The sequence below is a fragment of the Ranitomeya imitator genome, chromosome 5 (genome assembly GCF_032444005.1).
Source record: "Ranitomeya imitator isolate aRanImi1 chromosome 5, aRanImi1.pri, whole genome shotgun sequence".
NCBI classification, from domain to species: domain Eukaryota; kingdom Metazoa; phylum Chordata; class Amphibia; order Anura; family Dendrobatidae; genus Ranitomeya; species Ranitomeya imitator.
Window position 1 is genome coordinate 430,519,110 of NC_091286.1, and position 144,179 is coordinate 430,663,288.

Sequence of the window (144,179 nt, forward strand, 5' to 3'; positions counted from 1 at the left end):
ATCCTTGCTACCGTGGGCAGAGTTTGCGCTTAACAACGCCGTAGCCGACTCCACCGGTCAGACTCCATTCCTCCTAAATTACGGCCAGCATCCGCGTGTCCCTGTGCCCATGCCCGTGTCTTCCGCCGACTCCAGGGTGGCAGACTGGGCTGTGGAGGCACGGGACATTTGGGACCGCACTCAGGATGCCATTCAGGCCTCCAAGGAGTGCTGTGTCTCTGTTTTGTGGACAAAAATACTATTGCACCCAGTGTACCCGTATTTGGGCTACAGTATTCTATCCATCATAGCATTGTTTGCTTGCTCTTTATAGTACGTCAAGTACAGTGTTACTTTTTTCGTTACTTAAATTATTTTGTTTAGGTTTATTTTTTTATTTTGTTCTGTTTTTTTCTCTTCTACGGGTATCGGTGGTGTTTGTGGGACAAAATCTTCTTTGTCTATCCCGTACTATAGGGATTATTAGGGACCCTAGGGCTAGCCGCCGTTGAGTGGGGGCGCCTACCGCAGTAAATTAGGGTGCCAACCTCCACTGATAGGCAGGTGATTATTTTAGGTATTAAGAGTAGGGCCTATTGAGCCTTTCCTTTATTATCGGTCCTTAAAGGGCTTGTAAGGGTGAGCCGTCGAGGAGTGGGGGCGCCGACCGCAGTAAAGTAGGGTGCCAACCTCCACTGCCAGGTAGGACTCATTGTAGTTCAATCTAGGGTCTACTAGGTACATTTAATACTGTTTTATTAATATTGTGGGTAAATATAGTCTTTTTTAATTATACCATTAAAAGTTATTTTTTAGGGATCTCTGTTTTTTTGTTTTGGTAAATATACTTTTTTTCTGGGATTCCGCATTATTGTGCTTAGGTTTTTTCCGAATCTTGAACCTTCTCTGCTGCGGTCTCCCATTCTTCTCCAGCCACAGTGGAGTCTGCTCAGCAGAGACATCGGTCCCAGCGTCTTGCTCAGTCTCACTCTGTGCATAGGGTTACTGCTGCTTTTCCAGTTTCTTCCATTGAGGCCAGTGCTGGGCAGCGGTGAGCAGACGCTTTTGGGACTAAGTCCTGCTTTTTCCCTTCTGAGCATGCCCGGGGTGAGATCTCCCATTGGAGATTGAGGGTCACATGCTCAGATGCTGCAGCGGTTCCCATTGGCCCTCCAGGAAGGTCTTGAAGGTGCTAAACTTCTGTGGCAGCTTCCCATTGGTCCTTTATTGGAAGGTCCTGAACGTGCTGCAGCTATAAAAGCTTTGCATGACCGCACGGCCATGCTCTAGTGTACATTTGTAAACGTGTGTGTTGTGAGTTAAAGTCGCTCTTTAAAAAACCCTCCCTATTGGATGACTGTTCGCGGAAGGTGGATGATTGCTGTCTAGCGCCCGACTTACCCAACAGCACGTTACACACCAATACAGCGTCTAGTTGCTGTGTCCGCCAGTACGGCGCCGTGCGCTTTCACAGCGCTTTCCTGACCCAAGCCTGGGTGGTTAGTGGCGTCCGCCAGTGCGGCACCGCACGCACTCTTGTGCATTCTTTAGTTATTATTTTGGTTACGCTGACACCTCAGTTGCGGTATCGACCGCAGGTAGTCTACACAGACTCAGATCCCAAGTCTTAGGACTGAGCTCGGAGACTCCTTGCTTGTGCTCTTGTGTGCGGTACCGCGGCCCTGTGACTTAACATGGTTCGCTTCCTTCACACAGGGTGAAGTTAACCCGTGTGTGTATTCACATTGTACCGCCATATAGTCCGTCATTACTTGGCAGCAGGTTCCATCTCTGCACGGTGGACCCCGGGCTGCGAACGCACCTTATTCTACCTATCTTATTATGTGGTGCGTTTCGCTAGACCTAACACCTGGTTATAGTAAAAATTTGGAATGGGCAACACAGGAAAAGTTAGGTTAATGCATTGAGACAGTAGGCCATTCTGAACAAATGCGTTTTTAGGGCATGCTTAAAACTGTGTGGATTGCGGATTAATCGTATTAACCTGGGTAGTGCATTCCAAAGAATTGGCGCAGCATGTGAAAATTCTTGGAGACGGGAGTGGGAGGTTCTGATTATTGAGGATGCTAACCTCAGGTCATTAGCAGAATGGAAGGCACGGGTAGGGTGGTAGATTGAGACAAGGGAGGAGATGTAGGGTGGTGCTGAGCCATGGAGTGCTTTGTGGGTGATGGTAATAAGTTTGTACTGGATTCTGGAGTGGACGGGTAACCAGTGTAATGACTGGCACAAGGTAGAGGCTTCGGTGTAATGATTGGTGAGGAATATGATCCTGGCTGCAGCATTCAAGACAGATTGGAGAGGGGAGAGTCTGGTAAGAGGGAGACCGATTAGTAGAGAGTTACAATAGTCCAGACGAGAATGACTAAGAGAAACAGTGAGAGTTTTTGCAGAGGTGAAAGTAAGAAAGGATTGAATCTTAGAAATGTTTTTGAAGTGCAGATAACAAGAGCGAGCCAGTGACTGGATATGGGGGGTGAATGAAAACTCGGATTCAAATATGACCCCAAGACAGCGGGCGTGTTGCTACGGAGTAATGATGGAACCATACACGGAAATGGCAATGTCGAGAATAAGTAGGTTAGTAGAGGGAGTTTTTGACAGGTTCTGTTTCAGATAGAGGGAGGACATGATGTTAGAGACAGCTGTAAGACAATCACTAGTGTTATCTAAAAAGGCAGGCGAGAAATCAGGAGAAGAAGTGTATAATTGGGTGTCCTCAGCATAGAGATGGTACTGGAAACCAAATATACTGATTGTTTGACCAATAGGGGCAGTATACAAAGAGAAGAAGAGGGGGCCTAGAACCGATCCTTGAGGAACTCCAACAGTAAGGGAAGATGAGAGGAGGAGCCAGGAAAAGATAGAGTGAAGGAGCGGTCAGAGTGATAGAAGGAGAACCAGGAGAGAACAGTGTCCTTGAGGCCAATGCAGCGGAGCATAGTGAGGAGGAGCTGATGATCCACAGTGTCGAATGCTGCAGAGAGATCCAAGAGAATTAGCAGGGAGCAGCTACTAATAGATTTAGCTATTAGTAGATCACTAGAGAATTTAGTAAGGGCAGTTTCAGTAGAATGTAAAGAGCGAAAACCGGATTATAGAGGGTTGAGAAGAGTGTTATATGTTAAATGAAGGGAAGATTACAAACAGGTCTACAGTTAGTGGCACAGATTTGGTTGAAGGATGTTTTTTTAAGTAATGGATGTATGATGTGTAGTGTTGAGCATTCCGATACCGCAAGTATCGGGTATCGGCCGATATTTGCGGTATCGGAATTCCGATACCGAGATCCGATATTTTTGTGATATCGGGTATCGGTATCGAATCAATAGGGATGTGGAAAATAAAGAATTAAAATAAAAAATATTGATATGCTCACCTCTCCGGCGGCCCCTGGACTTCACGCTGCTATCCGGGAGGCTTCTTTGTTTAAAAAGCGCGCCTTTCGGACCGGTGAATGACGTCCCGGCTTCTGATTGGTCGCGTGCCGCCCATGTGACCGGCACGCGACCAATCAGAGGCCGCGACGTCATTCGCAGGTCCTCAATTCCTAGAATTAGCAGTTTTGTGAATGAGAATGACGTCGCGGCTTCTGATTGGCCGCGTGCCGCCCATGTGACCGGCACGCGGCCAATCAGAAGCCGCGACGTCATTCTCATTCACAAAACTGCTAATTATAGGAATTGAGGACCTGCGAATGACGTCACGGCCTCTGATTGGTCGCGTGCCGGTCACATGGGCGGCACGCGACCAATCAGAAGCCGGGACGTCACTCACAGGTCCGAAAGGCGCGCTTTTTAAACAAAGAAGCCTCCCGGTTAGCAGTGTGAAGTCCAGGGGCCGCCGGAGAGGTGAGCATATCAATATTTTTTATTTTAATTCTTTATTTTACACATCCCTATGGATCCCAGGGCCTGAAGGAGAGTTTCCTCTCCTTCAGACCCTGGGAACCATGAGAATACCTTCCGATACTTGTTGTCCCATTGACTTGTATTGGTATCGGATATCGGTATCGGCGATATCCGATATTTTTTGGGTATCGGCCGATACTATCCGATACCGATACTTTCAAGTATCGGACGGTATCGCTCAACACTAATGATGTGGCATGTTTAAATGAGGAGGGAAAGATACCAAAAGAGAGAGAAAGGTTGAATATTTTTTGTTAGGTGAGTGGTGACGGCTGGGGAAAGGGACTGGAGGAGATGTGATGGAATGGGATCACTGATGCAAGTGGTAGGACGAGAAGATGCAAGGAGCCTGATTACTTCTTCTGTGACTGGTTCAAAATCAGAGAGTGAGATATATGCAGTGGGGGAGGAAGGACAATGCATAGTATGAGGGGATTGGGAGATAATTTTCTGTCGGATATGGTCAATTTTTTCTTTGACCCCTTTCTGACCTCAGACGGGATAGTACTCGTAATGACCTGCAGAACCATATTATCATATTGGCATGTCAGTTTTAGCATTTAGTGAACCGAAAAAAGCAGGGGTCATGAAGTGGTTAAAATAATTGGCCAGATTGTCAGCGAGGAGATCCATGGTTGAGGCCTGCACTCTTGGTTGAGTAAGGAATGAAACATGTCAAAGAGATGTTTTGGGTTATTGAATAGTGGAGGTGATGAGGGTGTTGAAATAGGTTTGTTTGGTGAGGTGAAGGGCAGTGTTGTATGGTTTAAATGTAAACTTATAATGGATGAAATCTTCAGGTAGATTGGATTTTCTCCACAGACGTTCGGAGCACCTGAAGCACCGCTGTAGGAAACGTGTTTGCAGCATGTGCCAGGCTGTGCCATGCTGTTCTATGTATAGGAGGTGCAGCTTCATCGAGGGCACATTGCAGAGTCTCATTATAATGCTCCAGTACAGAATCAGGACATGAGAGGGAGGAGATAGGGACCAATGATAACTGCAAGTTCTTCATAAGTTTCTGGGTGTTAATGACCTGTATATTTCTATATGTGTGGATGTAAGGAGGTTGCTTTCCCTGATCCTTACCTGGAACCACTTAGTCGGACAGCTGGGTTGTTGGGGGGAGGACTTTCTGGCCTGGACAGAGGGGACCATGTGACTGCTGGGGCAGAGAGGAAGAGAGAGGGGTGTGGAGAGCAGAGCACGCAAGACACAGGGGACAGCGTGCCAGAGAGAAAGCAGGCTGCAGCGCTGAGAGAGTGCTCCCCGTGAGAGGACTGAGGCTGAGATACCAGTGATAGTGAAGGCTGGATGAGAGAGTGTGGACTTGGAATCCTCCATAATTGGAGAAGACGTATCCCCTGACAGTGACCTGAGCGCGCAGCCCCGGTGACCACAGTGACAAGCCAGGACCCCTGAGTGTGACAAGTAAACTGCTCCGTGTGTGTGTAGCATTGCTACTGCAGAAAGACTGACAGGCTAATATACAGAGACTGTGCAGCAGAGTGGCTGTTTTACTTCCTGCTTCCAGTTTCACTGGGAGAAAAGACTGCAAAGACTTAACCCCAGAGTCTCCAGTTCCAAGGAGACAGAGGAGAGACTTCAGGATCTCAAGAGCTGCTGGTGACTGTACCCACGTGGAAATAAGGACCCTCCAGTCAGGACGGATAAGTTACAAGAACACTCGTTAACCATTTTGATTCCGCTTAACTGTTTACTGTCTGCTTTATCTCTGTTAACCCCCTGTTTACTCCCTGCGAGGAGAATCTTACTCCTGTTAATAAATTCCCCTCAACAGTTGGTCTGTCTGTTCCGTGGTGACATACTCAACCCTGCACCCTATTACATGGAAAGTACGGGTGACCTGGCCGAGATGGCAGTTCTTGATAGAGAATGAAAGAAGGTTGTGGTCAGAGAGCGAGAGAGAGGAGTTTGTGAAATCATCCACTGAGCAAAGCCGAGAGAAGACCAAGTCAAGAGAGTTTCCATTTTCATGCATTGGATATTTAGTAAGCTGCGAAACGCTGAAGGAGGAGGTTAGACATAAAAGGTGAGTAGCAGAAGAGGAGAGGATAAAATCCATGGGGATGTTGAAATCACCCATGATGAGGGTGGGGAGGAGAGAAAGTGTGGAAGCCAGGTAGCAAAGTGATTCTGGAACTGATGGGAGGTGCCCGGAGGACGATACACCACCACCACTCGTATGAAGAAGGGGATGCAGAGTCTTACAGCATGGGCCTCAAAAGAAGGGAAGACAAGTGAGGGTACTTGAGGGACAACCTGAATGGTACATGTGGTTGATAGGAGCGAACCAATGCCTCCACCTGCTCTGTCGTCTGATCTTGGGTATGAGAGAAGTGTAGTCCACCATATAAGAAAGCTGCAGCAGCAGTAGTGTCTGACTGCTGGATCCAATTTTCAGCAAGAGCCAGGAGGTTAAAATAATAAGAAGGTAGAAGTCATGGATGAAGGAGAGTTTATTACACACTGAGGGAGAATTCCAAAGGGCACAATTAAAAGAGAAAGAAGGCATGCAGGGAATATTAATAAGGTTAGAGGGGTTTCTGAGTGTAGCAGTTGGGGGTTTAACTTGCTATGGGGGGCCAGGGTAGGGAGAGATATCTCCTGCGACTAGGAGAAGGAGGATAGAAAGAGTGAGCAGATGGTTAAGTGATCTGTGCAATTTAGCAATGTGAAAAGAGCGTGAGTGCTGTACATAGGAGAGGAGAGGAGTGAGGGGCCAATATGGAGTATAAAGAGTTAGTGCAAGGATGGTGGATGTGAGTGAATGCATCAGCCAGGATATAAATTATACAATTGCATATGGTAAATATTGGTTGCAATCCAAATGTACAGATGATATGTTGAGGAAGGCATTATTGAAAACTAGGCCCAATGTTAAAGGGAACCTGTCACCCCCAAAACCGAAGGTAAACTAAGCCCACCAGCATCAGAGGCTTATCTACAGCATTCTGTAATGCTGTAGATAAGCCCCGATGTATCCTTAAAGATGAGAAAAAGAGGTTAGATTATACACACCCAGGGGCGGTCCCAGTACGTTGGGCGTCGTGGTCCGGTCCGGGCCCTCCCATTTTCTTATGATGACGTACTCTTTTGTCTTCATGCAGCGGCTCCAGCGCAGGCGTACTTTGTCTTCCCTGTTGAGGGCAGAGTAAAGTACTGAAGTGCGCAGGCGCCGGGCCTCTCTGACCTTTCCCGGTGCCTGCGCACTGCAGTACTTTGCTCTGCCCTCAACAGGGCAAACAAAGTACGCCTGAGCCGGAGCCGCAGCGTGAATGCAAGAAGAGGACGCCATCGTAAGAAGAAGGGAGGCCCCGGACCGGACCGCGACATCCATCAGACCCGGAATGCATTGTGACCGCCCCTGGGTGAGTATAATCTAACCTCTTTTTCTCATCTTTCAGGATACAACGGGGGCTTATCTACAGCATTCCAGAATGCTGTAGATAAGCGCCTGATGCCAGTGGGCTTAACTCACCTGCGATTTTGGGGGTGACAGGTTCCCTTTAAGGAGCGGGTCTCCTAGACAAGTATTGCCCATACATGAAGTGCATGGGCTGACAAACATTTCCCCATGGGGGTCACAGTTTAAAAATCTTTTATGGGTATCATACACACCCTTGCCCAAAAACTGAATGGCTGCAGCAGTATACAGCATGTTCACCATGGTGTTCGAGTGGCGGCAAATGATATGTTGAGGAAGGCCTCACTAAAAACTTGTAATACCCAGACAAGTATTGCCCATACATGAAGTGCTTGGGCTGACAAACATTTCCTCATGGTGATTACAGTTTAAAAATGTATTTATGGGTATCATACACACCCTTGGCCAAAAATTGAATGGCTGTAGCAGCATACAACATGTTCATCATGGTGTTCTAGTGGTGGCGAATGATGATATGCTGAGGACGGCATTATTAAAAACTAAGCCCTATGTTAAGGAGCGGGTCCTCGCAGACAAGTAGTGCCCATACACAAAGTGCTGGGGCTGACAAACATTTCCCCAAGGGGGTTACATTTTAAAAAATGTATTTATGGGTATCTTACACACCCTTGCCCTAAAATTGAATTGCTGTAGCAGCATACAACACGTTCACCATGATGTTCGAATGGCGGCAAATGATAATATGTTGAGGATGGCCTCATTAAAAACTAGGCTACATGTTAAGGAGCGGGTCTCCTAGACAAGTAATGCCCATACACAAAGTGCTGGGGCTGGCAAACATTTCCCTTGGGGGTTAGGGTATCATACACACCCTTGCCCAAAAATTGAATGGCTGTAGCAGCATACAACACATTCACCATGGTGAGCTAGTGGTGGAGAATGAGGAAACATTGATGAAAGCCTCATTAAAAACTAGGCACAATACACACTAGTGCGTGGTTTGTGGATGAAGTAAAAGATGAGTGGACGAGCAAGATCCCACGCTCGCGGCCGAGCTCATGTTCAGGAGCAGGCCCCACAAAGACCAACTGGACAGGTACAGCAGCCCCAATGACTCCAGCCAGCAGTCTGACCTCAGCAGCCAGCGCCTGAGACTTTGCTTTTCGGAAGAGAGCGCCAGAGAGGTCCGTCGACAGCGGCAGCAGAGAGACCATCGCCCGAGGTTCTGCAGGTGTCAGCCAGACTTGCAGAAGTTTCTATCGAGGAATGGGGCAGCAGTAGGTGTGACTTCCATGACGCCGGAATGAACACCTGGTAGACTATTGCACACGTCCAAAAATCGAAAGCTGGTGCCCTTGGAGCCAAGATTGCTCCTGTGACCAACCACATCAAGCTGGTGTCCCAACCACAGTGGGCCCTGTACCAGTATCACATTGACTTCAACCCCGCCATGGAGTCCAAGCGTTTGCGGTTTGGCCTCCCGTACCAGCATGAAGAAACCATCGGGAAGGTGTGGGCATTTGATGGAACCGTGTTGCTTTTACCAAAAAGACAGAATAAGGTCACCGAGATGTTCAGCCAAACTCAAAATGGAGAGAACGTGCGGATAACAATGACCCTGACCAACGAGCTTCCACTGACCTCTCCCAACTGCTTCCATTTCTATAACATAATTTTCCGAAGACTCCTGAAGATAATGGATATGTAGCAGATAGGACGCAACTATTACAACCCGAGTGATGCCACCAAAGTCAGAGCCCGCCGACTGGCCATCTGCCCGGTGTTTTCCACCTCCATCCTCCAGTACGAGTCCAGCATCATGTCAAATATGTCATGCCGCTGCTGCCGCCGCCTCTCCCCACTGCAGCTCGCCGGTTGCGCGCACGCATCACATTCAGCTCTGCGCATGCGCACATCTGATTCCTCTGTTGGCGCTCTTTCCTGTCCTCTCTGTCATCCTGGAGGACTGTAACCCGGAAGTAGCTCCCACGCTGCTATGTAAACTGCTTCCTGCTGCTCCTCTGTGCCTGATGTTCATTTTTGTTTACAAGTGCTTCTGGTCACCTGTGGTCTCTGTGCGTTCCTAGCTCTCTGATCTTGGGTCTCCTCCTCTCTCTGCAGTGCCGGCCTGTTTCCTGTGTTCCTGCCGTGTTCCTTCAGTTCCTTCAGGGGTTTGTCGTCACGGTCCTGTGGGTCCACTCTCCCTTTTCCCTGTTTGAATCGACACGCTCAAATTGGACTGCACTCGGGTGACATCCGAGTGCAGCCAGATTCTTACAGCATCACAGTAACATCAGGCCATGGACCCCGCTGGAGTCTCCGCCACTCTAAAAGTGTTACTCTTTTTGCATGAAAACCAGGCTAGGATCATGTCGTTTTTAAAGAATATGGAGTCTCGCCTAGCGGCTTTACAGCCTTCTGATCCTGGTATTGTTCCTCAGTTGGTTGCCCTTCAGCAGGAGCTAGGTCAACAACAGGACACTCAGTCCCATATTTTGAATTTTATGGCCTCCATTAATGATCGGCTTCTCTCCCTCCAGAATGTGGCCTCTGTTTCCACTCCTGTCTCTGTGCCACAACCCTCGCCCCGTCTTGCTCGACCTCCTCGGTATGGTGGGGATCCTAAAGCGTGCCGCGGCTTTCTTAATCAATGTCAGTTGAATTTTGAATTGTCTCTGCTACTTTATCCTACCGACCGAGCTAAGGTTGCTTTTATAGTATCCCATTTGGAGGGTGAGGCTTTGGCGTGGGTTAATCCCCTCTGGGAGCGTGATGATCCTTTGGTCTCCCAACTCAATCCGTTCCTGGATACCTGCCGCAAGGTTTTTGATGAACCTGGTCGTCTGGTCTCTACCACAGAATCCCTCTTTAACCTTTACCAGGGTACTCTCTCAGTAGCCCAGTACGCCATCCATTTCTGGACTCTGTCCTCAGACCTTGGGTGGAATAATGAGGCTTTGGTTGGAGCATTTTAGCGTGGTTTGTCTTCACGGATTAAGGATGAGCTGGCAGGACGGGACACTCCCACCTCTTTGGATGATCTTATCTCCTTGGCCATATGCATTGATCTGCGCTATCAGGAGCGCACTTGCGAGCTTGTCAGAGAGAAGAGACCTCTTCGCCAGATCACTGTTGCTCGAGGGACTTCTTTCTCTCAAGCAGCCCCGGTGGCCTCTTCATCTTCTCCTGAACCCATGCAGGTCGATCGCCTTAAGTCTTCTGAGCAACGCCGCAAGGAGAGACTCGCACAAGGTCTTTGTTTTTACTGCAGCAGTGCCTCTCATCTCTTACACGCCTGTCCTCAGAAGCCAGGAAACACCTCCACCTAGGACAGGTAAGAGAGGCCTTCCTAGGTGGTTATGATTCCTCTCCGCCTCTGGTTTTGTCTGTTATTCTACATTTAGGTTCCCGTCACTTTTCTCTGGAGGCTTATGTTGATTCAGGAGCGGCTGGGAACTTTGTTCAGCTCGAGGTTGTTAACAGGCTTGGGATACCTGTTAGACCCTTGGAGACTCCTAGAAAAATAGCTTCCGTCGATGGTCAGCCTTTGCGGGAGACCGTCAACTTGGTTACGGAGGAAGTCGAACTTCAGATTGGAGCTCTTCATTGTGAGAACTGGCCTTTTATGTTTTACCTTCTTTGTCTCATTCTTTCCTGTTGGGTCTTCCTTGGTTGAGAGATCACGAACCCACTCTGTACTGGCGTACTGGAGATGTTCTACGGTGGGGACAGTCTTGTCTGAACAGGTGCCTGCTTCCCGTAAAGCCTGCGTCCTCCTCTCGGTCTGCTTCGGAATCCGTGGGAATTCCTCCAGCCTTTTGTGCTTTCTCGGACATCTTTAACAAGAAGGAAGCGGAGATTTTGCCGCCGCACCGCGCTTATGACTGCCCGATAGACCTTGTTCCTGGTTCTACTCCACCTAGAGGTCGTATTTACCCATTGTCTCCTACCGAGACTCAAGCCATGTCCGAATATATCAAAGAGAATCTGGCCAGAGGCTTCATTCGAAAGTCTTCCTCACCTGCAGGTGCTGGGTTCTTCTTCGTTAAAAAGAAGGATGGTTCTCTTTGCCCATGTATAGACTACCTGGGTCTCAACACTATCACGATCAAAAACAAGTACCCACTTCCTCTCATACCAGAACTCTTTGATCGTCTACGTGGAGCACGAATCTTTACCAAATTGGATCTCAGAGGAGCTTATAATTTGATCCGTATCCATTCCGGTGATGAGTGGAAGACTGCGTTTAATACCAGAGATGGTCATTATGAATATTTGGTTATGCCATTCGGTTTATGCAATGCACCCGCAGTCTTCCAGGAGTTTGTAAATGATGTTTTTCGGGATCTACTTTACACCTGTGTTCAAAATCATATAGAGACTGAAGCGTATTATGAACCACGTATAACAATCTTTATTAGAATAAAAACAAACATGTAAATAAAAAATAGTACCCATAGGTGAATGAGCCAAACAAAAACATTAGTGGCACCACTACTGAGCAACAAGTCCGGCAAAGCCTAGTGAACCATAGTAGAACATTATATAGTCACATGGGACGGAGCTCCTGCTAAAGTAATCACTACAACCCACCAAATATCTTAAGCCACAATAGCATGTCAGAGTTGTCATTTGCAAAGATCTAATCAACCGCAGGAAAACACACGTCTATCTTTAGGCATAATATAAACAAGTTGCAAGGTCTTACCAAAGCTCAGGAGATGGTGCCACAGCCTCTACGCGCGTTTCGGCGCTGTGCCTTTGTCAGGGGGAGTGGCATCATACTCCAAACAAGCTCCTTTTAAACCATGATAAACCAATGGGGATATCCCCTTGCCGAATGGACAGGAAGTGCGCTTACAGAAAGGTGCATGCCGGTATCTGTAGTCCCGACGCATCGGCGCACACAATATCTGAGGCCCTATCAGGCGGAAGGCATGCCCACACGTCATCAAGGGTAAGCGGCGTGCCGGGCACAGGCCGCCAACCGCGTGGCCGCAACCCGCCCACCCAGTGACGCGCGCTGCGGCAAACCACACCCCCGATACTTCAGTGCGCATGCGCACCGACCAAAAGAGGACGGCACAGTCCCGAAAACTCAGCTGTAAGTATACCAAGGAGCGCACAGCATAACACATAATCATATATGGATAATAAAAACAGTATATTGAAAGAATGTATGGAAGCACTCGAGGGAAGTATAATTAATGGTGAGTAACATTGGTTACAATAAAGTGCATAATATGTGCAGAGATTTAAATACAAATATAAGTGACCCGCAGTCGAAAAAGACTGATTATTAATTACAATAATGGTCAAGACATCGACCAGGGAAACATAGGTCCCAGCGTGACCCAATTACGAATCATTAAAAATTTTTTTGAAGATGTCAAGCTACATTTCATATTGAATATATGGGCGATGCACAAACCCAAAGGGGCAATAATAATTGAGCAAAGCCCAAATATATACACGATAAAAAGTGTAAGTGTATATTGGATATGTGCTACCCAAGGGGCATTACTTAACGTATATACAAAAGTGTCAACAGCAGCAAATATAGAACTGGTGCAAGAAAAAAAGTGTAGTAAACTTCCCTCATTTTATCTCCATACAGACCCAACAAATGGAAAGCACATAATTAATAAATGGACATAGATATATAACTGGTGCAAGTAACAAAGTGTAGTGAACTTCCCTTATTGTATTTCCATACAGACCCAACAGATGGAAAGCACATAATTAATAAATGGACATAACTATATAAACAGTGGGTATAGATATAACCCCATTGGTAAAGTCCATAATCTTGGTCCTTGATAAGTCACTTGGTATATAGATAATATGGCTTTCCGTATTACAGACATCTTTCATTCTTCATGCCGTGGCACTCAAGTCAACCAGGACGGACGAACCCAGATCAAGCCGCCAGATATAGACCAGATGTACATTTGACCCTCCATTGGTAATCGATCCACTAAGGAGCATGAAAGGGTAACAGATATTAATATCAAATTTAAAAAAACAGAACATAAAAACATGTGCACACTATATACACTGATACCACAAAGATAAAACACAACATTACATGGAGTGGGAGTTTAAATAAAGGGAGCAAAACTTAAAGTTTCGTTCAGACCATCTGGTTTTACACCTGTGTTGTAGTGTACTTGGACGATATCCTTGTGTTCTCTCCAGATCTGTCTACTCACAGAAGAGATGTACGGCAAGTACTTCAGAGTTTGAGAGAGAATCAGCTGTACGCTATACTGGAAAAATGTGTCTTTGAACAGTCATCTCTGCCCTTCTTGGGTTTCATCATCTCTGACGCTGGTTTGTGTATGGATCCGGGAAAAGTTTCTGCCGTGCTCAACTGGCCACGTCCTCTTGGAGTGAAAGCAATTCAGCGATTTCTTGGATGTGCTAATTACTATCGGCAGTTTATCCCTCAGTTTTCCTCTCTTTCAGCTCCAATCTCCTCCATGATTCGGAAGGGTGCCAATCCTCATCAGTGGTCGTCTGAGGCCGAAGAGGCTTTCTGGTCCATCAAGCAAGCCTTTGCCTCCGCTCCTATTCTTCATCGTCCTGTGGCCAAAAAACCTTCATCCTTGAAGTAGATGCTTCTGCAATTGGAGCTGGAGCTGTGCTCTCGCAAAAATCCCCTTCTGGTGGTCTTGTGCCCTGTGGTTATTTCTCAAAGATCTTCTCCTCCTCTTAGAGGGGGCTTTACATCATTTTATAATCTACACAGATCACAAGAATCTGGCGTACATTCGTTCTGTGCAAAAACTTAATCCTCGGCAGGCCAGGTGGGCCTTGTTTTTCGCCAGGTTTGACTTCGAACTTCGTTTTTTGCCAGGAAATAAAAACTCCAGAGCCGACGCTCTGTCTAGGTCATTCCAGGTGGTGGATATGGAGGAAGACGCACATCATCGATCCTGCCAGAGTCATCACAGTTGCTCCAGTCTCTCTCACTTCTTTGCCTCCGGGTAAGACCTTTGTTGCTGAAGGAAACAGGAGACGTGTCTTGCTTTGGGGTCAGGCCTCCAAACTGGCTGGACATGTTGGTTTCAAAAAAACATTTCGTTTGATCTCTCGTTTTTCCTGGTGGCCAACGTTGTCTAAGGATGTCCAAAGTTTTGTCGCCTCTTGTCCTCCCTGTGCCAAGAATAAGATTCCCAGGCAACTACCTTCCGGGCTTTTACATCCTTTGCCAGTACCTTCCACTCCATGGCAACATTTATCTATGGATTTCATCACTGATCTGCCTCATTCTTCTGGTTGCACCGTCATCTTCGTGGTCATGGACCGTTTCTCCAAGATGGCTCATTTCATCGCTCTTTTGTTCACCATATTTTTCGTCTTCATGGTCTTCCTTTACATATTGTTTCTGACCGAGGTGTTCAATTCACCGCCCACTTCTGGAGATCCCTCTGCAAATCTAAGAACATTTCGCTTGACTTTTCTTCGGCCTACCATCCGCAGTCCAATGGCCAGGTGGAACGTACTAATCAGACCTTGGTAACTTATCTACGTCATTTTTCCAATTCTCATCAGAATGATTGGTCTGACTTACTGCCATGGGCTGAGTTTTCTTACAATAACCATCCCAGCGAAGCCACTAACAAATCTCCATTTTTTATCAACATCCTGGTCTTCCTCTTCCGGTTCCTCCTGTCTCTACTGTACCAGCGGCTGATCTTCTGTCTAGAGAGTTCTCCAGGGTCTGGCAGGAGACCAAGTCCGCCCTTGAGTTGGGAGACATGCAGACAAAAGACGTCTTGATTCTCCTATATTCCATCCTGGGGACAAGGTTTGGGTTTCTTCTAAATTTATCTGTCTCAAAATCCCTTCACATAAGCTGGGTCCTCGCTATATCGGTCCATTCGAAGTTTTGTCTCGTATTAATGACGTTTCTTACAAACTTAAGTTGCCTGCCACTCTGCGTATTTCTAATTCTTTTCATGTGTCTCTCCTTAAACCTGTAGTTTTTAATCAGTTTCATTCTTCTAACCTTTGTTCTCCTCCGCCTGTTTCCGAGGATGATGTCTTTGAACTTAGGGACATATTAGCCATGAAAAAAACTTAGAGGGAGAACTTTGTTTTTGGTTGACTGGAAGGGTTTTGGTCCTGAGGAGAGATCCTGGGAGCCTCGAGAGAACATTTGAGCTCCTCTAATTTTGTCCCGGTTTCTTTCTAGTCTTAAAAAGGAGGGGCGTAAAGACGGGGGTACTGTCATGCCACTGCTGCCGCCGCCTCTCCCCACTGCAGCTCGCCGGGTGCGCGCGCGCGTCGCATTCAGCTCTCCGTGTGCGCACATCTGATTCCTCTGTTGGCGCTCTTTCCTGTCCTCTCTGTCATCCTGGAGGACTGTAACCCGGAAGTAGCTCCCACGCTGCTATGTAAACTGCTTCCTGCTGCTCCTCTGTGCCTGATGTTCATTTGTGTTTACAAGTGCTTCTGGTCGCCTGTAGTCTCTGTGCGTTCCTAGCTCTCTGATCTTGGGTCTCCTCCTCTCTCTGCAGTGCCTGCCTGTTTCCTGTGTTCCTGCCGTGTTCCTTCAGTTCCTTTTCCTCTGCGGTACCTGCCCGTCTCCTATATCCTTTCCTTACTCCCGTCAGCCTCAGTGTCTCCATATTGTCCTGCCAGCCTCCGTATCTCCGTAGTGTTCCCATCTTCTCCCTCGTCTCAGTAGTTCCTTTCTGTTCCCTCTGTCCCTTTTTGCCTACATTGTACCCGTCTATTTCTGTCGATCCTCCAGCTTCCGTGGCGATAGTCCCTCACGGGCCTGCCCCTAACTCTCCCTGTATAAGGGGCGGTCCACCCGGTCAGCTTGTCCGAGAGGGGTTCGTCGTCACGGTCCTGTGGGTCCACTCTCCCTTTTTCCTGTTTGAATCGACACGCTCAAATTGGACTGCACTCGGGTGACATCCGAGTGCAGCCAGATTCTTACAGCATCACAAAACATTGATGTCAGCCATAAAGTCCTCAGGAACGAAACTCTGCACGACATCATGAGCAGCCTCTACTCCTCATGTGGCCCTCAGATGTTCCAGGATGCCTGCTGCAAGGAGCTGATGGGACAGATCATCCTCACCAAGTACAACACTGAAACCTACCGTATACATGAGATTGCCTGGAACATGACTACAGTGGCCACCTTCAAGAAGGCAGATGGAAGTGAGATCAGCTTTGTGGACTACTATAAAAACCAATACAATGAACAAGTGAAAGACATGATCCAGCTGCTAATCGTAAACATCCTCCGGAGGCCCAAGCTGGGAGCCACCGTACTGGTGCCAGAGTTTTGTAACCTAACAGGTCTGGCCAACAGAATGAGAAACGTCTTAAATGTCATGAAAGACCTGGCGGTTCACAACTGCATACCACCAGAACAGAGGGAGCATCAAGTTGGGAAGTTCATGAACTACATACACAAGGATAAGAGCGTTCAGAAAGAGGGGGCTGAATTTTGATACCGAACTCCTACAGTTCGAAGGGAGAATCACACTGTTAGGTGTTGAGTTCCCGCCTCTGCACAGGGGGAATCTCGAGCCATCTCCGCTGCGGTCTTCCATCCTTCTCCAGCCGCAGTGGAGCCTGCTCAGCAGAGACGTCGGTGCCAGCGTCTTGCTCAGGCAGATACACTGCACCTGGTTACTGCTGTTCTTCCAGGTTCTGCCATTATAGCCAGTACTGGCCAGCAGCGAGCAGACATCTCTGGGACTAAGTCCTGATTTTCCCCTTCTGAGCATGCCCAAGGTACGACCTCTCATTGGAGGTCAGGGGTCACATGCTCAGGTACTGCAGCAGCTCCCATTGGTCCTCTAGGAAGGTCCTGAAGTTGCTGCAGCTGTAAAAGGTTTGCATGGCCGCATAGCCATGCGCTAGTATCAACATGTGTATGAGCTTTGCTAGTGTTGTTACGGCTGTATGTGGACAGGGTTTGGCTGAAATAAGCCCCTACAATACCGTCACCTCCAGTGAGGAGGTTTGTATGAATGTATTCAGGGCTGGCTCATAGCCTCTAGAATTCCGGTTCCACTGGAGAGGAGTGTTTTGTGTGCTTCTCTGAGTGCGTGACCACTGACTGCCATCAGCTCAGCAGTTACCTGTTTTCCCCTGTGACGTTAACAGGGCACAGCGATTTCTATCTGTGCGACTCTGTGAAGTAACAGAGTTTGCTTATACTGCCATAAAGTGCCGTCATTTGCTCGCAGCAGGTTCCTCCTGCACGGTGGACCCCGGGCTGTGAACACACCAATAATAACATCTATATTTACTCGGTGCGTTCCGCTAGCCCTAACATGATACCAGTGCCAGGATCTGGCTAGCAATGGCGGACAAACCGCAATCTTTGCGGTACATCCAGCAGCTGGAGGGCAGGTTGGCGGCTCTTGAGCACACAACCTCAGCTGTGGATGCTACCGCAGTAGCTGTTCAGGCTGCTAGCGTGGCTGCAGCAACTTTGTCCACTGCCACACCTGTTTCGACCCTATCTCGCCTCCCGCTGCCAGAAAAATTTTCTGGTGATGGCAAATCTTGTAGGGGTTTCGAGAGCCAGTGCACTATACACTTCGAGCTCCTGGCTGCACGTTTCCCTACAGAGCGGGCAAAGGTGGGATTCATTATGTCTCTCCTGTCGGACAGGGCGTTGGAGTGGGCTATGCCGCTGTAAGAGCGTGGCGATCTTGTGGTGCAGAGTGCTCCGCTGTTCCTGAGCACTCTGAAAGAGGTCTTTTTAGAACCTCGAGTCACCCGTAATATGGTGCTCCAACTGTTGGCATTGACTCAGGGCTCGTCCTTGGTCAGACATTTTGCCGTCCACTTCCGCACCTTAGCATTTGAGCTGGAGGGGGTCAGATAAAGCCCTCATCACTATATTTTGGAGGGGTCTGGCTGACCATGTTAAGGACGCTCTGGCCACTAGGGAGATTCCTGCCACACTGGAGGAGCTAATTGCTGCATATACTCGTATTGACCTCTGTTTTAACGAGCGGATGTTAGAGCGAGCCCAGTGTAGAGGCAGAGGTTTTGGCTGGCTCCCACCTTCGCCAAACCTTTAGAATCTCCGGTCTAGGCGCCCGAGTCACATGAGGCCATGGAGGTGTCAGGAACGGGATCTAAGTCCCGGACCGCTCGTGCACTTAGGGTCTGTCATGTTTGCCGGCAGTCAGGACAACTTGCCACTAGTTGTCCCCAGCGGTTGGGGAAACGTCAGTGTCTAGTGGTAGTAGGTCAAGGTTTACTAGACACGGTGACGTTTGCCTCCAAATTGTCCTTTAAGGGGACAATTACCATTGGCCCATCCACTCATTCGGTAGAGCTTTGCGTGGATTCCGGGGCGGAGGGTAATTTTATGTCTTCTGCCTTTACCCAATGACACGCAGTACCTCTGCTGATGCTCGCCCAACCAGTGACCGTACGAGTAGTGAATGGGTCGACACTGTCCTCACAGATTATACACCAGACCATCCCATTTACTCTATCCATGTTGCCATCTCATCAGGAGATATCTCTGCTCATCATTGCTGAGGGAATTGATGAGCTCCTTTCAGGGATACCTTGGCTACGGTACCACTCTCCTCAAATTGAGTGGTCCACAGGCAGGATTTTGGGATAGTATGAATCTTGCGGGGGTAGATGTCAGAGGGAATGAGTTCAGGTTGCTACTACAGACGAACCTGCAGATCTCTCCTCTCTCCCCAAGCAATATTGACCCTATGCGGACGTGTTCTCCAAAAGGGCTGCAGAGACCCTTCTGTCTCTCCACCCCTATGACTGTCCCTTGCCTGGTGCTGAGCCTCCCTGAAGTCGAGTCTACCCATTTTCTCTCCCAGAGACGAGGGCAATGTCTCAGTGCATCCAGGAGAATCTGGCAAGGGGATTCATTAGGAAGTCTGTGTCACCTGCAGGGGCTGGGTTCTTCTTCATTCAGAAGAACAGAGAATTATGTCCATGCATAGATTACAGGGGTCTTAACGCCATCACCGTTAAGAACAAGTACCCATTGCCCCTGATATCTGAGCTTTTTGACAGGCTTCGGGGAGCAAGAGTGATTACTAAACTATATCTGCGGGGTGCTTACAACCTGATTCGCATCCGTGAGGGGGACGAAAGGAAGATGGCTGTTAACACCACGTATGGGCATTATGAAAATCTGGTGATGCCCTTTGGGCTCTGTAATGCCCCAGCCGTTTTCCAAGACTTTGTAAACGGTATCTTCCGGGATATGCTCTCCACCTTGGTTGTAGTCTACCTGGATGATATTCTCATCTACTCTCCAGATATAGTCTCCCACCGGAGAGATGTTTGCAAAGTCTTCGACCTCCAACGGGCAAATTCCCTCTATGCCAATTTGGAGAAGTGTGAGTTTGAGCAGGAGTTTTTGCCTTTCCTGGGCTATATCATCTCGGCCCAAGGATTGGCTATGGATCCTGCCAAGCTACAGGCTGTGATGGACTGGCAGGAACCCCATTCTCTCAAAGTGGTTCAGCGCTTTATGAGGTTCATGAATTACTATCGCCAGTTCATTCCCCACTTCTCAACTTTGGTAGCTCCTTTGGTTGCTCTCACCAAAAAGGGAGCAAATCCCAAATTGTGGTCGGAGGAGGTCTCCAAGGCCTTCCTCTCTATTAAGTCCCACTTTGCTAGCGCTCCCATTCTAAATCACCCCGATGTAGATAAACCATTCATAATGGAGGTGGATGCCTCATCTGTCGGTGCTAGAGCAGTCCTATTCCAAAAGGATGCTCAAGGCCGGAAGCATCCCTGCTTCTTTTTCTCTAATACCTTCACACAGGTGGAGAGGAATTATTCCATCGGGGGACAGAGAGTTTCTAGCTATGAAGTTGGCCTTCTCGGAGACACCTCTTGGAGGAGGCTCGTTTTCCCTTCCAAGTTTTCACTGACCACAAGAGCTTGGTCTATACTCAGACTGCCCAGCGGCTAAATTCTCACCATGCCAGATGGTCCCTGTTCTTCTCCCGGTTCCATTTCACCCTCGATTTTCTCTCCGAAGAGAAGAACATTTGTGCCTATGCTCTCTCCCGCTCCGTAGTGTCATCAGCGAAGGAGAAGGAGGAACCTCAGCTTATTTTCCCTTGTGAGAGCCTGAGGACCATGGCTCCAAATTCACTAGAGTCTGTGCCCCCGGGTGAGACTTTCGTCCCAGCAAATTTGCGACCGGTGGTTCTCTCTCTTGGGCTCACTCATCCAGGGTTGGTGGACACTTTGGGACCAAAAGGACATCTGAGCTTCTGGCGAGGACATACTGGTGGCCGCATATGGCCTGTGACGTCGGAGACTATATTCGGGCATGTGTCTCCTGCGCCAAAAATAAGTCTCCTCAACAATGGCGAGCTGGGTTACTTTATCCCCTGCCAGTGGCAGACAAGCCCTGGGGGATGGTCGGGATGGACTTTGTGGTGGGCTTACCCAAGTCCCATGGCTGCACAATTATTTGGGTGATCACTGACCAGTTCTCCAAAATGGTGCATTTGGTGCCTCTTCCACAGCTACCTTCTGCACAGGCTCTGGCAGCATTGCTTTTTAAACATGTCTTTCGCCTACACAGTATGCCAGACAAAATTGTCAGTGAGCGGGGTCCCCAGTTTGCATCTAGGTTCTGGAGAGAGCTTTGTCGTCTACTCAACATTGAGTTGAATCTCTCTTCAGCATATCATCCCAGGACAAATGGGTTGGTAGAGAGAGCCAACCAGACTCTGGTCACATATCTACAACATTTTGTTTCTGCCAGGCAGGATGACTGGGCATCCTTGCTACCATGGGCGGAGTTTGCGCTTAACAATGCCATAGCCGACTGCACTGGTCAGACTCCATTCCTCCTTAATTACGGTCAGCATCTGGGGTTTTCTGTGCTTATGCCCATGTCTTCCGCCGACTACAGGGTGGCAGACTGGGCTGTGGAGGCACGGGACATTTGGGACCGCACTCAGGATGCCATCCAGGCCTCCAAGGAGAGAATGAGGTCCTCCGCCAATGCACATCGGTGCCCTGCTCCGACCATTGCTCCTGATGACTTAGTGTGGCTCTCCGCCCGTAACATCATGCTGCGAGTTGAGTCCACTAAGTTTGCACCTCGCTACTTGGGTCCCTTCAAGGTCCTCCAACAGGTTAACCCTGTGGTCTAACGTCTGGCCCTTCCTCCTTGCTTGGGTATCACCGACAACTTTCATGTATCCCTCTTAAAGCCCAGTTTTCTGAGTCATCTGCCGGGATATCGGGTTCATCTTCGGACGATTACGAAGTGAACGCTATCTTTGGGTGTAAGGTGGTATGTGGCAAACATTTTTATTTGGTGGATTGGAAGGATTATGGCCCAGTGGACAGGTCCTGGGAGACTGCTGAGCATATTCGAGCTCCGCAGGTCATTGCTGCCTTCGAACGTAGCGAGGTCCAAGGAGGGGTGCCCTAGGAGGGTGGGTAATGTTAGGTGTCAAGTTCCCGCCTCTGCACAAGGGGAATTTCGAGTCATATCCGCTGTGGTCTCTGTTATGATCCGGTGACCTTGGAGCCGCATGAAACTTTCTCTGGAGTAGGTGGAAACTGTACTGACCGCAAATCCTGAACTAACACCGCAACTAGAAGTAGCCGTGGGGTGTGCCTAACAAACCCCAGACACCTCGAAACAGCTGGAGGACTAAATACCCCTATAGATGGAAATAGGAATTCTACCTTGCCTCAGAGCAGAACCCCAAAGGATAGGCAGCCCCCCACGAATATTGACTGTGAGTAGGAGAGGAAAGACACACGCAGGCAGAAAACAGGATTTAGCAAAAGAGGCCACTCTAGCTAAATAGGAAAGGATAGGACAGAATACTAAGCGGTCAGTATTAAAACCCTTCCAAAAATATCCACAGCAGATAATACAAAAAATTCCACCATCTAACTAAAGACGTGGAACGTATATCTGCAACTCCTGAGAATCCAACAAGACTGAGAAAATACTGACACAATCTAAGCTGGACAAGAAAAAACAAATGAATAGCACTGAATTATCAAGCACACAGCATGTGTGCCACAGAAACAAAACCAGACACTTATCTTTGCTGATTTGGCAGCAAGGCAGGAGGAACCAGACAGAGGTCCAACACCTCCCAACAACCATGGACAACTGGCAAGGACTAATGAATCCTGCACACTTAAATACTCCAGTCAGAACTGCAATCAGCAGATACACCTGACCAGGACTGCAACCCAGGTACAACTGCATTACCACCTACAACCACCGGAGGGAGCCCAAAAGCAGAATTCACAACAGGTCTCCCATCCTTCTCCAGCCGCAGTGGAGCCTGCTCAGCTGAGACGTCGGTCCCAGCATCTGGCTCAGGCAGATACTCTGTGCATGGTTACTGCTGTTTTTCTGGGTTCTGCCATTACAGCCAGTACTGGTCAGCGGCGAGCAGACGTCTCTGGGACTAAGTCCTGCTTTTCCCCTTCTGAGCATGCCGAAGGTAAGACCTTTCATTGGAGGTCAAGGGTCACATGCTCAGGTATTGTGGCAGCTCCCATTGGTCCTCTAGGAAGGTCCTGAAGTTGCTGCAGATATAAAAGATTTGCATGGCCGCATGGCCATGCGCTATTATCAACATGTGTATGAGCTTTGCTATTGTGGTTACGGCTGTATGTGGACATGGTTTGGCTGAAATAAGCCCCTAGAATACCAGCACCTCCGGTGAGGAGGTTTGTATGAATGTATTCAGGGCTGGCTCATAGCCTCTAGAATTCTAGTTCCATCGGAGAGGAGTGTTTTGTGTGCTTCTCTGAGTGCGTGACCACTGACTGCCATAAGCTCAGCAGTTACCTGTGTTCCCCTGTGACGTTACCAGGGCACAGCGTCTTCTTTCTGTGCGACTCTGTGAAGTAACAGAGTTCGCTCATACCACCATATAGTGCTGTCTTTTGATAGCAGCAGGTTCCTCCTGCACGGTGGACCCTGGGCTGCGAACGCACCAATAATAACATCTATATTTACTCGGTGTGTTCCGTTAGCCCTAACACGCACCTCCGGAAAAAAATCCTGCAAAAATACAAATCTGCTGAATGTAATCCACAGTTTTCTGATTGTTTGCGAGAGATGAGGGGTACCATCTTGTTCAGCCCCCGAAATATGAATAATTGGCTGCTCCTATACACCCGAAGAAATTAGGATGCGGTGAATGCTCTTCTGCAGAACATGTTCAAGATCACACAGCAAATGCGCATCAAGATGAACAGGGTGGTGTTGATTGAAGTGGAGGACATTTTGGGGGGGGGGTTTGGTGAATTTTGGAAAAACGAAAAAAAAAAAAAAGAGTAGAACAACGCTAGCAGATAGAACTTTGCTACTTATGTCTGAGAAGCTATGATTTTTCCACCACAGATACACCAGGCCTCAGCCTGACATAACAGACTGTATAAATTGTTTCTGATTTTTTGCAGATTTAAACAAATAAAAATAAAAGTTAGTTGAACAAGGCTAGTAGACAGAACTATACTACTTATGCCTGCAAACTAAGATTTTTCAACCACAGATACACCAGGCCTCAGCCTGACAAAACAGACAGTATAAATTTTCTTTTTTTTTTGTTAAACAATAAATACTGAGTAGACCAAGGCTAGCAGACAGAACATTGCAACATATGCCTGCGGACAGAAGATTTTGATACAACAGATAAACCAGGTGTATGACGGAGATAACAAACTGTATAATTTTTATTTTTTTAAGCATTAAATACTGAGTACACCAAAGGTAGCAGACAGAAGAATGCAACGTATGCCTGCAAAGCATGGATTTTGACACTACTGATACGCCAGGCATCAGCCAGAGATAACAGACTGATCAAAATGTGGCCTTGATTTTTTTGGGCACAAGAAAAATGTGTCAAAAAGTTGGCTATGACACCCAAAAATAAAATTGGAGTACTAAAATTTTAAGATATTTAGCGCAATGATATGCGATGCGTGTGGCATACAACTCACAGTGATAAATATAACAACTGTAGCTAAATTTTTGAGGGCCAGCTAAAGTTTTTGGGGCAGCAAAATGTCCAAAAATGTTGTAAGACACTCCAAAATATTAGATAGCATCACAAAAAAGGACTGATTTTTAGGCCCACTCACATCTGATGCTTGCCCCCCCCCAAAAAAAAATAGGTAAAAAATTATATTTTCACGCTCTTGTATTGCAATGACCTGACTGTAGTCTGCAGCGTGACCAAGCAAATAAATTTTGCAAAAAGGGGGCTAATGATTGCTTTATAATAAAATGAGCAGGTATAACCTTAAAAAAAAAAATTGCCACGCATAACTGCAGCTAGGTAAATATAAAATACGCAGCAGCAGACAGTATTGGAGCCTTTTGATGTATGCAAGGAGATCTATATACTCACATACAGTGCCTTGAAGCCTTGCAGTGATGTGGATATGTGCTCACAGACTGCCCAACTAGCACAATTGAAAACTAGGTCAAATGTTAAGGAGCGGGTCTATTAGACTTGTAACGCCCATACATGAAGTGCATGGGCTTAGAAACATTTCCCCATGGGGGGTACCTTTTTTATAAATCTTTTATGGACATCATAGACAGGCTTGGCAAAAATTGGACTGCCTGTAGCAGCACAGAACACGTTAACCCTGGTGATCTAGTGGCGGAGAATGAGGAGACATAATGATAAATAATACTGAAATCAAACAAAAAAAAATTAAAAAGGGAATCTACCTCTGAAAGAAAATAACAAAAGGGAGCGGCGAACACAGGTTCATAGATTTGAAGCCAGAATGTGTCCAATGAGATATGTTTGCCCCTAGCAACAGCTCAGAGACAGGCATATAAATAAAAATAGTATAATATAATAGCATTTCAATATTTTCTATTGTAGAGGTATACAGTATCTCATAAGAGGATAGTCCAGAGGTATGAAAAATGGAAAATATACAAATAAATGGGAATGAACATCTCATTTTTACATTTCCCCCTGGGGGACTAACTTTTTTTGTTTTCAAATTGGTAATGGGCATCATAAAAACACTCTTGCACAAAAATGGAATGGCTGTAGCAGCATACAACAAGTTCACCATGGTGTTCTAGCGGTGGAGAACAAGGAGACATTGCTGAAGGCCTCATTATAAACAAGTCCCAATGTAAAGGAGTGTGTCTCCTAGATTTGTAATGCCCATACACACAGTGCATGGGCTGACAAACATTTCCCCAAGGGGGATACATTTTTTAAAAATATACTATTGGCATCATAGACACCCTTGGCAAAAATTGGACTGCCTGTAGCGGCACAGAAGACGTTAAGCCTGGTGCCAGCGGCAGCCACCGAGACAGGAGCAGGGAGCAGCGCGGGCACGAGGAGAGGTGAGGAATGTGGGCTTTTTTTACTGGACGGTGGGGCCATTCTCGGAGGGGGGGAGGGGGGAGAGATGTTGGCTGTGCTGTATGCTACTGTGTGGGTTGTGCTGTATACTGCTGTGTGGGCTGTGCTGTATACTACTGTGTGGGCTGTGCTGTATACTACTGTGTGGGCTGTGTTATCTACTACGTGGCCAGATAAAGCTATATTCCATATATGTCCGTGTAGCTGCACAGCCAACATGTGTATGTATCTCTCTCTATATATATATGTAATCGTCTAAGGGTCGCGCCCAGCTGTGACCAATTAGCGACAGGCACAGTCCAGCCGCGAATTGGCCCCTCCCTACTCCTCTCCAGTCATTGCCCGCTCCATACTCCCCTCCAGTCAGTGCCCCCAGTAAGGTAATGCGTTGCCCCATCCCGGACCCCTGTGTGCCAATTATCCCCAGTTCGGGTTCACGTCGGCATACACACGGGCTCTGCTCCCGGGCTGCGGGCCCGGCATGGTGGCTGGGGGTCTGGAGCTCAGACCCCGCAGCCCAGGATAGGGAGGTGGCTGGAGGCCGCTCGCAGGAGGAGAGGAGCGGCTGCTGTTGTGAGTTCTGTTTTTGGGCTCCCTCTGGTGGTTACTGATGGTACTGGGTGACTTGTCTTTCCTGGGTCTCTGGGTTCCACCTGTTCCATCAGGATATGGGAGTTTCCTATTTAACCTGGCTTTGCTGGCATTTCCTCGCCGGTTATCAATGTATCCAATGTGTCTTGTTACCTCTGCTCCCTGCTCCTAGAACCTTCTGGTCAAGCTAAGTTTGGATTTTCCTGTTTTGGTGTTTTGCTTTATTTGGTTTTTTAGTCCAGCCTGCAGATATGTGATTCTTTGCTGCTGGTTGCTCTAGTGGGCTGAAATTGCTCCTCATGTACCATGAGTTGGCACATGAGTTCAAGTAATTTCAGGATGGTTTTTTGAAGGGTTTTTCGCTGACTGCGCAGTTCACTTTTGTATCCTCTGCTATCTAGCTTTAGCGGGCCTCATTTTGCTGAAACTGTTTTCATACTGCGTATGTGCTTTCCTCTCATTTCACCGTCATTATATGTGGGGGGCTGCTATTTCTGTGGGGTATTTCTCTGGAGGCAAGAGAGGTCTGTGTTTCTTCTAATAGGGGAAGTTAGATCTTCGGCTGGAGCGAGACGTCTAGGATCATCGTAGGCACGTTCCCCGGCTACTTTTATTTGTGTGTTAGGTTCAGGGTCGCGGTCAGCTCAGGTTCCATCGCCCTAGAGCTTGTTTGTATCTGTGCTTGTCCTTTAGTGATCCCCTGCCATTGGGATCATGACAGTATAACCGGCCCACAAAGTGTTAATTGTATTGGCTGAAGTAGGAGGATAAGTAGTCTGAGGAAGTTTTTTTTTTTTTTTTTCTCTTTCCCTCAGAGTTTGCTGCCTAGCCTTATTGCAGCCTGGCTACTTCCTCCTCCTCTTAATCTTTGAATGGCTCTGATCCCAGCTGTTTATCATGGACGTCCAGAGTTTGGCTTCCAGCCTGAATAATCTTGCCGCTAAGGTTCAAAATATACAGGATTTTGTTGTACATGCTCCTATGTCTGAACCTAGAATTCCTGTCCCAGAGTTTTTTTCTGGAGATAGATCTCGTTTTCTGAATTTTAGGAACAATTGCAAGTTGTTTCTTTCTTTGAAATCTCGCTCCTCTGGAGACCCTGCTCAGCAAGTCAAGATTATTATATCTTTCCTGCGGGGTGACCCTCAGGATTGGGCATTTGCATTGGCACCAGGGGACCCTGCGTTGCTTAATGCGGATGCGTTTTTTTCTGGCATTGGGTTTGCTCTATGAGGAACCTAACCAAGAGATTCAGGCTGAAAAAGCTTTTTTGGCCCTCTCTCAGGGGCAAGATGAAGCAGAAATTTATTGTCAAAAATTTTGGAAGTGGTCGGTGCTTACTCAGTGGAATGAGTGCGCCCTGGCTGCAAAGTTCAGAGATGGCCTTTCTGAGGCCATTAAAGATGTTATGGTGGGGTTCCCTGCGCCTACTGGTCTGAATGAGTCTATGACTATGGCTATTCAGATTGATCGGCGTTTACGGGAGCGCAAACCTGTGCATCATTTGGCGGTGTCGTCTGAACCGTCACCTGAGATAATGCAATGTGATAGAATTCAGTCCAGAAGTGAACGGCAAAATTATAGGCGGAAAAAAAGGTTGTGCTTTTATTGTGGTGATTCAGCTCATGTTATATCAGCATGCTCTAAACACACAAAAAAGGTTGATAAGTCTGTTGCCATTAGTACTTTACAGTCTAAGTTCATTCTGTCTGTGACTCTGATTTGTTCATTATCATCCATTTCCGTCGATGCCTATGTGGATTCAGGCGCTGCCCTGAGTCTTATGGATTGGTCATTTGCCAATCGCTGTGGGTTTAGTCTGGAGCCTCTGGAAGTCCCTATTCCTTTGAAGGGAATTGACTCTACACCTTTGGCTATGAATAAACCTCAGTACTGGACACAAGTGACCATGCGTATGACTCCTGTTCATCAGGAGGTGATTCGCTTCCTGGTACTGTATAATTTGCATGATGTCCTAGTGCTTGGTCTGCCATGGTTACAAACTCATAATCCAGTCCTTGACTGGAAATCGATGTCTGTGTTAAGCTGGGGTTGTCAGGGGGTTCATGATGATGCACCTCCGATTTCTATCGCTTCATCTACTCCTTCTGAGATTCCTGTGTTTTTGTCTGACTATCGGGATGTTTTTGAGGAGCCTAAGCTCAGTTCGCTTCCTCCTCACAGGGATTGCGATTGTGCTATAAATTTAATTCCAGACAGTAAATTTCCTAAAGGTCGTTTGTTCAATCTGTCAGTGCCAGAGCATACTGCTATGCGGGATTATGTTAAGGAGTCCTTGGAAAAGGGACATATCCGTCCATCTTTGTCCCCTTTGGGAGCAGGTTTTTTTTTCGTGGCCAAAAAAGATGGTTCCTTGAGGCCTTGTATAGATTATCGTCTTTTGAATAAGATTACCGTAAAATATCAGTATCCTTTGCTATTGTTGACTGATTTGTTTGCTCGCATTAAGTGGGCTAAATGGTTCACTAAGATTGATCTTCGGGGTGCGTATAATCTTATACGAATAAAGCAAGGTGATGAGTGGAAAACCGCATTTAATATGCCTGAGGGCCATTTTGAGTATTTGGTAATGCCTTTCTGACTTTCTAATGCTCCTTCAGTCTTGCAGTCCTTTATGCACGATATTTTCCGTGAATATCTGGATAAAGTTATGATTGTGTATTTGGATGATATTTTGGTTTTTTCTGATGACTGGGAGTCTCATGTTCAGCAGGTCAGGAAGGTGTTTCAGGTCCTGCGGGCCAATTCCTTGTTTGTAAAAGGCTCAAAGTGTCTCTTTGGAGTCCAGAAGATTTCTTTCTTGGGGTATATTTTTTCCCCTTCTACTATTGAGATGGATCCCGTCAAGGTTCAGGCTATTTGTGACTGGACGCAGCCTACATCTCTTAAGAGTCTACAGAAGTTCTTGGGCTTTGCTAATTTCTATCGTCGTTTTATAACTAATTTTTCTAGTGTTGTTAAGCCTTTGACGGATTTGACTAAGAAGGGTGCTGATGTTGCTAATTGGTCTCCTGCGGCTGTGGAGGCCTTTCAGGAACTTAAGCGCCGGTTTTCTTCTGCTCCTGTGTTGCGTCAGCCAGATGTTTCGCTCCCTTTTCAGGTTGAAAAACAATGTGGCTAAACAAAGAAGTAAGACAGGCAATTAACAGTAAAAAGAAAGCATTTGCACTACTAAAGCAGGATGGCACCATTGAAGCTCTAAAAAACTATAGGGAGAAAAATACTTTATCTAAAAAACTAATTAAAGCTGCCAAAAAGGAAACAGAGAAGCACATTGCTAAGGAGAGTAAAACTAATCCCAAACTGTTCTTCAACTATATCAATAGTAAAAGAATAAAAACTGAAAATGTAGGCCCCTTAAAAAATAGTGAGGAAAGAATGGTTGTAGATGACGAGGAAAAAGCTAACATATTAAACACCTTCTTCTCCACGGTATTCACGGTGGAAAATGAAATGCTAGGTGAAATCCCAAGAAACAATGAAAACCCTATATTAAGGGTCACCAATCTAACCCAAGAAGAGGTGCGAAACCGGCTAAATAAGATTAAAATAGATAAATCTCCGGGTCCGGATGGCATACACCCACGAGTACTAAGAGAACTAAGTAATGTAATAGATAAACCATTATTTCTTATTTTTAGGGACTCTATAGAGACAGGGTCTGTTCCGCAGGATTGGCGCATAGCAAATGTGGTGCCAATATTCAAAAAGGGCTCTAAAAGTGAACCTGGAAATTATAGGCCAGTAAGTCTAACCTCTATTGTTGGTAAAATATTTGAAGGGTTTCTGAGGGATGTTATTCTGGATTATCTCAATGAGAATAACTGTTTAACTCCATATCAGCATGGGTTTATGAGAAATCGCTCCTGTCAAACCAATCTAATCAGTTTTTATGAAGAGGTAAGCTATAGACTGGACCACGGTGAGTCATTGGACGTGGTATATCTCGATTTTTCCAAAGCGTTTGATACCGTGCCGCACAAGAGGTTGGTACACAAAATGAGAATGCTTGGTCTGGGGGAAAATGTGTGTAAATGGGTTAGTAACTGGCTTAGTGATAGAAAGCAGAGGGTGGTTATAAATGGTATAGTCTCTAACTGGGTCGCTGTGACCAGTGGGGTACCGCAGGGGTCAGTATTGGGACCTGTTCTCTTCAACATATTCATTAATGATCTGGTAGAAGGTTTACACAGTAAAATATCGATATTTGCAGATGATACAAAACTATGTAAAGCAGTTAATACAAGAGAAGATAGTATTCTGCTACAGATGGATCTGGATAAGTTGGAAACTTGGGCTGAAAGGTGGCAGATGAGGTTTAACAATGATAAATGTAAGGTTATACACATGGGAAGAGGGAATCAATATCACCATTACACACTGAATGGGAAACCACTGGGTAAATCTGACAGGGAGAAGGACTTGGGGATCCTAGTTAATGATAAACTTACCTGGAGCAGCCAGTGCCAGGCAGCAGCTGCCAAGGCAAACAGGATCATGGGGTGCATTAAAAGAGGTCTGGATACACATGATGAGAGCATTATACTGCCTCTGTACAAATCCCTAGTTAGACCGCACATGGAGTACTGTGTCCAGTTTTGGGCACCGGTGCTCAGGAAGGATATAATGGAACTAGAGAGAGTACAAAGGAGGGCAACAAAATTAATAAAGGGGATGGGAGAACTACAATACCCAGATAGATTAGCGAAATTAGGATTATTTAGTCTAGAAAAAAGACGACTGAGGGGCGATCTAATAACCATGTATAAGTATATAAGGGGACAATACAAATATCTCGCTGAGGATCTGTTTATACCAAGGAAGGTGACGGGCACAAGGGGGCATTCTTTGCGTCTGGAGGAGAGAAGGTTTTTCCACCAACATAGAAGAGGATTCTTTACTGTTAGGGCAGTGAGAATCTGGAATTGCTTGCCTGAGGAGGTGGTGATGGCGAACTCAGTCGAGGGGTTCAAGAGAGGCCTGGATGTCTTCCTGGAGCAGAACAATATTGTATCATACAATTATTAGGTTCTGTAGAAGGACGTAGATCTGGGTATTTATTATGATGGAATATAGGCTGAACTGGATGGACAAATGTCTTTTTTCGGCCTTACTAACTATGTTACTATGTTAGGTTGATGCTTCCGAGATTGGAGCGGGGGCGGTTTTGTCACAAAGAAGCTCCGATGGCTCAGTGATGAAGCCATGCGCGTTTTTTTCTAGAAAGTTTTCGCCGGCTGAGCGGAATTATGATGTTGGTAATCGGGAACTTTTGGCCATGAAGTGGGCATTTGAGGAGTGGCGTCATTGGCTAGAGGGTGCTAGACATCGTGTGGTGGTCTTGACTGATCACAAAAATTTGATTTACCTTGAGTCTGCCAGGCGTCTGAATCCTAGACAGGCTCGTTGGTCACTGTTTTTCTCTCGTTTCAATTTTGTGGTTTCATACCTGCCAGGTTCAAAGAATGTGAAGGCGGATGCTCTTTCTAGGAGTTTTGTGCCTGACTCCCTTGGAAATTCTGAGCCCTCTGGTATCCTTAGAGATGGGGTGATTTTGTCTGCTGTCTCCCCAGACTTGCGACGTGCTTTGCAGGAGTTTCAGGCGGGTAAACCTGATCGTTGTCCGCCTGAGAGACTGTTTGTTCCGGATAATTGGACCAGTAGAGTCATCTCCGAGGTCCATTCTTCTGCGTTGGCAGGTCATCCTGGAATATTTGGTACTAGAGACTTGGTGGCCAGGTCTTTTTGGTGGCCTTCCTTGTCGAGGGATGTGCGTTCTTTTGTGCAGTCTTGTGAGGTTTGTGCTCGGGCTAAGCCTTGCTGTTCTCGGGCCAGTAGATTGTTGTCACCTTTGCCTATCCTGAAGAGGCCTTGGACGCACATTTCCATGGACTTTATTTCGGATCTCCCTGTCTCTCAAAAAATGTCCGTCATCTGGGTTGTGTGTGATCGCTTTTCTAAAATGATTCATCTGGTACCCTTGCCTAAGTTACCTTCCTCCTCTGAGTTGGTCCCTCTGTTTTTTCAGAATGTGGTTCGTTTGCATGGGATTCCTGAGAACATCGTTTCTGACAGGGGATCCCAGTTTGTGTCTAGATTTTGGCGGACGTTCTGTGCTAAGATGGGCATTGATTTGTCCTTTTCGTCTGCATTCCATCCTCAGACGAATGGCCAGACTGAACGAACTAATCAGACCTTGGAAACTTATTTAAGGTGTTTTGTTTCTGCTGATCAGGATGACTGGGTTACCTTTTTGTCGCTGGCCGAGTTTGCCCTTAATAATCGGGCTAGTTCTGCTACCTTGGTTTCTCCTTTCTTTTGTAATTCGGGGTTTCATCCTAGTTTTTCCTCTGGTCAGGTGGAACCTTCTGATTGTCCTGGAGTGGACATGGTGGTGGATAGGTTGCATCGGATTTGGAGTCATGTGGTGGACAATTTGAAGTTGTCCCAGGAGAAGGCTCAGCAGTTTGCTAATCGCCGTCGCCGCGTGGGTCCTCGACTTCTTGTTGGGGACTTGGTGTGGTTGTCTTCTCGTTTTGTTCCTATGAAGGTCTCTTCTCCTAAGTTCAAGCCTCGGTTCATCGGTCCCTATAGGATCTTGGAAATTCTTAACCCTGTGTCGTTTCGTTTGGATCTCCCGGCATCGTTTGCTATTCATAATGTGTTCCATCGGTCGTTGTTGCGGAAGTATGAGGTACCTGTTGTTCCTTCGCTTGAGCCTCCTGCTCCAGTGCTGGTGGAGGGAGAATTGGAGTATGTTGTGGAGAAGATCTTGGATTCTCGTGTTTCCAGACGGAAACTCCAGTATTTGGTCAAGTGGAAGGGTTATGGTCAGGAGGATAATTCTTGGGTGGTTGCCTCGGATGTTCATGCTGATGATTTGGTTCGCGCTTTTCATAGGGCTCATCCTGGTCGCCCTGGTGGTTCTCGTGAGGGTTCGGTGACCCCTCCTCAAGGGGGGGTACTGTTGTGAGTTCTGTTTTTGGGCTCCCTCTGGTGGTTACTGATGGTACTGGGTGACTTGTCTTTCCTGGGTCTCTGGGTTCCACCTGTTCCATCAGGATATGGGAGTTTCCTATTTAACCTGGCTTTGCTGGCATTTCCTCGCCGGTTATCAATGTATCCAGTGTGTCTTGTTACCTCTGCTGCCTGCTCCTAGAACCTTCTGGTCAAGCTAAGTTTGGATTTTCCTGTTTTGGTGTTTTGCTTTATTTGTTTTTTTAGTCCAGCCTGCAGATATGTGATTCTTTGCTGCTGGTTGCTCTAGTGGGCTGAAATTGCTCCTCATGTACCATGAGTTGGCACATGAGTTCAAGTAATTTCAGGATGGTTTTTTGAAGGGTTTTTCGCTGACCGCGCAGTTCACTTTTGTATCCTCTGCTATCTAGCTTTAGCGGGCCTCATTTTGCTGAAACTGTTTTCATACTGCGTATGTGCTTTCCTCTCATTTCACCGTCATTATATGTGGGGGGCTGCTATTTCTGTGGGGTATTTCTCTGGAGGCAAGAGAGGTCTGTGTTTCTTCTAATAGGGGAAGTTAGATCTTCGGCTGGAGCGAGACGTCTAGGATCATCGTAGGCACGTTCCCCGGCTACTTTTATTTGTGTGTTAGGTTCAGGGTCGCGGTCAGCTCAGGTTCCATCGCCCTAGAGCTTGTTTGTATCTGTGCTTGTCCTTTAGTGATCCCCTGCCATTGGGATCATGACAGGCTGCACACAGCACAGCCAGGCCAGGCCGAGATCACAGGCTTCTGGGACTGACGGCAAGGAAAGGATGGGCTGGAAGAAGGCGGCGCCACAAACTGCACTACAGGCTGCCCGAACCCCCGACATCCTGCACCCCAAACCCCCAACATCATGCGCCCCGAACACTCGACATCCTGTGCCCTGAACCCCCGACATCGTGTGCCCTTAACCCCCAACATCCTGCGACCAATCAGCGACAGGCGCAGTCCGCCCGTGATATTGGCACAGAATTTAACCCCCACTCACAGCACAACGTACATACATACATACATGCATATTCTAGAATACCCGATGCGTTAGAATCGGGACACCATCTAGTATAATATAAAAGTCTTCGAATAATTTTCTATTGTAGAGGTATAAACTACCTCATTAAAGGACTGACCAGAGATAGGAAAAATGGAAAATAAAAGAATAAATAGGAAGAATAGATGTACATCTCTTTATTATGACATTTTCCCCTTTGGGAGTAACATTTGTTTTATTTTCCAATTAGTAAAGGGAATCATAAAACACCTTTGCACAATAAAATTTGTGACTTTGTCATCATGGAATCCGTTCACCCTGATTTTCTACTGGTTGTGGATGATGAGGATGAGAATAAGGAGGAGGATAACTGTTATGATACGGTGGTCTAGGAGCAACATGGAACAAGCTCATAAGGAAGTGGTAACTGTACTGACCGCAGTCCCTAAGCTCAACACAACACTAGAAGTAGCCGTGGGATGCTCCTAACGCTCCCTATGCACCTTGTCACAGCCTAAGAGCTAACTACCCCTAAAGATAGAAGCAGGAAAGCTATCTTGCCTCAGAGAAAATCCCCAAAGGATAGATTAGCCCCCACAAATAATGACAGTGAGTGGAGAGGGAAAAGACATACACAGAATGAAACCAGGATGAGCACAGGAGGCCAGTCTAGCTAAATAGATAGGACAGGATGGAATACTGTGTGGTCAGTATAAAACAATACAAAAAATCCACGCAGAGTTTACAAAAAATCTCCACACCTGACTAAAGGTGTGGAGGGTAACTCTGCTTCCCAGAGCTTCCAGCAAGACAGAATTAATTCATACTGATAAGCTGGACAAACATAGAAAGCACAGAATGGATAAGTCCACAATCTATGGACAGAAAAGAGCAAGCAAAAACTTAGCTTTGCTGAACTGGTCAGGATAACAGGGAAATCCAAAGAGATGTGAATCCAACCAGGAACCATTTACAAGTGGCACAGGCTGAAGAAAGAGCCAGGCCTAAATAGCCAAGCAGAAGAGACGATAAGTGGAGGCAGCTGATGACAGCTAACTCCAAGGAGCAGCCATACCACTAGAAACCACAAGAGGGAGCCCAAGAGCAGAACTCACAAAAGTGCCACTTACAACCACCGGAGGGAGCCCAAGAGCGGAATTCACAACAGATAACAACAAACAGGCCAAATCTGGAAGCGTATACCCATGTGTGGTTGGGAAGAGGTGCATGAGAATACACCTTCCCAAAATAGAGAATGTATTAGAGGTTATGTTTCGCTGTTTTCACTTGGTGGTGTACAGAAGTCTTGCCCATTCTTTCCCTTGTTCATTTTTATAAGAGTCAGCCTGTCAGCATTTTCAGTTGACAGGCGGATGCGCTTATCTGTTATAATTCCACCAGCGGCACTAAAAACCCGCTCAGACAGAATGCTAGCAGCATGGAAGGCGAGGACCTCCAAGGCTTAGAGAGCCAGTTCATGCCACGTGTCCAGCTTGGATACCCAATAATTAAAAGGCACAGAGGAATCACGGAGGATGTTTGTACAATCTGCAAGGTACTCCCTCACCATCTTTCCAAACATTGCACTTCTTGTGACAGCACCCCTTGCCTCTGTGCCGGAACAATGGGAGGGTCTGAGAAAACTGTCCCAGAACTTTTCCATTGTTCCCCTGCCTGAGCTGGATTGTACTTCTGTCACTCTCGCTTGGACTCCTGGGTTGTATAACAAACTCTGATGTCTGCTGAAAGTGTTCTCACATGGGAATTTTCTAAGTAATTCCGCTGCAAAGGCCCTCTTGTACTACAACATTTTAGTACACCTCTCTGCCTTTGGCAGAAGCGATTGAAAGTTCTCCTTGTATGCTGGTTCTAGAAGTGTCACAAACCAGTAATGAGTGTCACCAAAAATTTTTAGAATGCGAGGGTCACGTGAAAGATAGCGCAACATAAAGCAGCCATGCGTGCCAGACTGCTAACAGGCAAGACTTCCGTGTCCTCATCAACAGGATGACTGACCATGCTGTCCTCCTCCTCATCCTCCTCCTTCCTTTTCTCAGGCCATGCCCGCTGAACAGACGGTATGACAGCTATGCTTGTAGTACCGTCTACAGCGCATGAAAGTAGCTCCTGTTCTTCCTCCTCCACCTCCTCATTGCCTACCAATCCACATTGTGAAGACATGAGGCTGGGCTGAGTGTAATCACCATGTATGGTTCCTTGCTCCATGTCCTCGTGCTCTGCCTGCAATGTATCCTCTTTAATTGTGAGCAGAGAGGTTTTCAGAATGCTGAGAAGTGGGTTGATGATACTAATTATGGCATCATCGCCGCTCTCCATCTTGGTGCAGTCCTCAAAGTTTTGTAGGATGATACATATGTCTATCATCCATATCCACTCCTGAGGTCTTATGTGTGAAGTCTGAACTGAATATCAATGGCCTTGTTGATGTTGGTAGTCAACAACGGCCCTCTTCTGCTCACTATTACTTTTCAACATATGCAGTGTAGAGTTCCAATGCGTAGGGACATCACACGTACTTTCACTTGCAGATCCGGCAGCTCAGGGTAGCTTTTCAGAAAAGTTGAACCACATAGTTAAGCGCATGGGCCAGGCAGGGTACGTGTGTGAGATCACTTTGCCTCAGAGCCGCCACCAGGTTCTGACCATTGTCACACATGACCATGCCTGGCTGTAGGTTCAGCGGTGTCATCCAACTCTTTGACTGCTCTTTCAGCGCTGTCCACAACTCTTCTGCATTGTGCGGTTTGTCACCTAGGCAGATTAGCTTCAGCACAGCCTGTTGCCGCTTGGCTGAGGCAGTGCTGCAGTGCTTCCAGCTTCTGACTGATGTGTTGATTTCAGAGATGGAGGCTGAAGAGGAGGAGGAGGTGCAGGAGCTGTACACTGTGGGGGCAACCCTGATTGATGTAGAGCCCGCAATCCTCAGTGTGGGGAGGATGTGTTCAATCCCAAGGTCTGTCTGGGTCCTGGCTTCCACTATGTTAACCCAGTGTGCCGTCAGTGAGATGTACCATCCCTGCCCACAAGCACTTGTCCATGTGTCCGTGGTTCGGTGGACTTTCCCAGTAACAGCATTGTTGAGGGCACGGGTAATGCTGTGGGACACATGCTGGTTTGACACACTGGGAGAAATAGTGGCGACTGAGGACCGAGTACCTTGGGATGGCCGCCGCCATCAGGTTGCGGAAAGCTTCTGTCTCAACGAGCCTAAAAGGTGACATTTCGAGCGCAAGCAGAAGAGAAATGTTAGAATTTAGTACTGTGGCCTGTGGGGCGTGGGCTGTGTATTTCCACTTGCATTCCAATGACTGGTTTATAGACAACTGAAGGTTGTGCTGGGACAAGTACGTGGATGGGCTTGATGATGGTGCTGCTTGACTGTGGGCAACAACAGGTGCAGGACTAGAGGCATCTTTACATGCACGGTGGACTGGGGATTGGCAACTACGCAAAACAGTGGAAGAAGCAGTGGTGTCACCTGCAGACAGTGTTCCTGGAGCCTGGGGTTCGGCCCACAAAGTCGGGTGCTTTGCTGCCATATGCCTGATCAGGCTGGTGGTGGTCAGGCTGGTAGTTTTGCTACCCATGCTGATGCGGGCATGGCAGGTGCTGCAAATAGCCTGTTTGGGGTTATCGGCAGAATTTTTTAAAAATAACCAGACTCAGGAAGATCTAACAGTTGGAATGGCAACTTCCCCCATGCTGGTGTTACGGGGAATGGATGCTCGCCTTCTGTCTGTAGCCACCAAACTGCTTCTTCCTGTCTGTTGGGTGAAATGCCTCCTTCCCCATATGTGCTGCTGTCCTCATTCTACATTTCCTCCTGCCAGGTTGGATCAGTCACTATGTCATCCACCATCTTGTCTTCCACATCCGCACCCTGCTTCTCCTCCTGACCTTCTGGCAATTGTGTTTCATCATTGTTCACCTCTTGTGACACTTTGCCACCATCGCCTTTGTGTGACCGTGTCTGGTCAAAGCTTTGGGCATCGCTACATGCGATCTCATTTGGCCCCACTTCAAGTTGATCGGCTGGGAGTCCGGAATCTTGAAACGGAAAACTGAACATAGTAACACTTAGGGCACTCAGCATGGTGGAAGAAGGAGGATCATGGTGAGGAATATCCTGTCCACACTCACAGCTACTCAGACTTGACCGTGTGGAAGACATGGTGGTGGTGGCTAAGTGACTGAAAGCATTATCTGCTATCCAACAAACAAACATTTCACACTGCTCTTGCTTCAATAGTGGTGTGCTGCGGTCCCCTAGAAACTGGGACAGGAAGGTCGAGCACAAAGATGTGGGGCTTTGTTGTGGCCCTCTTTCAGCTTGGCCACGGCCTCATCCTCTGCATGCACTATCAGTATCACGTCCATTTCCTCATCCTTTTCCCCTTGCCATGCCCATTTTAAATGGAGTACTAAACTATATCACAAGCTCAACACAAATATATTTATTTGGAGCTAAATTATATCTGATAATAAGTATGCCTGCAAAGCGATTTTTCCAGCACAGAAACACCAGGCCTCAGCCTGACATAACAGACTCTATGAAATATGTTTAGTTTTTTTTTTTAATAGTTAGTTTTTTAATAGTTTTTAATACTTAAAAAACAAAAGAGTAGAACAATATCAGAACACAGAACTATGCTACGTATGCCTGTGAAACTACAATTTTTCCAACACAGAAACACGAGGCCTCAGCCTGAAAAAACAGACTGTATTAAATATTGTTTTGGTTTTCGGGGAATTAAAAAAAAAAGAGTAGAACAATGCTAGCACACAGAACTATGCTACCTACAGTAAAGACCAAATGTTTGGACAGACCTTCCCATTTAAAGATTTTTCTGTATTTTCATTACTATGAAAATTGTACATTCACACTGAAGGCATCAAAACTATGAATTAACACATGTGGAATTATATACTTAACAAAAAAGTGTGAAACAACTGAAATTATATCTTATATTCTAGGTTCTTCAAAGTAGCCACCTTTTGCTTTGATGACTGCTTTGCACACTCTTGGCATTGTCTTGATGAGCTTCAAGAGGTAGCCACTGGGAATGGTCTTCCAAAAATCTTAAAGGAGTTCCCAGAAATGCTTAGCACTTGTTGGCCCTTTTGCCTTCACTCTGCGGTCCAGCTCACCCCAAACCATCTCGATTGGATTCAGGTCTGGTGACTGTGGAGGCCAGGTCATCTGGCGTAGCACCCCATCACTCTACTTCTTCGACCAAATAGTTCTTACACAGCCAGGAGGTGTGTTTGGGGTCATTGTCCTGTTGAAAAATAAATGATGGTCCAACTAAACACAAACCGGATGGAATAGCATGCTGCTGCCAGATGCTGTGGTAGCCATGCTGGGTCAGTATGCCTTCAATTTTGAATAAATCCCGAACAGTGTCACCAACTAAGCACCCCTACACCATCACACTTCCTCCTCAATGCTTCACGGTGGGAACTAGGCATGTAGAGTCCATCCCTTCACCTTTTCTGCGTCACACAAAGACACGGTGGTTGGAACCAACAATCTTAAATTTGGACTCATCAGACCAAAGCACAGATTTCCACTGGTCTAATGTCCATTCCTTGCGTTCTTTAGTCCAAACAAGTCTCTTCTGCTTGTTGCCTGTCCTTATCAGTGGTTTCCTAGCAGCTATTACCCCATATCCCACTGCTACAGGGGAGTGGGAAGGGAGTGGCCAAGTGCCAGAATAGGCGCATCTTACAGATGTGCCTTTTCTGGGGTGGCTGGGGGCAGATGTTTTTAGCCGGGGGGGTTGGGGGGCAATAACCGTGGACTCTCTCCAGGCTAGTAATATCTGCCCTCAGTCACTGGCTTTACCATTCTGTGGAGAAAATTGCGCGGGGGATCCCACGCCAATTTTTTCCGCGATTTAACCCTTAAATTTAATAGATAGAGCGCCCAAATTTTGCACATGCACACTACTAACTTTAGTAGTGTGGAATATGCAAAAAAAAGGGATATGAGATGGTTTACAGTATGTAAACCATGTCTCATATCATGTCGGGTTTAGGAAGGAGATAGCAAAAGCCGGCGATTGAATTACCGGCTTTTAAGCTATCTAGCTGTTTGAAATATTAATATATATATACATATATGTGTCTCACTGACATATATATGTATATATATATATATATATATATATACCCCTATACTATGTGTAGACATTTATCTTAGCTATTCTATTCTAACCTGTCAGTGTGATTTTACTGTACACCGCACTGAATTGCCGGCTTTTCCTAGAACACTGCTGCGTATTTCTCGCAAGTCACACTGTTGCTCCGTGTGTAATCCGTATTTTTCTCGCCCCATAGACTTTCATTGGTGTATTTTTTGCGTAATACGGTGACAAATGCAGCATGCTGCGTTTTTCTACGGCCGTAGAAGACTGTATAATACGGATCAGTAAAATACGGCTGATAGGAGCTGGGGCATAGAGAAGCATTGTACCGTATGCAATCTGTATTTTCAGCACCTCTCTTACGTCTGTAAAACACGCAAGTGTGAGGCCGGCCTTAATGTCAGGAATATTTGTTTAATCTCTTCATGGCTACTTGTCAGTTAAAACCGTCTCCATTAACAAGCTACAATTTTAATTTTAGCATTTGCAACTGTGTACTACATATTTGAACAGGTTTCTGATGAACACGGTTCTTTCAGTGACTTCAGTTACCAACTTTGTATTCATATCTACTGGGCTAATCTTCTTTCAGTGATTTGATACTGTAAAGTCTATTGTTATTGTAAATGCCTCACATTTATCTAGATTGTGTTGACATTCCAGCACGGAATTGATGGTGATTAGAAAAAAAATGTCACCACATCATATTCGTATCTGAGGTGATTCACTATGACATTTGCTGTTCTAAGTAATCAGCCACAGATGTTTCTGTTTGTACTGGAAATTGATACATTAATAAAACAAGTTTAAGGTCACAAGTAGAGTAGGGCGAATTTATTAGAGCGGTATTACATTCTGCTTGAATTTTACAAAAATCTGCATTCTTCATAATAGGGATTTTGTTCTGTAATTCGTTCTGTGTGAATTCAACAAAATAGGGCCAGCAAAAGGTTAAAAAAAAAAAAAAACATTACTCACCTCTCTGCTCATTTTTTTGGCCTCCACCACTGCTCACTGTCCCCCATATAGTCCTTTGCACATCTATTTACTGCTGTCACTCTCAAAATCTCCAGAACTCTTCATGCTAAGCTGTGATCAGCCTGGAAGGGTCTTTGCACATGCATTTCATAAAGTCACGATGTTGTGATATCATGCTACATCATGCTGCAACCTTACGATGTGCACTCTAGGCAGGGACTTCCAACTGACTAGCAAAGGATATCCCTGTGCATGTATCTTAAGGTGATGATGTTGACCTTACGATGAGCATGCGCCTGGTCATGGTTGCAAGTTTTGGCCTATTGTGAAGAGGCTCAGACTTTCAATGTGCGGTGGTGATAAGAAGTGAGACTGACAGGTGAGCAGTGAGGTGAGTATTAGTTGCTTTTCTACATCTTTTATTTATTATCCTCTGACATCTCTCTAGTCCCCAGAATATAACAAGGAATACTCAGTTTGCAAATTTGAGAATAAATTAGCTGTAAACTGAAATTCTCTATAAAATCTGAGAGATATGTTGAATATGAATTATGACTATGACTAAGTACCACAAACGCATCAGCATTTGTTTTTAATTTTTTAATGTTTTTGAGTGTCCAATAAAAGCAAATTTTATGTTACCTGGATGGTTGTGCTGAACTTCACTCCTCCGTCCCCTCCTCTGCTTCCATTTGGCCGCAATCACTGGCAGGACTAGCACCCTCCAGGAATACCAACCAAGACCTTACATCACATGGCGTGGTAAGCTGAATTCTCTTTTTTCTTCCTTTGAATTTCATCAAATCCACTCATCTCTAGTTCACATGTATTGCCTGTAACTGGATCATTGGATGTCTGTTCAATTTACCCTCCAATAAAGCAACTTACAGACGCAAAATGCGTGTTGTGAACCACATACTACCGGTGACCATATCTGGTGTGTTTTTCTGACCACTTACAATCATTTCTCTAATATTTTGCTTTTCCTTATCTATAGATACATAGAATATTTACAATAAACTTATAGAACTATTCAGTACATTATATACTAGGTTTAAGGTTGATACATATGTCATGGTAGTACAATTTGAGATTTGTAATCTCTTCTCTTTGACCATTGTGTCTGCTATTTGTACACTTTTTATGTACCGAAGTTACTCTGACTGATGTGCTGACTGGTTGCCAGTATACTGGTATTTGTCATTGGATACCATATATCATATGTTTTTTTGTCACCTATTTTTATACATTTCTTTATCTAAATAAAAGTTACATGATTTTACTCATTAAAACTCCTTGTTTTTCTCCTTGCATATAATTGTATTTTAGAGTGACTAAATTAGTTTTCCTTGTTGTAGCTATGTGCTTCATTTTGTCAGATAACCTGCTTTATTTACATGCTATAATATGTACCTGCTGGATTTACCGATTCTTGAATCATTGGTTGTCTGATCAATTTGCCTTCAAATATGGATGTCTCCATTTTGATTACTGAATTATTGATTCATTTTTGATCTGTGCTCTTCTGTAGGCAGCAATGAGTGGCTAAGAGGTCAGGTCCAAAGGTTCAATCTGCCCAATATAAGTGGAATACTACTATAATTCATTAATTCATGACAGTTTGGGTTTTAGACAAAATTACTGCTTTCTAAACCCCTTCCTGCCGATGCCAATTTTCATTTTTGAACTTTCACTCTTTTATGCTTTCTTCAAAGAGCAATACATTTTTTTATTTTTCCACCAATGTAGCCATATTAGAGTTTGCTTTATGTTTGACCAGATGTAGTTTTGAAATAATCCATTCACTCTACTATATGTACTGAAAAAGTGGGAATTATATTGCAGAGGAATGGTACAAACCCACCTGCAATTCTGTTATTGTTTTTTTAGTTTTGCTTTTCCTGTGTGCATTGTGCACTAACAATTACCAGGTAAAATAATTCTCAAGCTCAGTACAATTATGGATAATAAAAAAAATTGCAGTCAGGCTCAGCAGGACTGGATTTTTCTTTTTTTTTTTTCAAAAGAAAATATGGTGCATATAAAAGAATAATTTATATGGACTCGAATTCTTTTTGTTATCCTTGATGTGAGGCCGGTGTCTGAGCATAGAGCAACTGAGTGAGCTGGAATCAAGTTAATAATAATAATAATCTTTATTTTTATATAGTGCTAACATATTCCGCAGCACTTTACAGTTTTGCACACATTATCATCACTGTCCCCAATGGGGCTCACAATGTAAATTCCCCATCATTATGTCTTTGAAATGCGGGAGGAAACTGGAGAACCCGGAGGAAACCCACGCAAACACGGGGAGAACATACAAACTCCTTGCAGATGTTGTCCAAGGTGGGATTAGAACCCAGGACTCCAGCGCTGCAGTGCTAACCAATGAGCCACCGTGCTGCCCAAGTTTCTATAATCAGCATGACTATGTTGATATGAAATTTACATATTATTTCTTTAATTTAAGTAACGCCCATCACCAGAGCAGAGCTGTGAAAGGAATTGCTCAGTCGATGTGACATCACAGGAAGCTGGAGAATTACCTCTAGGATGATCCGTGACTACTCTGAGCTGGGAGAAATCTTTACATGGCAGAACAGAAAGGTACTAGCAATGACCTGCCAATAAGTGTTTAGCCCTATCAAAGTTAAAAGTCACAGGTAATCTCTTTATGGTGTAAACAACCACCATTGGCTTCAATACCAACAATTGGCTTCAATACCGCCAATCGATGGTTGTTTCACTGCCAAAATTCTACAGTGTAAATCCAGTGTTACCAAGCAGTAACAGGCATGTAGAAATCGAACCTTACTTTTCTTGCTCTTAACAGCTAAATACATTTTTGATCCATCTTGCCCTCAATATCTGCTATCAGGATGACTTAGATGACTCGATAATTATTAGATTATTGGTGAGTGTCACTGATCTAGTGAGTATGGCCAATTTACATTCCATATTATAGCCCAAAGCTGCATTCCCATGATATAAGCATCAGTTGACACTATGATGACAGACACTCCTCAAACGTTTTGAATTTTTTAATGATATTAAATGTTCGCAATGCATGTTTTTAAATTAGGTTTTAGGTTAATCCATTCTATCCATATAATGTCTTGTTAATTTTTGTTTGGTATGTAATGTAAAAATGTTGGTCATTTCAAAGGTATATGCAATGTTAATTGACTGTAAAGTGATCCTGACAGTAAGCAGCCACAAAACTGTATTGGATTAGTCAATGGGTGTTTGTGGTTTCTCTTCTTATATTCAATAGCTGCAGTCTGGATTAGTACACAATAAGCATAAGAGTAAAGCTGTGAGCATCAGCACGTGCAAGGGTTAAACTGTGTAACCCCATTCTTCTTTCTATTCAAGTTAAACTGCTTAAAAATTCCATTCAATTGCATTGCCGACTGGCCAAGGCCAAACAATAGTAAAATAAAACACAATAGAACACATAATTTGAAATCAAGGAAAAGCAGGTAATTTAAAAGAACCTTTATTCGTGCTGTAGAATTCTTAAAGGGTGAACTCATATGTTTTGTTAATTTACAATTATATGTGTTGTTTTGATTGATTACATATCTTGTGTGTGCTTAATTGAATTATTCTCATACACAACTAGCCATTCAACCCGTTCTACGCCCGGGTGGCGAGCATTTTTATTGGTACATTACTTGGCCCATTTTTTTTTTAAGACACTGTGTCTGTGTCTTTGCAGATACAGTGTCTTCAATGAAATGGTGTCGGATACTGTGGATTGCGCACCCGCTGACTCCGGCACCATTTTATTGACGTAATGTACTACAACGTCTACATAGCAGTGTGCACGGCCATTTGGAAAATGGGGATGGGCAGTGCATGTGCCCTACTATGTTGATGTTGTAGTTCATTACTTTATTAAAATGGCACAGGAGTTAGCGTGTGCGCATACTGCACTATCCGGCACCATTTTATTGAAGAAACTGTATATCTGTCACCATTTCATTGAAGTATTGAACTACAAAATGAAAGGTATTCTATCATCAGAAATAGCACTATTAACCTGCAGATATGCAGATAATCTGCAGGTTAGTAGTATTATTATGATGCCTGGCGCCTGCGCGCAGCTGAATGCAGCATGGAGAAAATGCTGGTATATGGTATATGCTTCCCCATCCTGTTAAATGCTCCCCCATCCTGGAAAATGTACTTCCATCCGGGAATATGCTTCCCCATCCTGGAATTTTCTCCCCCATCCTGGAATATGCTCCCCCTTCCTGGTATATGCTCCCTCATCTTGGTCCCCTATCCTTATATATGCTCTTCCATCCTGGTATATGCACCCCATTCTGGTCCCCCATCGGGGTATATGCACCCTATCCTGATCCTGCACCCTGGTATATCATCCCCCGTCCTGGTATACACTCCCTGTGAAGACATTGGGGCGGCAGGTGCCCCAGTGCACCAGCCGAAATCGCATGGACCAGGGATGGTCCCACCAAACGTCTGCTCTCCATTTAACGTGAGCATAACGCTACTCAGAAAACAGTGGGGCAATACTTTACTGAACCACAATACAGGCTGATAGCACATAGAACAGTCCCAGCACAATAGCCAAGATGGTGCACATTACAGAGTCTCACCCTTCCACTGACTCACTGGAATAATAGCAGATGTTACTTCAGATCTTCTAGGGCTGATTACTCCACCTCTGGCATTCATACAGAGAGGAGGTAACGTCAAGCATAGGAAGATGGCAGTCCAGTCAGGTACAAGGGCCAGTTGATCGAAGGGTCACAACCTGTCTTCATCTTTCAGGGCAACCTACCCCACCTGTTATATGCACCAGAGAGAAGATAATGACAAATGTAGAAAGATGACAGTCCATTATGGTGCAAGGACAGCTGACTGGAGAGTTACAACATGGCTTCTCTGAACATTTCCATGGTACTTGGCTTTCTCCAAATGTATCCATAGGTTTCAGGTGATATGCAGGTCCCAACCTGGTATTCGCAAATGTTTCCATGGTTCAGCAATGGTCAGTGGGGCAGATCTGTACTCTTCCAGCCGAGGCTGAGGTCCCCTATGCTGGCATTGTGTCGAATGATAAATCTGTGTCCCTCGTGATGTAGCCATGATGTCTTGGCTGCTGTCCTGTCTCTGGTCCTTTGGATGTTTTGATGTTTTGGCTGAGTCTCTGGCTCTGTCTCTTTTCCAGAGGCATAAACCTCTTTTTATGGTTAACAAGTGTCCTTCATTCAGTATTTACAGGTAATACTGATAACACCAACTAGCATTGATTCATTATGTAATCTATTTGCATAGATTTCACTCCTCTGTTTTGAATGCCAACAAACTGGCTGGCATGGACAATGTATAATTAACATATCAACAAACATCACTAGTCATCCAGGAAAAGAGCACAGTATGTTACATCAAGTGTCAACTTACAAAACAATATTACAGGCTTATGCAAGCAAAAGTATATTTTCTTGATCAAACAGAAAGAAATGCATAAATTGCAAAGTCAATATATAGAAAACAGTCTATTCTTCCTGGCTTGCTAAAAATAGACGTCTGCTTAATTAAGATACAATTCTGTCACCTCACACTCCCCCATCCTGGTCCCCATCCTGGAATATGCTCCCCCACCAAGTATATGCTTTCCCATCCTGGTATATGTTCCCCCATCCTGGTATATGATCCCCCACCCTGTTCACCCATCCTGGTACAGTTTATGCTCCACCATCCTGGAATATGATCCTTCATCTTTGTCCCCATCATTGGAATATGCTCCCCCATCCTGGTATATGCTCTTCCATCCTGGTATACACACCCAATCCTGGTATATCCTCCCCCATCCTGGTATATGCCCCCATCCATGTATATGCTCCTCCATCCTGGTCTCTCATCCTAGTATATGTTCCCCAATCCAGGTCCCCCATCCTAAAATATGCTCCCCTATCCTGGTCCCCCATCCTGGCATATGCTCTCCCATCCTTGTCTCTCATCCTGGAACATGCTCGTGGTATATTCTCCCTCCTCCTGGTATATGCTCCCCATTCTGGAATATGCTCCCCCATCATATTATATGCTCCTCCATCCTGGAGAAATGACCACATAGCAATCAAATCATTGTAATGCTAAGCTGTCATTAAAACAGAAATGAAGACTTGAGAGTAGGGTTGAGCGACTTATCCTTTTTTCGGATCGAGTCGGGTTTCGCGAAACCCGACTTTGTCAAAAGTTGGGTCGGGTGAAATCGGCCGATTATTGCGAAAATTGGGGGGCCGACCGAAACACGAAACCCAATGCAAGTCGGCAGTGAGTGGAGGATAGAAAAACACCTACAGTGCCCATTTTAATGCCAAAAACATCAGTTCTTATTTCTTAAGCTTGTCAATCTTAATTTACTTTATAATAATAGTTAGGCATTGAAAACAGGGGGTCATTTGGCTAAAGTTGTGGGGGGTAGGGCTGGCTCAAGATTTTCGTGGGCCCAGGAAACGCGGAATACATCACGGCGGTGGAGCAGGGAGAGGTAGATATTTCAACTTTGCAAGTGCTGTGATCCTAAACAAGCAGGGCGGCCCTCTCGTTGGCACAGGCACAGGACCAGTCATAGTACGGTGGTGTGTTTGACGGCGGGTGGCGCCTCCCACAGCCAGAGACACATTTGCGTACTATGAGGGGCCCTTTGTCAGTGCCAACGAGTCTGCCCCCTCACCTGATGAAGGAACCTGCACTTTCATCTGCACCTTCCTCTTTGTCCCCGTGTAAGGTGGTATAGTATGCGGGAAGGGGAACCTGACTTTCAGCAGGGTCAGATTCAGGCTGTGTAGAGTGCAAGGGGAATGTAGTGGTCTGGGTCAGTGTACCAGCAGACTCATCTAGCAGTGCCTGGGCAATGGGCAGGATGAGGAGGAAACACAGATATAGGCCCAAATAATAAAGTAGGCTAAAAGCAGTTCAAAATTGGTAACAGGACTAAACAGGTGGCATTGCCTTGTTCAGAGGAGGACAACTGTAATGAGTGGCGCAGACACAGTTAGTAGGCCCCCCAAAAAAGTAGGCTAAATGCAGTTTAAAATTGCTAACAGGACTAAACAGGCGGCATAGCTTTGTTCAGTGGTGGACAACTGGAATGAGTGGCGCAGACACAGTTTATAGGCCCAAAATAAAAAGTAGGCTAAATGCAGTTCAAAATTGCTAACAGAACTAAACAGGTGGCATTGCTTTGTTCAGTGGAGGACAACTGTAATGAGTGGCGCAGACACAGTTAGTAGGCCCCCCAAAAAAGTAGGCTAAATGCAGTTCAAAATTGCTAACAGGACTAAACAGGCGGCATAGCTTTGTTCAGTGGTGGACAACTGGAATGAGTGGCGCAGACACAGTTTATAGGCCCAAAATAAAAAGTAGGCTAAAGCTAAATGCAGTTCAAAATTGGTAACAGGACTAAACAGGCGGCATTGCTGTGTTCAGTGCAGGACAACTGTAATTAGTGGCAGACACATAGACACAGTTAGTAGGCCCAAATAATAAAGTGGGCTAAATGTCTGCCCAAAAATAGTTCATAAATAAACAGGTGGCATAGCTAGGTATAGGGGTGGGCTCCTCTGCTGAGTAGCAGACAGTGGTAGTAGACGCAAAGTATTAACTGGTCTAAATGAAGGCCAGGACCCCTGTATATTTTAACGATCATCTATCATTTCAACAAATTTGTATTGGCAGTGCCATTGAAGGATTTAACAGCTCAGACTACACAGTGGTGGAGCAGGGAGAGGTAAGTATTGCAAGTGGTAGAACACTGTTTGAGCTGGGGGGAACACTCTCTCGTGGGTGGCGGTACTGGCAGAGGGCCCCTCATATTATGACGGTGTGTTTGACGTTGGTTGTGCACTACCACCATCAGAGACACTTCATTGTACTATGAGGGACCCTGTGCCAGTGCCATCGCCCAAGAGTGGGCGCACCCACCTGTCCTGGCAAACGGCACTTGCACGGGTGCTTGCGCCAGGTGGTGACCACTGCCCTGTGGGGGGAGTCAGCCCATTTAGGGAGGTATAAAAATGGTCTATGGTGGACATTCAGCAGCTGCAAATGGAGGAATTGGAGAAGTCAGTAAGAGGAGGCCAAAAGCAAGACCTTTTTCAGGCAAGCTACGTGTCAGCAGGGGAAGGTGGGGCAAAATAAATTGAAATCCATGATTGGTTCATTTTAATGAAGGTTAGATCATCAACATTCTGGGTAGCCAGATGTGTCCTTTTTTTGGTCAGTATTGAACCAGCAGCACTGAAGACTCTTTCTGATAGCACACTAGAAGCAGGGCAAGTGAGCTCCTGTAATGCATATTCTGCCAATTCAGGCCAGGTGTCTATTTTAGATGCCCAGTAATCAAAGGGGAATGACCTGTGAGGGAGAACATCGATAAGGGGGGAAAAGTAGTTCGTAACCATACTGGAAAATTGCTGTCTCCTGTCACTTTGAATCGATGCAGCAGTACCTGTCGTGTCAGCGGTCATTGCGAAATCACTCCACAACCTGGTCATAAAACCGCTCTGTCCAACACCACTTCGGATTTGTGCCCCTCTAACACCTCCACCATGTTGCCCCCTATTGCTCGTGTGAGAACCATCGCCGCCACTGTGTGCTGGGAATTGCTGAACCAAGCGGTCTACAAGAGTTGCTTGTTTGGTAGCCAATATTTGCTCAAGGTTCTCATGTGGCATGATATTTTGTAATTTTCCTTTATATCGTGGATCCAGGAGACAGGCCAACCAGTAATCGTCATCGGTCATCATTTCGATAATGCGGGGGTCCCTTTTTAGGATACGCAAGGCATACTCAGCCATGTGGGCCAATGTTCCAGGTGTCAATTCACTGCTTGTGCTGGGTTGAGGAGCACTTTCTTGCAAATCAACATCACTTGTGTCCCGCAAAAACCCTCTACCTGACCTTGCAATGCCAACAGTTTCTATTGCCCACTGAGAAGCATCCTCCTCCCATAAATATTCATCCGTATCCTCCTCCTCCCCCTCCTCTTCACCCGCCACCTCGTCCAGGAGAATTCCCTCAGCAGACAATGGCTGACTGTCATCAAGGCTTCCCTCCTCCTTCTCTGCCGAAGCCAGCTCCTTAATATGCGTCAAACTTTGCATCAGCAGACGCATTAGTGGGATGCTCATGCTTATGATGGGGTCGTCTGCACTTACAAGCTGTGTGCATTCCTCAAAACACTGAAGGACTTGACAGAGGTCTTGGAGCTTCGACCACTGCACACCAGACAACTCCATGTCTGCCATCCAACTGCCTGCCCATGTATGTGTCTCCTCCCACAAATTAATAAGAGCACGCCTCTGTTCGCATAGCCTCTGAACCATGTGAAGTGTGGAGTTCCACCTTGTTGTAACGTCGATTATCAGGCGGTGCTGGGGAAGATTCAGCGATCGCTGATGGTTCAATATACGGCTGGAGTGTACGGGCGACCGGCGGACGTGCGAGCAAAGTCTTCACACCTTCAGGAGCAGGGCTGGTAACTCCGGATAATTTTTTTAGGAAGCACTGCACCACCAGGTTCAAGGTGTGAGCCAGGCAAGGTAAGTGTTTAAGTTCTGAAATGGCTATGGCAGCCATAAAATTCCTTCCGTTATCACTGACTGCCTTGCCTGCCTCAAGATGTGCACTGCCCGGCCATGACTGAGTTTGTTGCTGCAAGTACTCGGCCAGTACTTCCGCGGTGTGTCTGTTGTCGCCCAAACACTTCATTTGTAGCACAGCCTGCTGACGCTTACCACAAGCTGTTCGATAATGGGACACCTCGTGTGCAACACTGGCAGCTGCAGATGGAGTAGTCATGCGACTGCGCTCTGTGGATAAGCTTTTGCTTCTGGAGGAGGAGAGGGTTGGCGAATGCCTACAGCCAACTGTTTCCTAGACCGTGGGCTAGGCAGAACTGTCCCACTATGGATGTCCCCTGTGGACCCTGCATCTACCTCATTAACCCAGTGCGCCGTGATGGACATGTAACGTCCCTGGCCATGCCTACTGATACATGCATCTGTTGTGAGGTGCACCTTTCTACTGACTGATTGCCTCAGTGCATGGACAATGCAGTCTTTGACATGCTGGTGGAGGGCTAGGATGGCTTTTCTCGCAAAGAAGTGCTGACTGGGTAGGTCATAGCGTGGTACTGCGTAGGCCATCAGGTCTTTGAAAGCTTAGCTTTCAACCAACCGGTAGGGCATCATCTCTAATGAGATTAGTCTAGCAATGTGGCCTTGCGACGATAACTCCACATTTGCTGCTGGTGGTGTCCTAACCGGTGGGCTTACAGTCAGGGAAGCAATGTAGCGTTGCTGACTACCTTCATTCTGAGCAGGTGCACCGACGGTACGGGACGTTTGGTAGTTGGTCCAGGCTTGCAAGTGCCTGCTGGTTAAATATCTAAGCATGCACGTTGTATTTAAGTTTTGAAAATTCTTCCCTCTGCTAAAGGTCTTGGAGCATTTCTTACAGATAACTTTTTGACTGATCATTCGGATCTTGGTTAAAAAATTGCCACACTACACTCTTCCTACTATGGAATACCTTTTCAGGCATTGCATGCTGTACTAATGTCACCGGATGGCCATGCTGTCCTACAACTGTTTTTGTTTTTGACAAACCTTTTTGGCCTGATACGGGCCTGCCAGATGACAGCTTTTGCGATGTAGATGGCTGCTGCGGATCATCCTCCTCCACTTCAGAGCTTCTGGCAGCGGCACCCTCTTCCCCCAATGGCTGCCAATCTGGGTCCACAACTGGGTCATCTATCACCTCCTCTTCAATGTCATGTGCACCTTCCTCTGTGTCACCGTGTAAGGTGCTATAGCGTTCGGGACAGGGCACCATAGTCTCATCAGGGTCAGATTCTGGCTCAGTACACTGCGAGGGCAATGTAGTGATCTCAGTCAATGGAACAGCATAACAATCTAGCTGTGGCTGTGCATCAGTGCACTCCATGTCCGATTCCTCTTGTAATGGACAGTTAACTATTTCCCTTTCTAAACCTGGCACGGTATGTGTAATGAGCTCCATGGAGAAACCTGTAGTGTCACCTGACGCATCCTTAACTTTTGGTTTGGGTGAAGGACACAAGGAAACGTCTTGTTCCTGAACGGGAGCATGCACTGACGACTCGCTGCTTTTATATTTGGAAATTTCTGAAGAGGAGGCGAAAGAGCTAGAGGCTGAGTCAGCAAGGAAAGCCAAAACGTTTTACTGGTGCTCCGTCTTTAAAACTTGTTTTCCTACTCCCTGAAAAGGGAGACTTCGAGGCCTTGTGTAGACAGATGATGACACTGGCTCAACACCTCCAGCCTTAGGTGCTATTGTGCTTTTGCCACTACCACCAGATGCACCACCACCACCACCACCATCAGTACCAGCTGGCAACAACCGCCCACGGCCTATTCCACCAGACTTCCTCATTTTTTGGAAAAATGTAACCGAAATAACAACCATTATATGGCACTGTAAAACAAGGTAGAAGGTGTATATAAACTTGTTGAGAATTTAAATCTCCCCTTGTTTTGGGGGAGACTGAACCAAAACTCAGGCCCCATGTATAGAACAACGCAAACTAAGTGGCAGAAAGTGGCTGGCTGATATACGACAATTTAACAGGACTTCAGTATATTCACTTTGTGAGAATTTAAATCTCCCTTTTTTGGGGGGGGAGACTGAACCAAAACTCAGGCCCAGTGTATAGAACAACGCAAACTAAGTGGCAGAAAGTGGCTGGCTGATATACGACAATCTAACAGAACTTCAGTATATCCACTTTGTGAGAATTTGAATCTCACCTTTTTGGGGGGGAGACTGAACCAAAACTCAGGTACAGTGTATAAGTAAACAAAATGTAAGTGGCAGAAAGTGGCTGGAAGGTATATGAAAAAATACAAGGAAGGACTGTAGTACAATTTCAATCTCCCTACAATGATCTCAGGAAAAGTATGGCAGCAATAAAAAGGACTGCTGCACACAAAAGTGTGGACAAATAAACAAGATAACTGTGCAGAAAGGAGCAACAGTATTTTTGCTTTTAAAAAAGCAGTTGGTTTGCACAGCAGCGTTCAAACAGCAATGCAGCTACCAGGGAGCCTTATAAGGCAGCCTTGTAAGCTACAGAGCTGATGCACACAAATATAGCCTCCACTGTCCCTGCAAACAAATGGTGGTGTTTGACAGTGGAAATCGCTACAGCACAAACAATTTGGGGGTTAATCTTCCCTCCCTAACTATATCCCTTTTTCTGATGAAGCTGCAGCAACCTCTCCCTATGCTAAGATCGGCAGAAGTAAGATGGCGGTCGGCGTGCACGCCATTTTATAGCCCCTGTGATGCCGCAGAAAGCAAGCCAATCACTGCCATGCCCTTCTCTAAGATGGTGGGGACCGAGACTTATGTCATCATGCTGCCCACACTCTGCGTGGATGAGAAATGGTGCTGAAATCATCATACCAAACGCGACTTTGGCGCGGAGATCGCCGACCTCATGGCGGATTCCACACTAGGATCGGGTCGTGTTTCACGAAACCCGACTTTGCCAAAAGTCGGCGATTTTTTAATTTGTCCGATCCGTTTCGCTCAACCCTACTTGAGAGGTCCGAATACCATACATTATGTTATCTCACTCAATAATCACTTTAGTAAGGAGAGTGTGACGTAACATCATCTAGGCCACCTCATGGCATTGTTCATGTTGTCTCCAGATGGAGACCATGAGGTTTAATGGAGCAATGTAGGCTTCAATCCTCTTTAGCAAGGAGTTAAACTTTTGTCTTGGATGCAATGATAGCCAGAAATTGGTCTAGAGACAAACTGGGCAAAGCCATGAAGAAGTCTTCACCAGGAAACATAACACCAGTCCTACTCCCAGAATTTTTTTGCATCGAGCATAATGTACACAATATAGCTATACCACTCTAGTCTTCATTCCAGGATAATCTAATAACTTGTTAGGAGCCGAGTTTCCTCTGCTGCACAGGGGGAATCTCGATCCGTGTCTGCTGCGGTCTCCGATTCTGCATCGGCCGCAGTGGAGCCTGCTCAGCGGAGACGTCGGTCCCAGCGGCTCACTGAGACTGGTACTGTGCAAAGGGTTACTACTGCCTCTCCAGGCTCTGCTATTGTACCCTGCACTGATCTGCAGCGAGCAGGCTTTTCTGGGTCTAAGTCCTGCTTTGCACACACTGAGCATGCCCAGGGCAAGATCTCTCAGTGGAGATCTAGGGTCACATGCACAGGAAGGTCCTGTACGTACTAGGACTTAGTCCTGCTTTGCACACACTGAGCATGCCCAGGGCAAGATCTCTCAATGGAGATCTAGGGTAACATGCTCAGGTACTGCTGCAAATCCATTGGTCCTTCTTTGAAGGGTCCTGAACGTGCTGCAGCTATATAAGCTTCGCATGACCGCACGGCCATGCGCTAGTATACTATTGTTATCGTGTGTGTGTTGATGAGTGAAAGTCATTCCTTAAAAAACCCATCCCTTGTGTATGACTGTTCGCGTAAGGTGTATGGTTGCAATCTAGCGCCCGGCTGAACTCACAGCCTTAACACACGAAGCAGCGTCTAACTGCTGTGACCGCCAGTGCAGCGCCGTGCGCTATTAGAGCACTTACCTTACCCAAGTCTGGGTGGTCAGTGGCGTCCGCTAGTGTGGCACAGCATACACTTCTGTGCATAATAGTTACCTCTGATACCCCTATTGTGGTGTCGATCGCAAGAGGTCTACACTAACTCTAATCCTGTGTCCTGGGATAGAGTTCTGTGGTTCCTTGCTTGCGCTCTCTGTGCGGTACCGCGACCCTGTGACTTAACAGGGATCACTTCCTTCATACAGGGTGAAGTTAACCCGTGTGTGTAATCACATTGTATCGCCATATAGTGCCGCCATTCACTTAGCAGCAGGTTCTTTCCTGCACGGTGGATCCCGGGTGGCGAACGCACCAATCTTACTTAATAAATATATTCGGTGCATTCCGCCAACCCTAACATAACTAATAAATGAAAAACTCAACATTTTATGTGTTTGAGACTCCATTATCATGTGTGAGTTGCATATTTCCCCTTAAAAATATGGATTGTCTAAAAGAAAACCAACACACCACATTTTAGTCAAGTAATTTGTGTCTGTCATGTGGTAAATCAATTTTCAGCACAAATTATATTTTTCTGTTCATTATAATAAAAATAATAAGTACATTTCTTACTCTCATGTGAACCTAGCTGTACATTTATGGGGGTGGCTAATGTTCATATCTTCAGGAACTCATTGCTTCACTGCCTCCCAACTTTCTGCTTGCCAGTGTATAGAGCATTCTTGAAGAATATCAGTTTGAGTCCACAGACCCTTGAAGGCAACAACTGGTGGACCTAATTCAAATTTTGAAGATTAAAAACACTTTATGTGCTGCTGTCATCTGGTGGTTTTGAAAAAAGGGGCTACTCCAAGCTTTGTTCATGTTTACCAGGGACCCTATCAGCACTTTCTGTTGACAGGCAAAAGCACCTGTCTGTTTTGACCATCTCAGACAAGATGCTAGCAGCAAGGCAGCACAACACCTCCAAGGCATAGCTGGGCAGCTGATGTCAAGTGTCTAGCTTTGAGACCCAATAGCTGAAGGTCGCAGAGAAATTAGGGAGTACGCTGACTTGGTCAGCCAGGTATTGCTTGACCATCTTTAAAAACTTTTCCATCCTTGTCAAAAATACTCGTTCATCATGGTCTGGATGCTGGGGGTGTGTCATTAAATTGGCTCAGGCCTTTGACAGTGTACCCCTGACTCAACTGTACCTGGTGTGTGTCTCCCTTGCTTCTTCTCCTTGGTTGGGCAATGGAGCTTGCCCCTGTCACTAGCATTGTCAGATGGTAATTTTTTCAACATATTTTCCACAATGGCCTATGAGAACACAGCATTATATCTTAATTAACCAGTCATCTATTTTCAGCAAGCCAAGAAGAATATACTTTTATCAATATGTTGACTTTTGAATTTATGTATTTATTTCTGGTTGGTCAAGAGAACTGACTTTTGCTTGTATAAGCCTGCAATGTTGACAAATTGTTGTGACACATTGTGCTCTTATCCTGGATGACTAGTGATGTTTGCTGATATGTTCATTACACATTGCCCAAGTTAGCCAGTTTGTTCACTTGGAAAATAGAGGAGGAAAAACTTTGCAAATAGATTACATAATCAAACTATGCAAGTTGGTCTTATCAGGATTTGTCCCCTGAATACTGGATGAAGGACAGTTAACTATAAAAACAGTTGATATGCCTCTGTAGCAGAAGAGAGACAGAGATTCAGCCAAGACACCCAAACATCCAAAGGACCTGAGATAGGACAGCAGCCAAAACATCATGGTTCCATCACAATGGACACAGATTTATCATTCTACAGGAGGCCAGCTTAGGGGACCAAGGCCCTGGCTGGAAGAATACAGATCTGCTCCATTGACCATAGCTGAACCATGGATAATTTGTGAGAACCAAGTTGGGATCATTCAGTCACCTGGCACTATGGATATATTTGTGGAAACCAGGTTGGGATCATTCGGTCACCTGACACCATGGAGATGATCATAGAAGCCAGGTTGTGACCACCCCATGTCCTGAAAATTCTTGTGTGGGGCTATGAGGCATGTTACCTGTGATATCTTATTACGGGTAAGAATCTGCTGGACAAGGGGTGGTCATACCGGTTTAGGGCACTCTTGCTCTAGATACCACTTTCATTGTTACTTATACAGTTAGGGCCAGAAATATTTGGACAGTGACACAATTTTCGCGAGTTGGGCTCTGCATGCCACCACATTGGATTTGAAATGAAACCTCTACAACAGAATTCAAGTGCAGATTGTAACGTTTAATTTGAAGGGTTGAACTAAAATATCTGATAGAAAATGTAGGAATTGTACACATTTCTTTACAAACACTCCACATTTTAGGAGGTCAAAAGTAATTGGACAAATAAACATAACCCAAACAAAATATTTTTATTTTCAATATTTTGTTGCAAATCCTTTGGAGGCAATCACTGCCTTAAGTCTGGAACCCATGGACATCACCAAACGCTGGGTTTCCTCCTTGTTAATGCTTTGCCAGGCCTTTACAGCCGCAGCCTTCAGGTCTTGCTTGTTTGTGGGTCTTTCCGTCTTAAGTCTGGATTTGAGCAAGTGAAATGCATGCTCAATTGGGTTTAGATCTGGAGATTGACTTGGCCATTGCAGAATGTTCCACTTTTTGGCACTCATGAACTCCTGGGTAGCTTTGGCTGTATGCTTGGGGTCATTGTCCATCTGTACTATGAAGCGCCGTCCAATCAACTTTGCAGCATTTGGCTGAATCTGGGCTGAAAGTATATCCCGGTACACTTCAGAATTCATCCGGCTACTCTTGTCTGCTCTTATGTCATCAATAAACACAAGTGACCCAGTGCCATTGAAAGCCATGCATGCCCATGCCATCACGTTGCCTCCACCATGTTTTACAGAGGATGTGGTGTGCCTTGGATCATGTGCCGTTCCCTTTCTTCTCCAAACTTTTTTCTTCCCATCATTCTGGTACAGGTTGATCTTTGTCTCATCTGTCCATAGAATACTTTTCCAGAACTGAGCTGGCTTCTTGAGGTGTTTTTCTGCAAATTTAACTCTGGCCTGTCTATTTTTGGTATTGATGAATGGTTTGCATCTAGATGTGAACCCTTTGTATTTACTGTCATGGAGTTTTCTCTTTACTGTTGACTTAGAGACAGATACACCTACTTCACTGAGAGTGTTCTGGACTTCAGTTGATGTTGTGAACGGGTTCTTCTTCACCAAATTAAGTATGCGGCGATCATCCACCACTGTTGTCATCCGTGGACGCCCAGGCCTTTTTGAGTTCCCAAGCTCACCAGTCAATTCCTTTTTTCTCAGAATGTACCCAACTGTTGATTTTGCTACTCCAAGCATGTCTGCTATCTCTCTGATGGATTTTTTCTTTTTTTTCAGCCTCAGGATGTTCTGCTTCACCTCAATTGAGAGTTCCTTTGACCGCATGTTGTCTGCTCACAGCAACAGCTTCCAAATGCAAAACCACACACATGGAATCCACCCCTGACCTTTTAACTACTTCATTGATTACAGGTTAACGAGGGAGACGCCTTCAGAGTTAATTGCAGCCCTTAGAGTCCATTGTCCAATTACTTTTGGTCCCTTGAAAAAGAGGACGCTATGCATTACAGAGCTATGATTCCTAAACCCTTTCTCTGATTTGGATGTGGAAACTATCATATTGCAGCTGGGAGTGTGCACTTTCAGCCCATATTACATATATAATTTTATTTCTGAACATGTTTTTGTAAACAGCTAAAATAACAAAACTTGTGTCACTGTCCAAATATTTCTGGCCCTAACTGTATTTACCACCCCACTACCTCATTCTTGTCCCTCATACTATAGAATCGCACTATGCACTTTATTATGTAGTTACCTGATGTAATAGGCTTGCACACACTGCCATCTACCTAATCTCTTTTCTAAAATGTCTCTTGTACTGTTTTTATTTTATGTCACATGTAGTTATATGATTGTCATAATGATGTTTTTGCAATAAATGTATACCTTTTTGTATTATTCCCTGGACTTTGTTGCTCTAAATTTCTTATTTAATTTAAGGGAACCTGTCCCCCCCTTCTCCCCCGCCCCAGGCGTTTGTAACTAAAAGAGCTATCTTGTGCAGCACTGATGCTGCATTCTGACAAGGTGGTTCTTTTAGTTATTGTTCGTTGCACTACAGAAATAATCGCTTTTGAATTTGGTCCCTCATACCTTCAAGTCGTCCGGGGGGCAGGTCTTTCCCCCCTCATCCAGACATAACACAGCCGTCACTCTGCGAGATGGGCGTCACCTACTCAGCGTTATTTAGTTCTCCAGGCACTTGCGCGGTCATATTCTGCCTTGGGCATGCGCAGTTTGCGCTGCCCAACAACTGACATCACTTGATGTCTTGTTTGCTGCGCCTGCGTGCATGTGTGGCCCGAGATCCCACGCGTGCACCCAGCCGACTGTTGGTTGCAAAATATGTCGACAGCATATGTTTCCAATTTCAGACTCCACATTGCATTCTTCCTGAGATAAGCAGCTGGCTAATGTATCAGTCAGTAGCGTTTTCATAGAGGATACTGTGCATGGGAGAGTCAGCTGAAATGGCTATCGGCCAAATGATCGTTAAGCCTACAGCCATCTAGCATGTATTGCCAACTTTAGAGTATTCTATGGGCCCTTTGGTTTTACATGCTGATTTGAATCTAATAAACAATAGACTAATATTATTTCTACACAGCAGTGGTCTCCTTTATCTGCAGGGATTCTGTGCAGCTGACTTGTAGAAGTGATGTGTTCCCTTTAATGGAAGCAGTCCACGTTTTTGATACCCACTATGTGTGAAGTATTCACATAATCTTTGAGTTCATCAATTACTGATTGCACACACCTTTGTACTGGAAGATAAAATGGTGAATAACTGAGACAGCAAGAAGTTATTGTCTAAAGGGAAATGTCACTAGTTTCTTTCAATGTGCTGGAATTATTATTTGGCATGGAAGCATGAATGAAACTTGGAACACAATGGCTCAACATAATCAGAGTAAGGGAATACCTGTTTCAGACATCCAATGAAAGTCATATTAAGCTGCCAGTTCGATACGGTCACCCTACACATTGTTGCAGAACAGCACATGGGATTGGCTCCTGTCTGTCACGTAAGTCTCAGGAGATTCTCAGTGGGGGGTAGAAGGACGTTGTGAGCTTTAACCTGTGCTTAAATGCATTGAAATTTACTGTAAATGGCAAGTTATAACTAGAATTGGGGTACATTTCAAATTGTGCTGCCCAAACAGCATAAAGATGCACCAAATTCATTAAGAAGCATACATCTCTTAATACATTTGGCACTAATTTCAGCTGAATTTTCTGGAGTAAGATACTATTTTTGTGGATTCAGTCCCATAGATTTAAAAGCTAACCCATATCACTATTGCAATTTCATTCAAAACTTATTGAACAGAATGGCCACCTTGAAGTCTCCAACCACATCTCATCCAATTAACTTTTTGACCAGGTACAATCTGGCTTCTGACCATAGTCAGCACTATACTGAAACAACCTTAATTAAAGTAAAAAATGACCTGCTAACTGACTAAACTACATTACTCTATGCACCTGCTTTTAGATCGGTCATCTACCTATGACACAATCAACCATTGCTTCCAACTGCAAATGCTCTCATCTCTTGGCATTACAGACTTGACCATTTCCCTGGATATCTTCATAAGTCACCAACCAGACATTTAGTGCACTGTGCTCACATCGCACCTTCTCATCCCAAATTCTCTCTGAGTCCCTCAAAACTCTGTCTTGGGATCCCTACTCTTCTCTATCTGATTAAGACAGATTATAAAAATCCCACTGTCTTCCAGTGTCATTTATTGCCTAGACATTACCTCTCTGTTGCCTAGAATTCCAGATCTCAGCTATATCCACTTTTTTCTCCTCCTTCATTCTAAAACTGAAAATGGACAGAACTCATCACCTTTCCTTTATTGCAGTCAACACCCACCAGACATATCTAATACAGTCCGGTAGGGCGGCTCACTCGGCTTGACACAGAGTTATAGCTGGAACACTATCTCTTTAAGAAAAGATTTGGTTTATTTTAGCAGCATAAACACAGCCCTCTGGGCAAAACAAAGAAACAAAAAATACACAGTCCTTTTCCTAGCGGGGATCAGCCCGCTCCCCAGCAGCAATGTCCACAGTTCAGATTGAGCACACCACTTCGTGGACTATTCTCTCTCCAGGCAACCACTGAACACTGGAAGCTCTGTCAGTCAGTCATTTAAGCCCAGACCATATGAATCCTCCATCCTGTGATTGATCACATGATCTCGACATCACACAGGTCTTGTCAGGACACTACAGGTGGAGATGCGGTGGACCCCCCTGCCAACCGTTCTATGGAGGTCCTCAAAAACCAGCCCATAACATAACTCTTTTTAAAACCTCTCAACACGTAGTGTGCTGGAGGAAACTACTCACATCACTACTTTCACATCATTGATACCATCATGTGCTGTGACACGTGTCTCCCCTCCATCACTTCACCAGTCACTCTGTCACAGCAGTTAATGATTTTACAAAATGACTATACACTATTTAGTCTCAAAGTTCACTTCCTTCATAGAACCTTTGACTCAACTTTGATGTTAAAACCATCTTGTCATTCAAGCCCTTAACACTTCTGGCCACTTCAACATTAAAAGTGCAGCGCCCCAGGGTCCTGGTCATTGCAGTAATTTCATTTTCCTCTAGGGGGGAGTGATGTTACATTTGAAAGCAAAAAATGACAACTGAATCCAGGTATCACAAACATACAACACAATTCGCACTCCAGGTCACCAGGGGGAGCTGTGCTCCTATTTATTAGGGCACCCTTCACACTTAGGTAAAACTGGTGACCTGGGGAGGAAGTTAGGCAGTTGCTGGCTGAGCTTTGCTCAGGTAGTTGGTTCCTGACAGGGGTGGGAGCCTGTCAGAGATCCAGACAGAGGGACATGGAGCTGCGCCTGCCCTAAGTGGGGCAGTTCCTAAGAAAGGACACGACAAGAGAATTGTATTGTAGAGAGGGTGAAGAAGTCATAGCAAAGGAGTGGATACCAGAAGGAGTTCTGCCCTACACAGGCTGCCTCCTTCTGAGGCGCTGGATCCCGGTAGCCGGAACACCGAGGGAGCAACAGTCCTTTATGACTTGCTCCAGAGACCGGCAGGACAGGTAATTGCAAGTTACTGATCCGCCCCTACACCCAGGAGGCAAGGTGGCACCCACAAGAGGCCGGGGCATAATAGAGTCCCTATAAAAATCCTCAAGCCACCGGTCATACAGGTTTGTCCTATCCATCTGGGGGACAGAGAGAGAGACACATAGCATCTACAACATCTGTGAGGACCTTATGAGAGGCTTAGCAGTAAGGTACTACAACACCAAGGCAATAGAGGAAGGCTACTGATTTCTACCTGGATAAGGGGACTCTGAATTTGCCTCTAAACTGGCCAAACTCTGCCTGCCCCATGGTCGGTGCTCTGGACTGTGGATGCTGAAGCCTTCAGTAAAAGGTAAAAAGACTGCAACCTTGTGTTCTCGTTCTTCACTGCGCCTCACACCATGCATTATCTATACATCGGGAAGCCCTGGGGATACACTTCACCAGTGGGAAGGTATACTATCTAGCTGCCATAACATCCCAGCGGACCCCTCAAAGCAGCGATGGTCACCCTGACCGAATACCACAGGTGGCGTCACAAACATATCCCTTTACAGACCTTTCCCTTTAACACAGACATCCCAAGGGCCACGGACCGGGTCAGCCACCGTGACATCACCTTGAGAACCAAAGGACCCGGTACCGAGTACCCCTTGCCCACGGGGGCGCTCCAAAAACATTTCATGAACCCACGTGTCCCTTAACTCTGATGTAAAAAAAAACTAGTGCATGTGTAAGGGGTGCAGGGCGGTAGTTATGAATGAGGGGTAGCTGTGTTCCCACACCCTGGCACCAAACAAGAAAATAGTGTCCATTTTCTTTTGTGCTGTTGGTGAATGTTGTAACACAGTTTGGTCAGAAGCCTCCTCTCTCTCCACTTTCCCGGGTCAAGGAACAGTCTCACAGCTAACAGGAGACATTTGATCCTTTTCAAACAAATCAACTTTACTGACCAGTCCAAGTTCAATCTTATTCACAGGACAGTACGATGTTACATTCACAATTTTTTCAGCCTTTTTTGTCTGGCACCCCTGGACCTTGGCCTAATCTGTCCATCTCTGCAGCTCCCATTTCTGAAATGGTTCCCCGTTCAGAATTTTCTTCTGAAAAGTGATTAAGGCATGCTCCTCTGTACCTATGTCAGGCCATAGGCATCAGACCTTCCTGGGAAGGTCTGCTAAAATTAGTGGCGGCTGTCCGCATGCTGCCTGAAAGTGCATACTCTATTGTGCTTTTCAACCCTTCAGCCTTGAACTTCACTTACCTTTCTTTCTTTTTAATCTGCTCATGCCTCCTAAAGCAGGAAGTGTTCCCTTTCTAACTAAACATATTGGGGCTGTTCTCAAACACTTTTCCTGTTCTTATACTGTACCTATCTACTTCCTGATTCTATTGTGCCCACCTCTGCAGTTTCCCAATCCTTATCTATATCTACCTCTATAATCTATAGCTATATCCTAGTTTCTAACCCTTACACTTTACTATATTTAATTCATTAACAAATTATGAGTTCCACATCATTGGAATTTAAAATATTCCATGAAATTGTTCTTATATCATTCACATTACTAACGTACATTTGTTCATATTAGTTCCCACAATATTGTAAGCACTCAAAATACATTTTTAATACACAAACACACACCTGTTTTATTAGAGAAGAAAAAGAGCATGAGTGTCCCTGACATACTTACACACGTCCTCATCATCTCCGGACTAAATTATTGTAACATCTATCTCTTACACATGTCCTCATCATCTCCTGAAGAAACTATTTTCACATCTAGCACAATCTTTCTCCCCTTCAATCTATTCTCAACTCTACTGCCTGATTAATCTACCTCTCCCCCATTACTCTCCAATTTACCTCTGTTAATTCTTTTACTGGCTTCCCATGACACAGACAATTCTGGTCAAAATGCGAACAACTTACAAGGCTGTTCATATCATGTCTTCTCAGATACTTGCCCAAACTTAATTTCTTGTCCTTACAATACCTATTTCTTTCTTTTCTTCTTTCCTGTTTCTCACACAACGATCTCCAAGATTTATCATTAGCATTCCCTGTACTCTGGAACTGTCTACCTCCGCTCATCAGAATTTCTTTCATAATTGAAGCCTTCAGATTCAATTTAAAATCCCACCTCTTCAGAAAATCTAGAAGCTTGCTTCAAACCCCCTAACTACTATCTCTGGACAATACTGTTTAGATTGTAGATTGTGAGAACAGGATCCTTTCTCCTTGTAGGGCAGAGTCCTTCCTACTATTTTCTTGCATCAGTCTGGCACTGTTAACTCCATTTTATTGTACTTGCTTTGTATTTATCGTATATAAACACTCCTCATAAAGTGCCTTGTAAGCATCTGTCATTCTTATAGCGGGGCAGAATTCTCTAGTGTTATTCCACTGGTTTCCATGAAAAAAAACAACAAACTTACAATATGAGTTCACAGTCACCTAATGGTGTTTCTCAAGTATTACAATTGTGTTGCTTCACAAGTTGGGAAAGTCTCCTCCAGCGGTTGCATCTCTTTATGATATATTACCTTCTCCAGTGATTGGAATTATATTAGTAAACAGTTTTAAAGCTTATCAGACCAGAAATGAATCTTACTTTATATATCTTAATTCTCATAAATGAAGAAGCAACAAGAACAGATTGTTTTTATCTTGGCCCAATAACTAGCAACACTCAACACAATTTTTTTTTTAACCTGCTTTATGTCATCCCAATAAAAAAAAAAATTTGGGAACCAGCATCAATAAAATCTATGACTACAACAGGGTTTGAGTGCTGTGTATCAAAAACCTAGAGCATCTACCAATTTCAACCCCTTCATGACCCAGTCTATTTTGACCTTAATGACGTGGCCGTTTTTTGCAATTCTGACCAGGAACGCTTCAACGGATCCTAGCGGTTCTGAGAAACTTTTTCGTGACATATTGGGCTTCATGTTAGTGGTAAATTTAGGTCGATAATTTTTGCGTTTATTTGTAAAAAAAATGGAAATTTGGCTAAAATTTTGAAAATTTTGCAATTTACAAATTTTGAACTTTTATTCTGTTAAACAAGAGAGTTGTATGACACACAATAGTTAATAAATAACATTACCCACATGTCTACTTTACATCAGCACAATTTTGGAAACAAAATTTTTTTTACTAGGAAGTTATAAGGGTTAAAATTTGACCAGCAATTTCTCATTTTTACAACGAAATTTACAAAACAATTTTTTTAGGGACCACCTCACATTTGAAGTCAGTTTGAGGGGCCTAGATGGCTGAAAATACCCAAAAGTGACAACATTCTAAAAACTCCACCCCTCAAGGTGCTCAAAACCACATTCAAGAAGTTTATTAACCCTTCAGGTGCTTCACAGCAGCAGAAGCAACATGGACGAAAAAAATGAACATTTAACATTTTAGTCACAAAAAATGATCTTTTAGCAACAATTTTTTATTTCCCAAGGGTAAAAAGAGAAACTGGACACCAAACGTTATTGTACAATTTGTCCTGAGTATGCTGATACCTCATATGTGGGGGGGGGAACCACTGTTTGGGCGCACGACAAGGCTCGGAAGGGAAGGAGTGCCATTTGACTTTTTCAATGAAAAATTGGCTCCAATCTTTAGTGGACACCATGTCGTGTTTGGAGAGCCCCTGTGTGCCTAAACATTGGAGCTCCCCCACACGTGACCCCATTTTGTAAACTAGACCCCCCAAGGAACTTATGTAGATGCACAGTTTGCATTTTGAACCCCCAGGTGCTTTGCAAATTGATCTGTAAAAATGAAAAAGTCCTTTTTTTCACAAAAAATTTCTTTTAGCCTCAATTTTTTCATTTTCTCATGGGCAGCAGGATAAAATGGATCCTAAAATGTGTTGGGCAATTTCTCCTGAGTACACCGATACCTCACATGTGGTTACAGACTACTGTTTGTGCACACTGCAAGGCTCGGAAGGGAAGGAGCGCCATTTGACTTTTGAATGAAAAATTTGCTCCAATCGTTAGCGGACACCATGTCGCGTTTGGAGAGCCCCTGTGTGCCTAAACATTGGAGCTCCCCCACATGTGACCCCATTTTGGTAACTAGACCTCCCATGGAACTAATTTAGCTGTGCGGTGACCACTTTAAACCCCCAAGTGCTTCACAGAAGTTTATAACGCTGAGCCGTGAAAATAAAAATAATTTTTCTTTCCTCAAAAATTATTTTTTAGCCCACAATTTTTTATTCTCACAAGAATAACAGGAGAAATTGGACCCCAAAAGTTGTTTTCCAGTTTGTCTTGTGCACGGTGATACCCTATATGTGGGGGTAAACCACTGTTTGGGCACACGTCGGGACTTGGAAGGGAAGTAGTGACGTTTTGAAATGCAGACTTTGATGGAATGGTCTGCGGGCATCACGTTGCTTTTGCAGAGCCCCTGATGTGCCTAAACAGTTGAAACCCCCCACAATTGACCCCATTTTGGAAACTCGACCCCCGAAGGAACGTATCTAGATGTGTGGTGAGCACTTTGAACTACTAAGTGCTTCACAGAAGTTTATAACGCAGAGCCGTGAAAATAAAAAATCATTTTTCATTTCTCACAAATTATGTTTTAGCATGCAATTTTTTATTTTTGCAAGGGTAACAGGAGAAATTGGACCGCAATAGTTGTTGCCCAGTTTGTCCTGAGTATGCTGGTACCCCACATGTGGGGGTAAACGACTGTCTGGGCGCACATCGTGGCTCGGAAGGGAGGGAGCACCATTTGACTTTTTGAAACCAAGAGTGGCTGGAATCAATTGTGGCACCATGTTGCGTTTGGAGACCCCTGATGTGCCTAAACAGTGGAAACCCCTCAATTCTAACTTCAATACTAACCCCAACACACCCCTAACCCTAATGCCAACTCTAGCCATAACCCTAATCACAACCCTAACTCCAACACACCCCTAACCACAACACTAACCCCAACACACCCCTAACCCTAATCCCAACCCTAACCCTAACCATAACCCTAATCCCAACCCTAACCACAACCCGAACCCCAACACACCCCTAACCCTTAACCATAACCCTAGCCACAAGCCTAATCTTAACACTGTTTCCAACCCCAGCCCTAATTATAACCCTAACTCTAATTCCAACTCTAACCCTAAGGCTATGTGCCCATGTTGCAGATTCGTGTGAGATTTTTCCGCACCATTTTTGAACAATCCGCAGGTAAAAGGCATTGCATTTTACCTGCAGATTTACAGCGGATTTCCAGTGTTTTTTGTGCTGATTTCACCTGCGCATTCCTATTGAGGAACAGGTGTAAAACGCTGTGGAATCAGCACAAAGAATTGACATGCTGCGGAAAATATAACGCAGCGTTTCCGCGTGGTATTTTTCGCACCATCGGCACAGCAGATTTGGTTTTCCATAGGTTTGCATGGTACTGTAAACCTGATGGAAAACTGCTACAAATCCGCAGCGGCCAATCTGCTGCAGATCCGCAGCCAAATCCGCACCATGTACACATAACCCTAGTTCTAACCCTAATTCTAACCCTAGCCCTAACCCTAACCCTAGCCCTAGCCCTAACCCTAGTTCTAACCCTAACCCTAGTGGAAAAATAAAAGTAAATATATTTTATTTTTCTATTATTGTCCCTACCTATGGGGGTGACAAAGGCATGGTTAATTTATGATTTTTTTTATTTAGATCACTGTGATAGGTTTATCACAGTGATCAAAATGTACCTGGAACGAATCTGCCGGCTGGCAGATTCGGTGGGCACACTGCGCATGCGCCCGCCATTTTGGAAGATGGCGGCTCCCTTGGAGAAGACGGACGGACACGGGAGGCTCGGTAAGTATGAGGGGGTGGGATGAAAGCGCGGGGGGGTGGATCGGAGCCCGGGCGGGGTGGATCGGAGGATGGGGGAGCAGACAGGAGGATGGGGGGAGCGGACAGGAGCAGAACACAGTACGGAACACAATGGAGGACTTTGGAGGAGATCGGTGGCAGTGGCGGGGGGCAGATCAGGGTTTCCAGCCATGGCCGATGATATTGCAGCATCGGCCATGGCTGGATTGTAATATTTCACCATTTTCTTAGGTGAAATATTACAAATTGCTCTGATTGGCTGTTTCGCTTTCAACAGCCAATCAGAGCGATCATAGCCACGGGGGGACGAAGCCACCCCCTGGGCTGAAGTACCACTCCCCCTGTCCCTGCAGATCAGGTGAAATTGGAGTAAACCCTTTCACCTGATCTGCAGGGACGCGATCCCTCCATGACGCCACATAGGCGTCACAGGTTGGATTGGCACCGACTTTCATGATGCCTACGTGGCGTCACAGGTCAGGAAGGGGTTAAGATTTACCTTCATCTAGTCGCAAGCACCTGATTAAGGCATCTGTAGTCAACACCGTGTCTAACGATGTACTGAGGTGGGAGGGGCGTCTCACGAAATGGACGGTTACCTACTTTCCATACTTGTGAAAATATGACTATAACAACTCGCTTGGTTTCCAATGGATCCCAAGCGACTAATTAAAGGTTAGCCCTTTAACTCCCAAGGGTGGTTTGCACGTTAATGACCGGGCCAATATTTACAATTCTGACCACTGTCCCTTTATGAGGTTATAACTCTGGAAAGCTTCAACGAATCCTGATGATTCTGACATTGTTTTCTCGAGACATATTGCACTTCATGATAGTGGTAAAATTTATTTGATATTACGTGCATTTATTTGTGAAAAAAATGGAAATTTGGTGAAAATTTAGAAAATTTTACAATTTTCCAACTTTTAATTTTTATGCACTTAATGTCTACATTACATCAGCACAATTTTGGAACCAACATTTTTTTGTTAGGGAGTTATGAGGGTTAAAAATTGACCAGTAATTTCTCATTTTTACAACACTATTTTTTTAGGGATCACATCACATTTGAAGTCACTTTGAGGAGTCTAAATGATAGAAATTGCCCAAGTGTGACACTATTCTAAAAACTGTACCCATCACGGTGCTCAAAACCACATTTAAGAAGTTTATTAACCCTTCACGTGTTTCACAGGAATTTTTGGAATGTTTAAAAAAATGAACATTTAACTTTTTTCACAAAAAATTTATTTCAGCCCCAATTTGTTTTATTTTCCCAATTGTAACAGAAAAAATTGGACCCCAAAAGATGTTTTGCAATTTGTCCTGAGTACGCTGATACCACATATGTGTGGGTAAACCACTGTTTGGGCGCATGGCAGAGCACGGAAGGGAAGGAGCGCCGTTTGACTTCTCAATGCAAATTTGACTGGAATTGGGATAGGACACCATGTCGCGTTTGGAGAGCCCCTGATGAGCCTAAACAGTGGAAACCCCCACAAGTGACACCATTTTGGAAAGTAAACCCTCTAAGGAACTTATCGAGATGTGTTGTGAGAACTGTGAACCCCCAAGTGATTTACTACAGTTTATAACGCAGAGCCGTGAAAATAAAAATAATTTTTTTCCCACAAAAATTATTTTTTAGCCCCCAGTTTTGTATTTTTCCAAGGGTAACATGAGAAATTGGACCCCAAAAGTTGTTGTTCAATTTGTCCTGAGTACGCTGATACCACATATGTGGGGGAATCACCGTTTGGGCGCATGGCAGAGCTCGGAAGGGAAGGAGCGCCATTTGGAATGCAGACTTAGATGGATTGGTCTGCAGGCATCACCTTGCATTTGCAGAGCCCCTGATGTACCTAAATAGTAGAAACCCCCAACAAGTGACCACATATTGGAAACTAGACCCCACAAGGAACTTATCTAGATGTGTTGTGAGAACTGTGAACCCCCAAGTGTTTCACTACTGTTTATAACGCAGAGCCATGAAAATAAAAAATATTTTTTTTCCACAAAAATGATTTTTTAGCTCCCAAATTTTTATTTTCTCAAGGGTAACAAGAGAAATTGGACCCCAAAAGTTGTTCAATTTATCTTGAGTACACTGATACCCCATATGTTGGGGTAAAACCTTGTTTGGGCGCACTGGAGAGCTCGGAAGGGAAGGAGCACTGTTTTACTTTTTCAACACAGAATTGGCTGGCATTGGGATCGGACGCCATGTCGCATTTGGATAGCCCCTGATGTTCTTAAACAGTAGAAACCCCCCAATTCTAGCTGAAACCCTAACCCAAACACACCCCTAACCCTAATACCAACGCTAACCATAACCCTAACCACACCCCTAACCCGAACACCCACCTAACCCTAATCCCAACAACACCCCTAACCCCAACACACCCCTAACCCAAACACACCCCTAACCCTAATCCCAACCCGAACCACACCCCTAACGCCAACACACCCCAAACCCTAATCCCAACCATAACCCTAACCACAACCCTAACCTTGACACACCCCTAACCCTAATTCCAACCCTAATCCCAACCATAAATGTAATCCAAACCTAACCCTAACTTTAGCCCCAACCCTAACCCTAACTTTAGCCCCAACCCTAACCCTTATGAGAAAATGGAAATAAATATTTTTTTTATTTTATTACTATTCCCTAACTAAGGGGGTGATAAAGGGGGGTTTGATTTACTATTTATGATGGGGTTTTTTAAGCAGATTTTTATGATTGGCAGCTGTCACACACTAAAAGACGCTTTTTATTGCAAAAAATAGTTTTGAGAGCTATAATTTTTCCATATTTTGGCCCAAGTCATATGAGGTCTTGTTTTTTGTGGGACGAGTTGACATTTTTATTGTTACCATTTTCTAGCACGTGACTCTTTGATCGCTTTGTATTCCGATTTTTGTGAGGCAGAATGACCTAAAACCAGCTATTCATGAATTTCATTTTGGGGGGGCGTTTATACCGTTCCACGTTTGGTAAAATTGATACAGCAGTTTTATTCTTCGGGTTAGTACGATAACAGCGATACCTCATTTGTATATTTTTTTATGTTTTGGAGTTTTTATACGAGAAAAACTATTTTATATAAAAAATCATTATTTTTGCATCACATTATTCTGAAGGACTATAACTTTTTTATTATTCCTCTGATGACGCTGTGTAGCAGCTCGTTTTTTGCAGGACAAGATGACGTTTTCAGCGGTACCATGGTTATTTATATCTGTCTTTTTGATCGCGTGTTATTCCACTTTTTGTTCGACGGTATGATAATAAATGTTGTTTGTTGCCTCGTGTTTTTTTTTACTGTGTTCACTGGAGGGGTTAATTAGTGGGACAGTTTTATAGGTCGGGTCGTTACAGATGCGGAAATACTAAATATGTGTACTTTTATTGTTTTTTTTATTTAGATAAAGAAATTTATTTATTGGAACAATATTTTTTTTCTTTATTTACCGAATTCTTTTTCTTTACATTTGTAAATATTTTTTTAAAACTTTTTGTCTTTGTCCCAGGGTGGGACATGGTTGTATAGTGATAGATCGCTGATCTGACACTTTGCAAAGCACTGTGTAAGATCAGTAATCTGACAGGCAGTGCTGCAGGCTTGCCGACACCTGGTCTCAGCAGGCGCTTGCAAGCCACCTCCCTGCAGGACCCGGAAGGAGCGCCGCTGCCATTTTGGATCCAGGGCCTGCAGGAAGGAGATGCTCGGAACAACGCAATCACATTGCGTTGTTCCGAGGGTCTCAGGGAAGCATGCAGGGAGCCCCCTCCCTGTGCGATGCTTCCCAATGCCGCTGGAACGCTGCGATCATGTTTGATTGCTGTGCCTGCTCCTGGCACATAGTGCCGGATGTCAGCTGTAATAATCAGCTGACACCCGGCGGCGATCGGCCGCACTCCCCCGTGAGTGTGGCTGATCTCCCATGACGTACTATCCGGTCCCTGGTAATTAAGTCCCAGGTCACCTCGACGGGATAGTACGTCATGTGGAAGAAAGGGGTTAAAAAAGTAAGTAAAACCCTTTTATATAAAGGTTTAAAGCCAGTCTGACATCAGATTCATGCTACCTGATTCATGGGAAGAATTAATTAAACACTGGCTGCATTATTATAGTTGTGTATGTTTTACTCTGAAACACAAATGGGAAGAAACCTAGTAAAATGGGTGGGGTTATTGTAGCTCAGTCTTTTAGACTAGTCATCCTAGATATATTGTCCCTAACCAGCATTTAAAAGCATGCTTTTCCTGAATGCTGCAGTGTTTCAAAGTAAAACATATACAGCTGCAATCAGTGGCATGATAAGAGTTCATTGGGCCTCCCACCTCCATTTTCTTCAGTTATAAGGGCCTTTGTAGCATTCTAGACTCTATAAACAGTTACTGTATGTGTAAGTGTCCCCGTCATGGCACCTTCCTGTAATAATGTCCCAAGTCCGGTCTCCTTCCTGTAATGTGTCCTTTCCTGGCCCTCTTCCTCTATTAGTGTCTCTCATCCAAGGCCCCTTCCTGTTATCCCCTGTCCTTGGCCTTTTTCCTGTTATAATGTCCATTATCTTGAGCCCCTTCTTGGTATAATGTCCCCATTCCTGCTATAAAGTCTCCCCTAATGTGTCCCTTCCTGCTATAATGTTCCCCATCCTGAGTCCCTAAAAGTAATAATGTTGACTATCATGGGCCCCTTCTTGGCATAATATCCACTGTCCTTGGTCCCATACTGAAATAATGTCCTCCATCCTGGCTCCTTCCTGTAACAATGTTCCCCATCCTGGTATTATGTCCTCCATCCTGTAGTCGACCCTCTGCCCCTGCAAACATTATGCCCCTGACTGCAGTGTCAGGTTAGATTTAAATTATATGTAGACTATTCACATTTTTATTAATTTATGTTTAATATCCACTATATAATTGTCTAAGGGTCACTTCCGTCTTTCTGTCTTTCTGTCTGTCCTTCTTTCTGTCATGGATATCCATTGGTCGCGGCCTCTGTCTGTCATGGAAATCCAAGTCGCTGATTGGTCGCAGCAAAACAGCCACGACCAATCAGCGACGGGCACAGTGCGGAAGAAAATGGCCGCTTCTTACTCCCCGCAGTCAGTGCCCGGCGCCCGCATACTCCCCTCCAGTCACCGCTCACACAGGGTTAATGCCGGCGGTAACAGACTGCGTTATGCCACGGGTAACGCACTCTGTAACCGCTGCTATTAACCCTGTGTGTCCCCAACTTTTTACTATTGATGCTGCCTATGCGGCATCAATAGTAAAAAAATGTAATGTTAAAAATAATAAAAAAACAAAAAACTGCTATTCTCACCCTCCGTAGTCCGCCGAGCCGCTCGCGCCGGCCGCCATCTTCCATTCCCGGCAATGCATTGCAAAATTACCCAGAAGACTTAGCGGTCTCGCGAGACCGCTAAGTCATCTGTGTAATTTCGCAATGCATCCTGGGAACGGAAGATGGCGGCAGCCGTGCGCATATCGCTGGAGCTTCGGTGGATCCTAGGGGGTGAGTATATAACTATTTTTTATTTTAATTATTTTTTTAACAGGGATATGGTGCCCACACTGCTGTATACTACGTGGGCTGTGTTAGATACCGCGTGGCTGCTATATACTACATAGGCAGTGTTATATACTGCGTGGGCTGTGTGATATACTCCGTGGGCTGTGCTATATATTATGTGGCCACTGTTATATACTGCGTGGGCAGTGTTATATACTATGTGGCTGCCAGGTACGGACTGGGGATGAAATTCAGCCCTGGCATTTGAAATCACACAGGCCCATGGTATCCCCGTCCCATCATATGGGATATATTACTAATATGATCCTGGATGGAGGAAAGGAAGATTTTCTACAAGACCAATATTTCTAATTATACCCACGGCATGCTGAGGTAAGTGACGGAGTGACCAGTTTTGTACTCCGTCACAACTGTTAACAGTATGGGTGCCTTGAGAACATTGACTCTGTTAACAACATAGCACACAATGCAGCCCACAACCAGACTGGCCCTTCTGGCATTTGCCAGAATTGCCAAATGGCCAGTCCGGCCCTAGTGGCTGCTATATACTACATGGGCAGTGTTATATACTACGTGGCTGTGTTATATACTGCGTGGCCACTGTATAAACGCATCGGGTATTCTACAATATGTATGTATATAGCAGCCACATAGTATATAGCACAGGCCACGTAATATTTGTCTGCTATATACTACATGGCTCCTATATACTACATGGCCTGTGCTATATACTATGTGGCTGCTACAAACATACATAAATACATATTCTAGAATACCCGATGCATTAGAATCGGGCCACCATCTAGTATGACATAACCACTTATTATTTTAGTTAAAAAAATTATATTGCTGCTACACAGAATTGACAGAACAACCTGTATAGTACAAATCTTATAAGAGCTTTTCACATACAACTAATGAAAGTTACCCTGCTTTGATACACATAATTGTGCTAATTTCTGAGTAAGAAAATAATGACTACATCATCTTATTGTCTTAGAGCTGAGTATTTAGTGAGCATCGACGATTAATTGAATTCTTCCTCTTGCCTAATATTTTTTAATTATTTTTTAATTACCGTACATCATTTGTTGCAAATTTTAAGTACCGTATATACTCGAGTATAAGCCGAGATTTTCAGCCCTCTTTTTTGGGCTGAAAGTCCCCCTCTCGGCTTATACTCGACTCATACGCAGGGGTCGGCAGGGGAGGGGGAGCAGGGGCTATGAAATTATAGTCACCACACTCCTGGCGTGGTCCCTGCAGGTCCCTGGCTTCCCCGGCAGCAGCAGATTCTTCCTGTACTGAGCGGTCACATGGTACTGCTCATTACAGTAATGAATATGCAGCTCCACCTCCCATAGAGGCGCCAGGAGCAGGTGAGTATATTGGGGAGGGGGAGCATTGCGCTGCGCGATATTCACCTGCTCCCCGTTCCGGTGCCGCTCGATCTTCTGCAGTGACGCTCAGGTCAGAGGGTGCAGTGACGTAATTAGTGCACGCCCTCTGCTGAACGTCAGTGCTGAAGATGGAGCTGCACCAGAACAAGGAGCAGGTAACTATTGAAAGTGCCAGGGGCCAGAGCGACGGAGAGGTGATTATGTGGTTTATTTTTTTTATCGCAGCAACAGCAAATGGGGCAAGTGTCTGTATGGAGCATCTATGGGGCCATTACGTTTGTGCAGCACTCTATGGGGCCATAACATTTGTGCAGCACTATATGGGGCCATAACATTTGTGCAGCACTGTATGGGGCCATAATGTTTGTGCAGCACTATATGGAGCCATAACATTTGTGCAGCACTATAAGGGGCCATAACGTTTGTGCAGCACTATATGGGGCCATAACATTTGTGCAGCACTATATGGGGCAAGTGTCTGTATGGGGCCATAATTAACGTTTGTGGAGCATTACGGTATATGGGGCAAGTGTCTGTATGAAGCATCTTATAGGGCCATAATCAATGTTTGTGCAGCACTATATGGGGCAAATATCTTTATGGAGCATCTTATGGGGCCATTATTAACCTTTATGCAGGATTATATGGGGCATATTTTAATATGCAGCATCTTATGGGGCCATCATAAACTTTTTGGAGCATTATATGGGGTTCCTGATTCAATATGGATATTCAAAAACACTTAACCTACCGATGTCACAATTAATTTTACTTTTATTGGTATCTATTTTTACTTTTGACATTTACCAGTAGCTGCTGCATTTCCCACCCTAGGCTTATACTCGAGTCATTAAGTTTTCCCAGTTTTTTGTGGCAAAATTAACGGGGTCGGCTTACACTCGGGTCAGCTTATACTCGAGTATATACAGTATATGCTTAGAAACCAAGACACTGTGACAAATCATTTTTCTCATGGACAGATCCAATTTACTTTTATGGGATTTATGGGTTACGGTGTATTTGTAATTTTTAGCTGTTTTGTTTTTATTCTTAATTAAAAATGTTCATTATGAAAAATTAAAAATATTCATTATGATAAATTACAAATGGCTTATTTTGCACTCACTAGCCACATTCTGAATTGTTTTGCAATATGTAATGGCATTCATGTCAGTATTCATTCAGTAGGTTTGTGTCATGAGTCTTATATACTGTACTGTATATGTGCTCAACCTTTGTACAATGTACAGTCTAAGATGCCACCTACTGGTCATTTTTTAATTCTGCAAAAAAAATAGTGCAAAAAATATTACTTGAGGGTGATGCCTCATACACTTACGCCTTTCACAGTTTCTGCTGTCTTTTATACTAAATTATCAACAGTTTTTCCTCACTTTCCAATATACGCAGATGTATCTAGAAAAAAGAATCAGCTTGGAGATATAAAGAAAATATTCTATCCAGCAGATAAAGTTATAATTTAAGACAGTAAATTCCTAGTAGACTCCTAATACACCTTTGTTATTGTTTTTACTTTTTATTTTATAATTCTGCAGTAATTGATTGCTGTACTCTGAGATGATGTTTTTGCAGGCAGCCTGGAGACTAAAGAAGGCACCACTGCCATCCATTAAATTTGCCTGTTTCGGTATAGATCCAGCATGTCTAAACAGATGCCTGCCAGTTCTCTTTTATTTTGAACAGGCGGTCATGCATAATACATCATTACTCGTGCACAGTTGTTAAAAGTTAAAATTAAAAGTGGGAAGAAGTTTAAAGTTTTAAAAAAGGTATAATAATGTTAGAAATAAAAAGAAAAGCAAACAGACATTTTTACAGAATCCATGATAATACTTACCGTATATATACTCGAGTATAAGCCAACCCGAGTATAGGCCGAGGCACCTACTTTTGCCATGGAAAACTGGGTAAGTTTATTAGCTCGAATATAAGCCAATTCTGCATTATCACCTCATCCCTGTCCTGCTATGCATGCCTCAACCCCCCCCGTCGCTGTCCTGGTATGAATGCCTCCCCATCCCTGTCCCTGTCTGCATGCCTCCTCTGTCCCTGTCATTGTATGCATGCCTCCCCCTTCCCTGTCCTGGTATGAATGCCTCCCCATCCCTGCCCCTGTATGCATGCCTTCCCCTTTCCATCCCTGTATGCATGCCTTCCCTGTTCTGTCCCTGTCTGCTTGCCTCCCCCTTTCCTCTCCTGGTATGAATGCCTCCCCGTCCCTGCCCCTGTCTGCATGCCTCCCCCTTCCCTCTCCTGGTATGATTGCCTCCCCCATTCCTTCCCTGTGTGCATGCCTCCTTATTCCCTATCCCTGTGTGCATGTTTCCTATTAAAAAAATATATATATCATAACTACCTGCGCGCCCTCGGTGCTGGCACTGCATCTCTTTCCAGCCGCCGGCACCTGCCTGCAGCTCTTCCTGTGCTCATCGGTCGCGTGGTACTGCTCAATAGACATGTTAGTGATATTCAAATTATAAAAATAAATGGAAACAAAGGCCCCAATTCATCAATACAATTTCACCAGAATTTTGGAATAAATTACTTTGAAAAGTTGCAGGGACTAGTGTAAGATTTCTGGCATTGCCCACAGAGGTACACGTGCTTGTCAGAGGCTCATGAATCATGGAGGCATGCATTTCTTTTTAAATCAGGGGCACCTGACTTCATCACGTCCCTTCATCGAGACAGGTAAGAAAATTTCTGGTCTTAATGAATAGAAGCCAAAATTTTGCAAACATCTTTTTTTATTCAGTATCGAGTGTATGAGTGCCATGTGCAGAAATACTCGCCTTGGCAGCCATCAATGAGGTTATTGATGGTTTTCTGAAGAAATCTCTACCACCTTGAATGTACTTGGACACACAAATCATCAAGATACTTTGCTGACACCCCCCTTTGAAATTATCGACCATTAATGTCACAGGTTCCAGATATGCTTGGTGGGAGACAAATCTGGAGATGCTGAAGGCCATGCAGGCTGTTCACAGTAGCACAAGCAACATAAGGCCTGCCGTTGTAATGAAAAACAGCACCTGGGGCACTTTGGAGAAATGGCTGTGCCACTGGTTCCATAGTAACATAGTAACATAGATTTTAAGGTTGAAGGAAGACTAAGTTCATCTAGTTCAACCCATAGCCTAACCTAACATGCCCTAACATGTTGATCCATGACCAAATCACTGAAACACCAAACTTTTAGTGAAGCTCAAATTAAAATTAAAGAATTCCAGTTACTACACAGTATGCCAGCATACACCATAAATCCAGAAGTAGAATTGGTGTGATGTTCCCTCATGAAGGCTCTTCCGGGTCATTACCCGCATGTTCTCTAGACCTATCTTCAGCTATCAGCCAAAAGCTGGACTCATTGCTGAAGATGATAGACCTCCATTACAGCCTCCTTAGCTGTCCTGCTCTGCACCATGATAATCTTTGACAGCTGTGGTGTGAGGTTTGTGAAGCACCTAAAGCTGGATGTCTGGCTGATAGGTCAATGTCATGCAAACACCTTTTGATGTTTGTATAGAACCTGTGTCATGCATTATACTTGTTATAAGATGTCTGATTTCACTTGCAGAAAATAATGAATCACTATGCACCATTTTTCTCATGTGACTCTGTTCATTCAGAGGTTTGCCTCAGTGCACACAATGTTGAATGATGCTGACATCTCAGCCTATGCACTTAGCAAGCTGGATTGATGAATCAAGATTTCTCAGTTCAAAGATTCTACCTCGCACAGTTCAGTATGGGTTGTATGCCCTTCCCACTTTCCACAGATTGAAGCTAGGTGCTTGAAAGTTTTGCAGATCTTAGGATACTTTCACACATCAGGTTTTTGCCGTCAGGCACAAATCGGCAATTTTCGAAAAAAACGGATCTCATAGAGTTGTATTAGCGCCGGATTGCGCCTGATGGCCAGACGTTTCATCTGTTTTTTTCCAGATCTGTCCAAATAGTCGTTTCCTGCCGCCGGAGAAAACATCCGGATGGATGTTTTTTTGTGGGGCGAAAAGCGCACAGTGATGGAACCGCCTAAAAATGCATGAAATGGACATGTGAAACATTGAATCCGGCGTCCGTATCCGGTTTTCAAACCTTTTTCTGGTCTATCTCTCTCTCTCCCCCTCTCTCATTTTTTATAAATTGACATTTACCATGAAAACTTAGTGTACTACTCTCATTGTGACTTCAGTGTGGGTCACGTGTGATGTCACTCCACTCCTTCCATTCAGAGCGTTTGCAAAAGGGTAGAGGAAGATGAAGTTTAGAATCACATTGCAGAGACATTCTGTTGGTGACTTCAAAATGATACTGAGATGTGGACAGTGTCACTGAGGATGTTTGGCAGCGCTGATTCTGTCAGTTGGTGCTGCTCACTGTATCATATAAGAGAAGAAAAAGGGGAAACAAAAGACAATCATAAAGTCAAAACGTATAGTGAAAAATAACATCTTTATTAGATTAAAAGGCATGGGGAGCCGTAACAATGTGACACACACAAGATCATGCACAGAAGTCTGCAAAGGGCTCACAGAGCCAAATGAGAAAATGTAATCAACAGTTCAAATTTATAGTATACTAGCTGAAGAGCCCGGCGTTGCCTGGGCATAGTAAATATCTGTGGTTAGTTATAGCACCTCACGTCTCTTATTTTCCCATCATGCCTCTCATTTTCAAATTTACACCTCTCATTTTCTCCCTTACACCTCTCATTTTCCCCCTCACTCCTCTTATTTTCCCCCTCACTCCTCTCATTCCCCCCTAACACTTGTCATTTCGACCTCACATCTGTCATTTTCCGATCACTCCACTATTTTCCCTCACTCCTCTCATTTTGCACTCACACCTTTTCATTTTCACCTCAGTATATACATGTTTGCCATCTCCCTTATATATAGTATACACCTGTATGTCTTCTCTTGTATATAGTATATACCTGTATGTCATCTCCCCTGTAAATAGTATATACCTGCTGTATGTCATCTCCTCCTGTATATTGTATATACCCATGTTTCATCTCCTCTATTATATACCTGTATGTCATCTCTTCTGTATATACTATATACCTGTATGTCGTCTCCTCCTATATATAGTATATACCTGTATGTCATCTCCTGTATATAGTATATACCTGTATGTCATCTCCCCTGTATATAGTATATACCTGCTGTATGTCATCTCCTCTATATACCTATGTCATCTCCTTTTTTATATAGTATATACCTGTATGTCATCTCCTCCTGTATATAGTATATACCTGTGTGTCATCTCCACTGAATATAGTATATACCTGTGTGTTATCGCCCCTGTATATAGTATGTACCTGTATGTCATCTCCCCTGTACATAGTATATACCAGGTTGTCATCTCCTCCTGTATATAGTATATACCTGTGTGTCATGTCCCATGTATATAGTATATATGTGTGTGTCATCAACTCCTGTATATAGTATATACATGTGTGTCATCTCCTCCTGTATATAGTATATACCTGTATGTCATCTCCTCCTGTATATAGTATATACCTGTGTGTCATCTGCTCCTGCATATAGTATATACCTGTGTGTCATCTCCTCCTGTATATAGTATATACCTGTGTGTCATCTCCTCCTGTATATAGTATATACCTGTGTGTCATCTCTCCTGTATATAGTATATACCTGTGTGTAATCTCCTGTATATAGTATACATCTGTGTGTCATCTCCTCCTGTATTAGACCGCATTCACACATTATTTGGTCAGTATTTTTACCTCAGTATTTGTAAGCTAAATTGGCAGTCTGATAAATCCCCAGCCAACAGGAAGCCCTCCCCCCTGGCAGTATATATTAGCTCACACATACACATAATAGACAGGTCATGTGACTGACAGCTGCCGTATTTCCTATATGGTACATTTGTTGCTCTTGTAGTTTGTCTGCTTATTAACCCCTTTACCCCCAAGGGTGGTTTGCACGTTAATGACCAGGCCAATTTTTAAAATTCTGACCACTGTCCCTTTATGAGGTTATAACTCCGAAACGCTTCAACGGATCCTGGTGATTCTGACATTGTTTTCTCGTGACATATTGTACTTCATGATAGTGGTAAAATTTCTTTGATAGTACCTGCGTTTATTTGTGAAAAAAACGGAAATTTGGCGAAAATTTTGAAAATTTCGCAATTTTCAAACTTTGAATTTTTATGCAATTAAATCACAGAGATATGTCACACAAAATACTTAATAAGTAACATTTCCCACATGTCTCCTTTACATCAGCATAATTTTGGAACCAATTTTTTTTTTTGTTAGGGAGTTATAAGGGTTAAAAGTTGACCAGCAATTTCTCATTTTTACAACACCATTTTTTTTTAGGGACCACGTCTCATTTGAAGTCATTTTGAGGGGTCTATATGATAGAAAATGCCCAAGTGTGACACCATTCTAAAAACTGCACCCCTCAAGGTGCTCAAAACCACATTCAAGAAGTTTATTAACCCTTCAGGTGTTTAATAGGAATTTTTGGAATGTTTAAATAAAAATGAACATTTAACTTTTTTACACAAAAAATTTACTTCAGCTCCAATTTGTTTTATTTTACCAAGGGTAACAGGAGAAATTGGACCCAAAAAGTTGTTGTCCAATTTGTCCTGAGTACGCTGATACCCCATATGTGGCAGTAAACCACTGTTTGGGCGCATGGGAGAGCTCGGAAGGGAAGGAGCGCTATTTGACTTTTCAATGCAAAATTGACAGGAATTGAGATGGGACGCCATGTTGCGTTTGGAGAGCCACTGATGTGCCTAAACATTGAAACCCCCCACAAGTGACACCATTTTAGAAAGTAGACCCCCTAAGGAACTTATCTGGATGTGTGGTGAGCACTTTGACCCACCAAGTGCTTCACAGAAGTTTATAATGCAGAACCGTAAAAATAAAAAATCATATTTTTTCACAAAAATTATATTTTTGCCCCCAATTTTTTATTTTTCCAAGGGTAAGAGAAGAAATTGGACCTCAAAAGTTGTTGTCCAATTTGTCCTGAGTACGCTGATACCTCATATGTGGCAGTAAACCACTGTTTGGGCGCATGGGAGAGCTCGGAAGGGAAGGAGCGCAGTTTGACTTTTCAATGCAAAATTGACAGAAATTGAGATGGGACGCCATGTTGCGTTTGGAGAGCCACTGATGTGCCTAAACATTGAAACCCCCCACAAGTGACACCATTTTGGAAAGTAGACCCCCTAAGGAACTTATCTAGAGGTGTGGTGAGCACTTTGACCCACCAAGTGCTTCACAGAAGTTTATAATGCAGAACCGTAAAAATAAAAAATCATATTTTTTCACAAAAATTATATTTTTGCCCCCAATTTTTTATTTTTCCAAGGGTAAGAGAAGAAATTGGACCTCAAAAGTTGTTGTCCAATTTGTCCCGAGTACGCTGATACCCCATATGTGGCAGTAAACCACTGTTTGGGCGCATGGGAGAGCTCGGAAGGGAAGGAGCGCCGTTTGACTTTTCAATGCAAAATTGACAGGAATTGAGATGGGACGCCATGTTGCGTTTGGAGAGCCACTGATGTGCCTAAACATTGAAACCCCCCACAAGTGACACCATTTTGGAAAGTAGACCCCCTAAGGAACTTATCTGGATGTGTGGTGAGCACTTTGACCCACCAAGGGCTTCACAGAAGTTTATAATGCAGAGCCATAAAAATAAAACAAAATTTTTTTCCCACAAAAATTATTTATTAGCCCCCAGTTTTGTATTTTCCCTAGGGTAACAGGAGAAATTGGACCCCAAAAGTTGTTGTCCAATTTGTCCTGAGTACGCTGATACCCCATATGTGGGGGGGAACCACCGTTTGGGCGCATGGGAGGGTTCGGAAGGGAAGGAGCGCCATTTGGAATGCAGACTTAGATGGAATGGTCTGCAGGCGTCACATTGCGTTTGCAGAGCCCCTAATGTACCTAAACAGTAGAAACCCCCCACAAGTGACACCATTTTGGAAAGTAGACCCCCTAAGGAACTCATCTTGATGTGTTGTGAGAGCTTTGAACCCCCAAGTATTTCACTACAGTTTATAACGCAGAGCCATGCAAATAAAAAATATTTTTTTTTCCACAAAAATTATATTTTAGCCCCCAGTTTTGTATTTTTCCAAGGTTAGCAGGAGAAATTGGACCATAAATGTTGTTGTCCAATTTGTCCTGAGTACGCTGATACCCGATATGTGGGGGGGAACCACCGTTTGGGCGCATGGGAGGGCTCGGAAGGGAAGGAGCATCATTTGGAATGCAGACTTAGATGGATTGGTCTGCAGGCGTCACATTGCGTTTGCAGAGCCCCTAATGTACCTAAACAGTAGAAACCCCCCACAAGTGACCCCATATTGGAAACTAGACCCCTCAATGAACTTATCGAGATGTGTTGTGAGAACTTTGAACCCCCAAGTGTTTCACTACAGTTTATAACGCAGAGCCGTGAAAATAAAAAATCTTTTTGTTTTCCCACAAAAATTATTTTTTAGCCCCCAGTTTTGTATTTTCCCAAGGGTAACAGGAGAAATTGGTCCACAAAAGTTGTTGTCCAATTTGTCCTGAGTACGCTGATACCCCATATGTTGGGGTAAACCCCTGTTTGGGCACACAGGAGAGCTCGGAAGGGAAGGAGCACTGTTTTACTTTTTCAACGCAGAATTGGCTGGAATTGAGATCGGACGCCATGTCGTGTTTGGAGAGCCCCTGATGTGCCGAAACAGTGGAAACCCCCCAATTATAACTGAAACCCTAATCTAAACACACCCCTAACCCTAATTCCAACGGTAACCCTAACCACACCTCTAACCCTGACACACCCCTAACCCTAATCCCAACCCTATTCCCAACTGTAAATGTAATTAAACCCTAACCCTAACTTTAGCCCCAACCCTAACTGTAGCCCCAACCCTAACCCTAACCCTAGCCCTAACCCTAGCCCTAACCCTAGCCCTAACCCTAGCCCTAACCCTAACCCTAGCCCTAACCCTAGCCCTAACCCTAACCCTAGCCCTAACCCTAACCCTAGCCCTAGCCCTAACCCTAGCCCTAACCCTAGCCCTAACCCTAGCCCTAACCCTAACCCTAGCCCTAACCCTAGCCCTAACCCTAGCCCTAACCCTAGCCCTAGCCCTAACCCTAGCCCTAACCCTAGCCCTAACCCTAGCCCTAACCCTAGCCCTAGCCCTAACCCTAGCCCTAACCCTAGCCCTAATGGGAAAATGGAAATAAATACATTTTTTTTTATTTTTCCCTAACTAAGGGGGTGATGAAGGGGGGTTTGATTTACTTTTATAGCGAGTTTTTTAGCGGATTTTTATGATTGGCAGCCATCACACACTGAAAGACCCTTTTTATTGCAAAAAATATTTTTTGCAATACCACATTTTGAGAGCTATAATTTTTCCATATTTTGGTCCACAGAGTCATGTGAGGTCTTGTTTTTTGCGGGACGAGTTGACGTTTTTATTGAAAACATTTTTGGGCACGTGACATTTTTTTATCGCTTTTTATTCCGATTTTTGTGAGGAAGAATGACCAAAAGCCAGCTATTCATGAATTTCTATTGGGGGAGGCGTTTATACCGTTCCGCGTTTGGTAAAATTGATAAAGCAGTTTTATTCTTCGGGTCAGTACGATTACAGCGATACCTCATTTATATCATTTTTTTATGGTTTGGTGCTTTTATACGATAAAAACTATTTTACAGAAAAAATAATTATTTTTGCATCGCTTTATTCTCAGGACTATAACTTTTTTATTTTTTTGCTGATGATGCTGTATGGCGGCTCTTTTTTTGCGGGACAATATGACGCTTTCAGCGGTACCATGGTTATTTATATCTGTCCTTTTGATCGCGTGTTATTCCACTTTTTGTTCGGTGGTATGATAATAAAGCGTTGTTTTTTGCCTCGTTTTTTTTTTTTTTTCTTACGGTGTTTACTGAAGGGGTTAACTAGTGGGACAGTTTTATAGGTCGGGTCGTTACGGACGCGGCGATACTAAATATGTGTACTTTTATTGGTTTTTTTTTTTATTTAGATGAAGAAATGTATTTATGGGAATAATATTTTTTTTTTTTTTCATTATTTTGGAATATTTTTTTTTATTTTTTTTACACATTTGGAAATTTTTTTTTTAACTTTTTTACTTTGTCCCAGGGGGGGACATCACAGATCAGTGATCTGACAGTTTGCACAGCACTCTGTCAGATCACTGATCTGACTTGCAGCACTGCAGGCTTCACAGTGCCTGCTCTGAGCAGGCTCTGTGAAGCCACCTCCCTCCCTGCAGGACCCGGATCCGCGGCCATCTTGGATCCGGGGCTCGAGCAGGGAGGGAGGTGAGGAGACCCTCGCAGCAACGCGATCACATCGCGTTGCTGCGGGGGGCTCAGGGAAGCCCGCAGGGAGCCCCCTCCCTGCGCGGTGCTTCCCTGCACCGCCGGCACATCGCGATCATCTTTGATCGCGGTGTGCCAGGGGTTAATCTGCCAGGGGCGGTCCGTGACCGCTCCTGGCACATAGTGCCGGATGTCAGCTGCGATAAGCAGCTGACACCCGGCCGCGATCGGCCGCGCTCCCCCCGTGAGCGCGGCCGATCGGCTATGACGTACTATCCCGTCCAGGGTCAGATAAGCCCAGGGCACCTTGACGGGATAGTACGTCTAAGGTCACAGAGGGGTTAATCAGATTTTTATTTTTGAAGGATAATACCAGACTCGTGTGTGTTTTAGGGCGAGTTTCATGTGTCAAGTTGTGTGTGTTGAGTTGCATGTGGCGACATGCATGTAGCGACTTTTGTGAGATGAGTTTTGTGTGGCGACATGCGTGTAGCAACTTTTTGTGTGTTGAGTTGCATGTGACAGGTTAGTGTAGCAAGTTGTGTGCAGCAAGTTTTGCAGATGGCGAGTTTTGCGCGTGGCGAGTTTTATGTGTGGTGCGTTTTGAGTATGTGCAAGTTTTGTGTGAGGCAACTTTTGCATGTGTTGCAACTTTGTGCATGTGGCAATTTTTCCGCATTTGCAAGTTTTGCGTGTGGCGAGTTTTCCATGAGGTGAGTTTTGCACGTGTGGAGAGTTTTGCGTGAGCCTAGTTTTGCATGTGGTGAGTTTTGCGCGTGGCGAGTTTTGAGCTGCGACTTTTGTGTTTCGACTTTTATGTGGCGAGGTTGGGGTATGTGTGGTGAAATTTGTGCTGAGGGTGGTATATGTGTTCAAGCACGTGGTAGTTTGTGGCGCATTTTGTGTGTGTGTTCATGTCCCCGTGTGTGGTGAGTATCCCATGTCGGGGCCCCACCTTAGCAACTGTACGATATATACTATTTGGCGCCATCGCTCTCACTCTTTAAGTCTCCCTTGTTCACATCTGGCAGCTGTCAATTTGCCTCCAACACTTTTCCTTTCACTTTTTCCCCATTATGTAGACAGGGGCAAAATTGTTTGGTGAATTGGAAAGCGCGGGGTTAAAATTTCACCTCACAACATAGCCTATGACGCTCTCAGGGTCCAGACGTGTGAGTGTGCAAAATTTTGTTGCTGTAGCTGCGACGCCTCCAACACTTTTCCGTTCACTTTTTCCCCATTATGTAGATAGGGGCAAAATTGTTTAGTGAATTGGAACGTGTGGGATTAAAATTTCACCTCACAACATAGCCTCCGACGCTCTCGGGGTCCAGACGTGTGACTGTGCAAAATTTTGTGGCTGTAGCTGCAACGGTGCAGATGCCAATCCCGGACATATATACATACATACAGTGGGGCAAAAAAGTATTTAGTCAGTCAGCAATAGTGCAAGTTCCACCACTTAAAAAGATGAGAGGCGTCTGTAATTTACATCATAGGTAGACCTCAACTATGGTAGACAAACTGAGAAAAAAAAATCCAGAAAATCACATTGTCTGTTTTTTTAACATTTTATTTGCATATTATGGTGGAAAATAAGTATTTGGTCAGAAACAAAATTTCATCTCAATACTTTGTAATATATCCTTTGTTGGCAATGACAGAAGTCAAACGTTTTCTGTAAGTCTTCACAAGGTTGCCACACACTGTTGTTGGTATGTTGGCCCATTCCTCCATGCAGATCTCCTCTAGAGCAGTGATGTTTTTGGCTTTTCGCTTGGCAACACGGACTTTCAACTCCCTCCAAAGGTTTTCTATAGGGTTGAGATCTGGAGACTGGCTAGGCCACTCCAGGACCTTGAAATGCTTCTTACGAAGCCACTCCTTCGTTGCCCTGGCGGTGTGCTTTGGATCATTGTCATGTTGAAAGACCCAGCCACGTTTCATCTTCAATGCCCTTGCTGTTGGAAGGAGGTTTGCACTCAAAATCTCACGATACATGGCCCCATTCATTCTTTCATGTACCCAGATCAGTTGTCCTGACCCCTTTGCAGAGAAACAGCCCCAAAGCATGATGTTTCCACCACCATGCTTTACAGTAGGTATGGTGTTTGATGGATGCAACTCAGTATTCTTTTTCCTCCAAACACGACAAGTTGTGTTTCTACCAAACAGTTCTAGTTTGGTTTCATCAGACCATAGGACATTCTCCCAAAACTCCTCTGGATCATCCAAATGCTCTCTAGCAAACTTCAGACGGGCCCGGACATGTACTGACTTAAGCAGTGGGACACATCTGGCACTGCAGGATCTGAGTCCATGGTGGCGTAGTGTGTTACTTATGGTAGGCCTTGTTACATTGGTCCCAGCTCTCTACAGTTCATTCACTAGGTCCCCCTGCGTGGTTCTGGGGTTTTTGCTCATCGTTCTTGTGATCATTCTGACCCCACGGGGTGGGATTTTGCGTGGAGCCCCAGATCGAGGGAGATTATTAGTGGTCTTGTGTGTCTTCCATTTTCTAATTATTGCTCCCACTGTTGATTTTTTCACTCCAAGCTGGTTGGCTATTGCAGATTCAGTCTTCCCAGCCTGGTGCAGGGCTACAATTTTGTTTCTGGTGTCCTTTGACAGCTCTTTGGTCTTCACCATAGTGGAGTTTGGAGTCAGACTGTTTGAGGGAGTGCACAGGTGTCTTTTTATACTGATAACAAGTTTAAACAGGTGCCATTACTACAGGTAATGAGTGGAGGAAAGAGGAGACTCTTAAAGAAGAAGTTACAGGTCTGTGAGAGCCTGAAATCTTGATTGTTTGTTTCTGACCAAATACTTATTTTCCACCATAATATGCAAATAAAATTTAAAAAAAACAGACAATGTGATTTTCTGGATTTTTTTTTTCTCAGTTAGTCTCCCATAGTTGAGGTCTACCTATGGTGTAAATTACAGACGCCTCTCATCTTTTTAAGTGGTGGAACTTGCACTATTGCTGACTGACTAAATACTTTTTTGCCCCACTGTACATACATACACACATACACACACACATTCAGCTTTATATATTAGATAAGTATAGAATATATAGAATACTGCATGTATCCAACAGTGTTTGTATAGTTTAATGCACTGCATAGTTCTGTGCCGTACACACCAGCAAATGAAAATGGTAGCCCCCAGTGGCTGAAGAAAAAATGAGTAAGTAAAAAACAATCAGTTAATTACATTTTATATTAAAATTAATTGGTTATGGAAGGGGGTCAACGAGGCAGCACGAACCTGCGTGCCGGGTCTGGAATTGAAGGGGCTGCATCCTCTGTTTCTGGAGGAAGGCTTAAGAGAGCCAGACCTTCCCTGGTTGCCAGGGGGAAGCCTGAGGCAGCAGGAAAAACCCTTGAACACAGGAGGGTGGGCGGAGCCAAAAAAGGGCACTCAGTGACGGAGGCATAAAAAGAAAAAGCGCACAAAGCAAGTCAGTCAGGCACCGCCTCAGAGCAGAGAGGAGGGCAGCGTAGAGAGTAGCGCACAGAACTGTAAGAGGCGCACTCTGCTTCCCTCATCAGAGAGCAGAAGGAGCCCCAATCGCCTGCAGAGCAGAGCCGTGAGGAGCAGAGCCGTGCCCACAGAGCAGAGCCAAACCGGGTGCTGCAGCGCGTGGCTGAGGAGCGTGAGAGCTCCTGCTTCGGGGCAGTTAGCAGCTGAGGCGCATGCCCGGCCATTAGAGACGGACTGCAGAGACTCTGACGAGAAACCCGTCATGTGCAGGTCGGCACCCAGGCATCGAGGTGCCAAACGCTCTGTAACAGTCAGTGCTCTGTGTGTGCCGCCTGACAGAGACCGTGACTGTGACCGGGTACTGTTTCCTGAAACCCCGCTGCATATTCGTCGAGCCTCGCCTAATTTTGACAGGACTGTGGCAAATACCTTGCCGGTCACCTGAGTCTCTTTACTGCGGACTCCACGGGATGGTTCAAAACTTAAAGTTGCCAGCCGGGAATGGATCGTTGCCTTCTTCAGGACCACACCAGATCCATGCTATGTCGATGGCTGATGACGCCATTATCTACTCCGGAACCATTCATGTCAGGAAGACGCCTGATGGATAACTGACTATATTGAGAACAACTTTCTTTGTTTTACCTGCATTGATTTTTCCCCAACCAAACCCCTGTATTCCCTATTCTGCCTACAATTTACCTCACATTTTCCCTATCTCCCTGCGTTGAATAAGACCTTGTTTTTTAAAACCTGTTAACCCTTGATCTGCCTCCTGTCCATCACTGCATCCCGCAACCTACTTACACTTGGCATAGTCAGCAGTAGGGTTGAGCGAAACGGGTCGAACATTTTCAAAAGTCGCCGACTTTTGGCGAAGTCGAGTTTCATGAAACCCGATCCGACCCCTGTGCGTGGTCGGCCATGCGGTACGCGACTTTCGCGCCAAAGTCGCGTTTCAATGACGCGAAAAGCGCCATTTCTCAGCCAATGAAGGTAAACGCAGAGTGTGGGCAGCGTGATGACATAGGTCCTGGTCCCCACCATCTTAGAGAAGGGCATTGCAGTGATTGGCTTGCTGTCTGCGGCGTCACAGGGGCTATAAAGGGGCGTTCCCGCCGACCGCCATGTTACTGCTGCTGATCTGAGCTTAGGGAGAGGTTGCTGCCGCTTCGTCAGAAGCAGGGATAGCGTTAGGCAGGGTCCATTAACCACAAAACCGCTTGTGCTGTAGCGATTTCCACTGCCCAACACCACCTTCGGTGTGCAGGGACAGTGGAAGCTCCTTTTTTTTTTTTTTTTCCTCAGCGCTGTAGCTCATTGGGCTGCCCTAGAAGGCTCCCTGATAGCTGCATTGCTGTGTGTACGCCGCTGTGCAAACCAACTGCTTTTTTCAAAGCACAAATCCTCTTGTTCCTTCCTTTCTGCACAGCTATCTTGTTTGTTTGTCCACACTTTTTATTTAATTTGTGCATCAGTCCACTCCTTATTGCTGCCTGCCGTACCTGGCTGAGATTACTGCAGGGAGATAGTAATTGAAGGACAGTTCCTTTTTTTTTTTTTTTTTTTTTGTGGGAGATTAAGATTGACATTTCTGCTAGAGTGCCATCTCTGTCTGTGTCATCTCTCACTCAGTGGGCCATAGAAAGCCTATTTATTTTTTTGCTTGATTTGGGTTCCAAAATCTACCAGAAAAAATCACAACATCAATCAGTGGGAGAAAAATATTGGCCTCAGGGCTTGTGTGCCACTCCTTACTCCTGTGTGTGCCATCTCTCACTCAGTGGGCCATAGCAAGCCTATTAATTTTTTTGCTTGATTTGGGTTCTAAATTCTACCTGAAAAAATCAATAAATCAATCAGTGGGAGATTAATATTGGCCTTTGGGCTTGTGTGCCAGTCCTAAGCGTGCCATCTCTCTCTCTCTCAGATAGTGGGCCATAGAAAGCCTATTTTTTTATTATTTTATTGGGTTTATAAATTTTCCCTGGAAAAAAAAAAAAAGTGGGAGATTAATATTGGCCTCTGGGCTTGTGTGCCAGTCCTGAGCGTGCCATCTCTCTCACAAATAGTGGGCCATAGAAAGCCTATTTATTTTTTTGGTTGATTTGGGTTCATAATTCTACCTGAAAAAATCAATCAATCAATCAGTGGGAGATTAATATTGGCCTTTGGGCTTGTGTGCCAGTCCTAAGCGTGCCATCTCTCTCTCTCAGATAGTGGGCCATAGAAAGCCTATTTATTATTATTTTTTTTATTGGGTTTATAAATTTTCCCTGGAAAAAAAAAAAAAATGGGAGATTAATATTGGCCTCTGGGCTTGTGTGCCAGTCCTGAGCGTGCCATCTCTCTCACAAATAGTGGGCCATAGAAAGCCTATTTATTTTTTTGGTTGATTTGGGTTCATAATTCTACCTGAAAAAATCTATCAATCAATCAGTGGGAGAAAAATATTGGCCTCAGGGCTTGTGTGCCACTCCTTACTCCTGTGTGTGCCATCTCTCACTCAGTGGGCCATAGAAAGCCTATTAATTTTTTTGCTTGATTTGGGTTCTAAATTCTACCTGAAAAAATCATTAAATCAATCAGTGGGAGATTAATATTGGCCTTTGGGCTTGTGTGCCAGTCCTAAGCGTGCCATCTCTCTCTCTCTCAGATAGTGGGCCATAGAAAGCCTATTTTTTTATTATTTTATTGGGTTTATAAATTTTCCCTGGAAAAAAAAAAAAGTGGGAGATTAATATTGGCCTCTGGGCTTGTGTGCCAGTCCTGAGCGTGCCATCTCTCTCACAAATAGTGGGCCATAGAAAGCCTATTTATTTTTTTGGTTGATTTGGGTTCATAATTCTACCTGAAAAAATCAATCAATCAATCAGTGGGAGATTAATATTGGGCTTTGGGCTTGTGTGCCAGTCCTAAGCGTGCCATCTCTCTCTCTCAGATAGTGGGCCATAGAAAGCCTATTTATTATTATTTTTTTTATTGGGTTTATAAATTTTCCCTGGAAAAAAAAAAAAATGGGAGATTAATATTGGCCTCTGGGCTTGTGTGCCAGTCCTGAGCGTGCCATCTCTCTCACAAATAGTGGGCCATAGAAAGCCTATTTATTTTTTTGGTTGATTTGGGTTCATAATTCTACCTGAAAAAATCAATCAATCAATCAGTGGGAGAAAAATATTGGCCTCAGGGCTTGTGTGCCACTCCTTACTCCTGTGTGTGCCATCTCTCACTCAGTGGGCCATAGAAAGCCTATTAATTTTTTTGCTTGATTTGGGTTCTAAATTCTACCTGAAAAAATCATTAAATCAATCAGTGGGAGATTAATATTGGCCTTTGGGCTTGTGTGCCAGTCCTAAGCGTGCCATCTCTCTCTCTCTCAGATAGTGGGCCATAGAAAGCCTATTTTTTTATTATTTTATTGGGTTTATAAATTTTCCCTGGAAAAAAAAAAAAGTGGGAGATTAATATTGGCCTCTGGGCTTGTGTGCCAGTCCTGAGCGTGCCATCTCTCTCACAAATAGTGGGCCATAGAAAGCCTATTTATTTTTTTGGTTGATTTGGGTTCATAATTCTACCTGAAAAAATCAATCAATCAATCAGTGGGAGATTAATATTGGGCTTTGGGCTTGTGTGCCAGTCCTAAGCGTGCCATCTCTCTCTCTCAGATAGTGGGCCATAGAAAGCCTATTTATTATTATTTTTTTTATTGGGTTTATAAATTTTCCCTTGAAAAAAAAAAAAAATGGGAGATTAATATTGGCCTCTGGGCTTGTGTGCCAGTCCTGAGCGTGCCATCTCTCTCACAAATAGTGGGCCATAGAAAGCCTATTAATTTTTTTGCTTGATTTGGGTTCCAAAATCTACCAAAAAAAATCACTAAATCAATCAGTGGGAGATTAATATTGGCCTCTGGGCTTGTGTGCCACTCCTGACTCCTGTGTGCGTCATCTGTCACTCAGTGGGCCCTAGAAAGCCTATTTTTTGTTTTATTTGTTTTCTAAATTCTCCCTGAAACAATCATTTTATTTTCTTTGGTTTCTAAATTATTCCTGAAAAAAATCATTTTTTTTGTATTTTTTTTTCTCTCAAGTCTCCCTGAAAAAAAAAAAAAAAAAAAAAAAAAATCTGTGGGAGATTCATATTGCCCCTTCTGCTTGTGTGCCAGTCTTGACTCCTGGGTGTGCCATCTCTCTCTCTCTCCCCAATTGTGGGCCATAGAAAGCCTATTAATTTTTTTGCTTGATTTGGGTTCCAAAATCTACCAAAAAAAATCACTAAATCAATCAGTGGGAGATTAATATTGGCCTCTGGGCTTGTGTGCCACTCCTGACTCCTGTGTGCGTCATCTGTCACTCAGTGGGCCCTAGAAAGCCTATTTTTTGTTTTATTTGTTTTCTAAATTCTCCCTGAAACAATCATTTTATTTTCTTTGGTTTCTAAATTATTCCTGAAAAAAATCATTTTTTTTGTATTTTTTTTTCTCTCAAGTCTCCCTGAAAAAAAAAAAAAAAAAAAAAAATCTGTGGGAGATTCATATTGCCCCTTCTGCTTGTGTGCCAGTCTTGACTCCTGGGTGTGCCATCTCTCTCTCCCCAATTTTGGGCCATAGAAAGCCTATTAATTTTTTTGCTTGATTTGGGTTCCAAAATCTACCAAAAAAAATAACTAAATCAATCGGTGGGAGATTAATATTGGCCTCTGGGCTTGTGTGCCACTCCTGACTCCTGTGTGCGTCCTCTCTCACTCAATGGGCCCTACAAAGCCTTTTTTTTTTTTTTTTTCCTAAATTCTCCCTGAAGCAATCATTTCATTTTATTTGTTTTATAAATTCTTCTGTAAAAAATAATTTTTTTCTAATTTTTATTTTTTCTGAAGTCTCCCTTTAAAAAAAAACAAACACAAATCAGTGGGAGATAAATATTTACATTTGCGCTTCAGTGACAGTCCTGCGTGTGTGCCATCTCATTTGTTGCCAACAACAACAGAGTGTGTAACATTGTGGCTGATTTTCGTTGTGGTCTCACCCACCTGTAAAGGGGTAGCTAAATCATACTGAAGTTATAGCTCACCGTGTAAGTTGTGTGACAGCAACAAATACCGTTCGTTTGGTAACGTTTTTAAAACAATGAGGAAGTCTGGTGGAAGAGGTCGTGGCCGGGGGCGTTCATTGTCAGCTGGTAATGAGGGTAGTGGTAGTGGTGGAGCATCAGCTGGTCGTGGGAAAAAAAATATTGCACCTAAGTCTGGAGCTGTGGAGCCAGGTTCGTCGTCTGGCTACACAAGGCTTCGAACGCTCCCTTTTCTGGGAGTAGGAAAACCGCTTTTAAAGCCGGAGCAGCAAGAGCAAGTTTTGGCTTATCTTGCTGACTCAGCCTCTAGCTCTTTTGCCTCCTCTCGTGAAACTGGTAAATGTCAAAGCAGCGTGTCGTTAGTGGATGTTCACGGTCAGGGACAAGTCGCTTCCTTGTCCTCTTCAGCAAAAACAACAACAGAGAAGAATGCAGCAGGCGACACAACGGGTTACTCCATGGAGCTCTTTACACATACCGTCCCTGGCTTAGAAAGTGAAGCAGTTAACAGTCCATGCCCATTACAAGTTGAATCTGACATGGAGTGCACTGATGCACAGCCACAGCCAGACTACTATGCTGGTCCTTTGACTCAGACCACAACATTGCCCTCGCAGGGTGCTGATCAAGAATCAGACCCTGATGAGACTATGTTGCCCCATCACGAACGCTATACCACCGACCGACACGGTGACACAGACGAAGTTGCACACGAGCTACAAGAAGAGGTAATAGATGACCCAGTTCTTGACCCCGATTGGCAGCCATTGGGGGAACAGGGTGCAGGCGGCAGCAGTTCTGAAGCGGAGGAGGAGGGGCCGCAGCAGGCATCAACATCGCAACAGGTTCCATCTGCCGGGCCCGTATCTTGCCCAAAACGCGTGGCAAAGCTAAAACCTGTTGGAGGACAGCGTGGCCATCCGGTTAAAGCTCAGTCTGCAATGCCTGAAAAGGTATCCGATGCTAGAAAGAGTGCAGTCTGGCATTTTTTTAAACAACATCCAATTGATCAACGCAAAGTCATCTGTCAAAAATGTTCAACTACCTTAAGCAGAGGACAGAATCTGAAAAGTCTCAATACAAGTTGCATGCATAGACATTTAACCACCATGCATTTGCAAGCCTGGACTAACTACCAAACGTCCCTTAAGGTTGTAGCACCCTCGGCCAATGAAGCTAGTCAGCAACGCAACATCCCTTCCGGCAGTGTAGGGCCACCATTTTCCGCACCACCTGCAGTATCTGTGCAGGTTTCTTTGCCAGGCCAAAGCCGTCAGGGTCAGGGAATCACCAGTTTCGTAGTAGGAAACACTGCATCTAGGGCACCGGTGGCAACAATACCATCTCCCACCGTCTCTCAGTCTGCCATGTCCACCGGCACCCCCGCTAGTTCCACGATCTCCAGCTCTCCAGTCCAGCTCACCCTACATGAGACTATGGTTAGAAAAAGGAAGTACTTAGCCTCGCATCCGCGTACACAGGGTTTGAACGCACACATAGCTAGACTAATCTCGTTAGAGATGATGCCCTACCGGTTAGTTGAAAGCGAAGCTTTCAAAGCCCTGATGGACTACGCTGTACCACGCTACGAGCTACCCAGTCGACACTTTTTTTCCAGAAAAGCCATCCCAGCCCTCCACCAGCATGTTAAAGAGCGCATCGTCCATGCACTCAGGCAATCTGTGAGCACAAAGGTGCACCTGACAACAGATGCATGGACCAGTAGGCATGGCCAGGGACGTTACGTGTCCATCACGGCACACTGGGTAAATGTGGTGGATGCAGGGTCCACAGGGGACAGCAAGTTTGGGACAGTTCTGCCTAGCCCATGGTCTAGGAAACAATTGGCTGTAGCCGTTCGCACCCCCTCCTCCTCCTCTTCGTCCTCCTGCAGAAGCGAGAGCTCGTCCACAGACCGCAGTCGCACAACCACTCCATCCGCAGCTGCCACTGTTGCACACCAGGTCTCCCATTATGGGGCAGCTACTGGCAAACGTCAGCAGGCTGTATTGGCTATGAAGTGTTTGGGCGACAACAGACACACCGCGGAAGTTCTGTCCGAGTTCTTGCAGAAAGAAACGCAGTCGTGGCTGGGCACTGTAGATCTTGAGGCAGGCAAGGTAGTGAGTGATAACGGAAGGAATTTTATGGCTGCCATCTCCCTTTCCCAACTGAAACACATTCCTTGCCTGGCTCACACCTTAAACCTGGTGGTGCAGTGCTTCCTGAAAAGTTATCCGGGGTTATCCGACCTGCTCCTCAAAGTGCGTGGACTTTGCTCACATATCCGCCGTTCGCCCGTACACTCCAGCCGTATGCAGACCTATCAGCGTTCTTTGAACCTTCCCCAGCATCGCCTAATCATAGACGTTGCAACAAGGTGGAACTCAACACTGCACATGCTTCAGAGACTGTGTGAACAGAGGCGGGCTGTTATGTTTTTGTGGGAGGATACACATACACGGGCAGGCAGTAGGATGGCAGACATGGAGTTGTCAGGTGTGCAGTGGTCGAAGATTCAAGACATGTGTCAAGTCCTTCAGTGTTTTGAGGAATGCACACGGCTGGTTAGTGCAGACAACGCCATAATAAGCATGAGCATCCCCCTAATGCGTCTGCTGATGCAAAGTTTGACGCACATAAAGGATCAGGCGTCTGCAGCTGAGGAAGAGGAAAGCCTTGATGACAGTCAGCCATTGTCTGGCCAGGGCAGTGTACAGGACGAGGTAGCGGGCGAAGAGGAGGAGGAGGACGAGGAGGATGATGGGGATGATTATATTTTTAATGAGGAAGCTTTTCCGGGGCCACTGGAAATTGGTGGCGCGGCAAGGCCGGGTTCTGGTTTTTTGAGGGACACAAGTGACGTTGATTTGCCTGAAACTGCCCCTCAACCAAGCACAACCGCAGATTTGAGAACTGGAACTTTGGCCCACATGGCGGATTATGCCTTACGTATCCTCAAAAGGGACACACGCATAACTAAAATGATGAATGATGACGATTACTGGTTGGCCTGCCTCCTTGATCCTGGCTATAAAGGCAAATTGCAAAATATAATGCCACATGAGAACTTGGAACTAATATTAGCAACCAAACAATCAACTCTTGTTGACCGTTTGCTTCTGGCATTCCCTGCACACAGCGCCCGTGATTGTTCTCACACGAGCTGCAGGGGCCAGCAGACCAGAGGAGTTAGAGGGGCAGAAATCAGAAGTGGCGTTGGCCAGAGGGGTTTTCTGACCAGGTTGTGGAGTGATTTTGCTATGACCGCAGACAGGACAGGTACTGCAGCATCAATTCAAAGTGACAGGAGACAACATTTGTCCAGTATGGTTACAAACTATTTTTCATCCCTTATCGATGTTCTCCCTCAACCGTCATTCCCATTTGATTACTGGGCATCAAAATTAGACACCTGGCCAGAATTGGCAGAATATGCATTGCAGGAGCTTGCTTGCCCGGCAGCTAGTGTCCTATCAGAAAGAGTATTCAGTGCTGCAGGTTCAATACTAACAGAAAAAAGGACTCATCTGGCTACCCAAAATGTAGATGATCTAACCTTCATTAAAATGAACCACAACTGGATTTCGAAATCTTTTGCCCCACCTTGCCCGGCTGACACCTAGCTTTCCTATGAAAAGGTCTTGCCTGTGGACTATTCTGAATGCCTTTTCCAATCTCGTAATTTTCAGCACCTGATTGTCCAGCATACGACATGTTTACACCTCACTAAATGGCCAAACTCCCCACACGGGGCCGTGGTATCGACACTTGGCGACAGCACCCGTGAGAGTGCAGTTTGTCTGAAGAGGTGGGTGAGCCCGCTTTTGGTCGACGGCACTGCCACTGGGTCCCTCCTAGTACAATAAAGTTTCTCTGGCGGTGGTGGTGCGCACCCAACGTCAGACACACCGTTGTAATATGAGGGGCCCTGGGCCTGTACCGCCGGCCACAAGACAGTTTCCCCCCACCCCAGCTCAAACAGTGCTCTACCACTTGCAAAATTATCTCACAGCTCCACCAATGTTTAGTCTATGCGCTGACATCCTTCAATGCCTGCCACTGACAATACCATTGTATTGACATTTTTGTTATGTTAGGCCTTCGATGCCTGTCTGTGGTCACTCCTTCCACTAGGCCTCCACTGACCACACCACTGCTGCCCGTGTACCCCTGGAACCAATTTAAAATTGCCTACAGCCAGCCCAATTTTTTTATTTTAGGCCTTCGATGCCTGTCTGCGGTCCATTCTTTCAACTACTACTACACTGACCACACCACTGCTGCCCGTGTACCCCTGGAACCAATTTAAAATTGCCTACAGCCATGTGTTATTATTTCAGGCCTTCGATGCCTGTCTGCGGTCACTCCTTCCACTAGGCCTCCACTGACCACACCACTGCTGCCCGTGTACCCCTGGAACCAATTTAAAATTGCCTACAGCCATGTGTTATTATATTAGGCCTTCGATGCCTGTCTGTGGTCACTCCTTCCACTAGGCCTCCACTTACCACACCACTGCTGCCCGTGTACCCCTGGAACCAATTTAAAATTGCCTACAGCCATGTGTTATTATTTTAGGCCTTTGATGCCTGTCTGCGGTCACTCCTTCCACTAGGCCTCCACTGACCACACCACTGCTGCCCGTGTACCCCTGGAACCAATTTAAAATTGTCTACAGCCAGCCCAATATTTTTATTTTAGGCCTTTGATGCCTGTCTGCGGTCCATTCTTTCAACTACTACTACACTGACCACACCACTGCTGCCCGTGTACCCCTGGAACCAATTTAAAATTGCCTACAGCCATGTGTTATTATTTTAGGCCTTTGATGCCTGTCTGCGGTCACTCCTTCCACTAGGCCTCCACTGACCACACCACTGCTGCCCGTGTACCCCTGGAACCAATTTAAAATTGCCTACAGCCAGCCCAATTTTTTTTATTTTAGGCCTTCGATGCCTGTCTGCGGTCCATTCTTTCAACTACTACTACACTGACCAGGGCACTGCTGCCCGTGTACCCCTGGAACCAATTTAAAATTGCCTACAGCCATGTGTTATTATTTTAGGCCTTCGATGCCTGTCTGTGGTCACTCCTTCCACTAGGCCTCCACTGACCACACCACTGCTGCCCGTGTACCCCTGGAACCAATTTAAAATTGCCTACAGCCAGCCCAATTTTTTTATTTTAGGCCTTCGATGCCTGTCTGCGGTCCATTCTTTCAACTACTACTACACTGACCAGGGCACTGCTGCCCGTGTACCCCTGGAACCAATTTAAAATTGCCTACAGCCACGTGTTATTATTTTAGGCCTTCGATGCCTGTCTGCGGTCACTCCTTCCACTAGGCCTCCACTGACCACACCACTGCTGCCCGTGTACCCCTGGAACCAATTTAAAATTGCCTACAGCCAGCCCAATTTTTTTATTTTAGGCCTTCGATGCCTGTCTGCGGTCCATTCTTTCAACTACTACTACACTGACCAGGGCACTGCTGCCCGTGTACCCCTGGAACCAATTTAAAATTGCCTACAGCCATGTGTTATTATTTTAGGCCTTCGATGCCTGTCTGCGGTCACTCCTTCCACTAGGCCTCCACTGACCACACCACTGCTGCCCGTGTACCCCTGGAACCAACATCAGAAAATATAAAAATAAGTATTTTGCTTATAAAAAAGAAAATACTGGAGAGATATCAAATGCAGACATTTTAACATTAAAAACAAACACACAACTAAAATCTGGTACAGTACTAAAAATGGCCACCAGCTACAATTACTTTCTCCTGCAAGTAGTTAACTGAAAGGTTTTTTAAATTGAAAACACAGATATGGCATCCACCGAGTGTTGTCCTGTCGCGTCTTCTTTATATTATTGCCGAGAAGATGCAAAACAATGAAAATAATAAAATCATTAATTACCAAAATAATAGAGAAAGTCAACACCACATTGCAAATAAACATTCATTCCAAATAAAGAAGCAGGGCGCGTCCGAGGGTGAGTATATACCTAATAAGAATATAATCACCCTCGGACGCGCAATGCTTATTTCCAACAGCCTTCCTTCCTAAGAATCAGCCCTTCCGTGGTGTAGAGAGACGTTGTGTTACACTCCAAGGTGTTCCCCAGGTTGCCTTTCCTGAGCTTCGATCTTCCGGCTCTCGTTTAGTAGTTGTTGGAAACTACGCTGCATTAGGCCTTCAAATTGGGTATGGGGTGTAGAGAGATGGTGTGTTCCACTCCAAGGTGTTCCCCAGGTTTCCTCGCCAATGCTTCGATCATCATGCTCTCGTTTAGTAGTTGTTGGAAACTACGCTGCATTAGGCCTTCAAATTGGGTATGGGGTGGAGAGAGATGGTGTGTTCCACTCTAAGGTGTTCCCCAGGTTGCCTTTCCTGAGCTTCGATCTTCCGGCTCTCGTTTAGTAGTTCTTGGAAACTACACTGCATTAGGCCTTCAAATTGGGTATGGGGTGTAGAGAGAGGGTGTGTTACACTCCAAGGTGTTCCCCAGGTTGCCTTTCCTGAGCTTCGATCTTCATGCTCTCGTTTAGTAGTTGTCTGAAACTACGCTGCATTAGGCCTACAAATTGGGTATGGGGTGTAGAGAGAGGGTTTGTTACACTCCAAGGTGTTCCCCAGGTTGCCTTTCCTGAGCTTCGATCTTCCGGCTCTCGTTTAGTAGTTGTTGGAAACTACGCTGCATTAGGCCTTCAAATTGGGTATGGGGTGTAGAGAGAGGGTGTGTTACACTCCAAGGTGTTCCCCAGGTTGCCTTTCCTGAGCTTCGATCTTCCGGCTCTCGTTTAGTAGTTGTTGGAAACTACGCTGCATTAGGCCTTCAAATTGGGTATGGGGTGTAGAGAGATGGTGTGTTCCACTCCAAGGTGTTCCCCAGGTTGCCTTTCCTGAGCTTCGATCTTCCGGCTCTCGTTTAGTAGTTCTTGGAAACTACACTGCATTAGGCCTTCAAATTGGGTATGGGGTGTAGAGAGAGGGTGTGTTACACTCCAAGGTGTTCCCCAGGTTGCCTTTCCTGAGCTTCGATATTCCGGCTCTCGTTTAGTAGTTGTTGGAAACTACACTGCATTAGGCCTACAAATTTGGTATGGGGGAAACATTGGCGCATCTGCGGTCCCTCCTTCCTCTAGGCCTCCACTGACCTGTCTACTGATGCCCGTGTTCCCCTGGAACCAATTTTAAATTGCCTACAGGCAGCCCAATTTATTATGTTAGGGCTTCGAAGCCTGTCTGCGGTCCCTCCTTCCACTAGGCCTCCACTGACCTGTCTACTGCTGCCCGTGTACCCCTTGAACCAACATCATAAAATAAAAAAAAAAGTATTTTGCTTTTAAAAAAGAAAATACTGGTGAGATATCAAATGCAGACATTTTAACATTAAAAACAAACACACAACTAAAATCTGGTACAGTACTAAAAATGGCCACCAGCTACAATTACTTTCTCCTGCAAGTAGTTAACTGAAAGGTTTTTTAAATTGAAAACACAGATATGGCATCCACCGAGTGTTGTCCTGTCGCGTCTTCTTTATATTATTGCCGAGAAGATGCAAAACAATGAAAATAATAAAATCATTAATTACCAAAATAATAGAGAAAGTCAACACCACATTGCAAATAAACATTCATTCCAAATAAAGAAGCAGGGCGCGTCCGAGGGTGAGTATATACCTAATAAGAATATAATCACCCTCGGACGCGCAATGCTTATTTCCAACAGCCTTCCTTCCTAAGAATCAGCCCTTCCGTGGTGTAGAGAGACGTTGTGTTACACTCCAAGGTGTTCCCCAGGTTGCCTTTCCTGAGCTTCGATCTTCCGGCTCTCGTTTAGTAGTTGTTGGAAACTACGCTGCATTAGGCCTTCAAATTGGGTATGGGGTGTAGAGAGATGGTGTGTTACACTCCAAGGTGTTCCCCAGGTTGCCTTTCCTGAGCTTCGATCTTCCGGCTCTCGTTTAGTAGTTCTTGGAAACTACACTGCATTAGGCCTTCAAATTGGGTATGGGGTGTAGAGAGAGGGTGTGTTACACTCCAAGGTGTTCCCCAGGTTGCCTTTCCTGAGCTTCGATCTTCTGGCTCTCGTTTAGTAGTTCTTGGAAACTACACTGCATTAGGCCTACAAATTGGGTATGGGGTGGAGAGAGATGGTGTGTTCCACTCCAAGGTGTTCCCCAGGTTGCCTTTCCTGAGCTTCGATCTTCCGGCTCTCGTTTAGTAGTTCTTGGAAACTACACTGCATTAGGCCTTCAAATTGGGTATGGGGTGTAGAGAGAGGGTGTGTTACACTCCAAGGTGTTCCCCAGCTTGCCTTTCCTGAGCTTCGATCTTCCGGCTCTCGTTTAGTAGTTCTTGGAAACTACACTGCATTAGGCCTACAAATTGGGTATGGGGTGGAGAGAGATGGTGTGTTACACTCCAAGGTGTTCCCCAGGTTTCCTTGCCATTGCTTCGGTCTTCCGACTCTCGTTTAGTAGTTGTAGAAAAGTACACTGCATTAGGCCTACAAAATGGGTATGGGGTGGAGAGAGATGGTGTGTTACACTCCAAGGTGTTCCCCAGGTTGCCTTTCCTGAGCTTCTATCTTCAGGCTCTCATTAAATTGTGGTTAAATGGAACAACTGCATTTGGCGTACTAGTTGGTTTGGGGCCTACTATCGGTGTCTGCCACTCCTTGCTGTTCTCCTCCACTGAACAAAGCTGTGCCGCCTGTTTACTACGGTTGCCAATTTTGAACTGCATTTCGACTACTTACTGATTTGGCCCTACTCTCTGTGTCAGCCTCTCATTCCAGTTGTCCTCCACTGCAATGCCCCCTGGTTATTCCTGTGTTACCAATTTTGAACTGCATTTAGCCCACTTTATTCTTTGGGCCTATATCTGTGTTTCCACTTCATCGTGCCCATTGCCCAGCCAGTGATAGATGAGTCTGCTGGTACATTGACCCATAACGCAACATTCCCCCTGCATGCTACACAACAACATTGTGACCCTGCTGAAAGTCAGGTTGCTCTTCCCGCATACCATACCACCTTACACGGGGACAAAGAGGAAGGTGCAGATGAAAGTGCAGGTTCCTTCATCAGGTGGGGGGAGGAATACTAGTTGGCGACGTCACTGGCACAGGGCCTCTCATAGTACGCAAAAGTGTTGCTGCCGGTGGGAGGCGCCCCCGCCGTGCAAACACACCGCTGTACTTTGAGGGGCCCTGTGCCAGTGCCAATGCCAACAAGTGGCCCCCCCCTGCTTGCTCAGGATCACAGCACTTGCAAAGTTGAAATACTTACCTCTCCCTGCTCCACTGCCGTGACGTGGTCCAGATTTCCTGGGCCCACTAATTACTTGAACCAGCCCTACCCCACACAACTTTAGCCAAATGACCCCCAATTTCAAATGCCTTCCAATTATTATAAGGTAAATTACGCTTGACAAGCTTCATTAAGAAGAATGGATGGTTTTGACATTAAAATGGGCACTCTAGGTGTTTTCCTGGCCCCCACTCACTGCCGACTATGCTGCCCCATTGACTTGCATTGGGTTTCGTGTTTCGGTCGATCCCGACTTTACGTCATAATCGGCCGATTTCACTCAACCCGACTTTTGAGATAGTCGGGTTTCGCGAAACCCAGCTCGACTCTAAAAAGGTCAAGGTCGCTCAACTCTAGTCAGCAGGTTGCAGCCTATGGGTGCAGGGGTGGCAGACCAAGCAGTCGGGGGTGCCCCAAGAGCCAATATTCTGCTGGAGTCAGTATGGAGCAACCTCCCAAAGTTTTCTGGAAGTAAGACCATGTTGTGAAGCTGGATGAAACGGGTCAAGGGGGTGACGAGAATACACCCCATGACGCTGGCATGAGAGGCAGAGTTGGCCATAATGGCTTTGGATGGTGAGGCCAAGGACTCTGTGATGCTTCGAACCCCTTGGGCCTGGGACACCTTTGAAAAAGTACTGCAGATACTGGAAGATACTCATGGGGACCACACAGACGTAGGGGAGTTATGTATGCATTTATTTATTCATATTTAAAGAGAGGGGGAGACTGTGACGCAGTATATGAACATACTACAGGAAATCCACACTGCCATTATTAAGAAAGACGGCGCAGGCATAGGAACCCCTGACATAGTGCTGCGAGACCAGTTGGTGACAAGCTTGTGAGACCTGCTGTTAAAACAGGCTTTGCAGGAGCACTTGCGGACAAACCCGCGCTTGACATTTACTGAAATAGGGAGCTCGCGCGTATACGTTAGCTTAGCAGGGGGTTGCAGCCTTGGTAGGGATGGTCCGGTGTTGCAGAGTACCTGCCCCGGACGAGGAAGAACCAAAGTGGTCCTGCAAATTACAGCAAGGAATGCAAAGGATAAGGGAAGAAGTTGAAAGCCTGAAGAAAACCCTTGCTGCTGTCTTGAGGCCCAGTGTCATACCCCAAGGTAATTCCCGGCGAAGGATAGAAGAAGGTAGAGAAGAGATGCAGAGCATCAGAAGTACCCCAACAGTTGCCCTGAAATTTGCTTTCAGGATGTGGAGTGAAGAGCATTCGCAGATGGGATATGCTTCCCGCGGAGTCCGATGATCCAGAAGAAAGTGCCCACCAGGCAGGTGCAGAAGTGAGTGCTGGACATGCGGAAGAGTGGGACAGCTGTCCAGAAATTGCCCTACCTGAGACCGATGATGGTGGAGAACCACTCACCCCTTCAAAGGTACTAATAATTGGAGAGAACGCCACCCCTGGGAGAGATGATATGGCGAGAGGAGAGGAGCCGCACCTAGAGCCAGACAGAGCCACGACGATGGACGCAAAGAAGAAATGAAGAAGGTGTCATCTGTCCATGGCGAGATGTCTACGCAGTCCTGGTGCGTGGAGGTGAGTCTGGTGATACTTCAAGCTGGATCCGAATGTTCCGTCCATGAAGTCCAACCTGAAAGTGTACAAGTTCCAAGAGTTCCTGATGATGAGAAAAAAGAGACACTTAACTCGTCCTCTGAAGTGAAAAGTTTGCCACCCACCAGCTCAAGGGACCCTGATCCACTGGAAGAGTTGCAAGATGCCCATGAGGTACCCCCGCCAGAAGTAGTAGACTGTGAAGAGGAAGAAGGTCCTGAGACAATGCCTCCGGCAGCTATGGATGATGAACAGGGGGAATATCCCGACCAGCCATATGTTAACTCAGAAGAGTAACAGATCCCGGAGATTGCTGCTCCGTGAAACCTGCATGAACTCCCGCTATCTGCTCCTAGACCCTAAGTTTGGAGTACCTCTAACCAGCCTTATTGGCAAAAGATGGAGCCAGGGAGGCAGGAGAGGTTGCAAAAATCATGGATATCTATCGGCCCTCAGAAAAGCATAGTGGAGCACGAAGAGTTTTCACCCATGGAATGGTGTTGTGAATTCTGCTCTTGGGTTCCCTCCAGTGGTTGTAGGTGGGAATGCAGTTGTCTCTGAGTCGCAGTCCTGGTCAGGTGTATCTGCTGATTGCAGTTCTGACTGGGATATTTAGGTGTGCAGGATTCATTAGTCCTTGCCAGTTGTCAATGTTTCTTCTGAAGTGTTGGATCACTTTCTGGCTTCTCCTGCTTAGCTGCCAATTCAGCAAAGATAAGTGTCTGGTTTTTGTTTCTGTGGCACACATGCAGTGTGCTTATATCCTGTGCTATTCATTTGTTTTTCTCTTGTCCAGCTTAGACTGTGTCAGTGTTTTCTCAGTCTTGTTGGATTCTCTGGAGATGCAGATATACGCTCCACATCTTTAGTTAGATGGTGGAGTTTTTGTATTTTCCGCTGTGGATATTTTTGGAAGGATTTTTAATACTGACCGCTTAGTATCCTGTCCTATCCTTTTCTTATTTAGCTAGTGTGTGCCTCATTTGCTAAATCCTGTTTCCTGCCTGCGTGTGTCTTTTCCTCTACTACTCACAGTCAATATTTGTGGGGGGCTGCCTATCCTTTGGGGTTCTGCTCTGAGGCAAGGTAGAAATTCCTATTTCCATCTATAGGGGTATTTAGTCCTCCGGCTGTGTCGAGGTGTCTAGGTTTTGTTAGGCACACCCCACGGCTACTTCTAGTTGCGGTGATAAGATCAGGGTTTGCGGTCAGTATAGTTACCACCTACTCCAGTGAAAGTTTTCATGCTGCTCCAAGGTCACCTGATCATAACAGAATGGTGAGCTAAAAGAGAGGGGGAATGTAAGGGGGTCAATGAGGCAGCGCATACCTGCGTGCTGGGTCCAGAACTGAAGGGGCTGCATCCTCTGTTTCCGGGGAAAGGCTTAAAAGAGCCGGAACTTCCCCGATTGCCGGGGGGAGCCTAAGGAAGCCGGATCAACCCTTGAACCCAAGAGGGTGGGCGGATACAAAAAAGGGCACGCAGAGATGGAGACGTAAAAAGAAAAAGCTCGCAAAACAAGTCAGTCAGGCGCCGGCTCAGAGCAGTGAGGAGGGCAGCGTAGAGAGCAGCGCGCAGAACAATGAGCAGTGCGCTCTGCTTCCTTTAACAGATAGTATCAGCATGGCAATGGGTAGGATAGAAGGAGCTCCCATTGCCTCCAGAGCAGAGTCATGTGGAGCAGAGCCGGGCCCGCAGAGCAGAGCCAAGCCAGGTGCTGCAGTGCGCCGCTGAGGAGAGTGAGAGCTACTGCTTCGGGGCAGTAAGCAGCTGAGGCGCGCACCCGGCCATAAGAGAGACGGACCGCAGAAACTCTGAAAAGAAGCCCGTCGGGCACCCGGGCATTGAGGTGCCAAACGCTCTGTATCAGTCAATGCCGCCTGACAGAGATTGTAACTGTGACCGGGCACTGCTGTTTCCTGCCTGAATCCCCAGTGCTTATTTATCAATCTTTGCCTAATTCTGACAGGACTGTGGGATATACCTTGCTGGCCACCGGAGTCTCTTTACTGCGGATTTCACAGGATGTTTCAAAGACTTAAAGTTGCCAGCCAGGAACGGATCATTGCCTTCTTCAAGACCACACTGGATACACGCTGCGTCAACGGCTGTTGGCACCATTATCTACTCTGGAACCATTCCTGTCAGGAAGGCACCTGATGGATAAGTGACTTTATTGTGAACAACTTTCTTTGTTTTACCTGCATTGATTTTTCCCCAACCAAACCCCTGTATTCCTTATTCTGCCGACATTTTACTTCACGCTTTCCCTATTTTGTCTGCATTTTACCTCATGTTTTCTTTATCTCCTTTCGTGGAGTAAGACCTTGTTAATAAACCTGTTAACCCTTGATCTGCCTCCTGTCCGTCACTGCATCCCGCAACCTGCATACAATTACACAAACAATAATTATTCATACAGAAGTAAAAATCTCGACATTTTCCCTTTATATGTTATGTTCTCAGAATTCGGGTCTTAAAGACAAGGAGATAACAAGTATCAACGCTTTAACTGTTCTCTATGTTATTTCCTTTGAAAGATTATATTATCCATTTGATACACAGACTCATTAATGCTGAGGTTGGCGTTCATCTTTCTATTACACTGGATAAACCTAAAGGACTTCAGTGGTCAAAATATAAAAGTGTACACTACTTGACAATCTCTTTAAAAATGATAAAGCGGGCCCAAGGAAAATAAAAATCACATATTTTCACCTCATTGTTCAAACCTCACAGAATCAAGACTATGTGCTTTTCTATTTTATTTTATTATTAATAATAATAAATAATAATTTTTGTCACTTTAGCCTTCATAAAAAGGTTGTCAGTTACCGGACAACCACTTAATCGCTTAGTTTTGTCTGTAAAGACATTACAAAAACATTAGTGTCTCCATCAAATGTTATAGACTGACTGGTCTCTTGTACAAAGTAAAACTTCTGTGCCTGGATATTACCGGGGGATTATTTATTCATTAATACAGGTAAAAATGTGCTTAGCATTATGAGGTAAGCACTCGTCAATGAATGGTGAGTAGTAAGCTAAAAATAATTGCCAACATTTTTACTCCTATCAATGGCAGTTGAAAAGTTTCTTCTTACAGCACAAAAGCAAAACAATTTTGCTTATGCCCCAAAACTATGAGTCCATGTTAAAGAAGTCTATTTCTAATAAACAGGGAATTCCAAATTAACACTTTATGACACATAACATGGACATGAATTCGATTTCTCTTATACTTTTATTAAAGTGCATAACATCTTTATATCCATACTTTGTATATGTACAGTATATCTATACTGATATCAATCTTTGTCAACAGAGTTTTCCAAGCTATAACTTTAATTACTTTTAAGCTTGGTCAGTTCAATGTGTAATCTGTGAATTCCAATTAATTATAAATAGGGGTCTGTTGTTCGAATTGGCACATTCTCAGTGCAGCACCAGAAATGATACTTATATTATGCTTTTGACAGCCCAATTATTTTCAATGGGGCTGAAATGCAGAGGAAGCCACTGTTACTTGGTTAGGGATGAGCAAACCATAACAGTAAAGTTCTGGGTTTGTACCAGTATCAAACCTCGAACACGGACTTCTAAACGGAAGTCTGTGTTACTATTTGTGCTCGCCAGCCCAATAAATTTTGTCCACTACTTGGACAACTTCTCGTCATACCTGTTGCTTGGCCCTGATAAAATAAAAAAGCTTATACTCACCTCCCATGCTGGCACTGTTCCCGTGGTCTCGGGGATCCCCTGCTGTTGTTGTGACATGTGATGCCAGCACCCAATCAGCCAGGGTCCCAATCTGGCTTCTACGAATGCCTCCATGGGATCAGGTGATCAAAGAGTCCCAACCAGGTTCTTTGAATGTCTCCATTGATTTAGTGATGGCTGATAAAGCAGATACTGTACATACTGTACGTAATCTTCCATCTAGGGCCATGGTTCTTAACCTCTTTCTGACATCGGGCGTAAATGTACGCAGATGTCAGACACCCTCCTTTGATGGGGTCTCCGGCGGGGAGCCCACATCTTTCTCGGCACATGTCAGCTGATTAGAAAGGCTGACATGTGCCTGGAACAGCCGCGGGTGGAATTCCGTTCCACCCACGCCTATTAACCCAATAAATGCCCCTGTCAAACACTGACAGTGCTTCCTGCAATCGTGATCGCGGGTCACCGATGGGTTGGCATGGCAACCAGAGGTCTCCTGGAGATCTCTATGGTCTTCACTGCCAGCTTGCTGTGAGAGCCGCCCGATTGTCGGCACTCATAGGAAGTGAGAAATTCTGCTACTTATGGGTGATCTTATCATCACCTGTATGTAGCAAAGCAGATCGGGTTATGGCAGCTTCTAGTCTCACATAGAGACATTTGAAGCATGCCAAAAGTAAAAAAAATGTTTGTAAAAAAATAAAAAAAATAAGAAAAATATAAAAGTTCAAATCACCTCCCTTTTCCCCATTCAAAATAAAATAAAAAAAATTAATAGGGCTGGAGCGCTTCTCTCCCTGTCCTGCATGCTGCCTGTTCCCGCCAAGACTGACTGCTTCTGTGTGCGATATGGATGTTGCCACTTAGCCACACCCCCTATTTCTGAGTGGAAAGGTCTGTCTGGTATCTGACTCTTTTCCCCGGACAACAAAGTAGACAGTCTTCTTCAAAGTGGGTAGTCTTCTTCTTAATCCAATTCCAGCTCTGTAATCTCCCGTCTTTTTCGCCCAAACTGTAGGGTATATGGAGGGTATCTGGTTGTACTGTGCACTCAGTTGTTGTACACCCAGACCAATTTGGCCATATACTAAGGCTAGCATACTTTCTGATCTTCTTTCAATGTTCTCAACATCAGTATTGGCGTCTGGTTGAAGCGTTCACAGGCTCCATTCCCCTTAGGATGATAGGACGTTGTCCTGGACTTCTCAATCAGGTACAGGCGATTTAACTCCTCCATCACTCAACCAACCTTGAAAACAAGTGCCTTGGTCAGAATGAATTCTCTTCTGGCAACCGTACACCCAGATGAAGTCTCGGCAGATAGCCTGTGCAGTGACTCAGCAGTCTGATCCCGAGTCAGAGTTACCACAGCGAACTTGGTAAAGTGTTCGGTCATCACCAGACAATGTTCATACCCGAGATGAGCTGGACCCACGGTCAAGTAGTTGATCATCAATAACTCCAGGGGGGCAGAAGTCATGATGGTCTGTGGGGGCGCTCTCTGCTCCAGGGGTTTAGCTAGCTCACAGCTCCAACATTGCTGACATGCCTCTTCGACTGAAGTCTTCAATCAGGGGTGATATAACAACTTCTGCAACCACTGGAACGTATTCTCTGGGCCAAAGTGAGCTCCTCTCATATGGACCTCCGTAGCCACTGCATGGATCAATTTCTCTGGGAGCACCACTTGCCAGGTGATCCCCAACTCTTGTACAACTGCACTTTTCTATACAGAAAGCCATCCTCTAATTGGAGCCTCTCCCTGTGCCTGAGAATCTGCAGACTCCTCAGGGACAGAGCGTCTCTCTCACTCCGGCTGGGGAGTCACTTCAGGACCGCTCACTGTCTTATTTGGGCGAGTTCCCTATCTTGCTGCTGGAGTTGCACCAAGTCATCCCGAGGTCGTCCCAGCACCTGCTTTCCAGAAGCCTCTCCAATCTGTCCCTGCGTTGCCGCTAATGACCTGGCGAGGTCCCAAAAACCAGGAATCTCTTCTGCCTTCAACTCTTCGTTGCATCCAGGTCGCTCATGGGTCTCTCTTGACAGAGCATCAGCATGCGTGTTCTCGGCTCCTGCCCGATATGCGATCTTGTATTGATGCTTTGCCATGCAGGCCACCCATCTTTGTTCCAAGGCCCCCAATTTCGCATTTTCCAGAGGGGCCAGGGGATTGTTATCGGTGTGCACCAAGACTTCATATCCAGACAAGTATTCAGTGAACTTTTTGGTCATCGCTCACACTAATACCAGCAATTCCAACTTGAAGGAACTGTAGTTATCCATTTTCCGTTCCAAATCATGGAGGGACCGACTCACATAGGCAATCACTCGTTCCTTCCCTTCCTGCATTTGTGATTGCACGGCCCCCAGACCATGTAGATTTTCATTGGTGTGTAGAATGGAGGGCTGGGAGAAGTCTGCATAGGCAAGTATTGGGGCCCCAGTCAAGGCCATCTTCAGGGCTCCTATGGCTTCTTCCTGGCTGATTTCCCACTGAATGGTCTGATTCTTTGCACCAGACCGCACTCCTTTTAACTGTTCCAGCAGCGGATTAGCGATGCGCGTGAAATTCTTCCCAAACATTCGGTAGTCTCCAGTAAGCGCCAGAAAAGCCCAAATGTCCTTCAAAGATTTCGGGGTGGGCCACTCCTGTACCGCCACTATCTTTTCATGTGCAGGTCTCACCTCTTCAGCAGATACCATGTGCTCGATCTACTTATGGAGACGGGGACAATTTTGTGCTGCACTTTCAGGCCATGCTTCTGTACTTGACTCAACACTTGTTCCAATCGCCGAAGGTGTTCTTCGAAGGTGGCAGCATAGACAATGATATTGTCCAAATAGATGAGTGAAGCTTCAAAGTTCATATCCCAAAACATCTTTCCATCAGTCACTGAAACGTCCCAGGAGCTTTAGTCAGGCCAAAGGGCATCCAATTGAATTCAAACAATCCCATGGGCAATATAAACACTGCGTCGCTGGCCAGATCCAGAGATGAGAAATACTTTGCCTTCCCCAAGGTGGACAGCGACTCCTCAATTCAAGGTGGAGGTAGGAGTCCTGCACCATGCAGGTATTCAGTCACCGATAGTCGATACAGAAGCACAGGTTCCCATCCTTCTTCTGAACTACAATGATGGGAGCTGCCCACAGGCTCTGATTCTCCCATATGAGTTCACTCTGTAGCATGTGTGCCAACATTTCTTTCACCTCCTTGTACACCTGGGGTGGGATCTGCCAATATCTCTCCCAGATTGGAACGGAACTTGGTATCTCGGTTATGGCTTTAGTGCACGCGAAGTCATCCTCATAATGGGTGAAGACATCTTGGTAACACTTCAGTACAGCTTTCACCTGTTGTGTAGAGTCCCTTCAATTCAGCCCTCATCTGTTCCAGGATTCAACACCCTTCCTTCATACTTCCAGGCGGGTGCTCTGGGGTCATGGTAACGGCTACAGTCCATGGATCTCCTTGTTTTACTGCCAACTGGATGGCCTCTAGTTGCATCAATTCTTCCGGCATGACCAGCACCTGTGCCACTTCACTCTTGGGCGAGAGAGTAAGATTGGCTTCCCCAGGTTGGCACACCGCACCACTATGTTACAGTCATGGACGATGGCTAGTGTCCAAGCAATGAGGAGTCCCGAGGGTATTTGGCCCATTAAGGTTGGCTCTATCTGTACTTCCACCCCTTCGAGGGGTGTATAGGCTCGTATGGGCAGCATGAGCACAGTCTGACCAGGTGGTACAACGAGTTTAGCAGCCGCAGGGACTATCATCTTTCCTAAAAATTTCCCTTCACCACATTTCTTGCGGCTGGGCAACCGATATCAATTGTTGAAACACTTTCCTCTGGGGGGCGTTCGTGGGCTCCATTGGTCCAGGAAAGCATCTGGTGATTCGCTGATCAAGAGTGTCCTAAGTTCTTTCAGCACATTTATCCCCAAAGTTACTGCAGGGCCGTTGCCAGGGTCTCCTTTCCGGCCAACATCTTTGCCGCACACTGTAATTTGCATCCAGACCACCTCTTCGACTGAAATGGGCAACTGATTGGCCAAAGTTAACCTGATAACTGGGCCCCACTTGGGCCGCGTTGCCTCAGGAAAATTACATCTAAAATACGTTTCTGGCATGGTGGTCACCTGGGAACTGGTATCCACTAGACAGCGGACGGCTCGACCATCCATTACAGCCCATACGAGTGGGCTCAGGGAAATTTTTGGTACTGCCTTCTCTCCTCCTTGGCTGCTCAGGCTCCAGGTGGCAACCCCCGGCCACGGAGCAGATTAGTTTAATGGCTGCCAGGTCAGTGGCCTCTCCCATCTTTTGCACCCTCTGGCATAGTGTCCAATGTCCCCTCACTTGAAACATGTTGGCTGTCTCTCTGCTTGGGACTGCCCCATTTCCTGGTGATTCGCAGTGGGTAAGTGAGACTCGGCGTCAGTCCTGTCTCTGCATGGATTTGGAGCCACAGGGGGATCTTTTGAGACCAGACCACTCTTCTCACATTTCCTGTATTTCCTTCTGGATCTCTCTGGCCCATCCTGGCTTGGCCGCCGGCTAGGTGGGTACCTCCGTGCTCCATATTTTCCCTGCCGAGGCTGCCATCCCCTGCTCCTGCTCTTGCGCACGTGCTTCCACCCTGATTTCTAAGAAAGTCAAGCACGGGTTAGTACTCAGGCACTTCTGCAAAGCTTGCTTTAGCAGCACATCCCTGAGGCCTGCTACAAGTTGGTCTCTCAAGATCACATCAGGAGACCCCACACCCACATCGTCCCGCTTGGCAATTGCTGAGTGCACCTCTTGTAACGCATTCATATATTGGGTCACGGATTCCCCCTCCCTCTGAATGCGGCTAAACCATCACATGCGCAATTCTCTGACATCAGTGGGGTCCCCATGCCTCTCCTCTAAATTTGCAACAGCTTGGTGAAAGTGTTCTGCTCATGCGGTGACCTAAACATTATGGAACATCTAGCTTCTGTGTCCAGGGCCATCACAGCAATCTCTGCTTGCATAGCGGGGGTCATAAGGTGCATGCTCAGCATGCTTTTAACCCACTCAGTCCAGTCCTATAGCAGTGAATTGCTCCCCGTAAACTTTGGGAGATTGCTGAGCATTGCCGCCAGCAATAAGCTGGCCCTTGGGGCACCCATAACTGCTTGGTCTGCTGCCTCTCTGCCCGTGGACTGCATCCTGCCAACTACACCAAATGTAAGCAGGTTATGGGATGCAGTGATGCAATGGAGGCAGAGCAAGGGTTAACAGATTAACAATTTAATTCGGAAAAATGAATAACTTGCAGAATATCCACGAAACAGTGAAAAAAATGTCTTTGACAATAGGGGATTATTTTAGTCAGAGTTGAACTTAAAAAAGTACTTTAAGAATGACTCTCCAAAAACAAATAGTTGAAATGCAATATTTTTGTAATGCTGCATGGTAAGATTTGAATATCCTATAGAAAAAAAATAGAAAAAAATGTCAAACCATGACTTAAAGATTATTTTGAGTATTTTCCTAGATTAGCACAATTAAGTCAGATTTAATTAAGTGCTGCAGGAGTTTCCTATTAACAAATAGTTGGGGGGTTAATTTTCCCAAAACATTCTGTTTGCAATTGAAGCTTGATTATGCTGAAGATTAAACAAATTCCATTCCAAAATTAAAATTAAGCAACGTCAAGGAAAGCAAATATTCATATGTTTTATTTGTCCATACCCTTTACTGTCAGAGTCTGTGATTAATAACCATGGCAGAGGGAGGTAGAGGGAACTCCAGAGGTGGAGTAAAGTGAAATCAATTCCTGCTGACATAGGGCCAGTCACTCACTTGGAGCTTGTACACATTGACACAAGCCCAGGGGCAGGAATCAAACTGATAAAAGGAGCCGTGTGGAGCTGCCTGATAGTTGTGGCAATGATGATGTGGAATTATTGTTAAACTGTCATGATTAATGGCAGTCCATCAGGTTTCAACCTCCTTGTGTTGCTCATAATGCCAGAGAAAACTGGCAAGCAGGGGAGTTTCCAACTGGGATTAAAATCACACTTACCACAGAAACATACTGATATCTCCACTGACAGATATAGCACTAATATGAGGCAGAGGAATCGAAAGACATAAAAGTCAGTTTTTTTGTTTAGTGTGAATTTTTCTCTTTTATATAAATAAAAAAATGGAAACTATATAGTAAGTATTGGACAATGTAACAAAATCCAAAATATTTAACATGTTTTTAAGCATGCCATGTTGATTTAGAAGTTTGCTCAAAAATACTCAAAATCAAACCTACGTTTTAGGAGCATCAAAGGAAAGGAAAACCTAAGGAAATGAAACATTTTTTTTGTTCACATTCTACCTTTTGTTTTAGTAGCAAAAATACGGTAGTTTGCAAAACGTTCACTATTTCAGAAAAGGAAATAGGTTATGCCAAGATTAGAACTGATCATCTACACATAGGGATAAAAGATATATTGTTTACTACTTGGCATCCCACCACTGGGAGCACTATTGATCATGAGAATGGAGGTCCTGAGACATATATTTGAATGGGCATCCATATTGTGTTCCTTTGAGTGGAGCATGCATAATGCTGCCCTATCCACAGTCTATATGACTGTTGGAGATAGCCAAGTGCTGCAATCAGCTATCTATGCCAGTCCCATAGACTTAGAATATAGCAGCAATATGTATGCTCACCCAAATACCCCTAGTATAATACACTCCAGAATTCTAAGTGTACATGGTGTGTGGGGTTGTGATAATAATTTTGCATTGGGTCCAGAAGCTTCAAGTTATTTTTTTTGACGATGGACAACTGTACACCCTGTAATGTCCCAACTTATAACACCATAGCGATATACAGTATAATGCTGTAATTTTAATTAATTTCAACTGTGAGTGAGCTTAAACATTAGACAGTGGCAAATCCAGGTAAGGGTAAAGTGTCCCAAAAAGGCAGCAACAACCATAGCAATACCTATAAAAAAAAAATATATGCTAGGACAATAAAGTCAAGACATAATTAAAAATTATTCAATTCTATTAGGTAAAAATATATAAAAAAGAAAAGGATAAAACTCCAAATACAGACACACAGAGGAAATGGTGGGTGAGCGCCATGATTTTGTAAGCTTGCTCATTGATATATACATGAACAATCTATGATTTTAAAGGTAGATAAATTTTTACATTGAGAAATAGAGTATCAAAAATAAAATCCAGAAAATCACACTGTATAAATTATATAAATGTATTTGCATTTTGCAGTGAGAAATAAGTATTTGATCCCTCTGGCAAACAAGACTTAATACTTTGTGGCAAAACCCTTGTTGCAAGTACAGCAGTTAGACATTTTTTGGCGCTGATGATGAGGTTTGCACACATGTCATGAGGAATTTTTGGCCACTCCTCTTTGCAAATAATTTCTAAATCATTAAGGTTTTCAGTCTGTCACTTGACAACTCGGAACTTCAATTCCCTCCATATGTTTTCTATGGGATTAAGGTCAGGAGGCTGGCTAGGCCACTCCATGAACTTAATGTATTTCTTTTTGAGCCACACCTTTGTTGCCTTGGCTGTATTTTTTGGGTCATTGTCTTGCTGGATGAACCGGCCAAGACCCATTTTTTCTGTCAAGGCGGAGGGAAGGAGGTTGTCACTCAAGATTTTACGTTACATGGCTCCATCCATTCTCCTACTGATGCGGTGAAATAGTCCTGTGCCCTTAGCAGAGAAAGAACCCCAAATCATAATGTTTCCACCTCCATGCTTGACAGTGGGGACAGTGTTCTTTGGGTCATAGGCAGCATTTCTCTTCCTCCAAACACAGCGAGTTGAGTTAATGCCAAATACCTCAATTTTTGTCTCATCTGAGCACAGCACCTTCTCCCAGTCACTCACAGAATCATCCAGGTGTTCATTGGCAAACTTCAGATGGGTCTGCACATGTCCCTCCTTGAGCAGGGGGACCTTGCGGGCACTAAAAATATTTAAACCTTTATGGCGTAATGTGTTGCTAATGGTTTTCTTGGAGACTGTGGTCCCAGCTGCCTTGAGACCATTAACAAGTTCTCCCCATGTAGTTTTATTCTGATCCATCATCTTCCTCATGAACAAGGATACCTCACAGGTGAGATTTGCATGGTGCCCCAGATCGATGTCGATTGACATTTTGTATTTCCTCCATTTTCTTACCTTTGCACCAACAGTTGTCTCCTTCTCACCCAGCATCTTACTTATGGTTTTGTAGCCCATTCCAGCTTTGTGCAGGTCTTTGATCTTGTCCCTGACATCCTTATAAAGCTCATTGGTCATTCCCTTGTTGTAGAGGTTAGCGTCGAACTGATTAACTGAGAATATGGACTTTTATAAAGGTGACTATGTAAGGCAGCTGTCTTTAACACAGGTAATGAGTTGATTAGGAGTGTATAACTGGTCTTAATGGTTGGATCAAATACTTATTTCTCACTGCAAAATGCAAATAGATTTATATAATATATGCAATGTGATTTCCTGGATTTTCTTTTGATATTCTATTTCTTAATGTTAAAATTAACATACCCCTAAAATTATAGACTGTCCATGCTTATGTCAGTGGGCAAACTTACAAAATCAGCATGGGATCAAAATAATTATTTCCTTCACTATATATATATATATATATATATATATATATATATATATATATATATATATATATATATATATATATATATATATATATATATATATATATATATATATACAGTTGGGCTAAAATGTTTACTTACCCCAGCAGAATTTTTGCTTTCTTAGCCTTTTTTTCAGAGAAGATGAATTATAACACCAAAAATGTTTCTCCACTCATGGTTAATGGTCTGGTGAAGCCATTTATTGTGTTTTCTCTTTTTAAGTCATAATGACAACCCAAAACATCCAAATGACCCTGATCAAAAGTTTACATATCCTAGGTATTTTGGTCTGATAACATGCACAGAAGCTGACACAAATGGGTTTGAATGCCTACTAAAGGTAACATCCTCACCTGCAACCTGTTTGCTTGTAATCAGTGTGTGTGCATAAAAGCTGAGTGAGTTTCTGGGATCCAGACAGACTCTTGCATCTTTCATAAACCTGCTGATGTTTCTGGATTGTGAGTCATGGGGAAAGCAAAATAATTGTCAACGGATCTATGGGAAAAGATAGTTGAACTTCATAAAACAGGAAAGGGATAGAAAAAGATATGCAAGAAATTGATAATGTCAGTCAGCAGCGTTGAAACTGTGATTATAAAATGGAAAATCAGGAGCTCTGCAAAAGCAAAACCACGGTCAGGTAGACCAACGAAAATGTCTTCCACAATTGCCAGGAAAATTGTTCGGGATGCAAAGAGAAACCCACAAATAACATCAGCTGAAATACAGGACTCTGAAAACTAGCGGTGTGGCTGTTTCAAGATGCACAATAAGGAGGCACTTAAAGAAAAATGGGCTGCGTGGTCGAGTTGCCAGAAGAAAGCCATTACTGCGCAAATGCCACCATGTAGCTCGCATACAATGCGCAAAACAGCACAAAGACAAGCCTCAAAACTTCTGGAATAAGATAATTTGGAGTGATGAGACCAAATTGAACTTTTGGCCACAACCATAGACATTACATTTGGTGAGAGGTCAAAAAGGCCTATGATGAAAGGAACACCATTCCTACCGCAAAGCACAGGAAACTTGGTTAAAGATGAATGCAGCATGTTATCAGCAAATACTGGAGGCAAATTAGCACTCATCAGCCTGGAAGCTGCCCATGAGGCGTACTTAGACGTTCCAACATGACAGTGATCCAAAACACAAGGCCAAGTCAACCTGTCATTGGCTACAGCAGAACAAAGTGAAGATTCTGGAATGGCAATCTAAGTCTCTTGACCTCAATATCATTGAGCCACTTTGGGGAGATCTCAAGCGCGCAGTTCATGCTAGACAGCCCAGGAATTTACAGGAACTGGATGATTTTTGCCAAGAAGAGTGGGCAGCTTTACCATCTGAGAAAATAAAGAACTTCATCCACAACTACCACAAAAGACTTCTGTCATGCTCCTCCAGTGCAGTATAGTGCAACCTCCACCAGGGGAAGCTCGAGAGGGAAGCGAGACTGCACACACAGAACAGCAACACAGACCAAGTGGGAGAGAGGTCAGACAAGCCAAGGCAAAAAACAGAAGCAGAAGTACTAAAAGTAGCAGCAGTATACGTGGTCAGGAACAAGCCAGGGGATTCAGCAACGGTCAGAAGCAGATAAGACAAAGACAGAAGCAAATCCGAATGTGAACCAAGTCAAAAACCAGAGAATCAAACCAACAAATGGAAACACTGGGAAAAGGGCAGATAAAGGGAGTCAACAGACACGGGGCAAGTCTGGGATCACAGCAGGACAAATCAAGAGCTACCAGAGTCAGGTACACATGCCAAAGGCAGAACTATAGAATGCATCAGAGCTAAATAGCAAACCTGAACCCAGAATGAGGCAGAGCAAAGTTAACCCTTGACATGATCCGCCCGGGAAAAGGGCAGACAGGATAAAACTCTGGAACGGATCGCGACAACTTCAAGCTGTCATTGATGATAAAGGGGGCAATATACTTTATTAAGAAATGGGGTATGTAAACTTTTGATCAGGGTCATTTGGATGTTTTGGATTGTCATGATGTAAAAAGAGAAAACACAGCAGATTGACAATAAATGGCTTCAACCAACCACTAACCAAGAGTGGAGAAAAAGTTTTGGCGTTATCATTCATATTCTCTGAAAACAGGCCAAGAAAGCAAAAATTCTGCCAGCATATATACACTTTTGTGCATAACTGTGTGTATGTACAGTATATATACATATATATACTTGATGGTGGCCCAATTCTAACGCATCGGGTATTCTAGAATATGCATGTCCACGCAGTATATTGCACAGCCCACGTAATATATTGCCGAGTCACATAGTATATTGCCCAGCCACGTAGTATATTGCCAAGTCACGTAGTATATTGCCCAACCACGTAGTATAATGCACAGCCCACGTAGTATATTGTCATGCCCACGTAGTATATTGCCCAGTCACGTAGTATATTGCCCAGCCACATAGTATATTGCCCAGCCACATAGTATATTGCCCAGCCACATAGTATATTGCCCAGTCACGTAGTATATTGCCCAGCCACATAGTATATTTCCCAGCCACGTAGTATATTGCCCAGCCACGTAATATATTGCCCAGCCACGTAGTATATTGCCCAGCCACGTAGTATATTGCCCAGCCACGTAGTATATTGCCCAGTGACGTAGTATATTGCCCAATTACGTAGTATATTGCCCAGTCACGTAGTATATTGCCCAGTGACGTAGTATATTGCCCATGACATAGTATACAGCACAGAGCCACGTAGTATATTGCACAGTGACGTAGTATACAACACAGAGCCATGTAGTATATTGCACAGTGACGTAGTATACAGCACAGAGCCACGTAGTATATTGCCCAGCCACGTAGTATATTGGCCAGTCACATAGTATATTGCCCATCTACGAAGTATATTGCCCAGCCACGTATGTCACAGGTTAAAAAATAAAAAATAAACATATACTCACCTTCCGAGGGCCCCTTGTAGTTCAGTCACATGACCATGATGTCATGGCAGGTCCTTCTCGCGCAGGCGCGCAGGACCTGTGATGACGTCGTGGTCAAATGACCGTGACATCATGGCAGGTCCTTCTTGCGCAGGCGCGCAGGGCCTGAGATGATGTCGCGGTCACATGACCGTGACATCATGGCAGGTCCTTCTCGTATACCATCCTTGGCCCCAGAACCTGCAGCTTGCATGGAGCGGTCACCGGAGCGTCGCGAAAGGTGAGTATGTAATGATTTTTTATTTTTTTAATTATTTTTAACATTAGATGTTTTTACTATTGACACTGCATAGGCAGCATCAATAGTAAAAACTTGGTCACACAGGGTTAATAGCGGCGGTAACAGAGTGAGTTACCCGCGGCATAAAGCGGTCCGTTACCGCTGGCATTAACCCTATGTGAGCGGTAACTGCGGGGAGTAAGGAGCGAGCTCCGGGCGCTGACTGCTGGGGAGGGAATAATCAGACTGTGGCCATCGCTGATTGGTCGCGGCAGCCATGACAGGCAGCTGGCGAGACCAATCAGCGACTTGGATTCCATGACAGACAGAGGCCGTGACCAATGAATATCCGTGATAGACAGAAGGACAGACAGAAAAAAAGGAAGTGACCCTTAGACAATTATATAGCAGATTATATATATATATATATATATATAACGCTGGGAGCGTCACTCTGTCCGAAGCCTTTATAGACTGCGCAAGCGCAAGCATCGGCGCAGTCTGGCCCCCACAGAGTGATGCTCCCAGGAGATCGCGGTATGCGTAAACACTGAACGCACACCGCGATCTCCACCGGAGAGGCAGGCCCCGTGGACGCGCCAGGAGGGTGAGTATTATATTCACCTGTCCCCCGTTCCAGCGCTGCGTGTGGCTCCGTGTCCCGGTCCTCTGCTGTGACGTTCACAGTTCAGAGGGCGCGATGACGCACTTAATGCGCGCCGGCGCCGCCCTCTGACTGAACAGTCACAGCCAGAGGAGCCAGAACATGGAGCGGACGCAGCGCTGGAACCGGGGACAGGTGAATATAGCAAGTGCTGGGGGGCCTGTGCTCGTGGCGATACCGGCACCTGACCCCCACAGTGCGCAGGTGTCCCCGCCTGCTCAGGCCCCCCAGCACTTGGCGCCCAGCGACGATAGGTGAGTATGGTATTTTTTTTTTTTTATATATCGCTGCAGCATACTGGGGCATACACACTGGAGCGTCTTATGGGGCTATAAACTATAATGGAGCAGTGTACGGGGGCATACACTATGGAGCATCTTATGGGGGCCATAAACCATAATGGAGCAGTGTACGGGGGCATATACTATGGAGCATCTTATGGGGGCCATCAACCATAATGGAGCAGTGTACGGGGGCATATACTATGGAGCATCTTATGGGGGCCATAAACTATAATGGAGCAGTGTATGGGGGCATACACTATGGAGCATCTTATGGGGGCCATAAACCATAATGGAGCAGTGTACGGGGGCATATACTATGGAGCATCTTATGGGGGCCATCAACCATAATGGAGCAGTGTACGGAGGCATACACTATGGAGCATCTTATGGGGCCATAAAACTTTATGGAGCACTGTACGGGGCATACACTATGGAGCATCTTATGGGGGCCATCAACCATAATGGAGCAGTGTATGGGGGCATATACTATGGAGCATCTTATGGGGGCCATAAACCTTTATGGAGCACTGTACGGGGGCATATACTATGGAGCATCTTTTGGGGGCCATAAACCTTTATGGAGCAGTGTACGGGGCATATGGATGGGAGAAGCAAATTAAAGAATGGTGGCACAGGATGGGAGCAGCACATGACTGAATGGGGGCACAGGATGGGAGCAGCACATGACAGAATAGGGCAGCACATGACAGAACGGGGTGCAGGATGGGTGCAACACATGACAGGATGGGGGCGCAGGATGGGTGCAGCATATGGCAGGATGGGGACGCAGGATGGGAGCAGCACATATCAGGATGGAGACCATATACCAATATAAATGCTCGCCACCCGGGCGTAGAACGGGTTCAATAGCTAGTATATATATATAAAGAAAAAACTTTTTATTTCTTCAGCGATCAGTCTAATGGTAGAGTAAAATATACCTTTTATTTATCCATTAAAAAGTTCCAGATTTCTTCAGTACCAATATTGCATACATTCAATCCCTTATGGATGACTTGTTTCGACACCACTTGTGTCTTCCTCCAGGGACCTGGAGACATGTGGTGTCGAAACAACATCTGTTAAGAGTAGTCTTTGTGCAGCAGGCCTTCATGGTAAAATAGCTGTTAGGAAACCACTGCTAAGGACAGGCAACAAGCAGAAGAGATTTGTTTGGGCTAAAGAACACAAGGAATGGACATTAGACCAGTGGAAATCTGTGCTTTGGTCTGATGAGTTTTCCATCCCAAGGTCCCACTGGGTCCTGGCTTCCACTATGTTAACACATTGTGCTGTCATTGAGATGTACCTTCCCTGCCCACAAGCACTTGTCCACGTGTCCGTGATTAAGTGGACTTTCCCGGTAACAGCATTGTTGAGGGCACGGCTAATGTTGTGGGACATGCTGGTGTAATGCCGGTACGGCACACTGAGAGAAATAGTGGCGACTGGGGACCGAGTACCTTGGGACAGCCGACACCATCAGGTTGCGGAAGGCTTACATCTCAGCAAGCCTAAAAGGCAGCATTTTTAATGCAAGCAGAATAGAAATATTAGAATTGAGGAATGTGGCCTGTGGGGCATTGGCTGGGTATTTCCGCTTGCGTTCCAAAGACTGGGTTATAGACAAATGAACGCTGTGCTAGGACAAGGATGTGGACGATCTTGCTGATGGTGCTGCTTGACTGTGGGCCACAACAGGTGCATGGCTAGAGGCATCTTCACATGCACGGTGTACTGGAGATTGACTTCTATGCAAAACAGTGGACGAAGCAGTGGTGTGACCAGCAGGCAGTGGTCCTGGAGCCTGGGGTTCGACCCACAAAGTCAGGTGCTTTGCTTGCATGTGCCTGATCATGCTGGTGGTGGTCAGGCTGGTTGTTTTGCTACCCCTACTGATGCGGGCATGGCGGGAGCTGCAAATGGCCTGTTTGGAGTTATCGGCAGAGTATTTAAAAAATAGCCAGACTCGGGAAAATCTCACAGGTGGAATGGCAACTTCACTCATGTTGGTGTCACGGGGAACGGATGCACGACACTTTATGTCTGTGACCACCACACTGCTTCTTCCTGCCTGTTGGGGAGATATGCCTCCTTCCCCATTTGTGCTGCTGTCCTCGCTATGCATGTCGTCTTGCCAGTTTGGGTCAGTCACTATGTCATCCACCACCTCGTCTTCCACATCCGCACCCTGCTCCTCCTCCTGACTTTCTGGCAATTGTGTCTCACCATTGTCCACCTCTTGTGACATTTTCCCACCATTGCCTTCATGTGACCGGGGCTAGTCAAAGCTTTAAGCAGCTCTACATGTGATCTCATCTTTCCCCACTTCAAGTTGACCAGCAGATATTTCTGAATTTTGAAATGGAAAACTGAACAGCTCTTCAGAGTGTCCAAGTGTGGGATCAGTTGTCTCAGGGAACTCAGCATGGTGGGAGGAAGGAGGATCAGGGTGAGGAATATCCTGGCCACACTCACGGCTACTCACACTTGACCATGTGGAAGACAAGGTGGTGGTGGTTGCTAAGTGACTGGAAGCATTATCTGCTATCCAACCAACAACTGTTTCACACTGCTCTGGCTTCAATAGTGGTGTGCTGCGGTCCCCTATAAACTGGGACAGGAAGGTCGAGTGAGAAGATGTGGGTCTTTGTTGTTGCCTACTTTCACCTTGCCCGCGGCCTCGTCCTCTGGATGCACCATCAGCATCACATCCACTTCCCCGTCCTTTGCCCCTTGCCTTGCCCATTTTAAATGGACTACTGCACTATTTCAAATGCTCAACACAAATGTCTTTATTAGCAGCGAAAATAATATGTGATCAGTATGCCTGCAAATCTGCGATAATTCAAACCCAAACACCAGGCAGGCCTCAGCCTAACCTAACAGATTGTATTCATTTTTTTTTTTAAGTTAATTTATGTGAAATAGCGCTGTATAGGATTTGAGTATCTCACAGCCAAAAAATAAGTACACCGGCCTCCAATGCCAAAACTTCGAACAGAGAGATATGACGGCTGTAACAGAAATACCACACAGGCAAATCTGTGGCCTTTCAATTTTTTTTAGGCTAAATAGTGCTGCATATAATTTGAGTGTCACACAGCCAAAAAATAAGTACACCGGCCTCCAATGCCAAAACTTAGAGCAGAGATATATGATGGCTGTAACAGAAATACCACACTGGCAAATCTGTGGCTTTTCAAATTTATTTTTAGGCTGAATAGCGCTGTATAGAATTTGAGTACCATACAGCCATATAGTAAGTACACCGGCCTCCAATGGCAAAACTTGGAGCAGAGATATATGACAGCTGTAACAGAAATACCACACTGGCAAATCGGTGGCCTTTAAAAAAATTTGGGGGGCTAAATAGCGCTGCGTAGAATTTGAGTATCACACAGCCAAAAAATAAGTACACCGGCTTCCACTGGCAAAACTTGGAGCAGAGATATATGAAGGCTGTGACAGAAATCCCACACTGGCAAATCTGTGGCCTTTCAAATTTTTGGGGGGGCTAAATAGCAAATCTGTGGCCTTTCAAAATTTTGGGGAGCTAAATAGAAAATCTGTGGCCTTTTAAATTTTTTGGGGGGCTAAATAGCTCTGTATAGAATTTGAGTATCACACAGGCGGCTGTAACAGAAATACCACACTGGCAAATCTATGGCCTTTCACATTTTTTTAAATCTGAATAGCGCTGTATAGATTTGATTATCACACAGCCACAAAGTAAGTACACCGGCCTCCAATGGCAAAACTTGGAGCAGAGATATATGATGGCTGTAACAGAAATACCACACTGGCAAATCTGTGGCCCTTCCAATTTTTGGGGGGCTAAACAGCGCTGTATAGAATTAGGGTATTACACAGCCAAAAAATAAGTACACCGGCCTCCAATGCTAAAACTTGAAGCAGAGATATATGACAACTATAAGGCCGGGGTCACACTAGACCGTAATACGGACGAGTGCAAGGCGATAAAAAATCGCATAGCACTCGTCCCAATGTTAATCAATGGGGCAGCTCCCATCATCCGATATTTTCTCGGCCGTATTCAGGATCCGAGTGAAATCGCAGCATGCTGCGATTGTCAGCGTTTCTCGGCCGAGAATCGCCAATGAAAGTCTATGGGGGTGAGAAAAAATAGCACAGCACACGGACCATCAGTGTGACTTGCGAGAAATTCTCAGGCATTGGGCAGGTGACAGGAAAGGCTCAGCCATTATTTGCTCATTTTGCAAGTGTGTGAGAAAATCTCACCATACGGATGCAATACGGATGTCACACGGATATCACACGGATCATTTAATGCGAGAAAATCGCATCCTCGCACTGCACACGGATCATTGTTTTGGTAACATTTGTGCGATTCTCGTCCGTCAAAAACGGACCGTTTTTTTATACGTTGTGTGTGTCCCCGGCCTAATAGAAATACCACACTGGCAAATCTGTGGCCTTTCAAATTTTTTGGGGGCTAATTAGCACTGTATAGAATTTGAGTATCACACAGCCAAAAAATAAGTACACCGGCCTCCAATGGCAAAACTTGGAGCAGAGATATATGACGGCTGTAACAGAAATACCACACTGGCAAATCTGTGGCCTTTCCAATTTTTTTAGCTGAATAGCGCTGTATACAGGGGCGGACTGGGACGGGTGGCAGAGGGGCATTTGCCCCCTGGGTCGGTCACTAAGCAGCTGATTAAGGTCGCCAGGGGGCCGCCTTGTTTTATCTGTGCAGGCGGCATCAGAGTGGAGCAGACAAAGACACAGCCACCGCTCCCTCTGCTGAAGTGGGGGAGCGCGACTGTATCTTCATCCGGCCAGAAACGAGCTTGGGCGCGGCTCAGACAGGAGGCCTGATGGTGAGTGCTGTAGAGCAGGGGTCCCCAACTCCAGTCCTCAAGGCCCACCAACAGGTCATGTTTTCAGGATTTCCTTTGCATTGCACAGGTGATGCAATTATTACCTGGGCAAGACTAAGGAAATCCTGAAAACATGACATGTTGGTGGGCCTTGAGGACTGGAGTTGGGGACCCCTGCTGTAGAGCTTCTGTTTAGTGAGGAGGGGACGCTGGTAAGTCCAGGGCAGCTCCTGTATAGAGTCAGCGGCTGCTCTGCTGATGATCACTGAGATTTATTGCAGGAGAGTGAACTTTCAGGGTCGCCCTGTTAGTGACAGGTTATCAGCTCCAGGGTCACCAGATCTGCAGGAAAGTTCAATCTCCTGCAAAAATCTCCATCCCTGTACCTCAGAGTGACCAGAGACACAGTACTGAATCCTGCCCTGGACTGATCCAGCCTGAGCCTGGTACAAAGAATAATACAGAGATCAGAGGTTATACCCTGTACACACTATGTTAGATCTGTAGGTACATACAGAAATGTGTATACTGTATAAGGCAAAGTTCACATTAGCGTTTGAGTCTGCAGCGTGGTGGTGTAGACTTCTTTCCTTAAGCTCCACCTACTCTGCATGCATCCTGCGTAACATTGTGTACGCAGGGACATGCATTGTATGTGGATTCATCCGCGTGCATCATTTTGACGTCCCCTTAGAACGCAAGAAAATGCAACAGGTTGCCTTCGGCAGGCACGTCAAAACGTCACACAAGGACACACCGCATAAAACACATGTCACTGCATACACAATGTTAAAGATAGGTACACAGGACGCATGTGGAAGTAGGTGGAGCTTAAGGAAAGAAGTCCGCAGCACCATGCTGGGGACTCAAACGCTAATGTGAACCGAGCCTAATAGTATATCAAATGCCAGTTATATGTTATGTTGTATGTGTTAGGGCCTGTTCACACGCTGCAGATTGTCGCAGATTTTTCGGCACAGATTTGTCACCAATCCTAAAGGGATTCCTAATGCCAGCAAGTGACTGAGAATCCTGATGTCTCGTGCAAACATTCCTTATATTTTTTCCTTGCAGATTTGGTACAGATGTAAATCTTCAGCATGTCACTTTTATCAGTGCTTTTGCTGCAGTTTTCACTCAGACTAAGGGCTCTTTTCCATTTGCGAGAAACACGTCCGTGTCTCACATGTGAAAACCAAGCTCTGGCGCCGGCACTTTGGAGCGGAGTGTGCAGCTCCATGTGTTGCTGTGCAGCCGCACGCTCCGCTCTGGAGTGCCGGTGCCAGAGCTTGGTTTTCACATGCGAGACTCGGCCGTGTTTCTCGCAAATGGAAAAGAGCCCTAAGGCTGCCGTCACACTAGCAGTATTCGGTCAGTATATTACCTCAGTATTTGTGAGCCAAAACCAGGAGTGGAACAATTAGAGGAAAAGTATAACAGAAACATATGCACCACTTCTGCATTTATCACCCACAAATGCTGATGTAATATACTGACCGAATACTGCGAGTGTGACGGCAGCCTAAGGCCGGGATCACACTACAGCGAGATACGGCCGAGTCTCGCAGGTAAAAACCAAGCTCTGGCACCAGGACTCCAGAGCGGAGCGTGCAGCTCCATGTACTGATATGCGGCTGCACGCTCCGCTCCCGAGTGCTGGTGCCAGAGCTTGGCTTAACCTGCGAGACTCGGCCGTAGCTCGCTGTGTGTGATCCCGGCCTAATAAGTGGGGACAAATCTGCAATAAAATTGCATGTAAAAAATACCTCAAAAACTGCAGCCTTTTTCCTGCAAAGAAAGACAGAAATGGGGCACAAATTTCTGCACCAAATACTGTGGACATACCCTTGGGGTATGTGCACAAAGTAAAATTTCAGCCTTTCTTGGCAGAAAACATGCAGCTACAAAACCGGTATTTTTTATCCCTACATTTTTAACTGATTTAAGTGAAGTCAATGGTGAAAAACGCAGGGAAAAATGCACAGAGAATTGACATGCTGCAGATTATTCTCTGCACCAAATCTGAAAGGGTAAGTCCACACTATGCGTTTTTTCTGCAGTAAAACCTGATCTCTTGGCAGGAAAAAAGCTGCAGAAAAAAGTATGTTTTCTTGCGTTTTTTGCTGCGTTTTTTTTATGAGGTTTTTGCTGCGGTTTTGTTATGCTAGATTTGTCTCTTGTGCATGCTGATAAAGTTTAGTGTTGAAAAAAAAGTCCTATTCTATAGAATCATGGTTTTGGCACAAAAAACGCAGCACAACCTGATACCTGAGTTTTTGGTGTGTTTTGTCAGCATTTTTTCACCACCCATTCATTTCAGTGGGTAAACAAATGGTAAAAGTGACATGCTCCATTGTGCAAAAAGACATGCAAAGCACAAAATCCTAATGACGAAAAAAACAATGTGTACATGATATTTTTGAAATCTCATAGACTTAGCTGGTTCTGTAAAATGCAGCTGAAAATTTGCATAAGAAAAGCATCAACAATAACATACATTGCAAAAACGCCCTGTGTGAACTAAGTCAAGAATACTCAACATCTGCATGACACTTCAGGTTTCTCATTCACTTTGCTGGCATCAGGTTTTGCTTCAGGTTTTGTTAACAAATCTGCGCAGAAAAAAACATGGCAAATATGCGCAAGTGTGAACATGGCCTTATACTTTGTGTACAGACATGAGATGTTATACAGTATACACACTGTCATGTATACGTATCTACAGACATACACATGTGTATACTGTATAACATCTGATGTTTGTATGACAGTGTTTCATATGCAAGTAATATATTATCCTGTATGTGTAAGGGTATGTTTCCACGTGGCATAATACATCAGGATTTGCTGCGGATTGGACACTGTGTATATCCTCAGCGTCCAGATATTGCAGCATAGTGGAGGAGATTTTATGAAATTCCATCTCCACTATGCGTGCAGGGACGCATCTGGCGGCGCTGCATTTACGCACATGCGGCGCGTCTTTCTAGACCGCAGTATGTCTATTTATCTTGCGGAGACGCTCGGTCTCCGCAAGATAAATAACCCACTCTATGTACAGGATGCCGCATGCGCATGTGCTGAATGAAAACAGGCAAAATCACCACACGTACAAAGGGGGGCAGCACTTTGGGCGGAGCGGGGTATCCTCTGCGTCCAAAGCGCTACGTTTCCTGACAATGGAAACATACCTTTATACTATGTGTACAGACATCAGATGTTATATAGTAAATAATATTGTATGTGATGGTCAAATACCTGATGTCTGAAATCGTACTATAATATACAGTATACCAGTCACATACTATCCTGTATATGACGTGATGTTTGTAGACATATCACCCACCAGTCACATATCCTGTATACTGTATGTAATATATTACATGCACAGATATCTGATGGTATATACTGGATACTAGTGACTAGTTTAATATCTGATGTCTGTAGTCATTGTGTAATATACACCACTCACATAGTATCCTGCATACATAGTGGGTACGGAAAGTATTCAAACCCCTTTAAGTTTTTCACTGTTTGTTAAATTCAAAAATCTTCATTTTTTCTCATTAATGCACACTCTGCACCCCATCTTGACTGAAAAAACAGGAATGTAGAAATTTTTGCTAATTTAATAAAAAAAGAAAAACGGAAATATCACATGGTCATAAGTATTCAGACCCTTTGCTCAGACACTCATATTTAAGTCACATGCTGCCCATTTCTTTGTGATCCACCTTGAGATGGTTCTACTCCTTCATTGGAGTCCAGCTGTGTTTAATTAAACTGATAGAACTTGGTTTGGAAATGCGCTCACCTGTCTATATAAGACCTCACAACTCACAGTGCATGTCAGACCAAATGAGAATCATGAGGTCAAAGCAACTGGCCAAGGAGCTCAGAGACAGAATTGTGGCAAGGCACAGATCTGGCCAAGGTTACAGCAGAATTTCTGCAGTTCTCAAGGTTCCTTATAGAACAGTCGCTTATAAATAGAAGAAGTTTGGGACCTCCGGAAGTCTTCCTAGACCCGACCGTCCAGCCAAACTGAGCAATCGTGGGAGAAAAGCCTTGGTGAGAGACGTAAAGAAGAACTCCAAGAGCACTGTGGCTGAGCTCCAGAGATGCAGAAGGGAGATGAGAGAAAGTTCCACAAAGTCAATTATCACTGCAGCTCTCCACCAGTCAGGCCTTTAAACCAGAGTAGCCCGACAGAAGCCTCTCCTCAGTGCAAGACATAGGAAAGCCCCAATAGTTTGCTAAAAAACACACAAAGGACTCCCAGACTATGAGAAATAAGATTCTCTGGTCTGATGAGATGAAGATAGACCTTTTTGGTGATAATTCTAAGCGGTATGTGTGGAGAAAACCAGGCACTCCTCATCACCTGCCCAATACAATCCCAACAGCGAAATATGGTGATGACAGCATCATGCTATGGGTGTGTTTTCGGCTGCAGGGACAGGATGACTGGTTATCATTGAAGGAAACATGAATGCGGCCAAGTGCAGAGATATCCTAGATGGAAACCTCTTCCAGAGTGCTCTGGACCTCAGACTTGGTCGAAGGTTCACCTTCCAACGAGACAATGACCCTAAGCACACAGCTAAAATAACAAAGGAGTGGCTTCAGAACAACTCTGTGACCATTCAGAGCCCTGACCTAAACCCAATGGAGCATCTCTGGAGAGACATGAAGGTGGCTGTCACCAACGTTCACCACCCAACCTGACGGAACTGGAGAGGATCTGCCAGGAAGAATGGCCGACGATCCAAAAATCCAGGTGTGAATACCTTGTTGCATCATTCCCAACAAGACTCATGGCTTTACTAGCTCAAAAGGGTGCTTCTCTTCAATACTGAGCAAAGGGGCTGAATACTTATGACCATGTGATATTTCATGACAGAAAAAAGACTGGCACATCCAAACTAGTGTGAATAGGTGCATACCAGGAGCAGCTACCTCCATATATAATATACAAGAAAAGGTTGCACTCTATCGTGCCAAAACACGTCAAATATGAAATACATGAAATGTGAATTGCAAACTTGCTTTTTGAACATTAGGAAAACATTTTTTTTGAGACGCTTAGCACAGAATTTGGCCAAATAGTGTGAGCCCATCAACCATCGTCAAGGTGGTCTCATTAAAAAACTGATGGGTACCTGACCTCCCTGTCCAAATGTGAACACTTACCGAAGGCCAATGTCTGTATGCTTGGGTGAATATGGACACCTCTCTCAGCAAAGCCTACATATGGGTTGGCCGGAACCAAGTGTGAATAGATGTAATTAAAAATCAGATGGTGAAGGGAGGAGTGCGCAGTTAATAAGCTAACATAGAAATGACAGAAAAAAATTGACTGCGCACTCCTCCCTTCATCATCTGAGACCACCTTGACGATGGTTGATGGGCTCACACTATTTGGCCAAATTCTGTGCTAAGCGTCTCAAAAAAACCAATTTTTCCTAATGTTCAAAAAGCAAGTTTGAAATTCATATTTCATGTATTTCATATTTGACGTGTTTTGGCATGATAGAGTGCAACCTTTTCTTGTATATAACGTGATATTTCAGTTTTTCCTTTTTCATAAATTTGTAAAAATGTCTACATTTCTGTTTTTTTCAGTCAAGATGGGGTGTAGAGTGTACATTAATGTGAAAAAATAAACGTTTTTGAATTTACCAAATGGCTGCAATGAAACAAAGAGTGAAAAATTTAAAGGGGTCTGAATACTTTCCGTACCCACTGTATACAGAGCTGGTTGGGAACTCAGAGGACATTATATGGTAAGCTTGGTTCTGTTCCCATATCTACGTAGGAGTCTTGGTTTTATTGCTCTATCTATGTAGTAGACTTAGGCTACTTTCACATTAGCATCGGTACGGGGCCGTCGCGCTGCGTCGGCCCGACGTACCGACGCATACTGTGCAAGCGCCGCACAACGGGGGCAGCGAATGCATTTTTCCAGAGCATCCGCTGCCCCATTTTGAGTTGCGGGGAGGTGGGGGCGGAGTTCCAGCTGCGCATGCGCGGTCGGAAATGGCAGACACAACGCAGCAAAAAACGTTACATGTAACTTTTTTTGCTGCCGACGGTCCGCCACAACACGACGCAACCGTCGCACAACGGTTGCGACGTGTGACAAAGCGTCGCAATGCGTCGCTAATGTTAGTCAATGGAGAAAAAACGCATCCTGCAAGCAATTTTGCAGGATGCATTTTTTCTCCTAAACGACGCATTGCGACGTGCAGTGCACGACGCTAGTGTGACAGTAGCCTAAGTAAGTGAAAGCTTGGCTCTGCTCCCTTATCTCTGTAGTAAATTCCGTTCTTATCCCATAGCTTTCTAGTAAGCTTGATTCTGCTCACATATCTTTTTTGTAAGCTCATTTCAGTTCAGGTATTTATGTAGTAATCTTGGTTCCACTCTCGTGTCTATGCAGTCAGCTTGCTTCTGTTGCAGTATCTATGTAGGTAGTAAGCTTGCTTGTGTTCCCATATCTTTTCAGCAAGCTCCGTTCTGTTCCCATATCTATATACCATCCCGTTTTTTTAAAGCATGTTATTTTGCTGCTTTAATGCAGGGACCAGAGATAAGCAAGGCAGGGGTGGTCCACCGCAACTGGTGGGCCACTGGCTTGAGATTGCCCCCAGGCCGAAAAGTGCCAGCCAGCCCCTGGCTGTATAGAATTTGAGTATCACACAGCCACAAAGTAAGTACACCGGCCTCCAATGCCCAAACTTAGAGCACAGAGATATGAGGCCTTTTTCCGTGAATTTAAAACACCAAAAAAAAAGGGACACAAGGCTAGCACACACAACTATGCTACCTATGCCTGACAAACTATCACTTTCAACAGGCCTCAGTGTGACAGAACAGACTGTATATTTTTTCTTGAGGGGGGAACTTTTTGAAAAAAAAAAAAAGTATATAGACAGTAAAAAAGCTGCAGCAGCAGCAGGCAGTTATGGAGCTTTGGTAAGGATGCAGTGGGAGCAATGGACGCACATACAGTGCCTGCAAGCCTTGCACTGATGTGGATATGCTATGCCCTGCCTGCCAACAGCTGCAATATCGGGACCCACGAATTAGCCCTAAAAAGGACTGTTGGTTTCTCAGGAGTTGTGGATGTAAGAGTTGCAGACTTACACTAACTCTAAAACCACGATTCTGACCCTATCTCGGCAGCAGCTCTCCCTATTCTTGTTGTAATAGAAACAGAATGCGGCGAGCAGGGCGGCGCCTGGTCTCTTCTACTCGGGATGATGCCGTACGGCCCAGCCAATCACTGCACAACCACAACAAAGATGGCTGTGGCATTTCATGGCCTGGCAGACAATCCCTGCACTGTGATTGGATCTCTAAAGTCCGCCAAAAATGCGGGGTGGAGACTGCAGTTATCACCGAATAATGCCGGAAATGCTCGCTGCTCGGCGAGTACCTTGAGTACCCCAATACTCAGGCGAGTAATGAGCAGTGGCGAGCATGTTAGCTCATCACTAGTCAGTATTTTACCTCAGAATTTACACTGCCTTGCGAAAGTATTTTCAACCTTTTCCCACATATCATGCTTCGAACATAAAGATACCAAATGGAAATTTTTGGTGAAGAATCAACAACAAGTGGAACATAATTGTGAAGTTGAACGAAATATTTTGGTTATTTTAAATTTTTATGGAAATTCAAAAACTGAAAAGGGAGACGTGCAATATTATTTTGCCCCATTACTTTCAGTGCATCAAACTCACTCCAGAAGTTCATTGTGGATCTCTGAATGATCCAATGTTGTCCTAAATGCCCAAAGATGACAAATATTATTCACCTGTGTGTAATCAAGTCTCCGTATAAATACACCTGCTCTGTGATAGTCTCAGGGTTCTGTTTGAAGCACAGAGAGCATCATGAAGACCAAGGAACACAACAAGCAGGTCCATAATACTGTTGTGGAGAAGTTTAAAGCTGGATTTGGATTCAAAATGATTTCCAAAACTTTAAACATCCCAAGGAGCACTGTGCAAGCAATCATACTGAAATGGAAGGAGTATCATACCACTGCAAATCTAACAAGACCCGACCGTCCCTCTAAACTTTCATCTCAAGCAAGGAGAAGTCTGATCAGAGATGCAGCCAAGAGGCCCATGATCACTCTGGATGATCTGCAGAGATCTACAGCGGAGGTGGGACAGTCTGTCCATACGACAACAATCAGTTGTACACTGCACAAATCAGGCCTTTATGGAAGAATGGCAAGAAGAAAGCCATTTCTCAAAGATATGCATAATAAGAGTTGTTTAAACTTTGCAACAAGCCACCTGGGAGACACACCAAACATGTGGAAGAAGGTGCTCTGGTCAGATGAAACCAAAATCGAACGGCAACACAGCTCATCACCCTGAACACAACATTCCCACTCTTAAATATGGTGATGGCAACATCATGGTTTGGGCCTGCTTTTCTTCAGCAGGGACAGGGAAGATGGTTAAAATTGATGGAAAGATGGATTGAGCCAAATACAGGACCTTTCTTGAAGAATACCTGTGGAGTCTGCAAAAGACCTGAGACTGGGACGAAGATTTATCTTCCAACAAAACAATGATCACAAACATAAAGCAAAATCTACAATGGAATTGTTCACAAATAAACGTATCCAGGTGTTAGAATGGCCAAGTCAAAGTCCAGACGTCAATCCAATCGAGAATCTGTGGAAAGAGCTGAAAACTGCTGTTCACAAACGATCTCCATCAAACCTCACTGAGCTCGAGCTGTTTGCCAATGAAGAATGGGCAGGAATTTCAGTCTCTCGATGTACAAAACTGATAGAGACATACCCCAAGCAACTTGCAGCTGTAATCGCAGCAAAAGGTGGTGCAACATAGTATAAAGTTAAAGGGGCCAAATAATATTGTACGCCCCACTCTTCAGTTTTTTATTTTCCACAAAAATTTAAAATAACCAATAAATTTCGTTCAACTTCACAATTGTGTTCCACTTGTTTTTGACTCTTCACCAAAAATTTACATTTGGTATCTTTATGTTTGAAGCATGATATGTGGGAAAAGGTTGAAAGGTTCCAGGGAGCCAAATACTTTCACAAGGCACTGTATAAGCCAAAACCACAAGTGGGAGAAAAATACAGAAGCGGTGATGTATTTCTAATATACTTTTGCTTTGATTGTTTTAGCTTACAAATAATGAGGTACAAATACTGACCAAATAACGTGTGAACGAGGTCTAAAGGAGAAAAGTGTGGTGCTGCAGAAGAAGTAGGCTGTGTATACGATACGCTTTATTACAATTAGTGGAATTTCTCTCGGGATCAAGTGTTTCCAATTGGAGTGGAAGAGGAGTGTGAGGTGCTGCCGAAGGAGGTGATTATAAAGGAGAAAAGCTGTGGTGCAGAAAAATGCTGTGTATAAAGGAGGATCGTGAGGTGCAGGAGGAGGCTGTGTAAAAAGAAGGACTGTGCCCGACGCTAGCTGCAACCAATCAGTGACTTGGGATTTCCGTGACAGACAGACAAACAGACAGACAGACAAACAGACAAACAGACGGAAGTACCCCTTAGACGATTATATATATAGAATAAGCTGATCTGGTGTAAAGCCATTGGAGTGTGACCTGTGCGTCATTTTTAAAACAGTACTCTCTATAGTGTATATACTGTTTCCAATCTCATGTGTTCAGTGATAGTCATATACTGTACAAATGCTTATTACTTTGGGGTTTTTTTTGTTATAAAAGAGTACTATAATGATTATGCAGTAATAAATTTAACCTTGGTATAAAAATACTGCCTGATTACCTAAGCACTCAAGTTGAAATTTTATTGCTTTTATAAATGCCAATATACTAAACTAGTCAAGTAAAAATGATCTGATAATAACTTGAAAGACCACAGGGTATAGTAAATCCACACAGAATATGAGCCATATTGCATCAGTGCACTGCAGAATGAGGCCTTTAGGTAAGCAGGTCCAAGCAGTCTATGTCTGACATTCGCTCAGATTATGTAGAGAATTCTGAACATATTTGTGACAGGTTTCCAAATAAAAAAGTTGTGCATTTTGAGACATACCTGTGCGGCACAAAATTGGTGCTTTTTTAGTTTTGTCTGTTCATGCCACTTTTCTGTAAAGTGGGTAGAACCTACAGGGAGGGCACAGAGCCAACTGTGTACTGACGGATTTAACATAATTTACACCAGAATTCTCAGTGTCAAGGGTAAGGTTCATGTATTCTTCTGATAAACAATAACTTCATGCTTGAGAATATCAGTAAAAAAAATATTCTGTTTTCTATTCCATCCACTTAAACTAACAATGTTGTCATATGTATGAGATATAAATCAATTAAAATTGTTAACTCAACACATATCCAATTTCAGGGCCCGGCCATTATGTACAACATTATTTACTATTGTATCTGTCAATTCTTATCAGACATATCATATTTATAAGGTACAATAGCTGCTTGAATTCCATAGATATTCTTAAGCATTTGGAATGTCCTTTCAAGATCCAGCTCAACCGTGAAATAATCTGCAATATCTGATAACATTCAGATTATACTAAAAGTGAAAGAAATCATTGTTGAGAAATGAAAATATGCTTTACAGAATAACACAACTAATCTGTTGCTTGTGGTTTACCTTTTTGATTAATTTTCATATAATACATTCGGGAAAAAAAAAAACTACAACATACAACTGAACAGGCAGGCATGATGGCTAATCTGTTGGTATTAAGCATGGATTGATAAAAAAATAGAATTAGACCTGCCGGTAATTCGGTTTCTAGGAACCTTCCATGACAGCATAGGAGGTTGTCTCAACACCCTAATGGGGGACAGGAAGCACAAGAGGTTAAAAACCCCTCCCACCTCCAACTCTCCAGTGACTTATAACGAACACCATAGCACTGGTTAAGCTCCCCGGTATACTCCAAGGAATATAGGGAGGGAAATAGTGCTGTCGTGGAAGGTTCCTAGAAACCAAATTACCAGTAAGTCTAATTCTGTTTTCTCTAGTCACCTTCCACGATAGCATAGGAGGAATACCAGCTAATACAGCACGGGGGGGGACAGCCTGGAGTAAATTCTGGCCAAAGACTAGATCCCTATTGGAGAATAAGTCCAACCTATAGTGTTTTGTGAAGGCGGTGACGTCACCGCTCTGCTTTCCGGCCGCTGGGCTTACACAGGGCAGAGAAGCAGAGCACCGAGGGACAGACAGCGGAAGGTAAGTATGAAGTGTTTTTTTTTTTTTTACTTTTACGCTGGTAACCAGGGTAAACATCGGGTTACTAAGCGTGGCCCTGCGCTTAGTAACCCGATGTTTACCCTGGTTACCAGTGAAGACATCGCTGAATCGGTGTCACACACACCGATTCAGCAATGTCTGCAGGGAGTCCAGCGACCAAATAAAGTGCTGGACTTTCTGCAGCGACCAACGAAATCACAGCAGGATTCTAATCGCTGCTGTGTGTCAAACTGAACGATATCGCTAGCCAGGACGCTGCAACGTCACGGATCGCTAGCGATATCGTTCAGTGTGACGGTACCTTTACTCCGAGTGTTCCTTCTCATTTTCTGTCACGTCACCAAATATTCAGGCATAATCTGTCTTTTGAGAAATTAAATTATGCACTTAGCCTTGCTTGAAGATGCGCAGCAACTATTATTTCTTGCAAAAGGAGTGCTTGCTCAGTGCTATCTATTATGTGCAGGAAACCATGCACTGATCTCTAGACTTGTCTTTGAGCTCCTCTGCAACTTGCATGTCTTTCCGCTGACAGTTTGGGGTTATTTGTAACAACCTTCAACTCCGCAGTATCATACGCAATAAACATGACCCCTCCCCAATAACAATATGGAACAATGTTGATTCCATACACTGCTATCATTGTTTTCGTTCATGCAAGGTAAATCATTGTGAAGCAGTTATACAGCTTGAAATCATGGAGGATAAAAGCCAGTACAAAAGTTTGGCTCTGCATCAAATTTCAAGTTTCATGCCAGATGGCTCCCTATCAACTCCAGCAAGCATTTATCATAAACAACAATAACCATAACATTCTGACTGTCTAATGTTTGAGAAAAATAACTAAAGCTCCAAGCATGGTACATGTCCTGAATTTAATTGTGTAACATTCCTTGATATTGGTATTGTCGACTACCGCTAATAAGTGCCTCCTCATGGGGTCTCCGACCTCCTTTTCCCAACCCCGAATAATGACATGAGTCCCAAATTGGATATAGTTGGCCACAGCGGCCTTTATTATAAAGAAACAAAACATATAACTGTAACATGAGCTGGGAAGGGGTCCTTGAAGCTAAAAGTCTGGTGTTAACCATAGGATAAAATAGTGCACAGGAAAACCAACCGCAGTTTACTCTCAGCCGTTACCCCACAGGCTCGAGAGCACCAAAATACCCCGAAGGGTTACCATTGTCCACTTCCAACTTAGGAATCTGGCCCACCGTTACCAAGATTCCCCCAAATCACCAGACCCGCAACCAAAACTTATACCAACTGAAGAATCCATATCCCGACGGATCCCACAGGCCAATTTAGCACCAACTCCAAGGACCCCTCCAACCTTAACCTCCTACCCGAGACCCCACCAGCCTTAACCGCTATGGCTCATTCAATTCCAGACTGCAGCCCCAGGGCCCACAAATCAATGCCCACGGCGTTCAAACGAACACCATCACCTAAAAGAAATTTGTCACCCCCACGCTCCAACTCAGAATGGCGCACGGCCAGGCCCCCATTCTGCACAACAAAACCAGTCATGGCCCTATTCACCTTGATGTGGGCTTTATTGATCTTGTCCACCGACCTAGCATGCCTCCAGGATTTTCGGGAAACAATCTCCGACCACACAACAGACATTTCCCGAAAGGAAACCCATAACCTGAGTAAGTCATGCTTGATGTCCCGAATTAACTCGCGACAAGGGTGAACATCCAAGTTGTTTCCCCCAACGTGCAACACCAAAATATCGGGCGGCCTGTCCAAGCGAACACCATTGTGTACTTCCTGCATGACTCCAACCTAAGCCCCGAAACCCCAGCCACCTGATGACGGCCACATCCCTGGAAAAGCCGAGCTGTCCTCCATCCTGTCGGACGTCTGCCCACTTTGCGCCGTAATAAACATAGGAGTGGCCGACAATCCAAATCCAACTGCAAGGATGAACCTAGAAAATATAAACAACTTAAAATTGCAGACAAAAGAAACTAGTTAACCGAACAGTCAAAACCTCAAGGCCTAACGTAACTCTGATAACGGCCAGACTCCCACCGACCTATTTTCTGTACCACCACAGGAGCCAAACCACTCAGCGCTGCCTCCATAGCAGCCCCAATCTGATAAGAATGAGAGGCAAACCTGGAAGAATCCATTCCGATGGCCACCAAAGACTGCCGAAAAACTGCTACAAACTGGTATTTAGAAAGAAAAGACCCATCCTTGTGACGCAACAAAGACCCGTCACCACGCGGTTGAAGACTATTAAAAAGCTGCAATCAACAGACCGGACACATAACGGAACCCGGGACGGCACCCAAAACCACCTTTTTACCCTGTCCCGCCTGATCCGTCTTAGACTTCTGGGTCCAAAATTGCAGCGACCCGCCGATAAAAAAAAACGTCCCCGGCCCAAAGCCCCCCTTGACGAACAGTAGTAGGAGACACCAGCTCCCCAATTCTCAAGGCTCCAAAGAATGCCAAAGAAAAAGCCAAGCAAAATAACGCAGCCTCGAAACTGGAAGCACAGATATCATCCAGCCGTACCCCCAACTGCTCCAACATCTCAAAAGACACCGGGCGCCTGCGACCGCCTCGGCTACCTGCTCTTCTCAACCCCTTCGCAGCTTGCTTTACCAAAAATGACTTTGTCAAATCCTGTAAACCCCGAAACCAGAAACCAAAAGCCAAAGCCGCTATTGTCTTGTTGACCTTCGCTGCAGACCATCTTTGATCCTCCCCATGTCTCAACCATAAAAACAACGCCCCCACTTGATCCTGACCTGTACCCACAACTCCACACGACACCAACCAACTCTTCCAAGTGCTCCATACCGACCGATAAACCGACCACGTACTAGGTGCCAAGGACGCTTGAATTAAAGGTTCTGCAGCCCGGACACCACGCTCCAAAGCTCCGCCGGGCATTCCAGCCCCGTCTCCTCGGCATCCGGAATCAGCAACCGAAAACGCTCCCACTGGAAACGAGACAAAGAGTCGGCAATGCAATTATTAACACTGGGCATACGGGATGCCGTAAAATAAGCATTCATGGATAAACAAGACAAAACCAGCTGCCAAAGAACTCTGATCACAGGGGGCGAAGCTGTCGTCAAACTGTTAATGGCACACACAACCGCCATATTATCACAATTAAAGCGAACCCTTTTATTTCGGAAATCGTCGCCCCAGAGATGCACCGCCACCAAAATCGGGAAATCTCCAACAAAGTAATGTTCCGTACCAACCCTGTTTCAAACCATTCTTCCAGCCATCTAGCAGCACACCAACGGCCCCCGAAAAAGGCCCCAAAGCCAATACCGCCTGACGCATCGGTAAATAAATCCAAGTCAACGTTACCCACTGCTTCTTCCATCAACAATGAACGTCCGTTGTAACAGGCCAAAAAATGGTCCCAAACCTCCAAGTTGGCCTTGTGTTCAGCTGACAAATGGACAAAATGATGTGGGGCGGTAACCCCTGCCGTAGCGCTAGCCAATCTGCGAGAAAAACCTTCCCCATTGGGATAATTCTGCACGCAAAATTCAATTTTCCCAGGAGCGACTGCACTTCGCGCAGCGGCAATTTCTTCAAGCGTCTAGCGCGGGCCATCTCATTCCTCAAGCCAAGCACCTTGTCAACTGGCAACCTAAACTCCCACTTCACTGAATCAATTACAATGCCCAAGAAGGACAGATTCGTGCACGGACCCTCAGTCTAGCCCAATGCAAGCGGGACCCCAAAACGCTCAGCAACCCAAACAACCGTCCTCAACAGGACCTCGCAACATTGAGACTGATTAGGGCCTATGCACAAGATGTCATCCAGATAATGAATCACTGAATCCAAACTGGACACATCCCGTACCGCCCATTCCAAGAAGGAACTAAAAGGCCTTAAAATAAGCGCATGACAGCGAACGGCCCATCGGCAAACATCGGTCAACATAAAACCCAACGTCCCAATAACAGCCTAACAACCTCACGCTATCGGGGTGAACCGGCAACAAACGGAAGGCTGACTCAATATCGGTCTTAGCCAACAACGCCCCCTTACCACAACTGCGCACCCACCTGACTGCCTCATCAAACGACGTATAAGCCACCGAACAAAGCTCGGGATCAATCCCATCATTTACGGACATCCCTTTCGGGTAGGACAGTTGCTGAATGAGCCGAAACTTATTAGGCTCCTTCTTGGGGACCACACCCAAAGGCGACACAACCAAATCACCTTATGGAGGAATGGGAAAAGGTCCAGACATCCTACCTAAAGCAACCTCTTTGCTTAACTTTTCGGACACGACCGATGCATGCAACTCGGCCGATGTAAGGTTCTTCAAACTCGGTGGTACAACGAAAGCTGGGGCGGGTGTTATGATCAGGTGACCTTGGAGCAGCATGAAAACTTTCACTGGAGTAGGTGGTAACTATACTGACCGCAAACCCTGAAATTAACACCGCAACTAGAAGTAGCCGTGGGGTGTGCCTAACAAAACCTAGACACCTCGACACAGCCGGAGGACTAAATACCCTTAAAGATGGAAATAGGAATTACTACCTTGCCTCAGAGCAGAACCCCAAAGGATTGGCAGCCCCCCACAAATATTGACTGTGAGTAGTAGAGGAAAAGACACACGCAGGCAGGAAACAGGATTTAGCAAATGAGGCACACACTAGCTAAATAGGAAAGGATAGGACAGGATACTAAACGGTCAGTATTAAAAATCCTTCCAAAAATATCCACAGCAGAAAATACAAAAACTCCACCATCTAACTAAAGATGTGGAGCGTATATCTGCAACTCCAGAGAATCCAATAAGACTGAGAAAACACTGACACAGTCTAAGCTGGACAAGAGAAAAACAAATGAATAGCACAGAATATAAGCACACTGCATGTGTGCCACAGAAATAGAAACAGACACTTATATTTGCTGAATTGGCAGCTAAGCAGGAGAAGCCAGAAAGTGATCCAACACTTGACAAGAAACATTGACAACTGGCAAGGACTAATGAATCCTGCACACCTAAATATCCCAGTCAGAACTGCAATCAGCAGATACACCTGGCCTTGACTGCGACTCAGAGACAACTGCATTCTCACCTACAACCACTGGAGGGAACCCAAGAGCAGAATTCACAACAGTACCCCCCCTTGAGAAGGGGTCACCGAACCCTCACCAGGGCCACCAGGACGATCAGGATGAGCCAGATGAAAGGCACGGACCAAATCAGCAGCATGGATATCAGAGGCAAAAAAACAAGAATTATCCTCCTGGCCATAACCCTTCCATTTGACAAGGTACTGAAGCCTCCGCCTCGAAAAACGAGAATCCAAAATCTTCACAACCACATACTCCAACTCTCCATCAACCAACACAGGGGCCGGAGGATCAACCTAGGGAACAACGGGCACCACATATTTCCACAATAAAGATCTATGGAAGACATTATGGATAGCAAAAGAGGCCGGAAGCGCCAAACGAAAAGACACCGGATTAATAATCTCAGAAATCTTATAAGGACCAATAAACCGAGGCTTAAATTTAGGGGAAGAAACCTTCATAGGAACATGACGGGAAGACAACCAGACCAGATCCCCAACCCGAAGCCGGGAACCAACACACCGACGACGGTTAGCAAAACGTTGAGCCTCCTCCTGAGACAACACCAAATTGTCCACCACATGAGCCCAAATCTGCTGCAACCTGCCAACCACAGAATCCACACCAGGACAGTCAGAAGGCTCAACCTGCCCAGAAGAAAAACGAGGATGAAAACCAAAATTACAAAAGAAAGGCGAAACCAAAGTAGCCGAACTAGCCCGATTATTAAGGGCAAACTCGGCCAATGGCAAGAAGGCCACCCAATCATCCTGATCAGCAGACACAAAGCATCTCAAATAAGTCTCCAAAGTCTGATTAGTTCGCTCGGTCTGGCCATTTGTCTGAGGATGAAATGCAGAAGGAAAAGACACATCAATGCCCAGCCTAGCACAAGAGGCCCGCCAAAACCTAGAAACAAACTGGGAACCTCTGTCGGACACAATATTCTCCGGAATACCATGCAAACGAACCACATGCTGAAAAAACAACAGAACCAAATCTGAAGAGGAAGGCAATTTAGGCAAAGGCACCAAATGAACCATCTTAGAGAACCGGTCACAAACAACCCAGATAACAGACATCTTCTGAGAGACCGGAAGATCAGAAATAAAATCCATCGAAATATGCGTCAAGAGCCTCTCAGGGACTGGCAATGGCAAAAGCAACCCACTAGCACGGGAACAACAAGGCTTGGCCCGCGCACAAGTCCCACAGGACTGCACAAAAAAACGCACATCACGCGACAAAGAAGGTCACCAAAAGGACCTACCAACCAAGTCTCTGGTACCAAAAATGCCAGGATGACCAGCCAACACGGAACAGTGAACCTCAGAAATCATTCTACTAGTCCAACTGTCAGGAGCAAACAGTTTCCCCACAGGACAGCGGTCAGGTTTGTCAGCCTGAAATTCCTGAAGAACCCGTCGTAAATCAGGGGAAATGGCAGAAAGGACCACCCCTTCTTTCAGAATA

General features: G+C 45.0%; 1 pseudogene; it reads left to right on the forward strand.

The window, feature by feature from the left end:
- Window positions 1-8,338: 8,338 nt before the first annotated feature.
- Window positions 8,339-104,870, forward strand: LOC138637791 (piwi-like protein 1; annotated as a pseudogene).
- The last annotated feature ends 39,309 nt before the right edge of the window (window positions 104,871-144,179 follow it).